The sequence below is a fragment of the Platalea leucorodia genome (genome assembly GCF_965183815.1).
Source record: "Platalea leucorodia genome assembly, chromosome: 2".
Taxonomy (NCBI): Eukaryota; Metazoa; Chordata; class Aves; order Pelecaniformes; family Threskiornithidae; genus Platalea; species Platalea leucorodia.
This window is the reverse complement of record NC_138824.1, coordinates 98,818,432-98,962,610: the sequence shown is the minus strand read 5'-3', so window position 1 is coordinate 98,962,610 and position 144,179 is coordinate 98,818,432. Positions and strand designations below refer to the sequence as shown.

Sequence of the window (144,179 nt, the reverse complement as noted above, 5' to 3'; positions counted from 1 at the left end):
TTTTCAGTTCAGGTGTTTGAATTCAGAGGGGACCTTCAAAGCATTGCATTTTGTCTTCTCTTTACTAGAAGGTCTTGGTGATAAATTCCTTGATCAGTGATTCATGCAAGAAAGTAATGTAGACTGTAATGGCAACATTTATGATCACAAGACCACACAGACAAAAATAATAAATAGGAGAGCATTATGGAGGAGGGCCTGGTATTTCTTCCCCTTTCTGTTGTTTTATTTAAGTCCATAGGCTGACTGCTTGTTTTATTGGATTTGTTCATATTAGCAACCTGACAAATGACCATCATCTGTGGATTGTGGCAAATGAAATGCTCCACAGATTTCCATCCCTTTTTGGCTGGCTGAATGAATAGCCTTAATCCAGATAACAGATGTCAAGAGGGGTATAGCTTTTTATGAACACATAAAACATATATGAAAAAAATATACATTACATATTGGCAAGGGGAGGCAGTTAATGTAATCAGGGCCCCAAGAGCACTTACAAGCTTTATGTTAATATCAGTCTGGGCAGGAGGAATTTTGTGGTAGTGCAGAAAAATGGCACTTACTGGAAAGCAAAGGAATATTGCACCATTTCATGCTTGTCTGTTCATTTGTCCTTATAAGCACCACCAGTGACCAAGGAGGAGGAAAAACCCTATTAAAAATGCTTATTGCACCTGCCTCTTCTTCAGGTTTGGAGATTTCTTCCCCTTCAGGCAGACAGCAGCCCTGTAAATAGTTAATCTGGCATTTGGCACATCTAAGAGATCTGTGGCAGAGGAAGGAACAAGTCAGTGATGGGTGGAAATCTCTGATAACGCCAATAAAAAGGTAGCCCAATTACTTTTCGTAAACATGATCATCAGTAAGCTGGTAACAATTTGAGAGCCATATAAGGAGCTATGCTAGAGTGATTAGGTTTAATTAATACAGAGTCGTTTATCAGAAAGAAATGATTCAGCCTGGCGATTTCTCAGTCATGTCTTCATGAAGGGGAAGGTGCACGCTCCAGCATGGCTTTGCATCGTTTCCTCTGCTTCCCGTTGTTTGCACAGGAGCAAGGCCTCGACTGTATCCTGAGTATTGTACTGCCTGGAACTGAGCTCGCTGGAATGTCAGTGATAAATGCTTATCTTTCAAAAATGAAAATGCTTTCAGCCTATTAAGAGTCTTCACAATTGCATTTGCAGTAATATCAGTCTATCCTGGAAAGGTTTTAGATCTGAGGGTTTCATAATTCAGGATAAAACCTGTCTCACTTTTCACCTATGTGGTGAACCGTGCTGTCAACATTTCTGTCACCCGTGAGGTAGGCACCTACGTGGACAACGTACCATGAGGTAGGTTTTGTGTGACGGTTGCTTCTTCAGGAGCGCAAAGCGGAGGAACAAGTGGGTGGGGATGGTTTGGACATTGTACTGAATGTCAAATGTAATTTAAAGCATGCTACTGGACACCTAATCTCCCTGAACATAGGTTGGGATAGGAGCAGTGAAGTAATCCTGCCTGCAGTCTTCTGCTGGCTGATGTCGCATGGGTGATGTAAGGCCTACAAGCACATTTTGGCCTGTGTGACCTGGTGGCTAGGTGCACATGTGGGCTCTTGCTACTAGCCCCTCCATTTCACAACCCAGTGGTAGCATTAAAGAGCCAGCTCGAGCCTTTGCCTCTTCAACCACAACCAGTTCTCCACTAGTCTTGTTATTTTGCTCCAAGGGCAAACATTACATCACACTGGCTTTGACAACAGCACTAATCAGTTTTCAGGCTGAATGTAGCTCTCACAAGCCTTTCTAACAGCAGTTTGATGAGACTAGTGAAGTCTCATCTGCTTAAGAAATGCCCCTCAAGCACAGAGCGGCATTGGGAAATATTTTTCGTGCCTGTGACAAGTCGGTTGGAATTTCTAATCTGCAGCTTCCCCACAGCTGCAGGCACCCCTCCAAAATGGGTCTGTCTTGAGGTATTTATAACGTGTCTGTCACCAGGGTAGCCAAGCACCACATGGAAACGCGGCACCCAGGTTTGCAGCTGATGCAGCTCGTCATCGTTTTGTCTCTCTCCCAGGTTCCCCACCCTGGCATGCTTCCCACGGAGTTTACTCCAAAAGAGCTTGTTACAAACATTCACTCCTCCGAAAGCTCCCTCATGTGAACGGTGGGCAAGCCTGGCACCTGCTACCCTGCAGTGCAGCATGCCCTCAACAGAGAAAAGGCTTTTAGAAAGGGCTTTATATTTTTCTATTCAAGAGTTTGGTCTAGCATGCAACAGACTTCAGATGCTACAGTGAACAGCCACATTTAGCTGAATAGTATTTATACCTGCTCTTCAGACTCTTTCTGAATTACCTTTCAGTGTCTAAATCTACTGAGCTTGCCAGATGAATACATTGCAAGGATCACAAGCCAATGTAGAGCGTTGCACTTGGTCTTACAAAGCCATGAACTATTTTCCCCTCTAATCTCCTTTCTGGCCAACTCTGAAGGTACTTCAACCTGAACTAACTATCTAATAGCCTCATCAGCCATTTCCTTTTCATTTTGTCTGCAGTTTTCATCCCTTCCTTGTGTTCTGCCCAATATTTACTCGTAGGAGAGTAATCTTATCTGAAAGATGAAGTTTCTGCTCTTCAAAGTAAATATGCAGCTTGGACTGCTAGTAAATTATCTGTAAAGTAGCTGATAAAGGAAAATCACTCCCAAGCAGTTCTGGTCTGATCCAGATCTGAAGCCAAGGTAAAGACCTGGGACTCCAGAAAGCAGCCAAGGAATTCGAATATTTGTGTTGTCTAACTGGAATATATGTCTGAAACAGTTGCTAGGCAAACTCACCCAGTGCTTCCCAAACCAACTCCACCACTGGGTTTCGTACACACTTGCATGTGTGAAGTTTGACAGTTTTGCAAAATATGTTTGGGAAAAAACACTCTAAGTGGCATTTAGGTTACAAACAGCTGAGAATTCATGGGGTAACAGGCATTCCTGGGCAGTGAGGCAGCCTTGTGCCCACCTAGTAGGTGGGCAGTCACACAGCCCACCTAGTAGGGCTCAAGTATGGGGACTTGCTGAGCTTCAGTGGCTGGGTAAGCCTTTTGTGTAAGCCCTCTGAACAGGACAGAGTTTTTATCCACTTTGAATAGTTTGCTTCACTTTGGCGGATATTTACAGGGCAAATTCTCCTAGAGGTGGACAATCCAAAGGATGGGAATCTCAGACAGAAATTGCTAACTCTTTCTTTCTTTTTTCCTCCCTAAGGTTTCAAACCTGAAGAAAACAGGTCTGCAGTGGGCTAGCAGCAGCCCCCCTAGTGCTCTCTGCCTCTCGCACATTTGCTGAACCCTGTAGTTACAGAAGGTTACAGACACAGAGCCAGATTCTGCCACTGATTTCCCATATTTTCCCTAGAGAGCAGCCTCATTGGCTTCCAAGGTATTACCCACAAAGCAAACAACTGCTTCCACTCATCTGGCCCTCAATAGCCATGTTACGTGCTTGCTTTGCCCACACACTACTCCACAGAGACTATCACAAACCATGGAAAATTCCAAAATTTGCCTTTGGAATTCCTGCATGTTTTGAACAGGGGAAGGGGCTGGGGCTGCATCCAGATTAAGTTTAGATTTGGTTTGTGGCTCAAAGCTGACCCAGGACTAGAGTTCATGTTCATAATTGAGGAGTGGAAAACTTGTAGATTCATCTGATGAGGATACTTACCAAAACAGCTGCTATTGTTGGATTTGAGGCACACATGAAGCAGAGCAGGACACAGAGTATCCCCTCAGCATCCACTGATTGCCATGGTATTACCAGAAGAGCTTGCAGTCAATTCCTAAAACCAGGCTATGTAAGCCTTATGATTTTCTAATTCTTATGCTAAACAGTATCCACTGAAGCAGGTTTGCCTGTGGGGATCAAAGCCCTGGATATTTAAAAGATATTGTGACTTCTAGCTTCCATGAGATACCTAGACTATGCTTAGGACTGGGCTTTGTCCTAATCTAGCTGGGGGGGACTGCACTTCCACTGCTATGGCTTATGGAGGTAAGCAGGCTTGCTGCGCTGGCCAGGGCACTGGGATTGGGCTAAGGGACTTGTACCAGCTGGAAGATTTGTATCGTAAATATGCATTGCTGCTTACTCTTTGAACTTGATTCTGTAGTAGCAGGACTTAATAAAGGATGCTTATTATCAGAGTTTTTAATTCACTTCTGGGAGACCTCCTTCCGCAACATCTTGTAACACTACATACAACAACACTCTCAAAAAGAATATGAGGTCTTCAAAACTACGGAGGGTGGCATCTCTCTTATAGAAGAAACACACCTTTTGGCAGGAACAAAACAACCTGTCCACAGACCAGCAGAGTCAGATGAAATATGCATCAGGTCCTCCTAGCTGATATGCTCCAGCATCAGTAGAAGCAAATCTGTTTGCTCTTTTATCAGTGCAGCGCACAGCACCAGTTTTACATTCATTCCATTGCTGATCCAAAAGGAAAAGAAGCCAAACCTTTCACTTTTCCACTGTTGTTAAAGCACAAGCATTTTATTTGGAGACTCTGAGAACATAATTGTTTAAAGTCTTAAATGAGATTCCTGTGCTGCCAAAGATATCCATTCAGAAACCATGAATCAGGCCACTAGAGATCTTAAGACTGGCATAAACATCATGAGACCTTAAAAACCAAGAAAATATGGGTTCTTTCTTTCCTTCTTTCCTTCATTCTTTCTTTCTTCTTTTTCTTTCTTTATTTCTTTTTTTCTTTCCTTCTTTCTTTTTCTCTCTTTTTCTTTTTTCTTTCTCTTTCTTTCTTTTTTTCTTTCTTTCTTTCTTACCATTTATCTCTTTCCCTCTTTCTTTCTCTCTTCCTCTCTGTCTCTCTCTCCTTCTCCCTGCCTCCTATTTCTCTCTCACTCTCCACCTCTCTCTGTTCCTCCAGGATTAATATTTGAAAGCTTTTCTCTGGACCATTAGAAGTAGAGAAACTTGTTTTTCAGTGAAAGCTGAGATTCAACTGTAACCACCTGGCTCTAGGACATGAAGTTTTCAGAAAAACTCAATATTGGGAGACTTCTAGTGCCATTACAAGAACCTGCCACATTGACTTGCCATAGGAGCTCCACATAACCGAGAGAACTAGCAAAGTTTCCACTGGCATGGAAGCTCAGCTGCATGCCATTTATTTAACTTCTTTTTGGTTCATATCTGGTGACAGCAATTTCATGGCTACTTTTATTAATATCTGTTGTCTATATTAGAGTAACACCTATGGGCCCTGGCCAAACTCGGGATACTCATACACGCTATGAAAAACAGCCATTAACCTCAGAAGCTACAGTCTTAAAGGACAAGGTGAACAAAGGGAGGAAGAAATGAGAGATTATCTCTCCCTTCCCCCTTCACAGACAGACACTGTGCGGCACGGTGAGATGGAGTGACTTTCCCACGCTATCTCAGGAAGTCCGTGGCAGAGCTCAAAACTGAACCTAGACGCTGATTTCCAGGCGACTGCCGTATTTGCAAAGCCTTCCTTTCAACCAAAAGCCAAAGAAATGAAAGCAGTAACACTCAAGACAGCAACCCGAGGCGACCTGCCACCAGATGAGCTGTCATCAGGCTCTGCTCTGCCTCCCCCCAGCCACTGCCTGTGCAGGGGAGACACCTGGGGCAGTTTGGGTCCCTGTTGGGGCAAGGGGGGGGAGGCCCTCATTCGGGTGTCCCTGGGCGCCAAAGGGCATGTTTCTGCAGCACAAACCCTGGCAGGTAAGCTGTGACCTGAGGGTGACTTCAGGACTTGTCCTGACACACAGCACAAGGAGGCACCACCGGGTGCCGATGCGCAGTGTGAACTGCAGTGCTTGGTCACCTCCATCCTCCCAAGGGCTCCCTGCACCCTCCAAGGCGATGGCTGGCTGCTGGCTCTCAGGCGGCTCGTTTCGATCCAAGAGGAAAGAAAAACATGAACAGCTTCGCTTACTGTAGCATGACGGGAACAAAGGAACAAAGTACACTATTCTTGAAAGTCAACACATTACGGAGAAATATCTCAGAGCTGGCAGGAATATTACTTTGATTAAAAAAAAGTGGTCTTCTGGTAAACTTCCTGTATGTTAAGGAATCCATCTGACCTTATCAGAACACAGGCTGGGGGTGCGGAATCACCTTCCACATACCTGGAAAACTATCTAATGTAAATAATATTTGTGACTCTCATCTAGACATTATTAGGTAATAAACTTAATGACTTTATGAAGGTTATTAAGAGAAGCCATATAAACTGTATCAGGGTCCAGGAATAGGTATTGTACGTTTTAATTTAAAGGAGTCTGTGGAAAACATAAACAGGGAAGTAACCAGTTTTCTGGAGAAGATAATTTAAGGTTATATCAAAAGATAGTAAGCAGTGCCGTTAGGTTCAGAGGTCTTGTCTCCAGTGGATTGAAAAGTGTGTATCAGTGGAGCTTGATATCAAGAGGTGATTATGGAACTAAAAACCCTTTCTGGTGGAAGGTAAGAGGATGGCTAAGCACAAGCAAACAACAGGTTTGCTTTTGCAAAGGAAGACGATGGGATGGGCCTCCCCAGGAGCAGGGAATGGTCAAGCCTTAGGAAGGGGCTAGAATCAGGTTTTCTGTTTTTTCTTTTCTGTGAAGTGGATTTGGTTTAACTAAAAGTCACTTGCTCTGCAGGCTGTGCCTGCTACTGAAGAGCAACATCACTGCCCTGATGGGAGTGAAGTCAGAGCAGTTGACATAAACAAGCCCAGCTGGTCAGAGTGATGTGGGCAACACAGAAAGTGCCTTGAACTGTGGCTGGCAGTGCTGGGGAACTGGGGGACCTGGGGGGACCTGGGGCATGCCTCCCCCAGCCCAGGGAGGGCTTGGGGTCAGGGCATGGGAGAGGGTTTCAGAGAGCGTGTGGATCTCTCTGGGTCAGAGAGGTTGTTTGTTTGCTAACTCTGGCAACAACGGAGCTGTACTGAAAAATATTCCTCTTTCAGGTGCATCTCATGGGCCAAAGCATGCTCCCTGTTGCCCTGTGCCCTGACACAGACCTGCCCATGCCATGGTACCTCTGGGGCAGCTCCCTGTCAACAAGGCGGCTACAGCTGGGCCTTGGCAGCCGCATGGCTTCACCTGCTGCCCTTCTCCTCACCATCATCCCAGGCATAAGCTGCTGCCATCACTGGTCACACAGCTCTGTGTCTTGAAAGAAGAGAGAAGGTTTGCTGTTTACTTTGGAAGGCATTTATACCCCCTTTTGTTATTGCAGATCACACACAAAGGACAATCTTTGTCATGTTTTCTCTGATCCCTACTCAGATATTTTTCCAAGGCTGATACCAATCTTGCTGGCTGCAAATGTAGGTACCCTTTCCTTCCTGCTTTGCTCTCTCCTTTTCCATGGTTACCCAAGTAAAATAAATTATTTACAACAGACTTTGTCTTTGCAGCATTGTTCAATTTAGTAAGAGGGCTCCTGGTTAAAGGCCAAATCATGCTGCTCTATGGACATACTCCCTGGACTTTGATAGGAGCTACAATAATGTAATCTGGTTTTACTGTGGAAATGGGCAGATACTTTAAAAGCCTGTTTTGATTCTCCTAGAAAGTCTCTGTAGGAGTGTGCATAGGCCAGCTGATGGAGAGCAACACGTCTTGCATGCACACATGAAGAAAAAGGTGTCTGATCCAGGGCACCCTGAGACTTGTCCGAAATGCACACAGCTCACAGGTGAGCTGCCCACTGACTGTGCCGGGCAGTGGTTCAGCCCCATGCAAGGGTGTAAACACAAAAGCAGTCTGCTTTTGTGGGCCTTTTTTCCTGTGCTGGAGGTGGCACTGCTCAGCTGGCAGGAATCGCCTGGAGGACCTGGTGCAGATCACTCACGATCCCAGACTGAGCTCTGTGGGCACCATTTCTATGTTGTTTCACGGGTTTCAAAGACTGGGATGGCCCAGGAAAAAAATTAAAAACAAGTGCATCTGCAGCAATTTGATGGTGTGTCCTAGGCTTCCAGTATCACAGAGGTTTTGTTATTCTAGTTCCCCATTCAACAGGAGGGCAATTACACCCCATATACTCACCCTCTCCCTTTCTGTCCTCACAGAGCACTGATATGTCCCAGAGGGGCATTAGGCCAATGAAAGATGCCAGATCACTGTCTGTTTTTTCTTTAACATTTACATTTTATTTAACAGATCTTTGAGTTGTCCCAGTGATGGATAAGCATTGTTGTTCTTCAGACCAGATGGGCAGGTATAACCAGGGAAAAACACAATTTCTGAGCCAATGCCAAAGTGGAGGGTGAAGGTGGTGCTGTTTGGCCAAGGGCAGCAGCTGGAAGAGTTTGCAGCTCTACTGCAGCTGCTTGGGGCTCAATCTGCAGAACAGCAGCACATTCATTTAGCTCGCATCTTTGGGGAGCTCCCAGGTCCTCCATGTGAACTAAGTAACGCACGATGGTGCCAATAAACAACATTTTTATTCAACTCCCATTGTCTAAGAAATGCCATTCTTTTCTGACATGGGCACTTGCACTCTCTTGGCTTCCTCACTTATCATGTAGGCCACAGCAAAAACACAAAGCCACCAGCCCATGAGAACACTAACTGCAAGAGAAAGCTGTGGCAGCTCTGCTTTGCAATACTGGCTGACACAGACATGCCACAGGCCTGAGCCCAGCATTTCTGAAAAACTTCCTCAAGCTTTGAGGTGGAGAGTGACTTCACTGCTGCCAATAACTTGTCCCCATAAATTAAATATTCTTCTGTTCAGGAGAAAAGGTTGTTTTGGAAGCTGGTCCTGGAGCATGAAATCATCTGCCCATAGAAACTGTGGGCTATCTCAGCCCTTGCCACCCCCTAAAACACACACACAGAGGAATGAAGATATTAAAAAAATAGTGCATCGTAAAAACCCTGAAAGCACTATATCAAAACACAACATTGCACAAGTAATTTTTCCTCTGGGAAAGGAAAACCAAACCACATGCACCATATACTAATCATGTGATTTAATGTACTCCTGGAATCACGTGCGGTTCCTGGGAAGATTAAAGCAGTATAATAAAAAAGCCCCCAAACTATGGATAGTAGAACAGCCTGAACAGCACTGTTCACTAAATTCACAGAGCCATTTCCATTAAGCTGAAGTAGAGGATGGGTGAGATGCACAGAGAGACATTTCTGGAGTTTTTTTTCTCCAGAGTGGAATCAAACCTTCGGTCAACAGGAAAAGATAAATAAGAGTGCTGCGGAGGGCATGGATGAGAAGCAAGTCTCACACATACACACAGAAAAACACATGATTTTTGAAGCAGAGGTTAAAATAAAAAATCCTATGGGGCCTGTGACCCCCACCTGAGGCTCAGTGTAGCATGGGCACCGGCAGGACAGAGGACTTGGGGATGATAGCTTCCTGCTCCGCCAAGGCAACAGGATGAGAGTCCCAGCATGGCCCCGTGCATGCCCCACGCTCGGATAATGTCACTGCTGCAGCCGCTGAGCCCTCCCATTTCCTTCGGCGAATAAACACCTCTGCTTCCTCTTGATTCTCCCAACAGACATTTGGCGACCAAGCTTCTCAATTTCCTCATGAGAGATGAAGAAAAGTCTAGGTTTTTCCCAGTTGCGCAAATCCCCCCAATTATAACCTTGGCATGCATCAAGAAATTATTTCCTCTTTCATCAGCGAAACCTTTGCACAAGCCTCCCCTGACTCCTGAGCTGGCAGGAAAGACACTGTTGGATTTACCTTGGCCCAAGAGAGGGCACAGCATGCTACGGGCCAGTGTAGCCTCATCAGCGACTAAATATAAGCAGCAGGACACTTCTTGCTATTTATCCCAGTCATACTCTTGATGGCTCAATGGCAAGTCATTGTGGCCCACCTTCACTCACCTTTGCTCCCTTCTCCAAAATGGTTGGACAGCAGAGACATTGCCAAGGCCTTTGCCATACCAAACGTAGAGCGCTGTAAAGCCAGCTGTAGAGCATCAGTAAAGCCACTTGCACAGTGAAGGCCAAGTGTGATATTTTTTTCCCTGAAGTTAGACAAGGTATCGGTGGCAATCTGCTTGTAGAAATCACTATAACTCATCAGCAACCTCTCTTCCCTTCAGCTTAGGAGATCTTGCAATCCTTGTGCAAGGAACTAGTTCAGCGTCTCATTTCCCTCTCTTTCCAGGTGGTGACGGGCAGGTCAGCTCTCTAACCATTGCTCTGTTTTCAGTGTGCTCACCTTTGGTATAGCATTCAGCCTTCAGGAATGTGACTCTGCTACGACAACGGCGTTACTGGGTTAGGCACCTGCGGTTTTCTTTTTGGCCTCTCACCATGTCTCAGAGTGAGAGAAGGACTCCACTTTATGAATAGCAAGGACAGGATGCTGTGCAGTTTTTAGCCTTTTGTGTATTGAATCCATGCTCTGCACAATGACATGTTTCAGAGCTAACAGTCCCTCAGGAGGAAAACACACCGGAGGAAGCATTTCCTGCTGTGGGCAGTTGACAGCTGGTGCTGAAAATGGGCTTCTCGACTGATGGAGAGGAAGCTATTTTGGGGAAGCTTTGGTAACATTATTTTACTCTTCTTGTCAACAGCATCAATGGTTACCATAACACAAGTACAGTGACAGATCAAAGGGAAAAGATGATGGTAGTTAAGGGCCTCAGGTCAGTATGTGTGTCCCACCATGCAAACACAGGTATCTCCACTCAACTCTTCTTGTCCTTGGATAGGGCCGGCTCTCCCTCACCTGACAATCATGCTTTCTAAGCAAGGATGGAGATGATGAGCACAGAGATGCCGCAAATCCTCATGTATATAATACCATGCATGGGCTATGCCTCTAGAGAGCTGTGATAGCTGTGTGGGAGGGTGTCCAGTGACAATGCAGAAGAAAGAGTACAGAGTGAAATCAGGCTATTTCAGTGGCTCAGTCTGGTCTTAACAGAGCAGGTATTTCATGGGCCATATTTTCTGCAGTGAGACAAGGACAAATAGGAATAAAAGGGTCAAGATTAGGACAATTTTGGTAAAGTTCTGAAAAGACAGGACCATTTCAGCAGGTAGTGGGGGTCTGAGAGGAAGAGACAAAGGAGGGGATTCAAAGAAACTTGTCTGCTGAGCTCTGAGGCCAGCAGAATTGGAACAGCCAGGGTTGCGGGAGCCAGTCAGTTGGGAAATCTGAGATATATAAAAATAAATACTAATTTCTGCTAACTGGTAGCAAAATGTTTTATTACACTGAGCAAACCAAAATGGAATGCATCTAGTGCAATTACATATTTCTAGCCAGTCACTACCTCCACAAAACCCATGGCACAGCTTAGCCTTGCTAACATCACTTGTTTTTGAGAGAAGAAATTTGAAATAGAGATGATATAAATATGCAAAAAAAATCAGTTTGGATAACCATGCAGTTTCCATAAATGGAACTGGACAAAACCATTTTTAACAAAAGGGTTTAAATCAGAAAAATATCTATTTTAATTGACCAAATATTTCAGTGAATTCCCATCAAATCACAAAGGGGCTGAGAAGACAACGGTTAGCCATCCAAATATTTAACTTCAAGATTCTCAAACAGAAATATTTAGTTTTCCGCTTTGAAACTGAGTGTAGCTTTCCAAAATATATCACTGTATAAATATCTCTTTAAGATTAAGGTGGGTGGGCAAGTGTTTATCTCTGAAGTAATTTATTTGCAGTTTGGGGCAGCTTTACTGGAGATGCAGAGCTCCTGCTCAAACTGCCTGGCATGTCACGCACTGCATATTACCAGACAGCTGCACAGTCTTCTCTTTTGTCTGTCCATCCCCTGGCATCGTGACTGTCATCACTTCTCATAGCTTCAGCTGACACAATGAACTTGACAACACAGATGAGCTTGTCCTTTGTGTTGTTGCTTGGTCCATGACTACTCCAGCATGTTAGACTACTGTTCCCATATATACCATTTCCCTGTAGCGCTATTGCTGAGGCAAGGTTGGTTGCCTTTTCTCCCTTTCTTTGTAACACTTCCTTTATTATAAAAGGGCTATGCAGCCTTGGGGAAAAAAAAAAAAAATCAGCAAGCTGAATGTTTACTTAATTGTTGGTCAAGAGTTGGCTCCTGTGGAAATGTTGGCTGAAGGCAATGCTGTAAAGCGTACTCCCTTCTATGAGAGTGCCAGAAAACCAAGGGGCAGGTGGCAGTTGTTGAACAATAGTCAATTACACTTTTTAGGCAAATATTTGCTCATGTGTCCAGACAATAATGTCTTGTGGAAATGTGTTTGCACAATGTCCTTGACAAAGGCTCGTCTATTAACCTGGACACAATTGGGTACAGCTCTGGAACAGTGTTTAACACATGAACTTCTCAGTTCAAGCAACAACAAAACATCATGCATCCAACTCTGAACAAAACAATCAATATCACCCCAAATTACCTTCATACGGGGAAAAAAAAAAAAGACCTCTTGAAGAGGATTTACTTTTAACCTATAAAAGCATCCACCGCGAATGCGTGTGCTGGGATCTGTGACTCAGTTCCTACAATTTCAGTGTGCTTCCAGTATAGCCTTGGCCAGGTCACTCAAGAATGAAGTTTCAAAAGCCCCTGTGGGGTGCCTATGTTGTGCTGTGCCGTGCTGCCACAAGCGAGCTTTGCCCGTGCTTTGTGCTGCTGGGGGCCCAGTGGTTGTCTCAACACGATGCTGCCTCCAAGCTCACGTGCTGAGACCCTGGTAAGTAGCCGGCTTTGCTTGGTACCATGCTGATCATGCACACGCAGCTTCCCACTGCCCCATGCCCGGGCATGGGATGAGTCTGCCTGAGAGCTATTGAGGATCATCCTTCTTCCTCCTCCTCCTCAACCTGGATGTGGGTGGAAACTCTGAAGCAGGATCCCCCATCACAACTCAGCAGCATCTTCCCATGGGGAGCCAGTGCCGTTGATGTCAGCCCTCTCTTGGAACAGCAGGGACAGCAGAGCTTCATTTTCAGGGCACAAAGGGAGTTTTGTGTGGTATATGGTGTATGACAGTGTACTGTTGTATTGCTAGCACTCATAGTACTAAACAAATAATAGTTTACCCCAATAGTGCCCAAACTTGGAGGGGGGCCTGCTGAGGAGGGGTTGTGGACTAGAGCTAGACAAAGGTCAGCTGAATTTTCTATACTTCTCTCTGGTTTTGGGGTCACACAAAACAAATGGTCTGTCATGGGGATTCCAGCCAGAGGAACTTGGGAATTGTTAGGTTAGTCCTTTAAGTTGTAAATAATCATTCATAAGCTGCTTCTCTTCCCTCCTGTGAGTTCCTTAATGCGCACCAGTATTTTCTGAATGTTTTGGCTGAAAACCTTCCAGCCTCCGCTTTGCACACCACATGTTCACCTCATCTTAATGGTGATTCAGTATCCATGAGGTGTGTGAGTCACCTCAGGGATGTGGGATTGTTTCTTATTCCCTGACTGATGGGTGGGCACTTATACAGAGGAGAACATAATATTTGCTATAGACAGTAAACAAACAAAGGAACTAAAGAGCAACAAACAAAGTAGTGCCTGAAAGTTTGGCAGAAATACACTTTTGTGCTAAAACTGATGAAAGCGACACAATTCTTGTAGTTCTGCCTGGATATTAATGAAAAAATAAGAACCTATTTCCCTGGTGTCAAGTTCATTACAGGGTTAGCTGGATGAAATCATGTAGCTTCTGCTAATGAAGGAGGTCAGGCAAGATAAGCAACTGGTCCCTGCTGACCTCAAAACTGAATCCACGAGTCACAGCAAATTAAACTTACCTTGTTTGTTCATAAAAAATATTCCTGAGATAATTGTTTAGGTTTTGCCCCTTTTGGTGAATGATAAAAAAATCTCGAATTCCTGCTGCAGCATTCCTGACAGTGAAATCATGCTCATAACAATTTTATTGTGATCATTATCTTGTACCTCTTTCCCTCCCCAAGCTTATTTTTTTCCTGCATCATTTTCATGTCTATTTTTCTATAGGCTTTAAAAGCTCAAACTTTTAGAATTTCTTTCACCTGCTAGAAGAAACTTTACTCTTCTGGGAAGTTAAACTCAGGTTTACATAGCGAGGACCACAGAAAGAGACATTTAAGGAACAACAGTTATGATGGATTGTGCTGAAAGCCTTATTCAGTTATTATAATGCTTCCTATTATTTCCTTTCTTTTCAGTTCTTCATGAGCTATAAAGCAATGCCTCAACTGGCAGCAGCTTTTGCTCTCTCGTGATGTCCCAGTTTTGACCACTAATGCATACAACAGAAGAAGGGTCTAATAAGTAGGTAAGTATTAAACACCAGGACAGGTTTAAACTGCACTCAGAATATTTCTTGGGGTAGTGGGAGAGTGACCAAAACTGCTGAAGTGGCTCAAGACCACAGAGTTCAGCACAGGTCAGTAGGACTTCATGTGCTTAATCCACAGCGTCACGAAGAAAATCCTTCCAGAAGTCATCGTTCTGACCTCCAGTATGCTGCCGGTACATGTCTTGATGAAAAAAAATCATCTATTCAGAAGAAGAAAAGATCACACCTTGAACAACCATACTCAATGGCTTCTGACGAAGTAACTAAAAAATATGCTCTCTTAATTACTACTCTCCAGAAGACATATTTAACAGCATGATTACAAAAATAAGGGCATATACAAAGGCAAAAAATATTCATTCCCCTGGGCCAAAAGCTACTTTCAGTTACACCCAAGAAACCACATTAAAGCCTCCTGCCTATGAGGTGCCAAGCCATCCTCAAAGCACCGAATCCTATTTGCTGCCATTGACATCAGCGAGCGCGGCAGGCGCCCATGGCTCCCCGTGGCAGCTCAGCACTTGCCAGATGAAGTGCCAGTGCCCTGGTACAGTAACACACGCACACGTGCCGACTTCTGCACCCATGGCCGGCCCCACCAGTGTCAGTAAGAGCTGGACTCATGCTTACAGGCTGAGGGGAAACAGTTCCTGCAACAGAGCTAGACTCAATCCAGTGCCTATTTTGGCACTAGAGGTTAGTCCCTGTCCTCTTGGGGATGATTAATTTGGTAATTAGTTTTGCTATTTCTGTAATTTCTGGGCAACAATGCTGTTAATGAAAGCAAGCGAAGGAGAAGCGGGGCTGGAGTCAGAGCAGACTGGCACAGCTGCAAACAGCTGAGCACCTCTCTGCGTCCTGACCTAAAACCACACGGCTCCTTCAGACCCTGGTGCCTCTTGAGCGGAGGCTGACAAACATGCATGGTCCTGCCAAACCCCAGGATGGGCCTGAAATGTGCTCCAAACAGGGTCTCCGGCAAAGAGGGGATTGCTCTAACCCACCGCTCCATCTAGTGTCAGGACATTTTAAAACACTCACTTCCCCTATGCCGATGCGTTTTGTTCCAAAGCATCCTAAATATATACTTTCCACGCAATACATTTCTACAACCAGGGTCTGCTTTGTAAAGTCTTTTTTGTTGTTGTTGTTGTTTGTTGCTGTTTGGGTTTTTTTTTTGTTTGTTTGTTTGGTTTTTGTCCCAGGGTTCTCCTGAGTTTACAAATGGCAGCAAACTGCTGACCTCCAGAAGGGCTATAGGTGAATCCAGCCCAGAGCAGTCCTCTCCTCTGAGACTGTGTTGCCACTTTACTATTTCATTAGTAGTTGTGCTGTAACGGTGCATGGGAATTTGTAGACCACTGAACAGACCAGCTTCCTACCCAAAGACATGAGTAGCAAAAGTGTATTGCTAAGCACAACAAATGGAGTGGGCGATGAAATAAGCGGGACATAGAGATCATACTTCGCGCAGTTAAAGAAGGGTAATGCTCAGGGACAGTCACGTGCTCAGCTGACACCTCCAAGCTCATCTACTTAGAAGAACATCTGCATTGCAAGGACCTCACCTTCTCCAGGTCTATCATGTGGGAAGTACATGGGTAAGTTCAGGAATAAATACAGTCCTCAGACTGCCTTTCACCCTTGTGTTTTCAATCGTGCTTTAGTGGCAGTAACATGCAGAGGAAAAAAGCATCTTTCTGGCTGCTAGCAGTAGGAATGACTGTATGCCAACCTCTCGTCCAAAAAGTTGGAAGCACATGTGAATCAGATGTTTATCTTTCAGGAGACACCAGCATTTGGGAAAAAAGATCTTCTCGCAAAAAAATGTTCCCGCTGAACTTGTTAATGAATAATATTTTCTTGGGCAATTGTGGGACCCAATAGTCCTTGGAGGCTGCTGAGCCGCCCAGGAAGGAGAGCCGCTTTGACAAAGTACTCCCTTCATTTTTAAATGTACTGAGATAGCACTTTCAGCCTTGGAGTTTTGCTGTCTTTAGAAACCCTTCATCTGCACGCTTGAACTTCTTTTCATTTATAGAGCTATGATCCTATCATTTTCTTTAATGAAAAGAAAAATCCCAGCTATTCAGGTGATAGCTCTATTAGAGATGTTAATGAATACAAAAAGTCCATTATCTTGGAATGAGGATTGTTTTTCAGGCTAAAAACTTGCTTCACTGACAGATAAAAAGCTTTCTTCAATATGTTATAAAAATTGCAAGGAAAAATAATCTCACTAAAAGTTACTTTCATTAGTTTTATTCTTTTAATCATGAAAATATTCCTATAATTGTCATTATGTAGAAACATTTGCATTCAAAAAAACCTTAAAACATGGCCTAAATTACCAGGCAGACTCTATTCATAGGTTTATGGGCTGTGTTGCTCAAATGAAAAAATAATTAACTTCTCAGTAAAAATCCTAATGATGTCAATTTTACTACAGCAGATAATGTCAGCGTACAAGAACATGATTAATTCCAATATAGTATATTTGTTTTTCTCATTGCCTTAGAAATAAAACACAGGATGTATGGGGGGGGGTATTTTCATCCTACCAAAAGACATCCCCTCCTGCTATGTACTCTCAGCAGGTGGCAAATCGTTTTTCACTCTGTTTTTGTTGCCTGTAACCTAGGGCCCCATTGGGGTCTGCCCTGGGAAGGTGATGGCTGCATGTTACAGAGGGGCCATCCCTCAGTTATGGGAGGGTGAGACGTGGGGACCACAGTGGAGGGCCCCGGTGGCATTTTTCACAGATGTAAAAATATTCAGGGCGCCGAGTGGTTCACTTTTGATGAATCCTAGTGCCATCTTTTGGGGGAAATAGGAATATGCCTTAACTGGCAAATATTCCCTGACACATTTGAGGAGAGCTGCTCCGCTTATTCTGCTGTCCACCCCTGGCTCCCGGGGGAGCGGGACGTCGGTGGGGCTGATGTGTGTGCAGGGCAAGGCTGGAGGTGCAGGGTCTCCTGGGTCCCTCGGTATTACACCAGCTTGAAGAGACAAACCAGGGCTGGCTTTCGTGAGCAGGACCGCATCCCAGGCCAAGTAGGACAGTGTGGCATTCAGCAATGGCTACGGGGGGCCCCGGCCAGCGCTGCAGCAGGGGGTGAGCACTGGGCTGGGGGCCACTTGTCCCTGGGCCACTGTCACCCACGCCACAGAGACCTGCTGAGGGGATGGGAAACGTGCAGGATCTTGCCAGAAGTAGCAGCAGCATTGCACCTGTGGTGCGGTACAGCCGCAGTGTAAAATCAGGCAGGGGGAGCAGAGCAGGGACAGCATGGTCTGCAGTACCTTCCCAGTCCATGCTGCCTTCATCTCCCACTCTCACACAACTCCATCTCTCCTTCAGCTGCCCTGGGGCTCAGCAGTGCAGCCTGCTGCAGACTGGGGCGAGGGGCATAGCCCAGACCTTCAAGCAGAAACTTCAGGGAGCATCTGAAATATAGAGAGCATCCAAAAATGTCCTGTGCCTTCAGCTCTCCTCGGCCACCCAGCCCAGGAGGAAAGCAATGAGGGGAGAGGGCAAAGAGACTGAACATGACCTGTGTCACAAAATATAGCCCTCAAAAAGCCAGTTATAAACCATTTGGCAAAACCCTGCAGATCACTCAGTACTACAGAGCACTGGTGTGGGAATGATGAGACCATGAGGAGACTTTACCAGGCAGCATTAGGGGCATGGAAACTACACACACGTGTGCGCACATGGACGCACGCGCACACTCCTCTGCTGGCATCTCTGACCTGTGCCTGAGGGTGCCCAGCCCTGACCTGTGCCTGAGGGTGCCCAGCCCTCCCTCTGCATCTGTGGAGAGAAGGGGCACAGGGGCAGGCGGGGGGCACACAGGGCTGTTTGTTTGGCAGATCGCTGCCTGCAAAACCCCACAGGTTCATGCCGCAAGACGAACCCTACCATAGAAGGAGCGCAATGACCATGCAGAATGAGAAAGCAGGAGGTTTTGACTTGGCAATCCTTTGCCCCAGAGCCCCTTGGTATAGGTTGCGCTGGCAGCCTATGAAGCTTTCCACAGCCCAGTGATGCTGAACACCAGGGCTACCAGCATGGCTGGTGGGTTTGGTCCCAGCCTGGCAGCCCGCCTTGTCCACTGCTCTGCAGGAGCACAGGCAGAGGAGCCCTGCCCCAGCAGTCCAGCCTGGGCACGCTGCCACCAGTAATGTGGGTTTCAAATTCCCTTACCAGTTCCTGTATTTTTTAAAACAGATTTTTTGTTTTTCTTGCTGAAGAGAAAAATGCCCAGTGCCTTGCACACCCACAGCTCTGTGAGCAGCCTTGCCTCTAGGGACTGATCAGTTGGGGTGTCCAGCTGCCACTGGAGCCATGGTTTCTGGATCTCAAAACCTGAGCTAAGTGACAGGAGGAGTTGCAGGAGCTGACTCAGTCAGTCACTGTGTAACACGAGGGAGGGTCAAAGTGGAGGCATGAAGTATTTGCAGACTAAGCCCAGCATGCACTCCTGTACTTACTTCAACAGTCAAGCAAACCATACCACTCCTAGAAAATGTTCAGGTCACCTTTTTCTATAGGAGGTGCAGGGGACTAAGCCTGAAAGTCTCCAGGAGCCTAATTGTAAGGCTAATTGCATAAACCATGCAAGGCCCAGCAGGTGTATGGGAGCATTGCTCCTTCCCTGGAGGCCTGTGAATTCTCCGGATGGTTCACCATGAACCACAACCCTGCCCAGATCACCCAGCGGTCAGACAATGCCACAAGCACCCAGACCTTCCTTAGTGTCTCACATTATTGTTCAGGAGACTCGTTAGCACCTTCACAGTCTGTGAGAGTGCTTCTCCCTACAGATGCTTGGTAGCCTTGAAATAGGGGACTGCCCAGACACTTGTTGGCTGTTACTACCCTGAAGGCCCGAAGAGGCTCCAGCAGCCCCACAGAATGGGTTAGAAAATGCATGGGCATTTTTTGTTGAGGTCCGAGTGCCATAAGGCCTGTATTTCCATCTGTGTGGGACAGCTTGCTTGGGAAGAGAAGGTCACATTTGCACATCAACATGCAGGTGTCAGACCAAGACTGTAGACTTCATAGTCAAGGGTACTCAAACACAATCCCAAATCTACATCGCTGTCCAGCTCTTTTTCTTTTCAAGACCACCCCAAGCTCCACCATGGGGACATAAAGCTATTGATCACAGTTTTGAAAAGTGCTTTGGTGAACTATTTTTTCTTTAACAGTGAACATTCTGTATGGTGGTGTTTTACTGCCTGATGGCTGCCTTTGCTGGAGGGTGGGTCACCCCCAGGTTCAAGTGCATTCAGCTTCAAGTTCTTCTGAACTAACATGACTTTGTTACATGACAAAGCACCAGGGAAGGACTTCTGGAACATGAGGGACAAAAATCCCATCGCAAGTCTATCAGATTTGAGAGCCTAAGCTACTTTGGGTCTTTTGGAAACCTTATTATCAGTCAACTAACTACATTTTGTCACATATTCTGACTAAATAAAGCTGGTCTACCTCTTCCAATTTCTCTACTTTTACATTGTATTGTGCCAAAGTTGAAGAAAAAAGGCATGTTAGACCCCAATGACTCTCTATAACATAATTATGACTACAGTAAAGCCCACCAGACATTTTTGAGAAATAGATGACTGAGCCACAAACCAAACGTCTCAGCTTTTAGCCAAAATAGGGAAAGGGAAATGCAACAGTAACTAAGAGCACCTACCATGTCTCAGCTCAAGAGCTATTCCAGTAGTTACAGTGGAACATCAAAAATGTTAAAGTAGTGACTGGTTTCCCACCTCATAGACTGCTATGCTAAAACCTGTGATCTGCATCAAGTAGGAAAAGGACAGCATATTGCGTCTGGCACATAGTGGGAGACACACACTGTATGCATAAAACTCTGCTGTTTTTTGGTATATAATTAAAATAACAAAAGTGAACAAAGCCACTTACAGAGTGCTAAGCCAGCATTTTATACAGCTTATGACAAAACAACAGAGATGTATCATCTGATGCTTTTATACAGTCTGGAATGATTTATTATATGCTATACATTTAGCATTGCAATACATTTAATTGTTGAGGTAAGTGGTTAAAGAAATGAAAAATGCTGGTTAGCTCATTTTGCATAACACTCGTCAGTGATTGGAACTGGATATTACATTCTTAGTGTAAATTACCAGCATTGGCAAGGCTATTTTACAGCTGTTCAGTGTGCAGTACATTGTAATGAAGTCGTGACATGAAATGTTTGTGGAAATTATAATGAAATGTTAGCTGAAAATATACTGAAGTGGTAAGTGTAGAAAGAGAAATGAAGTATAACATTTACAAACTCTGTTGTCTCCTCAGCTCAGGCAGCTTCAGCCTCTATATTAGCCCAGATGTGCTAACCTGCCTTTTACCAAATCACACATCACAGTTCCTCTCCAGCATCTCCTTTGGGCTCAGCACTTTGAATTAAACCTGACCTTATCTTCTCTTTAAGCCTTTTTTGGTTCTCTTGAACCTCAAAATTCACTAGGGTCTATCGTCTCCTTTTCTTCCACTTTCACCTCTCTTTCTGTTAACCTTTCGATATCCAGTTTCTGTTTCCTTCTCCACATACCTTAGATCCATCTTTCACTTTCCACGCCTAGATAGGAAAATAACCTCTTTGGGTTTTGCCAGGTATTGAGGCCTCCCTGGCATCCCCTGACCACATGCAATTCCTCTTTCCCTAAGGGGGAGGGGAGGTTGAGCTAAGTCAACCTCCTTTATTGCTGCCTTTACATTGTCAGCCCACGTTTTGATCCACTGGTTGACTCTGTTTACTGACGACTCAGATCTGATCATGTCAACATCATCAAATCAGGTCTAACACTTAGCACTGAGTAATCCTTGCAAGAATGTCTTAAAGGTCCACTTTTACCCCCTTCCATAAATTGCTAATATAGGGGGCAGTGTCATGACACTTTACTACACCCTCTGACAGAACTTCATATCTCTTTTTCTTCTTCTTTCCCTCTTGATTTTGGCCTCCTTGTCCTATTTTTTCCTTCCCCTTTCCAAGCCCAACTGATAATAGGTCCATCTGCCATTTCCGTGCATCCTTGGTTGTATGCTGCCTTTCCTGCCACTTCCTTCACTTTAATCTTCCAGGAATAGCCAAGGTAACAACCTTTATTTTCACACCTGTTTTGAGAATCTAGCCCTGCTGTGCCCCAAAGGCTGTGTGCCACTTGCTTTAGTCCTAATTTTCTGTCTTTTTCTTGGAAACTCATGGTGGGAAGTTTACAACTTGCGTACAACCATACAGAGCCACTTCCAACTTTTCCATAGTCATAACCAGCAGTCATTCAGGGAAACAGTCCCTTGGGGAGCCAGGCTGTGAGCTGTCTATCTGTGTTAGGATACGAGCCCATTGCAATGTCCAAGCACCTTCTACATGTTTCCTGGATTTATCCTCAGAGCATGTTAGGAGAAAAAAACAATCCCACCCTCCATCCTTGAAGAAAGACCTGAAATGGAAAATGTTCAGCTAGTCTTGGTAAAAAATACAGCCTCTTCCAGCATTTATTAGTCTTGTGTATTTAAAGATATGAGCACTTCAAAGCAACATCTGTTAGTCATGATCTGTATTTACCATATCCAGCACAATAGGATCCGACTCATGGCTGGGTCATCTGAATGCCATTCTCATCCCAGGAAACTGAAATATATTGATGTACCAGACCAGTGTTTCTGGGAACTAGACAGCATGGGGTGATTTTTCAACCATAAAACGAATTAGTATTTTAACTTTCCCCTTTTTTTTTCTTCCCCTTGTATTTGTCTACAGTAATGCAGGTGAACATACCCCTCCCCAACCCACAAGGGAAAAGGGACACTATTTTAAAAATTGACCGTTTCTGTGGTCAGTGCTGCTGCAGGTGTACTGGAGAGCTTCACAGGCCCTCCAGCTCTTCTCCAGGAGGGTGCAGGAAGGTGGTCTTTGAAGCCCTATATCATTCCTGGCAGTCCTGCGCTCACGTCTCAGGTGGCCAAGGGGTCTACAAGGCTGGTTGCTGATACAAACTGGTAATTAGTTTTGAAAAAATATATGAAAGAATTGAGTGAAAGACATGTCTAAAACTTAAAACTGGTCTTTCATATCCTCTTAGGACTGCTTTGAAGCCTAAAAGGACCACGTCAATCATTTAGCCCAAGTGCCTGTGCCTGTTTTAAGAACCCTGTATCCATTTTCCACAGAGCAGCTTTCAAGTTTCCAGTGGAGTAGAATGACATCTTCATCATGAAGAAAACTAGAAATGTATAGGCACTTTTTTTGGCAACGTTACTCATGATTATCTAGTACTAAGCAGCAACACACTGCTGGGTGCTCTGTGTATGTGCATTTTCTGCCTGAAGCAGCTTTTAGCCTGGTCGGGACACAGACGGAACAGGGCCAAAATAAACACTGCACAGCTGGGCGAAATGAGCTGGTGGAATTAGTGCAGCAAGTTCACAACAACCATTTGGAAAAACCTTCCTAGTGGTCTGCTGATGGAGAGATTTGAGAAAGGGAGTTTTTTCAGTTCATGAGAAAGAAAGAAACTGCGCCAAACAAAGAAGAACATGGAAGTCCATTCATAGCTGAAGGGGTGAAGGGTCTTTTAGCTGCTCAAGGAAGACTTTTCAGCCAGGTGACGCTACAAGCACATTAACTGCTTGACTGGGAAGAGAGGCATAGACTCCAGTAGGAAGGAGGAGGCAGTCAGAAGTCATAGATGGAAATGGTTTAGACAGCAGGAGACTTCAGGCCTGCTCATGTGCAGAGACGGCGTGGGGGGGGAAGGGCCCATTAACAATTATCAGAGAAGAAGAGGGATAGGTTTGCGAAGTGGAATACATCTAAGCTTGGCTGACATCCAGTCAAAGGGAGCATGATAAATTACAAGTATTTGGAAAGCTGTAAACATTGAGGCAGGCTAGGAACTCTGGAGTGTGATGCATGGGGAGAGTAATCAGAAGAAATTGCAAAATACAAAACCCAAAAAAACCCTCTTTGATAATGAGATGTATTAGCTCTGCGTTAAGTGAATGAGTGGAAATACCCTGGAGTTGGGACCTTTTCAAATGAGAAGAGGGTTAAGGAAACATCAGTAAGTATACAGCAGAAAATAGTTCTGTAATAGTAAGGAGGATGGATGGGGTTTCCCAAGTAGACTTTCTCACTACTTCTTCTAGGATTGTGCATAGAAAATTATTCTGCCCCTTATTCTTTTATGAACTATATATGGCCCAAGATTCTGGTACACAACCCAAGAAATTTTCTGAGCCTGGTTTTGAGAAGTCCTCGCTCCAGTGATTTCAAAGTACATCTCAGGGCTATTCCTAGCCTAAGCAGCCTGGCTGTTTTATTTAGTGTTCTTGAAAATATGTGCCTTTTTAAACAATGATGGCCATTACATTTTGAAATGGTTTTCCACATTCCAGTTGGCTTAATATTCTCAGCTCACCAAGCGGTTCCCCTTGTTCAAGCAAGGCTCTCACTGGGTCATGCATCTGATGTAGTCTCAGCTGCCAGTGCTCCGAAGGGGCAGTCACAGTGCCCAAGGGGCAGTGCTGGAGCCAAGCCACTTTGGTGGTTGCAGCTGAAGCCCGAAAACAAGCAGGGAGCCAGGACAGCCTTCTGAGCAACCTCATGTGCTTCCTGAAAATGGTGTGGCTTACCCAGACTTCATTTTCCTGTTTTCTCTTGCTGAAATCCTGGTGTGACCCACTCTTGTGGTCTGCACAGAGGTCAAGACATAACCAGATCATTAGAGGCATGAGGGATTGTATAGTTGAGAGCTTCCTGCATTGACCAGGTGTGCATGTATGCAGTGCTCATTATGGAGGGAGGGGTATAGTGCTAATCGACCAAGGGGGAGGCTTCATGGATTCCTTAGCCCTTGCCTCCCTCAGTGTAATGCCAAGTGCTGGACAGTGGCCTCCTCTGAACTCTAAGGGCTGTGAGCTCTTAGCCAAGCTCTAATGAGGAAGGGCTCTCTGAACAGCCCAATACAGAGAGCGATGTGACAACTCAAGTGAGGGGAAAAAAAGAAGAAATTTCTTTACCAAGAAAGCACAAGGGAGCTCTGTTTTTTTCCACCAGACTTTGCTGTCACATAACTGGGTTATTTGTCAGTCATGAAAGGGCTTGTCCTGCTGATGTGGTCAACAAGGTCCCAGCCAAGCCCAAGGCCTCCATGGTAGCACCTAATCTCCTCAACATAGGTCCCAAAGGCAGGCAGGATCTGCTGTGAAGATACCCGAGGGCTCCCTCCACTGACTAGATAAGGAACTAAGCACTTGTGTTGCATCAGGATCGCTTCAGGAGGCAGTTAAAATTCGGGCATGAGCTAACTGAATCCTTTGGATGGATGAGGTACCAGTGATTTAGGTAAGCAGAGAATATCCTCAGGGCCATTCCCCTGATGTGACCAAAACTTGAAAAGATGGCACAGAAAAAGATCATGGAATCATTAAGCATATAATATAAGGGTTTTTTACCTTTCTTCAACGCATCTGTAATTAAAAATTTATTTTAAAATTAGATCTTAGCTGGTGTAAGAAAGAGTCTGAGCAAGAAGAGTTTTCAGAACAAAGTCTAAATCACTGATGATCTCCGTGTTTCTGTGGGCAGTTTAAAAAGCATGTGGTGTTTGAGGTACCCAATGTGGACTCTTCTGAATGTGGAAAGTGTGGGGAATGAAGAAGTTCATTACAGCTGGTGTTGTGCTGTCCTAACCTCTGTCAATCTTTCCTTACAACTCACAATACAAGTGTTGTAAAGTACATCCTTCAAAGGCATTTTTTATATACTCCCTAAAACCAATTTAATATTAGGGGAAATATCTTGATCGAGAATGATGAAATTAGAGCTTCCTAGTTTTACTTTTAAAACTTTTCTCACCGTCACTTCCCATGTTACAGTGTAGCTTCTCAGGCAGATGTGTATTACTTGGTGAAAGATAAGCACACATGTATATCTCTAAATTTCAGGAAAAATAAAGCTTCTACTTCCAGAGAAGTCCTCAGAGTGCTGTAATAAGGTATGAATGAGACTTGACCGATAACTGACTTTAAAAGAAGTTCTAATTTAAACAAAGGGCCAAAGTTATCAAAATGACCAACTTGTACAAATGTGGACTCATCAGGGCCATGTTGTCCATGCATCCAGGTGCTTGAATGGCAAATAGATGGCACATTCAGCCCAGGTCTTGGGGGCTGGCTGAACCTTGCGTGAATGTCTTTCATGGTATGGACGCAGAGCTGTGCAGCCTCCCTGCATTTCACCTGTACGGGGCCCATCCCTTGTCATGGTCTGAACTGGGAACCAGCCCCTAAAACTCTGGCCTCACTCTGGTCTTCCTGGCTCCCAGCAGCAGGGCCAGATTGGGTAGCAGGCAGGGAGCAGCAGAGACACTAGCATAAGCTCACTGCCTGTTTTGCCTCTGGCAGTGCCCTGGGACACTGGGCTGGTCCTCGCCCTCCAGCAGGAAGACCCCGTGGGGTGGCTGCTGCCCCTGGGGTAGGGAGGCCCTGCAAGCAGCAGAGCCACCCGTCCCAATGCAGCAGCAGTAGGGTCTCTCCATCCTTCACTCTCCTCTTCATCCTCAGGGCTGCAAAATTCAGGTTTTCCAAGGCTCCTTGAAAGCTGTCAGCTGGTCCTGGGGAAAGGTGTAGCTCTAAGATGGGTGTCCTGGACTGGTTCACCAGTGAGCTTACCCATGGCCTACTGTAGGATTTTGTTCTTCATCATAGGGGTCTCCATCATGCCATCTGCTGTGACTCCATCCCTGTCCCAGGATTTGGACCCTTTCTTTTAATGTCAAGATATTGTTCCCATTGCACATGATAGCAGCCAGGCAACACAATCTGGAAATCCTGCAGGCAGCTCTGTGAGCACTAGGGATCCTTTGGAGGCCTCCAGGCATGTCCTTGCCAATCTAAACAAAGACGGTTGTTTTATCTGGATTTTTAAATGTTTAATTAAAAGGTGGTTCAACAATACACTTACCGTTTTTTGAGTTGGAAGTACACATGAAGTAGATAGCAAGCATCTGTAGATGTATTTTCACTGAAAGGCAAACTATTATTCTTATAGTCAGCATGTAGGTGTGCCTGCCATAGCTTTCTAAAACAGTGAATGACTAACCTTTTCCAGGAGTTCAGTTGTTCTAACCTTTCCGTGAGTTTTTATTTTTTGAGAGACAGAGACTTACAGTGCTTATTTCCCAAACGATCACAAGGCTTATGATACCACTGCTCAAGTCTCAAACATTACTAATATAATCCTGTGCTTATAAACTGCCACCAAGACACCCATAACATGGGAGTCTGGCAAGTAGGCTCCCATTGCACAGCACTGATTAATGCTCCACAAAATGGATATGCGGAACATTTGCTATAAAACCTAAACCCACACCCATTCTGTCTGAAAAAGAGACAAAAGAACAGCAAAAAAGAAGGATACAGTTGGAGGTCTGAGCTGTCTGGGGTCTCTGCAGTAAACACTGCCTGCTGCAGAGAGCCACTCATAAATGTCAGTGCTGATTTTCCAGACCAGTTCTTCAGCTGGTGTTGCAAAAAAATGGAGTCACGCCATTAGGCACCAGATGTAGTTTTGGGGCCCAGGGTACGGTGTGGGAAGCCTCTAAATCTAGAACAGAAAGAAAACATCCTGCCCTTTGTAAACAGCCAGGACAGACTGCAATGACAAATTAACAAGCTACCGTACACTCCGTTCTAAAGTGAGGAATAATGGAAGTTATTCATTATTCACTTTATTTACTAATAATGATACAGTATGTGTTAATAGCAAGGGGGCATGGTAATTCAACATATGATTCAGTATGAAAATACATCTCAGGCTGAGATTATGCCGCATAATCTGACGGCAACAAAAGATAATTTCTGGGTGTCAGTATTCTTCCTTAGAGGCCTCCTTTAGACTTCATTTTCAATCTTGGCCATGAAGCTGTCAAAGAATTGGGCATGGTTGCAATCTCTGGGCAAAAGAAGCTCAGGACTAGAATGGCAAGGCACTGTTAAAGAAGGGCTGCAAGTATTTTAGCAGAACTGTCTGGAAAAGAAGATACAAAGCACCTGTCCACTTTGAACTTAGGCTAAGCATTGCTATTTGGTTCTACATTTTCATGATTGCCAGATTTCACAAAACAAAATTTTAAAACAAAATGCCTAGCATATTTTAACATGGTGAGTAGGAGATCCAATAGGTGTGTCAGGCACTAAAAATGCAAATGCAAATGCAAACTACAGTGTCAATCTGAATTGCCATGCTAGGCCAAGCTTATTTTATTACATACATTCTGCATTCTAAGTACTAATATGTTCATAATGTAAACATTAAGCATACAGAGTTAAAATTCAAGGCCACAATATTTTTGATTGTCCCTTTTTTGTGTCTTTGGTTGGCCGAGATCAACTCGTAGTGTATAAATGCATAAGTTATATAATAATTATATAAAAAGGAAAAAATAACATTGACTTGTATACTTCATTCTGACAAACGCACAGCGTTCGCGACTCGATAAAGAAAAACTGGCGCCCGCCTAACAAAAATACTTAGATGATTTCTGATTTTGGCAGTCAGGAGTTGTCTCTTGCTTTAACCAATAGAAAACAAACTCCCTTAATAATGATGAGGTTCTAACGGGTAACTTTTAAATATCAAACACAATTCCAGTTTTACTTTTTTTTTTTTAAAGAGATGCATATTCTGATTTCTGAATTCTTCTGCTTTTCCCTTTTTCCACTTTTTTTTATTACTATAAAATCAAGTCTGTTCCTCCTGTAATACTGGGAATGGTATGATACTGAGCAATATGGTTCACAAGTCCAAACAAGTGTTTCTTCATAGTCCCAATGCTACTAAGTTTTCAGTCTTTTCAGTCTCTACTGGTAAAGAAGTTTCTTTTCTCCCATTCTCACCACCTTTGTCCTCCTCTTTCTCCTTTCTGCTTCCTCTGTCAGGTGCAGGCCTCTGATCTACAATCATACACTTGCCCTTCAGCACATTCTCATTTCCAATGTTTGGCTCAGGGTTCCTGTAATACTGTCAAGGAATCTTAAAGTTTGGGTTGTCTTCACAGTTTGAGTAGCTGATAACACTCTGATGAATGGAATGCATTTGATTTTAACCAAAACAATGCTGTTATATTCCAAATCAGCTTCCACACTAAACCAGTCTATTTTCTTGATATGTTTTGATTTTTTAAATACAGGTAGGTTTTTTTTCTTTTTTTTTTTTTTTCCCTTCTTCCCCCCTCATTTGTAATGATTCATATATTGTATGTTAGGTCACTATAGACTTATCCTTATATTGCTGTAGTATAGTCCCAGTTTTGCACTAGCAAGACATCAAACTTTACACATAAGCTTATCAACTTTTTAAGACCACTAGCTTTCGTAGGTTTTCCTTATCATTTCATGCTTTTACCTACAATAGTCTATTGTTGTTTGGTCCACAGAGTCGATGCCCATATACATTACACTTCAGTATCTTAATACTTCTTGAATATCTCCTTTAAATCCCTACTACAAAGAGTCTTTTTGACATCTATTTTTAATGTGTTTTTTCCCAGCCAAACCTTCACTTGTCTCTTTAGGCACTTTTAATTTGTGTACTCCAATAGAGTTCATTGCAATTCATCAGGGACTGTATCCCAGCGAGAAGTGTCTTTCTTTGCTTTTTCTGGTGTTTCTTTTTTTCCCCACTTAGTAGTAGGTGCCAAGATGAGAAGGCATATGAGCAGCTGGCAGCCTGGTATTGGGGTAGATACCTCCAGTTGGTGAATTCCAGTATGGATTAGGGGCAGCAAAAAAGCTGGACGATGTTACAGGCAAAGCAGGGGGGTGGGGAGCTACAAAGTTCATCTTCTGAGGGTGCGCATGATAGGAGCTCATGTAGGGGAGGTCTGACGGGTATTTGTACATGGATGACTCTGGGGGGTGAGGCTGGAGAGCCTGAGCAATTCCGTGGAAGTCAAATTTGTACGCATAGCGCTTGCCATGAACCTTAGTCATAATATTTTTATCATAGTAGTAGCGAAGCGCACGGCTGAGTTTGTCATAGTTCATGTTAGGTTTGCTTTTCCGCTCCCCCCAGCGTCGAGCCACTTCATCGGGGTCGGTCATCTTGAACTCCCCATTGGTGCCCTCCCAGGTGATGCAGTTGGAGTTGGAGCTGTCCGAGAGAAGCTCCAGCAGGAACTGCCATAGCTGTATCTGCCCACTCCCTGCGGGGGGAAACGAAATAGAAATGTCAGGACTAGTGACTAATAATGTTAAGACATCAATTCTTCCAGGCTCTCGCATAGGACGCTATTAGGAAATGTTGCAATGTCGGTTCCTACTTCTTACTCTTAACTAGTCCCCTTTCTCCCAGCCCCATCTCATGAAATCCTAAAGAGCAGAGATAATTGTAATGTGTCATGTTTTCCCTCATCGAAGTGGCAGAATGCCATTACATGGAGATTTCATAGTTACCTAATGTCATTCAGTGTAGACAATTGATGGGGAAATAATGCAGCGCTCATTTAGGAAACTAATCTCTAAAGTTCAGGACAAACAGCTTTCACTTGCGTAACAGTTTGCTTGTTCTCACAGCATTATGTTGCAACTAAATGTTCTCTGCTATGGAATAAGCCTACACAAAATGGAGAAGTTTAGAGAAAGCTGGGCTCATGCCAAACCATATCATCCATTTGCAGCATTTGGGGAAATGCAGAACGGAAACTTATTAGCTTGCTGTTGCACTGCATACAACCATAGGGCAAAACATTTGCAAGAACAGTGAAAAGGTCCATAAAATACAGTCTTGTCATTGTTCTGTGTCAAACGAGTTTAAATGATTATTGAAGTTAAGACTTAAAATGTTGTTGGTTTTTTCTCCCTCCTCTGCCAATTTCATCTTAAAAAGAAAATAATTAGTCTGCTGTCAACTTTGCAGAAGTGTGTTGCCCAGAGTCATAGGAACAAAATTTGACCATGTTAGGCAATTGAAAGTAGATTTCAAAGGGCCTTGCCACTGATATTCATGTTAAAAGTTTAGCATTTCTTAAGAAAGCAGCACTCAAATGATGCAAAATACAGCTGAAGCAGCTTGCGAGGCAATCTGTTTCACAAGCACAATGTCAGCAGAATTTGCCAACCAGCTTGTATGTGCTAACTTCTAAGTACATCTCTGACCAGGAATCGGTTGGGTTTCTTTTTTTTTTTCCAAACCAGATACGGGGGTATAATAAACAAGCTTTTCTTTAGAAAGCTTATAGTAGCGAATTAAAACATCAAGCTAGAGTAGCATCTGAAATCCATTAGTAGTTTATACTTCAGTGCAACTGAAACCCATATTCATTCAAATTATATTTATCCAAACTGTCCTTAATGAATTTCTTCTGTTCCATTAACATGCATTAAGCAAACAAACAAACAAAAGAATCCATGGTATGAGCAAGGCATGCAAGTTTTAATACACGAAACATAACAAGAGGATTAGCCTTTGAAAATCAATAAACAGTTCAGCACTGGACAAAACACAAATTTTTGAATAAGCAATCCAACATATGTTCTAACATAAACACTTGCCTTCCAAATGTAATATATAATCCTATGAAAATAAATGGTTGCTGTCAATTTCCTTTTAATGAGAGAGTAATTCCACCAATTTATAAACACACAAAACATGTTAAAGCACAGGAATGATGGTGTGTAGGAATTCCATATCCAAATGTTAAAAAAGTATCCCAATCCAGATCATGTTAGTGTCTTCCACAGTAATGAAGGCTACCAAATGGACACTTGACAAATTGTAAAAGCCGGGGTTTACGAACAAATTAAAGGGAGGTAGGCCTCCACTTCTAGACAAGATCAGTGTCATCTGGAAACCCACCATCTTAGGCCATTTGGAAAATCTTATTCTTAATACTTAATTGCTTTCCTATGCCATGCAAAACTCTTTAGAAAGTAAGATAATCTAGAACTGTGCTTGATGTCGCTTGGCATAAAGTGGAAGGAAATGGATCAGTATTTTGGCAATTTCATGTCTTGAAAAGCCATACAATGGTTGTAAGAAGAAACATTGTTACTGGGGGTTGAGGAGACCTCAATGTGGAACAAGGAACACTGTGCCCTGTGGCTGTTAAAGCAGGAGAAATAGTAAGTGGCACATACAATGTCAATCCATTGTGGCAGATTATGATGTTGATTATGGCAATGTATGGCCACAGTGTGTCCTGCGGACTCAGAGCAGCAACAGTGAAATCTGCACAGTTCACAATCACTGTTATTAACTCACTGAGAAGGTTCCTCATCTTTAGCTGAAATATGCTACAAGCCCCTGTCACAATGCGCCTCCAATGAGTATCATGGGAAATAAAACACCTAGCTCATATGTAGACACCTACATTAAGATACATGAGTTTATGTGTCTTAATCTGTGACCTCAGTCCCACCCTTGTGTAATTTAGAAACCTAATCCTGCAACACGTTGGGTATCATCAGCTCCCACTGAGTCATACTGAAGAGCGGTAAAACTGGTCACATCACCTTCCAGGTCTGGCCTTAAAGCTGAAGTGGGGACACTAGCAGTGAAGAGAAATCCTCCTAAATCAGCAAAATCCCTTCTCACCTGGATTTGCAAGTCGGCTGCTGGTTGGTCCAAGAATCTGATATGGATCTACAAAATTTTGAAAGAAAGATTTTAAATCATGTAACAATGATGTCAAATATTTCAGGTGTTATTTTTTAACCTTGTAAGGGGCAGTGTATACCACCTGACGGGACAGCAGGTCCAACACTGGGGAAAGCAGTTCCTTTCTCTGCATCACAATATTTGTGTGTTTTCCCTTAAAATTGGGTGTGCAAGTGAACAATTGCAAGGATACACATTTGCTTTTTGTACTGTATTAGTGTGCACAAGCATATGTTCAGGCACCCTGTAAATTTTGCTCAGAAATATTCTGATTCCTACTTAAATGAAGTACACATACACGCGGGCACCCTTTGGTACTATTGACCCTTGCAGCGTGCCAGGGCCCACAGGCACAGACAGGTAATGGGGTGAGAGTCGCCCCCGGCAAAGGACAGTGGCCTCTCTTCTTGTGAGGCCACATTTGTTTTCCCCGTGCCACTGCTAACTTCTTCTGTGCCAAAAGAGCCTCCAGAAGAGGGCTGAGAGTGCATGGCTGAACCCAGGCAATGTGGCTGGGTCTATTTTTCTTTGTCACTGGAGTCCAGTGAGGGATCCTCTGTATTAACCTTGCAACTAGGGTTTTCAGAAGAGCCTGCGTCAGCCACACAATGCCTGTAGCATTTCAATGTTTTCCTCAAGGGATTCCCTCTGGACATGAAAACTTATTTTGGCCTGATTGAAGTACAACAGGAAAAAGGGAAGGCTGTGACAGAAGTACAAATGCAAAAGCAATGGGCTGCAAGCACAGCCCCTCGCCCCTCGCTGAATGACCCTGTTGCTGGGCTGCCTCGTCTCCAGCCAGCTGCTCTCAAATGGATGCCAGCTTTACAGCCAAGAAGATAATCAGGTTATATTTCTTATACATTTAAATAATCTGTGCAGCTCACACACAGCCATTAAATGGTCCTAAGAACTTACACAAATCATTAGTATATTTCTTGAAAGATTCTCATGGTTGGAAGGCCAGATTAGATAAAATGCTATTTGGGAAAAAAACAGTATAATACTTCCCAGGCAGCATGCATATGAGTTAATGAGATGTAGTCACGCGCACAGTCTTATTTAGCTATAACAAAAACCAGAATAATGATTTGAAATCCATGCGATAAAAACAGGCTCAGAGTCTTCTGAGCTAACAATATCCTCCAAATCTCTTTTATTTCCTATTTCTACCCTTTTGCTGTTAACAAAAGCCATAACTGACTCAGAATCTCTGCAGTGCTTTCTAGCTACCTGTCCAAAGCACAGTCTAATTCACAATAAGGGATTAGGTCCTACCCCATGGATTAGCTGCTTTGAAAACAAAAAATGCACCCATTTTGCAAAATCAGTAGTCTACAGACTCATAAACTTCTGCTTTCTCCTCAGTTTCCCAATAGACTAAGAACCCTCCTAATTTTCCTGTTTAATTTCAGGAGCCCAATTCAAATAGGTTTCTGTATGCTGTAATCCGTTTTCTTTTCTTTGCTCATGCACATTTCAACTGCTGTGGAGTATATGGTCTTTTGACATCCTTACCTTCCACCTTTGTACCTAAACTGTACATAGGCACTTTGTTTAACAGCTTTTTCACTCTGCAAGGTCATCACTGCCATTAAACATTACAAAAAGTAATTTTCAATGGCCATGGGAGCCTTCATCTCAGATCCAGATATCGAGCCAACTCATACACATCTGGGGATTTTGTGGTCACCAGCTGGAGGTCTTATTAGTGGTCTGAATCAGATATTGCAATTTGCTTCTGGTTGGTAGGTGAGAGCTGTCCTTCTTATCATATTCAACAAACCCCATCACACCCAGGCATAATTCAAACAAAATGACACCCACCTAACTGAGGACGCTGGTCTTCTGTTTTGGGAACTGTTGAGGATGATGGCTGAGTAGCTGAAAATGAAAAAACCCATGTAGTTATTTTTCCAGTTTGGAAGATGGTCACCAAACCTATGATAGATCACAGGCCTGGGACTCCTGCTGCTCACCACTCAATGATGGTCACAACAGGACTTAGCTTTATAAGACTACATGGTCATGGACCTGATGAAGCTTGAGTTCAAGGAAGTATGCGGCTGCCCCAATGACTCCACCCAGTATTGCCTATACACAGCTAACAGGCTTTCCAGCCAAGGCACAGGTAAAAATCTTCCAAAGCTGAATGCTGAGGTAGCTCATATCAGTTCACTTCAGAATCTATCCAGGTTGCACCAGATGTGCATTAGGCCCACAGGCTAGACATATGCAGATGTTTTTTACCTTTTGACTGAGGACTGGGGTGGGTGTGACTCGTCCATGCTGATCTCCTGGCTTGCTCATAAGGCAAATCTGGAAAGGAAAAATATACTGATTCATGCAGATATGGCATAAAGTGTTTACATCCGTAAGGGGCACATTTCTAGGGGACCCATTGGATTGGAAAAATTACTGAAATAGGAAGGATACTCCTTGTTGAAACCTTTATCGTCTTTATTGTCTCTAAAAATAACAGTATCACATTGCCCTCTGCATTGCTCTTTAGAGGTGCGTGTTCTTGTTAGATGTCTGAACTGCACTGAAATAGGTGGTACAAACAGGCTACAGAGTCCATAATTTCCAAAGGCTCAGAGGAATGAAATGTGCTGCACATCATGGACAATCTATGCTAGAGTCTTGCAGGAAAAGTCCCCGAAGAGGTCAGAGCTCAGATTAAGCATAAACTGTGTACCATTCCTTCCCAATCTCAGCATGTAACAGTATTTTAAGAAGATAGACTTTAGTTGATTTAATGTGCTATTATTTGTTAGTCTGTTGCTGTCACCCCTTGAGATTGATCAAACCTTGTAGGCTGAGTTTGAGAGTTCCCTTTTCTGCCACCTGGTCACAGGCAGAGATATGCGAGACAACAAAGTCTTGGTATTGTCTGTTGGAGATTCCTCTAAATCACTGTTGTATGTTTGTGTTTGCACCGGCTCTCATTGCCATCATGCGCTTTATTGTGCTCTCCCTGTGATGTTACTCCTCATGCTTGCAAGTGCTCTCTTCCTCAGATGCACCATCTGGTCTCACTCTCATCATTCAAAATCCAGCCTTTTGGGATAACTGGTGGCTGCACTTTGCCAATCATCTCACTTGTTTCTCTTCTACTAGTCATTTCAAATTATTAATTCTTTTTCCTTCACTTTCCCTTCCACACTCCAGTATCCTCACAGATCTTTAGAAACATAACATGTGGAAACAGTGAACATGCTTAAATATTAAACATATATATGTACACATATTATATTTCTTCCAAAAAGTGGATAGCTTTTTTCCTGCTTCATCTATTTAAGTATTCCTTTCTGCTTCTTGGGAAAAGCTCTTTTAACTTTATGTATCCAAATTTTCTTTCATTTACTCAGTACTTCTATTTCATTTAAATGCTTTAGCATATAAAAATGAAGAAACTAAAATGTAAAAGCTTTCTTCATAAAGTACATGTGATAAATTAAAATGTTTGGTTTACCCTTTGAAATCTTTTGCAGTTGCCCGTGCTTTTCTACGGCTGGCTTTAAAACATTAGCTAAAATTGCTGCCAAAATCAGAGACTTATGTTGCCTGGCCAGGATCTCAGGAGGGTAGCAGTACCCACCTGGTAGAACTAAGCTGGTGTAGATTATTTGATTCTTAACAGTGCTTGTGCTTTATTTTAGAAATGATGTTTGGAAATGAAACCAGTTAGGAAGTAAAGAAACAGTCATAGACTGGCTCTGTGCAAAACAGATGTATCTCTGCCCATTTCCAAGCACTATGATCAGAAGTATTGAATGGAAATAAAGTGTAGTGTGAAATTCACAACCAAATTGCCTTTAATTTATTTAGTCTGTTTGGCTTAAGGAGCAGACTGGCACTACCAGCACAATTGTCTCTCAGAATCTTACACTTCAAAACCTTTGCTTTTGATGAGATATGCAATTTGTCTTTGTATTACATTTGAATAACTAGTGCCTTTTTATCTCTGGTTTCTTGAGAACTATTCCACAGCCTTGTCCTTCAGAAACTCGGAGAAAATAACCTGAATTGCACATGTGCTCATCTCTGAGCAGAATACTGGTGTGCAGGTGAATCATTGTAACATGCAGATGTCCTGACCAGGTTGAGATCAACAGTGCAATTAATTGTAGTTAGAGACACCTCATGGCCTGAGGACTTTATCATCTGGCAAAAAATTCAGAAGGACTCTGTTCATGATTCCAGGGGTTTCCAAGTTCTGTCTGTCCAGAGGGGGAAAGGGCTCAGCCTGGGCTGCTTGCCTGTATCTTGTCCAGTCCTGCCTTGCCTGGCCAGATCTCTACGTCCATGGCAGCCTTGCCAGGGAGATTCTGGTGACACAGGAACCTATTTTTTTCCCCCAGTTCTTCCATTCCCTGCCCAGAAAGACTACAGACAAATAGGGGAAAAGGTATGTGCTTGTCATTAGGCTGTGCAACTCCTCCCACAATCTCGCCTCGCCTCGCCTCGCCTCGCCCCTTATCTATTTATGGGTCTCCAAATTATTAGGCACCTGTACACTGAGAGGGCTGTGTGATGTTGTGTGCTTGTACTCGGTGGCACTTGCAGCCTTAAAATATATTTGCCACAAATTTAGTACTGTGAGAAAACCGTTTTGCCTTTTAACTCAACACATCATAAGATGGTTTTCTGACTACGCCCTCTCCATTAAAAGAAAAATCCAGTTATCTGTCTTTCTTGAAATAGTGCAAAATTCCAACTTCATTCTTAGTTCAGTATTGTGCCTTGATAAACATGTTGCTATCCTAGATAAGCAGATCTGTTCTTATTCGTGAGATATTAGTACAACATGTCCTTATCTTGGACAGATCTTTGATGGGAATGCTCCTGTTTGATGGGACATGTAGACAAACCCATATTAGGTCTTCCTGAGCTCCTGATAGCTTCATTGTATTACTTTCAGCTTCCTTAAACCTCTGTTTCTGTTTTAAAGGTGACTGAAGAAATACGCCTTTGTCATTGCAGTTCATTACAAGCTCTGCTCATTTCCTATTTTCTATTGTAGTGCCTTAACAATGGCAATGCTTAATTACTTTCTCCAGAATTGCATCCCAGGATTTGGCTAATTCCCATTTAACATTATTTACTCCCCCCTCCTCATTTTTGACCTTTTTCATGTCATCAAGTGATTGTCCCCAGGGTCTGCTATTGCTCTCACATCAAGGGCGCTTTGTTATGGAAAAGCTGCTTTGCAGTCTAGTTGAAGTGTGACATTTAACAAAAAGGAAAGCTATGGAATAAGCCAACAAAATAGTTTATTGAGAGAAAACTGAATTTCTGCAAAAAAAATCTTTTTTTCTTTCTGAATAAAAATTCTGACTTTAAAGATGTTTGTCAACTTTCAACTGTAAAAGATAAAATAAAATAATACTTTCAAAATCACATGATAGTTTGTTGTAGGAAATGTTTAGTTAGGATACACCAGTTTACACAGAAGAATAGAGACACCCCATATTCAAACTATAACTCCCACAAGGAATTGTGTCAACACTGGAAGATGCTTTTAATGTTGACATAAAGCATTTTGTCTTGTAAGTGTCATTGTAAATGTGATTTGGATAGAAATGCTGAAATGAAGGACTTCACCATGTCTGATGTGTATTTCAGAACTTTTTACTTCAGAGAAAACTAGTATTTTATTCTTCCATCACAAGTCAGGATGAAACAAATATTGAAATCATAGAATTTCTCATGAGATAAAAAAATATCCAGTTTTTGTTCAAGTCCAGTGGAAACATACCCATAAAACAGTAGTCTTTCACAGCAGAATCATTCTAGCCTTTGCCTGAAATCCTCTCAATTGGCATGGTTATTTCCTGCAGGACACCCAGGCCCCTGTGGTCTTATGTTACATGTTCATTTTCGTTGGAAATTACTGTGAGCTTCAGGCATCCAGTTTTACATTGCATAGTTCGTACCTGTTTCTATAGCTATGCTTTGTCTTCTCATCCATATTCATGTCCAGATTCCTCTGTGCCGTTCAAAGCTCCTGGGTGCTACTATAACCTGTGACCACGAGGGCCACAGTCTGCTTTAATGTTTCATGACAATGTCTAACTTTTTTTTGAATATCCTTTCTTCTAATACTGAGATTAAGCAGGTACTCTGTGACACTCTTTATTTTGATAATTATATCATGTTTCCTCATCCCCATTCCCTGTGTTCAACAATTTCAAACTTTTATATCTTTCAACATGCCCGAAAGATTTTCCATATTCCCATGGCTTACTCTAAGCGCTTTCTAATTCTGCAAATAGCCTTTTTGATAAGGGATGATTCACACAGCTTTCCGTACAAGGCCACACTGCTGATGTATTTAATGGCACAGTCAAATTTCCCATATGATCTTCCACTGTGTTTCTTCATTTGTTTACTTTTTCTTCACTTTGGCCAACAACTAGAGCAGTGGCTTTCATTGTGCCATAAATAAAGATGCCTATGTTAAATTCTTCTTTTATGAGTGAAGAGGGTTAATTTGAAATCGGTAAGATATGCAAATAACTTGTGTCTTATACTGCATTTATCAACTTGTATTTTCAGCTGTTAAGGTATTGCCAGTTCGTTGATCTCTAATAAAGCTCTGGGTGCCTGTACAGGAATCCTTTCGAGGAATCTCTGGGTTTAAGTAATAATAAAATCATATGTCATCGCTAAGTTTTATACCAAATTTTATTGTGTCCTTTTTCCAATTATTAATAACTATAGATCATGGCAGAGAATGTTAAAGCACCCATTACTTCAGCAGTCCATTATTTAGTCTTTGTAATAACAGATTAATTAGCCAGTTCTTGATCTGTTAAAATATTTTGTTTCTTATGATATGCTGATTTAACTTTCATCATTGTAAATAGTTGTGGGGCACTTTGGTAAATGTCTTATGAAAGCCAAATGCCAAATGTATGCATTGGATCAGTGTTTTCCTTTCTTTTCACTACAGTATTATTATAGACAAACAAATCTAGCTGAAGAGTTTGTTTTCCTAGAAGCTGAGCAGGGAGGATTTGATCATGTAATGGTATGGCAGCTGTTTCCCTATCTATCTTTTTTGATTATCAATTAACAAATCTGCAGACCTGCATATATACATGTATACAAGTGTATATAAAATAGATACTTGTGGATACTCTCCTGGATTATACCCTAGAGCACTGATAAAAGATTGATAAAATATTTGCTATCCAAAAACCCCTCTGTTTTTAATGAGAGAAGGTATCTTTTCACAAGAGCTCCGTCAATTCAAGCGTATGTCCCTTCAGAACACTTGGATGTATGCCTCTGGCTCAGTAATGGATTTCCTTTAAATTTAGTATTTTGCTGCAACTCCTCCTGATGTTTCACAGTACTTTGTGCTTATTACTGGAAAAGCAACTGTCCAGATTAGGAATTTTTCCAGCATCTTTAGCGGTGAAGGGTGATGTAAAGAAAATTTTTAGCTTCATAGTAATGTCCTCATCTTCTTTAATTGTTCCCTTTAGCCTTTTTCAAATCAGCACACCCACAATATTTTCATGGGTTTCAAACTACCGAGCAGTAAGAACTTATGTTTTGATTTTACTTATTTAGTTTCTTAAACTCACAATCAGATGTTGTGGGGTTTATTTGTCTCAAACATAAATAAAAAGTAGATATCAGGAGAAACATGTATCCTGCATTTTTAGAGTACTTTTTTCCCAATATACTTCAAATAGCATTATCAAAGAGGATATTCTTGCCTTATTTTACAGACAGAGAGCTGAAGCACATTGAAAAGTGAGTGCGCTGGGACAATGCAACAGAACCAGGGAACACAGCTCTGGTCTTCCGATTCTCTGGTGCTTTAAACACTAGATAGCATTGCTTCAAAGACAGAGATGTGGAAGAAACAGACATTAAACTGCTCTATTTAATCATCTCACTCTACACAATGATATATGCACACACATATATATAAAATATATGTCTATAATATGTGTGTGTATTCAAAATATAGCCTAATATTTATTAAAAGAGAGTTGAAGGAAAAAAAGAACAAGATATTTCAAGAGATGAAATGAGTAAGATCACAGCATACAAAAGGTGGTCATTGTTCATACCTGGCCTGGTTGTAATTCTTTGTGTTGCTTCTGGATAAACTGATGTATTTGGAAAAATAAAAGTGGCACCTCCTAAAGAGAAAGAAGAAGACATAACAACTCAAGATTCATTTTCACAGTCCCTAGGTCCACTGATATTTTTCCTCTTGTAGTGTGCCTGAGTGAAGACTTTGAATAACTATTTTCTATCTATCTTAGGACTGTTATATATAAAAGTTAAGTCCGATAGCCTTTGCATCTGTGTAAATCCATTCAAATTACTGGATAAAAGCCTGTGCAAAATCTGTGTTAAGAGAGGAGAGAGTCAAGTTCAGGAAATCCCTTCTACCTTCCCCACCATCACCTCCACCTGGGCAGGTGGTTTCATATCTTCTGAAATAAAACTTCTTTGCCTTCTCTTCATTAGTGCATGCATTTCCCAAACAGGTTCATATTTTCAAGAGAGACTATAGACCTGGGCTGAAACCTATTGGTGTCTGTGGGAATCTTCTCACAGACTTTCGTCAGCTTTGGGTCAGACCCTCAGAAATCTTATTCTCTTCACAGAGTAAAAAAATTAAAAATATTGAGCTTGATATAGAAAATGGTATCTCACTTATCTCAGGCATTGAAATTGCTCTAACTACATCAACAGACTTCTAATGACCATCTCTAGGAACATGAAAAGGGTCATAAGGATTTATGCAATTACTGCTGACTTCAAGAACTTGTTTCTAACTCTTTTGGGGCCCTTTGAAAATCCCACTCCAAAGTTCTTATGCCACCAGAACAACTAATTTTCCTTATGCTGATGATCAACATATTATTCACAGTCCCAATGACAGAAATGCAGACAATTTCATTTTGGTGAAATGAATTTCAAAATATCATTCTCAGTGCACACATACAGAAAAAGATAACACATAGAACTGCTGAACAACACTTGGATAACTGTATGTGGAAATTGCTTGGCAAATTAGAATCTGGAAAGCCAGAGATGGAAAAGACCATCAAGTCCGTCTATTTTTAAAAAGGGCTTAAGGCTTATTCCAAACCCCATCAAACTCAATGGAAAATTTTTTGTTGCTTTTGGTGGGGTTTGCAGCACGCCTACAGCCCACAGTAGGACTTTATGTCAACTGGCAAACATCTAATCTCAGGGAGAGATCTTCTAATCTAGTTAATTTTGCTAGGAAACTCACTGCTATTTACCACAGTGAAAAATTAAATGAAATATGAAAAAGGTATCACAATCCAAGGTTTTCTTTTTTTTTTTTCTTTTGCATTATCCTTTGTATTATCTTTTTCATTTCTCATAAAGAATTGTTATTTCTGGTCACCGTAGATAACTAACACCCTCAGGCATGATCATGCAATATTCCAAACATCTTTAATCAGTATGTATACCATACTATATGTACAATTCCATGCCATCCTCTGTTGCACAACTGCTAGAGCAAGACAAAATTTATTCTGAATTATTTTCATAAATATTTTAAGTCACATCCTGAAAGACAGATGCTTTTGAGGCATGTATTGTATCATTCTCCTACCTGCACTCAATACTTTTCCGGGCCAAATTAACAAAGGGGTGAATATTAACTAAAATCGTTTTATATTCAGATCAGACTTAGTGGAAATTACAACATCAAACTTAGTGGAGTTGCCAGCTCAAGTCCCATATAGCTAAAAATGAGATGAGCTAACTGCCTAAATAGTAATTTTATTGAATTATACGATATATATACTGCATGGGAGGGGAAACAGTTCCCATTCACCAGAGCTCACAGCACTTAGGCAAGCGCTGAAGCACTTTTGAGCTCCACCAACCTTCTAGGGGTCCATGGAATAGATCTGACAGTACAATGAGACAGAATGAGAAAAAAAGTCCTCAGAGACAAAGGCCCCAAGCCTGCAGTTTATCATGTGACAGGGAACCCATTCTCTTATAGGACACAAGAAATTACCAATAAGGAGACCATTTTTGCACCATCTGGCCCTACATTATCTCACCTTTTTTCTGTGTGTCTGTGCATAAAACTCACACACACAGCAAGGAGAAGATACACTTCTCTCCCTCCTGATTTACCATTTCCATTTTTAGCAAGCAACCCGTAAAAAGGAATCCTGTACTTTTAGAAGATGACCTATAGCAATGGGAGCAGTGCCAGCATTACCTGTGTTTCTAGCATGCATTAACCGTGGAGAGTTTTGTAAGGCCTTATCAACATCATCTGAAGTCAAATGTGGAAGAGGAGCTACAAAACAAAACAAAAAGCAACACCAAAATGAAAAAAAAATGTGAATTATCTTTTTAAACCATATTTTCCCCTGACAGGATTGTGTGAATGTGAGTCTACTGACAGTCAGTTTCAGTCTGCAGTTTGGAGAGAGGCATGTGTGCTACAGCTTAAACTAGGGCATTCATTTATTGAACATTATGAATGCATAACATTTCTGACTGATCATTGACAGTGTGCGTGTGGAGAAGACTGCACCGCACTGGTGTTGCAACGCTTGTTGGTTTTTCTTTAAAAACCATGTTCACTTTAACTTCTTTAAACTGAGGCAAACCTGCAAAATTTCCTCAAGCTTAGATGAAAGCCCTCAAGCCAGGAATACACTAGTCCCTTCTTTCCCTTTGAAATGCTAGCCATGCGCTACAAGTAATTTGCATTTGGACTTCAGGGACTGTTCATTTTTTCCATGAATTTACAGAACTTTTATTCAATTAAGTGAAATTTTCCTGATCATATTCAGAGTAGAGCAAACTGCTGTCAGTCCTTAGAATCATGCCTGGAATTCGCTTTATGAATCAATGTTTGCACTCTCGTTTAGCGTTCTCATCGTTAAAATGGAAAGAAATTAGTATGTGACCAGAAAAAACATTAGCACTGAATCCCATATGATTTTCTTCCTACAGTATGCTGATGAATATGCTGGGTTTCAATTTAATTTTTCTCTGAGATGGACATGTAGAAATATTCCCTAACCCTTTTCTTCAATGAACATGAGTGAAAGCCAACTGAAATTAATGGGAATCTTTCCATCAAACTCAAGAGGCTTTGGATCAGGCTCTTTACTATGTTCTTAGGAACAGCAACATTTGCAACAGACATTTGAAAACCCAGCTGAGTGTATCCACACCATTAAATCTAAGACTGGTATCAACGACAGATTGATTGTAACCACTACCACAATGACAGAAAACTAGCTTACTCTCTCTGAGGTAGTGTAGGTGTGACAGGAGGATATCTGCATTATAGCTTGGAGTGAGTCTCTGGAAGTCGTCTTTGGTCATTTTACACAGCTCCTTCCCATCGATGTTCTGGAACAACAAGATGTCCACATCCGGGAGACCGTACTCCTTCACTGCCCATTCCAGCCACTGGCGTACATGGTCTGTGCTCCATAATGTAGGATCTAGTGGTATCACAAAGCATAAAATTAGGCAGAGAGGGGAGAGTGATGATGCGCTGGACCAGTACAAAATAAATGTAGACCACAGTCAAACTGGAGAGACCTTAATCCCCTGTTTACTGGCTGCTAGAAGTACATGAGGAATTAATTTGGCCTGTTGAGTGCAAAGGAGAATAACTGTCTGTTGAAAACTATTAGGGAAGAGCTGTGAGCTCTGGTTATTAACAACAAACCCTCTGCTGTTGAGCTCCTTCTCCCATTTAGTTCCTTTGCCTTGTTATTTTTATGCATTATTATGCACAGATTAACTTAGCTACTGTCCTCATGCAGAGAATACTCTTCAGAAAAGTATTTAAGAGAGCCCACTAACAGCACTGCGACTTGTATCTGAACAATTTTCAAAGCTCTCTGTTGAATTTGTATCTTTATTCAAGTGAAACTTCCACTCAAGTCAGAAGTACTGTTTCTTGGGCATAGGCTCAGCAAGCACTCACAGATTTGGCTAGTTATTTCATAAACTAGAGTGGGTCATATTAAAATATTCTGCACTTTCTTTCCTACACTGCTGTGTTGTACTGGTGTACATTGCTACACCTGCATGGGTTTTTACTTACTACCTGAAGTACTGGCAAAACCATCTGGGGAAAAAAACAAGAACTAGTCCAGATTTGTAGCAAAACATAAGGCCAAATACCTTGTATTTTTGAATGAATCCTTGATTTTAACTTAAACTTCTTTTTTGCCTCTAAACTCCTCCTTGTCTATTTCTCTTCCATTCTCTTTTTTCCTATTCTTGAGTTACAGTAAGCATCAATCAACATGAAGGACCCTAACAACCTGCAGTGTACATCCCCATGACGGAAGACACCTCCTACCGTGAAGAATTTATACTTTTTGAAGAGAAAAGAATAAAGCTAAGGGGAAAAAAACTCAACAGTTTATGCCTTCCAACCTAAACAATTCTGTGACTCTATGATATCCTGAAGACTGAGAATGGAGCACGCAGAGGTCAAATGGCTGTACTCTGTCACATAAAATTCTGTGGAAGGACTGGGACTTGAGTGACAGCCTAAATAGCTTTTCTGTGGCTTAATTCAGTGCCATCCCCTCTCTTTTCACTTGTTCAGGGTGGTCTGAAAGAGGTGGAGATCTCTTGCCACAGGCTAGGAACTATTCAGAGTCTGTCATGCTGTTGCTCACTCCCAATCCTTCACCCACTAGTGCCTCCCCTTTTCTGGTGCTTCTTTTGGCATTTTAAGCCCTTGCAAGTCAGAATATTTAATCCTCTGGAGCTTCAGAGAGTCCCTCTGTTCTCTGAAGTGCACCAAAAAACACTTAGAAGAACCCCTCCATCTGGTACGAAATACGTAGCAATCTAGAGAGATGCAAGTCTGGCTGGTAAACCCAGGGTCTGGATGCGATTACCCACATCTACAGCAGAGAACTCAAACAACTACATTCAGTTTGGTTTGAAGTAAACAACCAAACACCAGGAAGTTTAGCAGAACAGTTTGATTATGCCTATTTTTAAATGCTTCTTATTTATGATAACTAGAAAGTTACCACAGCTGGAAATATGAATTTTCCTTTTTTTATTCCTAAACATTGCTACATGAGCTGCACACTGCCTATGCGGTAGGCAAACAAAAACAGCTGATTTCTACCCATACATTTCTTCTAGGGACCTCAAAATAGTAAGGCTGTGGCTGTGACCATCTTGTTCTTTGAATGTCACTCAAATTCACCTCAAAACACACCTCTAGGAATACACTGAGAAAAAAAGATCTTGCTGAACTAACCATGCTAAGGGTTACTAAAAGACTGAAAAGAGTGCCAACCACAAAGAAGACAAATGTTTTAGAAGAACATTCAAATGTCATGAATTTCAGTGTGGTCTGCTTCCAGTTAGGCAGGACACTTCATTATTCAGTGCATCACTCTTCTGTGCTTCAGAATAGAACTGTCAATACCATTGCAGAGGATACTGCAACATATTTGTCCACATGTATCTTGACAAATAACTGAAATAATCACAGCTTGCAAAATTGGCCACAGTTAGTACTCTTGCATATCTTAGCAACTGAAAAACTGTAAGAATATTAAGCAACATAGCAGTAGCAGAAATGTTTCAGATAGGCACATCTCTGCTGGAGGGGAACTGGCAGCAAAACATTCCCTTCACTTTGCAGGTTGCAGGTGTTGTGTCTATGCTGTGTATATCCAGTGGTTTATGAACACCCACATATGTCATGATGGTCTAATGCTTTGACTTTGGAAATAGGCATGCTAATTATTTTGGAAACTGAGGCAACAAACCTTCCAGAAGAGGTTTTTTTGGAGGACAAGGCACACAGGAGTGAATGCCTTCTTGTTCAATTAACTGTTGAATCCCACAACGAAGCTTGCCAAGACTAACCAAGAATTTCTCAATTGTGCTCTTATATTGCAGTAGAATTGTCAGTTTGCTTACTAAAATGTTTTACACCGCCCAAAGTCAGAGGATAACCTAGATAAATGCTTTTCATGAACTGTTCGATTTCACAGAAGCTATTGTGTTTTAGCATGCTGAGGGCTGGACTGCACTGGATATTTGCAAGGACATCATGTGGTACAATGATCCTTTCTCCCTCCCACACGCTCTGCACCCAGCTAGTCCATGGTGTTAGGAAATGGAAGTGGCTCTTCATTTTGCCCACTTTAGGGTGAAATACTCCAAAAGGAGCTAAGAACTCAGATAAGATCTGAGTGCCTGTATCAGCAAGTTCTGCTGCTGAAATGGGAAGGCCAGGTTGAGGATGTGGCTTCACTATGATATTTCTCAGCTCGTTCTCTTAATAACCCTGGGAAATTACTGCTCTTTTCTTCCTGATCACCTGTATCACATTGCCACTTTTCTCCAAATCTTAAATAATGTTAGTAGACTTATGGGTAATGCATTTTTATGGTTGAAACTTTCATGTAGAGGGTCTAACCTGCTGGCACAATGACTCTCCGTTCATTGGTAGTCATATTTGGGGGTGGAATGTGCTTCTCTTCCATGTAGTTTCCATAGTTCATCCCAACATTGTCTGAGCCGCTAACCATTTTCCCTCCTTTTGCCACGCTGCAGTCATCAGGAGAATTCCTAGACAGAGAAGAGAGGTGTGCTTCTATTATTATTCCAGTCCCTACTAATATCCTCAGCAAAGAATCACGCTGAATGAAATGAAAAAAATGGGACTCGAGCACCAGGGTTGGGCTGTCACTGGAAAACTTAATACCTACCACCCAATGACTCTGCTGATTCCTTCAGTTGCCTCAGAAAAAATGACCAGCCTCAATGGACCATATATTTATTTTTATTTTCAAAGGATCAGGCTCTTATATGTCTCCAAACATATAAGCACTAACGATTTATTTCCAGAGACTGGGCTAGAATGGAGGCTTGTTCATGAGCTTGCTGAGCCCGATGGCTGCAAATAGCTGCACTTCTCTCTCCAAACTTCTCACAGATGACTCAGCAAACATAGAGATGCACTTAATGTAAATTTTCTGAGGGAAAACTATTATTAGTTCTCATTGTCCAAGCCTTGGACAAGGCTTGTCCAAGGCCTGGACAGCTTCCCATCTCCACTGCTGCCATTGTTTCATGTGGGCCATGCTCAGTTGCACTTTATGTCATGCAATGTAGAGACACTTCTACGTATGGCTTACAGAAAAGGAACATTTGCCAAAGTCATGATTCAAAATACCACACGCATGACTGGAAAAACCTTTCAGTTCCTGACTAGCACAGTCTCCATGGTACTGTAGTCAAGAAATGGAAATCTGCAGAGGATCTGCAACCAGACACCTCTTTAATTTTGGCTTTGCTTTCTGAATAGAGTCTTTAGGTTTAACATCCCACAGGGGGTTCCCTAATGGCATTTTAATTGCATCACAGTTTTCTTTCTGGCAGACACAGACATATTTGTCCCTTAATTTAATGTCTACAATGTGTTTCATCAGAGAGAGAAAAATTGTTACAAAAATCAAAATAAAGAACAGAGCCACAGGGAATAACTTTAAATGTAAAGAGGCTGTTTGGCAAGGGAAGGAGGGTGTTAGTTGGGTTTTGGTTTCTTTAGTGATACTACATTACTAACAAGCTTTCTTTTAGTCCTGCCATTTAACTGCTGAAACTGTACTACAGTCTTACTAAACAAGCAGCAAGTCAGGTTGCGATGCTTCATTTTGGTTCCTTGCAAACCAACTAATTTGCAGTCCAGAGAACTGAGAGACCCTCCAAGACCCAGACTCCTGGAAGCATGTTTCAGTATCTGCCCCCTGCCCCCCAAAATGTGTTTCACCCAGAGCCTCTTGCTCTCCCCAGCTCGAAAATCCCAGCTCTTGCTGCAAGTGTCAGGCAGCAATGTCACTGTAAGCCCACCAGTGGTCAGAATACAGGTGCTTTCCCAGAAGAGTTTTGCCATTGTTTGAGGTCAAAAGAGGAAAAATAATATTCAGTTTGGACCACTGTCTGCTCAACATACATCAAAAGGATGAGGCAGATATTTTATCCGATGCCCAAGTGACTCAGTTGAGTTGACTGCTCAGCACTACCATGGGTCAGTAACTAATGCAGTTATAATTCTCACGTGTGTTTTAAAAAATAACTAGCACTTGGAAAGCTGAAAAGATTTAGTATACATCTTAAATACTAAAAGTATATTTTAAGTATAGCAGTTTTTTTCTACACAGTGTTACTTCTGATTTTACCATGTTGTGTTAATGTGTATATTAAAAAAAAATTAAGTGCTGATGGCTTTCAGTTTAAAAATAAAATATATCACAGAAACAATTCAATGGGTACTGTCATCTTCTTTAGGGGAAGGAACAGGGCCTTGAATGCTGCCTGGGAAATGTTGGCTTCACATACCTTTTTCAGGTGTAAAATATCTTGGGTGATGCATAGCATACTATATATGAAATCTGCCTTGTGTCAAGGTCCTACAACTGCTTTGTCAGCCACAGGACTGAATAATAACCACACGGGAAGATACAGTCAGCACATGGTCTTGCCTGTCATTGAGTGGTGATGAATTTAGCCTTTCCTCTCAGTACCAGAATACTTGGGCATTATTCTTTCAGGTTTAACTTTTATATCCCACTACATACCTCTAAATATAATTCTGGGATGCAGCTTATTTCTGTCTAAAGAGAACTAAGCAAAACAAAGTAACTTTTTCTTTCAGACGTAAACATGTTGAAAAAGAGCTTTTGTGATGATTGCTTGTGACTAAAATGTTGGCTTTTTCTGTTCAACAAATACAAATAGCATATATGCATAAGTGAGTCTGCATACCAAATCACATATATTTGGAAACACCACTCAACTCCTGCCCTTATACCTGCGCAGATGCCCACCCTGACTCCCAAGGTTAGTTATGTTCCAAAGACAAAAGAAAGAACCATTTGGCCCATTCACTAATTTTTTAGGGATGTTTTTGGGAAACAGAAAGCCAGCAGCACCCTTTGGCCTAACTGGCACAGTTACTTTATTTTGTTTTTCTGTGAAGAGGAACTTGGAATATAGGGACATCAAAGTCTTGCTGCTGACGTGAAATATCACATCAGTATTAGCCTACACCACTTCTATGGGCAATCATGCATTAAAAACACTCTTGTAAACACTGAACAGTAAATGATGTGAAAGATCCAGTAGTAGCACACAGCTTTTGGCAATCTGACAGGGCTTCTGAGCTCGTTTTCTGATCTGAATATAAACAGACAGGGGTGGGGAAGAAGAGCATAAATAAGTCATAACTTTTCATTAAAATCCAGAAGCAGATGGTCAAGGGTTTTGTCCCGTTAGCTTACTGGGTGGACAAGCAAATCACCAGTTCAGGAAATCTTCTAAGACCATGCCTAACTTCAAGCATGCAAGCAGCTCCATGGGAGCTAACAGGACTACTCAGGTACTTCAAATTGAGTGTGTGCTTATGCATACCACTGAACCAAGGTTTAATTCAAATAGCTGGAATGGACTTCTACAGTATAGAAAGCAAAACTGAAAATGCAAGCAGACACTAGAAAATAGTATTTTTAGTGCTCAGAACAACAAGAGAGTGATTGTCTGCAAAAGCTTTTTTTAGGACTTTCTGTGAGTCTGCTTTATTTCTGAACCACCAGGGGAGCAGGGGCAGTGGAAAAGCAGCTTTCAGAAAGTGTGCCCAGTGTAAAGGGTGCAGCTTTGCAGTGATTCATCCTAAGCTCCAGGTCTGAAATGAAACCCGAGATGTTTTTCTTCACAGCTGCATGTTATTTTTAGCCTTTGTAAATATACTGCGTTACACCTGGAATTTACCAAAAAAAAAAAAAAAAAAGTGAACAACTACAATCATGCTACCCAAGAGCACTTTGTCCAGTCCTGAGCTGATTCAGCTCCAACTGCTCATAACTGTCTATTGAAGAAAGCATTTCTCCATGGGTCGTTGGACCTGGAAGCCTCGTCTTTATTCAGGATTACTTAGAATCAAGCTGATTTGATGGTTAAATTTAGCACCCACTCCTACTGAAGCCGATTGGAGCTTTGCCAACCATTCACTCTGATGAAAGCAGATGTAAGTTCATAAATAAGTGTATGAAACACAATTTTTCCTCTTCAATATGCTACTGTTTTCCCCATGTGACATAAAACACCTGTGTTGTGTTAAAATGCAAGGTGTCAGAGAAACACAGATTAGGAAACAGCAAAATTTTACATGATCTTTGTGACATTCCCATAATACAAACCCCTCTATTTAAAATTTCTGAATTTCAGAGGGAAATAAATAAGAAAAATTGTATTCTCCAAATATCTATATATCTTTATAAGTTTATTTAATAACCACAACTTGAATAACTTCCTTGCAGAGCCTACTTATAGAAAAGGGGTCTCAGGAGAGTAGAGTGGTGCAAGTACATCTTTGAAGAGTTTTCCAGGCATGGTCACCGTCCAGCCTGTCTCTGGTCAGGTCAGAGGACACACTGAGCTACCAGGGATTTTTCTTCTGTGAGGCTCTGGTGAACAAACCATGCCACTGTCCTACAGGATACAGATTCCTCTCCTCACCTCTCCTATCCCATTTCATAATGCCAGTGATCTGAGAAAGAGGGGAATGGTCCCAGCAGGACTGCAATGACCCCACCCTGTCCTTACGTACAAGAAGGAGCTCCACAAAGCCAGCTCCCTCAGATAATTCGGGCCAACATATGTAAATTTATATTTAGCCAAAATTACATAATTTAAAGGTCAACTCATACTGAGTGTATTGCAAAGCATGCTCAAGCTTGTCTCCATTCACTGCAACTACTCAAGTTGTAGCGAATTAGATCAGTGTCCACTCTCCCCCAAAACGGTTTGTCACTGAAAAAGTGGCCCATGAAGAAAAAAACAAAACTTCCCTGAGATTTCTTACTTTGAGGTACACTGCTGTTTCTTAAAGCACACCTGACATACTTTAGTCCACAATATCAATTCAAAGGGTTACACAGCTGCAGCCCTAAACTCTCTTCCCTGCCCCTCTCTACACCCTCTTCCTCTTCATGAATCAGTGGGATTCACATCTGCTGAGACCTGCCACAGGCGTGACATGCAAAGAGGGGTCCTGTGGATCCCCCTTTGGGTTCCCCATTGGTAGCCATCACTGAGGACAGCCCGATCCTCCCTGGAGAGAAGAAGCCCGCGCTCCCCAGCCACCGCAGCAGGAGTGTGGCTGCACCAGCAGCTTTGCAGAGCCCCAGGGGCTGCTTCCCTGGCACCAACGGTGATTCCCACGGGTGCTAAGTGAGACTCTGAAAAGCGCCTTCAGTGCTGATATCAAAGGCCTCAGCACTTGCATTGATAGAGCTCAGTTTCCACCACGCACGCTCATCGCCCAGCACCGCAGCTGGATGCGGCTGCCCGGCTTCTTCTGTGCATACACCAGGCCAAGCCCTGCAAGTGCACCAAGCGCTCTGCTCCTGTGCAGGCACCTGCCCTTAAATCTGACGCATGAACACCACCATGCTTAACCTGCTGAAAGGAAAACAGAGGTTTTATTTTCCCTTCCAAGTCTTCTTGAGAAAGCAGTGCAAAATTCTCTGCAGAGGACTCCAGCATAACAGAGGCATTAGAATGCCAGAAAATGCATGTAGGTCGAAATATCCCTGGGGTGCTCACACAGGCTTTCGCACAACTGCTTAGTGAACTGGGCTGGGGAGCTGCTTCCCCAGCAAGTACGCAAATAAGTAAATAAATGGGTGGGTGGGTAAGTAACTCAGTGCTTAGCTATAACCTGAGTCACTCCCCCACCCACATGGGGCAGCTGTGTGAAGGCGATGCTTGCCCACAGGAAAGGGGACAGCCAGGGTGGGAGCGAGCTGCTGAGGTCTGTGGAAGGGAGGGAAGCCCCTTGGGACCCATGCCGCCAGCTCAAGCTGGCTTAAGCTGATGCTGAAGCCATGGTGACAGTCTGTTTATCTTTGCTATAAGGTGACTGTCAAAACCAGTCCGAAGAAGACAAAAGAAAAGGAAAAAAAGGAAAACTGAAGTCCTCACTGGGCCATGCAGTCATGGAGGTGCACTGCTCCATGCTGGGATACGCAGGGGCAACCAAACGGGTCTTCAACAGCCCCAACAGCCCAGGGCTGCAGTGTGGCTGAGCTTGGGGCAGCCCCACGCTAACACACTCCCTCAGCGTCCAAAATGGGGGCAGCCACCACTGTGTGGAGTGCCTCGAGCTCGGCAGGTGCTCAGGGTTGCATGGGGCCAGCCCAGGGGTCACTCAGAGATGTCGCAGCGTGGCACGTAGAGGTGCTTCTGGCTCCCTCCACCAGTGAAAGCAAAAAGCAAACATCACATGCCAACGCATGCAACGTTGTTGGCTTTCTGTAAGCAAAACAAAAGATGCTTGTTTATTGAGTTGTATATGCAGCAGCCATTCATTTTCAATCAAACAATAACTTTTGCTAATTGAAACAATCTTTTCTTTTCTTATTTTTTGCTTAACTTTCCCCAGCTATCTTGCGGTCCACAGCTGCTTCAAGCCTTAAGGCCATCATGGCAAATGAAGGCAGTCAGCGTCTGGCTCACTAGAGGCCAGTCAAGCTATAAATATTACCGGCCTGGCTCTTTGTGTTCACAGTGTGGGGAAACAGCTGGTTTAAGTTTGACTGCACGTTGTCATTTCTCCATTAGTGCAAACACTTCAATATTTCTTATGTGTGAGGTTGGAGTGAAGAAAGGGAAAGAAGGGAAAGGGGTCACTAAAAGCCAAAGCTAAGAAATGATGTTCTGTATATACATAATTTACAATTAGATTGCTGCCTGGGAGAAGGCTGAAGTCTGACATGGTGATAGCTAGGCCAAAGCCACAATGTCTTCCCAGTTGGCCTATAACTTTCAGGACCTATTTTCTCTTGTTTTCCTTTTATTATTTTTATAGAAATTCTATTATAATGGTAATGGATTACATTTCTCAAATTGTATTTCATTTCAAGAGCTTGTAAGCCTGTTGTATTTGTGGTTTCATAAAATATGAAATACCGGGAGACAGGGCCCTTCCCAAACCACATATGCCTTCTTTTGTGGGCAGGGATTGTATAGAAAGTTAGCAAAGTAGAGCATGCCAGGCATAAACAGAAATGACATCTTGTATGGAAACCATAATCCCCTGTGTCTGTGGAATGTCTCCTGATTTTCATGATTAGCACTATTGGGCTGTGAGGCTGACGGGTGTGAAACGGTGAAGTCAATAATTAGCCACTTTTCTTTTTCTTATTCACCTTCTGCTTTGTCTTAAAATGCTATTCCCAAACTTTAAATACTGAACACCCCTACTGACACTACCCTGATCAAAATAAAACACCTACTAATGAAGGGGGAGAGGAGAAGACTCATCTCCAAATGTGCTGGGTCAGAGAGACCCTGCCTACTGACAGTGCCTGTGCCATGCCAGCCCCGGGGAACACCACAACCACCAGCTCTAAACGCCCTAGACACAGTAAATACTCTACTGGAAATAAAGCAGTAATGATAGCAATAGTCATAAATAATGACAGTGATCATAACCCTTCTGGGGTCCTATGTCATTATTTGAAGACTAATTTTATATTTCACTGCCCATATGAGAGCTTTTGTTTGCTTAGCACTTTGGAAATTCTGGCTATCCTCATCTCCCTCTTAAACTCCTGAAGGTAAGCACACAATTTAAGCATCAGTGGTCAATCCAAAATGTAACCATGCCAATTATGAATGAACACATTATCCCAGAGTAGAAAGCTTCTTAGCTAGCACCTGCCAGCCCAGCACCCCCCAGAAAGTGGCAAAAAAAATAGCTATAGTAGTGGTGAGCTGGGTTTGTTTTTCTCCTTGGCAACATGTTTGCCTCAAGAACAGAGCCAAACCATGCACACACACACACATATGCACGCACTAATGTTAAGCTGGTGGATTTTCAGAGCAAAGAGGAACTTCTTCAAGTAGTCACACATAAAGCCCTACACGGAGAAGATCCTGAATTTGCAGTTTTTCCAGTTTGGTAGGAAGCCACTCCATCACAACCACCGCGTCAGTGGGGAAAAACGATTATCAGTCTGAGATAACTAACACCACATCTTTTTACCCAGGATTAATGTTACTTTATATAGGCAGCTCCATTAAGTGCATTACGAAAGTCATCCTCTTAAGACAGATCTCCCAGCTTTGCTGTGGACTGACATAGGGGCTGACTCAAGCCCTGTTGGAGACAGAGGAGAGAGTCCCATTGACTGCAATGGGGCTTGGACCATGCTTGCTGTTTACCCTGAGACGAGGTTTACCAAGAATACCAGGGCTGCATGCCGGTGGTAAGCCACCAGACGTAGAAGGGATGGAACTGAGCCTCAGCCACAGGGTTGTGCTCCAGGGATGGAAAAAGCCATGCCCTTGAAAAACAAGTGATGTCAGGGTGATTACTGCAGATCAGCCCTATTTCTCCACGTGTTGGACACACGCAAGGTGTGCAAATGCTCTAACTAGATCCACCAGTATCATACCACAGACTTGTGCATAATGCAGAGGTGCCTCATCTAGCTTAAAGCACGTCAGCCTGGATCCTGGGAGCAGGATGGTTCTGTCATGGTGGCAACACAGAGCTCCATATGGATGAATGCACCCTCCTTAGTGGCTGGGCACATCAGCTGGAACACAGCTAGCCTGCACAAGGTACCTCAAGTGCTACCCATTCAAATTTGCTGGTTTGTATAGCACAAAACTGCTACCACTTAGGAGACTTTACATCAAGGGGAAATGAAAAAAAAAAACCCAAACAAACACTTGAGGTCACTTTGGACTCTGAAAAGTCCTCCTGTGTGTCAGATGCACTCAACCCAGCTAGTACAGAGGCTCTTTGATGAAAATTTAGAACAGTAACATGCAAAGAAAAATGGTATTTCCCAAAAGAGCCAGCACAAAAGATATATTAACTGATAATTTCATTCTCAAATGGTTTTCGAGCAACAATTGGTAGCATTTAAAACAACATTATGCACATGATTAAATCTTAATGATAAATAATTATTTCTGGCATGTCTTTAAAACTTCTGTATCAGCCAAGCTGATGTTGGAAAACTGCTATGCTTTCACTGCTGCTAACTCTCAAAATGCTTTTTCAATGAAATCATCACACTGCTCACGGCAAGTGAAATTTATCTGTGGCCTGAATAAGACTCTGTGGCCTGAATAAGACTCTATGTTGCACTTCAGCCTCCCTTAAAGAGATTGATTACCTACCAGTAAATGTAGTTCTTCCAAGCTACCTTTCTGTAGTCCCACCCATGGGCATGGTGGAAACCCATGGGTGAGTGTATTCAGAGACCACTAAGCAATCCATGGATTTAAATGTTGTTTAAGCAGTACCCAGGGCCTCATGAGAGCATTTCCACAGGAGTGAATTTCACCCTAAATGCATAACATGAATTGCATTCATTCATTGTAATAGAATTGCTCATACTTAATTTGATAAAATATGTAAAGAACAATAAACAGAAAAGTAAGTAACAGTGTGACATAAGCAATCTCCAGATTTATATTATAGTGCTTCACTACAACAGGGTGAATCTTTTAGTCTGACTCAAGAGCAATAAATAGCAGGAAACAATATTATTACATTCAGGTGAAAGAGTGACTATATGGTGGCACAAAAGGTCTCATTAGATTTATGTACCCGGAAGAAATATAACGGCTGTACCAACATAATGGATTTGAAGAAACTCAATTTGATACCACCTGTGACAATCTGCATTATATATGCAAGAACTGCAAGGTAAATGCCAGCTTTAATTTAAACTTTCCTTGCTTTATTTAATTTAAGGTAGGCCCTTAGGCTATATTTTCTGGTGCTGTGCAGCAGGGTTTAGCTTTAAAAATACTGTTATTGTTAAAGAAAACTGTGTAGCTAATCCCTCTGCAGCACACTGAAAATAACCCTTTAATTTCATTCTAATGTTATTTCTTCGGTATTCACAGGAATGCCAGTTTTGAGACTATTATGTTTTGAGATTTAATGTAGGGCAATTACAGCCAAAGTATATCTGGGGAGAGTCCTAGCAGAGTGAGTACATTTCTGCTTTGAGTGGGTACTTAATTGTTGATGTGTAAGAGGTTTAGTACGCTCCTAAAATTTTATACCCCCTTCCAGACGACAGCATATATGGCCAGGAAGCAGCCTAACACAGTGAGAAGGGAGAGTTGGACAGCAAAAAATCAAAAAGCTAACGATTCTCTGGTTAACCACTTTGTGGGGTCTGGCACCCTGTTTTGCATCCCCTTTACACCGTATTATTCAGACCCAGGCTCCCCTGTAGGAAGATGATTACAGAGGATATTGTGGAGATACTAGAGGTAGCATTTCTGCAGCTCTGTAGTGCGGCTGTGGTATTTTAGACTCCTTTCGGATAACCTGGATTTTAAAATGGGTGTAAACAGAGAAGGTACACTTTTACTAAAATTGAAAAGAAGCTCCATGTGTTAATTTTTAACATATGAAGCATTTTTAAGAATGGAGCATTTCATTTAAGGAAAGAAATTTATGGACTGGAAATGAGGAGGGTGGGGAAGGCTTCTGCAGAAAAGAAAATGCAAAGAAGCCTACCGAATGGCAGTGTACCACTAATCTGCATATATAAATTGCGGCCAATATTATGTATGTGACGAACAGCAGATAATCTGTCAGGAAACCAGTGAAACACCACCATACAAATGGTATAGGCCTAGCAGGACTTCAGGAAGAAAAAATGTTTTTCAGATTTGTAGAAAATGCAGCCTTCCAGTACCTGAAGGGGGCCTACAAGAAAGGTGATGATGGACTTTTTACAAGGGCACATAGTGATAGGACAAGGGGTAATGGCTTTAAACTGAAAGAGGGTAGATTTAGATCAGATATAAGGAAGAAATTCTTTACTATGAGGGTGGTGAGGCACTGGAAAAGGTTGCCCAGAGAAGCTGTGGATGCCCCATCTCTGGAAGTGTTCACAGCCAGGCTGAATGGGGCTTTGAGCAGCCTGGTCTAGTGAAACGTGTCTCTGCCCATTGCAGGGAGGTTGGAACCAGATGATCTTTAAGGTCCCTTCCAACCCAAACCATTCTATGATTCTATGATATATCACACTGACCTGTAGTGAGTTCCATACGGACAGTACTAATCAATATATCAGAATATTTGTTATGACAATTTAGCAATAATATATTACTGATAAGTAATTTTATGCAAGGCTTGAGTGATACACACTTTTTCTACAACTGGCAGGAATATCACAAAATAGGAAGCGTTACAATTCCCAAAGTATTAACACTATATATATTACATGCACACTTGCATATGAGTTTTAGAAATGCCATGACATACTTACATTTGTTACTTGGCAATATTAGTTCTCCATTAAAACTATAATATTAAGATCTATTTTTTCAGGCATGTGTTAGGCCTTATAAAATAATAGCTTTCTGATGAAATAAAAAGTGTATGTTAATTACAATAATATTTTTTTATTTTTGTGTTAAGTACAAGCATACAATATATGCATGAAATTTTTTTTGTACTGTTAATCTATTCTTAGCTTTGGTAGTCTATAAGTGATTTTTCTTTGTTATTTTTCAGCATAATGTCATGTCTTAGGAATTGCAGTGAAGTATGAATTTTCCTCGTTTTCTCCAGTTAGCAACCCTGCATTGCTCTGTCAATAGGGGAGGCTGTCAAATCCAAGATTAATAAATGAAACCCTGCATCCAATGCTGCAGGTTATTTTTAATTCAATATAGAAAGAATTACATTTCTTCCCATTACATTTTCAGCCAGAATCTGCCCTTTAGAAAACCAGTGATCAAAAATGTTTTGCAGTTCAAAGCAGTAATTTGTACAGCCTCTTCTGGCAGTGTAGCCTGTGTGCCAGTTCACATGCTGGTTCATACTGGGAAAGAATGGCCACCGCTGAGCTGTTCACTTTCTAATGATGGCCACATTAAGCACCTCTGAGTGATGCTGTCCAGAGAAAAATGAAGAACTTTTAGTCTTCATGTGCTGCTCAGCTGATTTGCACTAAACTCCAAGTCCTAATGACGGAGTAGGTAGACCTAATGCTATTTTTTTAGATAGGAGGTACACAAAATTTCTTTCATCTTTTTACTTCTGTAATGGTGGTAAAGGTGGTCAGGATGGTGCCGAAGTGTGTCATGGGGTTCCAGATGCTTTGGCAACTCCTGGGTGCCACCTCTTTATAACAATTAACAGATCTGCTGGAAAAGTATGAATAAAAATTATGCCTCGTGACTAACCAAAAAAGATTGATTGAAAGACAATTCCCCCGATGCTCAAATTATATATCCTTGCAAAAGTAGATGCCTGTTCTGCTAGTAACAGTGCAGACCATATGCACAAACATTTTATGCAGCTAGTGCGGAGACCAGGATACCTCTGAAAGAAAGACAGATACCTCTTTTTGCAAAGAACAACTTGGGCAGCCTAAATTCTAAATTCCAGTGGCCAATTCCTGCCTATTGACTGTGCAGGTAGCCTAAGTATCACCCTATGTGATTCAATGCATGCACACACTGACAGAAAATAGCATAAAGGAAGGAGAAATGATAAGCGTTATGAAGATATGTCCAAACAGCGTGTTTAATTCAGGGCTTCTGAATGCTTGTCCATCCCTGGAAAGTATTCTGAGTTCACATATACAAGGTGAACAGACCTTAGATTTGGGAGATACGGACAGCGAGCCCCCCGCAACCACCCGGCTGTAAAATATGCTGAACACAAGCCCGCCCTGTCCTGCCTGCTGAAGTCGGGCTGCCAGGCAGGCGGCAACACACGGACTGCATGTTCAGGCAAGAGATGGGGAGCCTAACTCCAGCTCTGCAGCTGGGACGCTCTGCTCTGGTGGCTGCGCTGCGGTTCCCCGCTCCCTGAGTTACTTCTGTTTTTATCCAACAACGGCACAGCCCCCAGGAGAGAAGCAAAGGCACTGAGCACTGGATCTCTCCCAGCTGCATTCCCAAACACACATCCATCCACAACGACACTTTCCGGCCTCTCTGGATAGCAAGGCAGGGTTCGGCTGCCTCCCCAGGCACCCAGCAATAGCAGGGGGGCCTCAGGGTGCCCAGTTCCCTCTGGACCAAGGCAGCCCCTGCAGGAGCCAAGCGCTTTAGTGCCTGTAGCTGTCTGTGTTCCCAAATCAGGGATCTTACCAGTCTCTACTGGTTTGGGGCATGTTGGTGTGTGACAGCGCATTTTCTACACTGTGCTCTCACCCACAGGCTATATGGGTTTGCCTGGAGACCCAGTTTCGCTGATCTGACTATGAGCACACATTTTGGTCTTGGTTAGGGTCCTGACCTCCTAAATTGGAGTATAATCCTTATGAGGGTTGCTAACAAGGATTTGACAGGACAAGGTTTCAGCTAATAAAAGATGGTATTACTGCCTATGGTTTTGTCCTTAAACCATCACAGCAACAGCCAAATACCTGTGATTCACAAACTGAGCTCTAATATTCAGGCTAGTTATGTATTTCAGGAATCCAAGACAGCAACTTCAGGATTCTGGCTTGATTATTTTAAAAATGTGATTGACCATCAATTTCAAATGGATCTGTATCATCATCTAGATTCTTCCTTAAGATCTGGGAGTATGTCAAAGTAGGAGTCTGTGTATGACTGACTTTAGTTATCTATAACATTACAAATTATTACCACTAATCTCAGTAAAAATTAACACTAATTATCTACTCTAATGCTCTTCATGGAATTTACACTGAGAAAAACTGTGATCAGTTCTCTTACAGAAATGCCAGCACAAATACTCAGAGGTAATTGTAGGAAGCAGGTGAAACTGGTTTTGAATCAATACTCCATTTGTGATTGTATCTGTACATTTGCTAAGCACAAGAAAAGAAAAAAAAACCCTCACTGAAACTGATTGTGAATAACTTCTGAATAAGTAGGCTTACAAGAAGACTTACCCTAATTCTTTGTAACTTCAGTTCACCGTTTATTTCTCCATACCTCAAATCTTTGACTATTCACTGGAAATTCTAATTTGACTTCAGCACAATTTCCATCCTTACCAGTGAAAAGTGTAGGTGTGATAAGCTGTCAAACCACTTTGCCCTGCTTGTGGTGCTCCTCACATTAGCACAGCAAGTGTGAACAGTAACCACAGTGCCCATAGCTGAGGTTTTTCTAAACAACTGATGCTGGGAGATGAGATTAGTAGGCAGGTGTTTGCGACAGAAAGATGTGAAGCACGTCTTCACTGGTACATCACCAACAATTGTGAGCAACCGACTTTCTGGACCTCTGCCCTTCAGCAACACCAAAGGAAAACTGTTTTGACAGTCAGGTGTTTTAAACAGGAAAGCACTTGTTTGGATAGTTTCCTTGGAAAAAAAAAAAACAAACCGCAAACTTCATTGTGCTTTTTCACATGGAAGAAATCCCATAGAGTGCCCCTACGCTTGGGAGAGCTACCAGCCAGTATCTACAAATCCACTGCATTACTCTTTCAGCTTAATCAATACAATTCTACTTCATAGTGATATTCATAAAAAAAGTACCAAGACAACAATTAATGCACTGACAGGCTGTGGCTACTGCCCGTTGAGCTGAGTAATTTCTTTTCCTCTTCCTTTCTACTCCCCTGCTTGCCTCCATAAACGTGCTGTTTCTTCAGCATGAGCTCTTCTTAAATCCAACTCCATGGTTATGCTTTTTGGCACTATGTTTATGGTAAATATAAAAGTAAAGATCAATAGTTCATTCCCTTTGCCATTACAAGAATTTACTACCTATGCTTCTCTGTTTGGTTATACTTAGAGCAAAGGCAGCTGCCCAAATTACTGTATTTTGAGAACTTCCATTGAGTGTTAGATCACATACGCCACACCCTTAGACGGATCAGTGGTGCTGCCCCAGACTACAGCAAACTCAGATTTTGCTAACTAATATATGCTCTTTCACCTACCATGCAATGCAAGTTCACATCCAAAATTATCCACAGTCAGAGGAAACAGAAGAAGGTATTGCACAAGCTCATGAGAAGACTGTGCCTGTAGCACCATTTGAGACCCTCTGTAACACCTGAACAGTGCTGGCAGGTGTGACCCACAATGTACGGGAGACCTGTAGGCTTCTGGGACAGCAGCTGGTGACCAGGTGGGATATCTCGGGGCATCTAAAATGGTGCTAGATTCACAGATTTAGACAACTGAGCTATACCCATCACAAGAAAAAGTGTACTTGAGCCACGGTAACACTGGCCTTATTACCTTGACCCGTTAACCTGGTTTGGGTTACACTCCATCTTGATGGTGACTCTGGCTGGGGGCTGCGATAACCAGTCTTGCTGGGGAACACGTGGACTCATCTTTGACGTCTGCCCATATTCACTGGAGGAGGAGGCCGTCATCTCTGTCTTTGCAAGGTGGGGTGATCCGTAGGCACACTCGAACAAGGACTGGTCTTCACTCACCACTGATAACGCTTCCTGCAAACCGGAGAAGAGAAGTCAGCGTGACCATGTTTCAGAGCAGACATTACAATATACCCCATGGAAAAAAGGGCTTGTGCATCTCACGAGAAGACAAACAGCCAGTCACTTGCTTAAATGCTCATTTCTTTATAGGCATGCCACTGCTGTCAGTGGAGGTGAGGACTCATGGTGCCAGACAGCATCAGCATATGGCAGGAGGACAACCTCTCCCCTGGGGAGACCCCTCCCACCAGCAGCTGAGAAGATGCACAAACACACACTACCAAACACTTAGGAATAGTGGCCAAGAGCTGGGAGGGAGGAGAAGGCAGGACAGGCAGCAAAGCTCACGCCTCTTGTGTCCCAGGTAGGGATGCGGAGGGACAGATCTGCCGGGGGCGTAAGCAAGCTGCCATCGCTGCTTTAAGTGCAAGGAGCGACCGAAAGCCAGGCCTTGCTGACTCACGGGAACTCCTTTTCCTTCCTCTGGGACCGAGGCCAAGCTCCTTCTGGACAGGGAGGCGAGACAGCTGGGAGCAACCTCCAGTCCAGGGACCCTGCTCTTTCTGCCAGCATCTGCCGCCAGCTTTGGTGGAGGTGCCCACCACCAGCCCCGAGAGGACACCATGCCCACCAGTCGCCTCTCTCTCATGGCAACCCTTGCTGGCAGGCCACCCGGCCAGGCATCCTGCTCCAGCGCTGTGGGAAGGGCTTCCCCGGCCACCTTCCCTCGCCATGGCAGCGCTGCGGTTATGGCCCTCAAGGGCAGCAGGGTCCACCAGGCCCCTCGGTGGCGGGGTGGCTGGCACCGCAGCTGGCTGGAGACCGGACAGACACCAGAGGGAGTGAAGGCCACCCGCTCTCCCCACTCCCACGCTTTCCTATTGGCACCAGCTCCTTCCCCACGTTATCTGGAGCCCAGTCATGGGAGCGAGGCAGTGCCCGGGCCCGTCTCAGCAGGCAGCATGCCACTGGGCCCATTAGGAAGCTGCAGAAAGGGCTGATGCTCCCGGAGGGACCCGTCCTGCCTGAGTTGAGGCTCCCTGGCCACGGGAACTGGTCTGGGCTCCCCACACAGGCTTGTGGGGCCACCCCCCTCCAAAAGCAGCCTTTCAAGGAAAGCCCCCCTCTCCAGGGGCTACTTAGGGTGAACACAGGGCCTAAGAGTGTAAATGGACAGTAACTCAAAGCGTGACTTGCTCCCCCCGCCCTGGCACCACAGCTCTGCCCTGAGATGACGAAATCAGGGCAAGGGGGCAGCCCAGCACCTCCCTCCCTCCTGCACGGCCCCATCGGTGGCCAGGGAGCAAGCCCCAGCACCGGGCCGGCAGAGCAGGCTTGGCGTGCAGCGCACCAGATGACAGCAGCCGTGGAGGCGGCCAGCTGGCGATGGCGGGAGGCGCGGAGGCCAAGGATGGGGGCGCGGGGCGGGGAGCCCGAGCCAGATTCGGGGCAGGGTGCTCTGCGCGCAACCGCACCCTCGCGAGGCAGCGTGTGTGGGCCCCCGCTGCCCCGCTGCTGACGGCCGACGGGAGGACAATAAAACCGCATGGCCCTGTCAGCAGAGGAGGACGCGGTGGAGCAGGGAGAGAGAAAAGAGCCAGAGCGATGGGAGTCCTCCGGCTGCGGAGAGCCAGGCAGCTGCCTGCAGGCTCTTCCCCTCCCCAGCTGCTGCAAGAGGGCTTTGCACAAGCTCCAGCAGTCGCATGCTGCCCTAAAAATCAGCAGTTGTATTAGTTCGTTTTAAGGGGGTATATATTTATCATTTTTTTTATTTGCCTGGTTTGTGAGCCCTCGGGGTACACTCTGTTAATATTCATAGTTTTCTCTGCAACCGCAAGGGCTGGAATATCACTTTCTTCTTATTACTTGTCATGGAAATTGAGATTACTCCTTAATCTCTGGACTTGGGGAACAGGTTCTCAAACAGCCCTCCAAATGCCATGAGACTCATGATTGAATCTCTAACACTAACGCTTCCCGCCACAGGCCAGGACGCAAAATTCAGACAGCGATCTGCACCATTTCATTACTGCTATTCAGATGTCATTTGAGTGCAGGCTATCACCATTAATACTAACTCCCCAGTTAGCACCCCTGCTTTGCACGCTCTTCCCCCAACCAGCGCCCAGCTACCAAACTGCTGCCTCTTGTGTCTCTGGGGGTACGACGGCGGTTCTGTGAGACAGAAGGGATGCCAGAATAACACCTCGCCTTTTTGCCATGCCTCTCAGACTCCTGTGGGTCTCTGGCCTGCTAAAAACTGCTGGTGGTGGTCTGAAGCTTTTCTGATGAGCCATTTCTGGGAAAGGCTGCCGACAGCTCCTGCTTTTCAAGCAGGTGTGGGGGGAGATGGCTGCTGGTCCCTTGCTTCCCAAAGATTGCTCCCTGGGTACACTGCACTGACAGACAGCAGTGGGACTTGATATGCTTGGATAGTAAAGTAGCAGGGATCATATCACAAGAACTAAAGAAAGAAAATGTTACACTGGAAGGAAAATAAAAAGTTCTTTCTCAGCAGTCCATAACATTTTTTCTTGGGGAAAAAAAAAAATACATATATATATATACGCACACACACAGCCTGGCCAGACAATCACAATGCATCCCACGCCTGAGAGTATTTACTGCACAGTTCCCTCTTTTCTGCCCCACTGTAGAGCTAATACATGAGCCAAAAAACATGTAATGAAATGTTAATTTTGGAAGAGCTAGCTCCAGTAAATACACGAAAGTGTGAATTATACAGGAGAAAGCAGATACAAGATTGCAAACACAATAGGCAGAATATTATTTTACTCTGTAAACCATTTACTAATAGACCTTTTCAAAATATGCATCAAACACTATATAATGGATATATTTCTCATCCTCCCCCACATAAGTGAAACAAAACAAATTTATTCTGGTTGCTATTAAACTTGACTCCACCTAATGTAAGCTAATTTATGAATACTTAGGGTAAGTATAAATGTAAACAAAAAAACCCATGGGTTTTCTATTTCTGCATTACTAATGACAGTAAATATGGCTTGTGCTATGGATGCCTATTATGTTGCACAAAGAGGGAAAGTACATACATTTTAACTTCCTGAAGAGGACAGCAAATGCTGGAGATGTCAGGCCAATTAATAATGGTTGTGTGAATATCTAAAAGACTATGGCAAAACCAAGACAAACATAAGTGAACCCAAGAGACAGACTCAGACTTCACATTTCAGGAAAAAATGTCTAGTTATTCATGGACAAAAAAAGCTCAATTTGCTAGCTAGAGTTTTGTTCTGATTTAATAGCAAACACTCATCTGTACTCCATCCTGCTAGTTATCAGTTAGTGCATGCTGACAGGTCTGTAAAGGCTCTGTAGGAATAACTGAGTTTCTGCCAACTTTGCATGCTGTTGGGTCGGTCCTTATGTGGAAGGCTTATTAATGTGTACTCTATGATAGCAAGTATTTCTGACATTTTACTCCAAGTCCTCACTGGTCTTTGCTGGCTTGTCCTGAAGGACAGTAGGACATGTATCACGCCTCCCTTGAGCATACTACAAAAGCTGAGCTGGCTATCTAAGCTTTTGCATAATTTTGAGGAGTCAGCATAACTAGGGAACATGGTCTAAACTAGAATTAGCCTTACTTCCTCTTTAACCATCTTTCCTCTCTTCTCGCACATAAGTGATATTGAGGTTTCAGTGTGGGAAACATGGAAACTATGTTTAGCATCTGTTCTGCTACTCCTCCTGTCAGCCAGGACTCAGGCAGTCATACAGACTGTGCTCTCCTTCAAATCCAGTCAGGACCATTGATGTCAATTTACCAGCAACCGCTACAGGTGATGTATGTGGTCCTTGCATATCCTCCCGCACAGGGAAAAGTTTTCTCTAACACATAGGTGGGAGTTGTGTGTTGAGGGTTGGCAACTGCTGCCTTTCGTCCTCTCAGTGATCTTAAGAAGTGAAGAATTTCTGAAACCACTGATCTTGCAAGACACAGTGATGCTGAACAATCAATCAGAGCTAATACAACCTGTTATAATCTCATGTGAAACTCATATGGGAGGAAAGCATAGAAATAGATGAAGAAATACGAAGCATTTCTCAGCTATACAAGAATGTCTGATGACTGACATAATGTGGTATCTCCAAAAAGAGATAGAAAAAGTCCTTCAGCTGCTCCTTGCATGCACCATTTCATCTTGTCTTTCCTTGATTTCTCTTTACTAATTAAAGCCTTCAAGCCTTAACCCCACGTAAGCTGTGAAAGGAAGGCTCTAACAGCAAACTACTGTACTGAACGGCTGACAGAGAGCAGTATGGGTATTTCCTTCTTAAATACAGGGACTTAAAAATGTGCTTCCTGCTATAATTCTAAATGCAAGCTCCTGGACCAAATGTAATATAAAAATTGTCAGCATTCACCATCATGAAGAATAGCTGCATGGTCTGGCCACATATAAACGTTGACAAAATTATTAATACTGACAATGCTTGGCAAGGGTTTTTTACATATAGGTGCCAGTTCTATTTCTAGTAAATACTTTTCATTACTCATTTACATGTTAATCTTTTTTTCTCATCCATATTAATGCTGTTTCTGGAGCAGTTTGGCAACATCAAACAGTAAGTTGGATAAAGTAAAGCGATATTAATAAATAATATAAAATAGATTCATTATAAGGCTCCTTTCAATCTTGCCAAGTTTTGTACCTTTATGGTAATAATTTTAGTAGTGGATGGGTCGTCTTCCTGGATTTCACATGACAAGAACATACTCTCATGACACCTCACAAATAAGCCTTTCATTTCTAGTAACCAGTGTCTGGGGTAATGTAACATGAAGAAAGCAACACATACTGCTTACAGTGGCAGGTGGGAAAGGTCTTTCATGCAAGTCCGTGAAGTAGAGCTGTTGTTAATATTATCTGAGGTCAATACTGGACATGGATTTCCTTTATTTCATATTCCTTTCTCCACATACTTCCTCTCACGGCATCACCAGCAAAACATAAAAATATGTTCCTTCATTAAGATTTTTTTATTTTCTATTCGCTTGTACTATGCAAAACCTGGCTTCTCACTTGGACTTTCCGTACTAATGATAAAAGTACAAAATGTCTTCTCTATTTGGTTTTGACTTACACTTCACTGATAAGTTAAAAAAAAAAGAATAATAACAGACTGACAAATCTGTAGAACAATAGGTACAGCAACGCCTTTAAAGTAGGCATAAAGTCATTAGGACAAAGGTGTTTACTTAATCAAATGCATGATTACTTGGCCTAGAAACATGAAGTTACAGGAAATGTGATTGAAGTAGTTCCCATCATGAGAAGTATATGCAAGCTGACTTGTCCTTTATATGCAATGTCAGGAACTAAGGACAAAGAGTTTTTTTCCTAAAGTTTGATCAAACTTAAGAAATAATTAAAGAAGACAATGAGGTGTGCAGTTGTCTAGCATAATTTGCTTGTGCTGAGGGTTATTGGGGAAAAAATACTGCAGCAGGATTTGAAAAGACTTTGGAGGCCATTCTAACCTGGCAATGCTTTTTCTCAAGTTAATTCTGATGAGGGAACATGCCGGCTTATGCATGGAATACATTGGTGCACTGTCCCTCCATGTCATCCACCCAGCTTCCACTTTAGACATGACACCATGTCCATTCATTTGTACGGCAATCAAATTGAATCATGTCCCCAGGTACATACTCATTGTATGTGTGTGTATATGTGTATATCTCAAAATATTCAGCTCCGTTTTTTTCATTTCTTCAAGTATTTCCATGGTTTATTGCTTAATCCCTGTAACAGAAAAGGTTTAGTAGATCTTTTTTATCTCCATTGGCTATCCAAAAACTATCAAGTGATTTGCTGCCCAAAAAAATGCTTCAAGAACTTTGAAAGTCAAGAACTTACTGGCCAGCACTGTCAAAATCCTAGCAGGCAATAACACACTGGTATGATGAAAAACACTGGCCACAAACCAGTAGGACACTGGGCAAGACCTACATGTAAAGAGGAGGATGCATGAGGAGACACAAATACAGCAACAACCCTCTTTGTACATTGAGAGATGCTGCAGACAGTGAAATGCATTTATTGCTTGTGGAGTCATCTTGTGGAGTCAGCACTCCCACCCTCCAAGATGGACCTGTTACCCTTAACTATGAGGGACCTGCAGTAACACTGCAATCAAGAACTTGTAATTAGCTTTGTCATATGTCATTGCATTTATATAATCTATTTTTTGACACCGGTTTTATGACATTTCTCCTCATCAATGCAAGCAACTTTTACTTCTTCTCTAATCTGATTTCATGATAATACATATGCAAGCACAAGCTTAGAGCTCCACACAGCCACAATCCATTCAGACATAGGCTGTTTCCTATCACTTGTTGGATGTCTACAGTTGGTCAGAAATATTAATTCTCCGTTCTATGAAGAACTCTAACACACTGGGACGTATTTTCATTTTAAATTAGACAAAAAGCTGTTATATGAAAACTTTCACCAAAATGTTTATTAAAAGGATGAATTGTAACTCACTGGCGTGTGTTTTGCAGATGTTAAAACACTCTAATAAACAGTTACATTTGGAGACGACCTGCATTTTTTGAGGAAAGATTGTTCTGATTAAGACCATGCAATTAGGTCTTTTAAATGTTTCCATGCTTTTTTGCACTCAGTATCCCTTGTGTACACGATAACATTTGTTATTGAAATTGTGCGCAATCAAATTACATACAATTGTAACTGAAAGAAAGAACAGGTGAAAGTGTGCAAGAGAGCACAAAGTATGCACCTTGGTACAGCTGCTCCAGACTTCATCAAATCGCTCCTCTTGCTTGCTACTTTTTTATTCTTCCTCAGACTACATCTTCTGATGCTCTAGGAAGCTGTTTATCTGGAGTGAAAGCCTAATTTCAAACAGGCCAGGAATGTCATTTCCATGCTGGAACAGAGAGCACGCGCGAGGCTGGACACCAGAACCTTGCAGAGCAGCGGGCAGTCTTCCAGTCTGAAACTCCGCTCCGCTCACGTCTGCAGCAGGCATCACTGCATGATAAAGCAAGATGTGGTTGAACTGCTTAAAGAGCTTCTAGGCTAAATTTGCAGTCCTCCTTTAAAGCCAAGTCTTTGAGCCTTGGATTCACTGCATCCAGCAATAATCGGTGAAACAAAAGACAAATGATTGATGTTTTAGCCTTGCTATAGCTTATTAATCATGATGCTCTTACAACTCTCTTCTGACTATTTGCAAAAGAGGTGGTTTCGCAAGATATTCTATATAGTGTGTGGAACATACTGGAAAGGTTACTACTTAAAATGCAGTCACCTGAGTCAGGAATTACAGCACACATCTGGAACACGTTTTCCTTCTACATCTCTGAGTCTTGGATTCATTAGATCAGACAAAAATCCACATATTATATTCATGAGAGAGTTCAGGAACAACAAAAAGCCTTGGCAAGTACAAGATAGGAAAGACAGATGTTGTCCTCACCTCCACCCAGGAGGATCTTATTGCCAGCTCAGCTAACATCCTCCACCTATTTGCAAAGAGCACTTGGACAGTCTGTGTTAATCCAAACACAGGCCCGGTGCTGCCACTTATTTGATATCTTCACCTCTTGCTGAGAAAAATACAAAGGATGTTTGGAAGCAAAGGAGAGCCACTGCCGCAGTTCCACTTGAAAAAAGGAATTATCAAGCATCCATCAAAATGATGTTATGAAATTTCATTTCTGGGAAACAAGAGCAGATGTTTAAGGACTGATCCTGCAGCCCTCTTTGTGCAAGTCATTCTCTTGGCTTCACTAGGACTCGTAATGTGAACAGAGGCCTCATGGCTAAGCCATAAGGTTTAACATTTTGTGTCTTAATTGAACAAATTCTGAGATGTTATAAATTCAAATGTAGACTGTGGTGCTTTATCATCATTTCTAACATATAGACTGTCATTCCTGAAATGTCAGCAAACCCTATTTTTGCTGAAGCTATTTTTATCACCTCCTTTCATCATAGGGTAATATTTGCAGCAAGAGGCATTCAATTCCAGGTCTCCAAGTGCTTCTTAAAATAAAAAATCACAGTTCCACTATTGCAGATGGGGAAATTTTGGTAAGAATGACTAAAAATGGGTCATGGCTTAGAAAACATTTCTCTCTCATGCCAAGCCCCGTGCCATATTTGGGACTACCCTGCATCTCACACACTAAAGTTAGCACATCGAGTAGAGCTGATGAACCACTAACTTTCAGAGATCAGGAAGTGTCCATGAGCATCTGATTTAAAGAGCTGCCATTTCACAATCAATTATTTCACCTGCAGTCTTTATCTGACAGTAAAGTGCAAATGAATAATTTAACCTCAAACCAAGAATTAATAAATGGAAATAGGAAACTCTTTCATACATGTCATATGCCCTGGCCACCATCAAAGCAACGCAGCGGGCTTGTTCAAATGCAATGATGAAAGCCTCTGTCCTGCATCTGTTTCAATGCACATTCAATGGCCGAATGACTGCAAGAGGGGTATGCCTGGAAGCAGCTCTGCCCATGCACAACCACCAAAGAACTGCACCAGGCTAAAGCAGACAATCTGGTGCTATACAGTGATGAGTACAGTTCCGTTTTTCCTTCTGCATGAGTAGAGTGCTGGTAAACTACTTAAAGGCTGAGGCAACACCAGGTTTTATTTACTGTACCAGTAGCTGAACAAACGGAGTTAGGTGGCTGCAGGGCTGGAGCAGCACAATGATCGGTTGGGCTCAGAATACAGATTCCTGAATGATTATGTCAACCTGAATTCACCAATGCTAAAAACAATACAATTATATCCTGCAGATTGTATATTGTACATGCATTTTTAAAGAAACTGTAGCTTTGTATGCTTATTTTAGCACTTCCATCCATATAAAGAGGTGTAACACTCAAGTTTGAATAACTATTTTTTCAGTCAATACAATAGACTTTTCTTCCTTTTCATCTTGATAGTATTGTCCATTATGAACTTTGAAAGCTTGAAGTTTTTTCCTCCTTCATGCTTGGCTGTTAACTTTTAGGGCTTCAAAATGCCTAGAAAACTGGGAAAACTTGGATATAAAACTCCTTTCCATTTCTGCCTCAGCCCAGGGCTAGCCTGTTGTTTCTACCCTGCTTTTCTAGTATAGGACTTTATTAATCTGAAGGAGCAGCCAACCTTCTACTTTGTTAAAAAATTACAAACATCCGGGTTTTTTTTCAGCAATCTTTCAAGCAAAGATTTGTTTGGCAAAACAGGTGGCAGGTTTGTAAAGTGGCCCGCAGCCCAATCGGAAGTGAACTGAGGCTGCATGCCCCACCTGCTATGAACTTCAGCTAAAATATCAAAATGATATTGAGAAAAGAGTCTTGGGGCCAAACCAGTTGCCCAAAACCTGACACCAATCCCATTCCAGGCATGCAATCCCATCCTTTCCGTGTTTCCTCTTAACATCTTTGGCATCATGGGTAGCCCCAGCAGTTTGAATGGGATGTCTTCAAGAATTACTGCTTTGCTTGAACATGGTAACTGGCCTGGTACTTTGGGTTTGGTAACTTTATTGAGAAAATTCTTAACATAAAGATACCACATGATTTTTTTTTCTGCCTTATTCAAAAGACTTGTCCAGTGTTATCACAAGATGGTAACATTTGCAGCTCTTTTTCCTACTGTTTAGCCAAAACTACAAGATTATACATTACATTTATATGAAGTTTAATATTTGTTAACTGTGGTTAACTGTTGTTAACACCACATATATATTTGTATATATCGTCTCTACCTGTTCCCAAAGAATATAGCCTGTCCACGTGAACTGTGTGTCTTAGGAGAGAGAAACAGGAGAGGAGGCGGCAATAATATTCCAGATTGCTTTAATGAAATCTGGACAAACAAAAATATATGCCCATTATATATATATATACATACATACATACATACACACATTTTTAGATAATACCATCCTCAGTATCTGAACAAATTTTAAAGTAAAAATAATTCAGGCTTTAAAATACTTTTCTCTAAGGCATACTATGTACCAAAGACAAACTCATCCACAAAGTGATGAGAAATGTATAGGAAGGAATGAAGAGACCTTTACAGCCATTACATTGATGAAACAATTAAATATTAGGGGTAAAACTGAAAAAAGCATCCCAATTAATTTCCTTTCCAGTGAACCTTTGGTTTTTATGAATGCCTAACAGCATTAGGGAAATAACACTTGGATGATGGCCATGAACTGAACTTCTGGGTGACCCATCACTTCCCTGTAGTGCCTCTGTGTATGGTGTCTGTGCACGTGCACACATGCATGTGCCATGAACAGGTCACTCACTTTCTGGTTGGAAAGACTGCAGTTATGGGGGATCTTAGCTCCAAATGTAATATTAGCTACCCCAAAGAAATCGTGGGTAAAAAAAAGGGTGTCCACTGGGCGTGTTACCCATTAAATCCGGCTGGTCCCCTCAAACCAGCAGCCAGGTACAGCAATCAGCCAGGAGAGAAGGAGGGGAAACCGTTCTTGGGCATCTGCAGAGCTGCTTCCCTGCAGCTCAGCTTCCTCCTCAGGGACCCCCTGGAGCTGGAGATCCCCTTCCCTGCTGCATCAGGCTGGCAAGGTCTCAGATGCTCCCCTATGGTCACCTTCATGCACATTTAAAACTCTCACCTTCCTATTTAGAGAACACTGATCACATCCAACATTTATTAAAGTAATTTCCTTGCTTGATAGCTTTTGCAAACACTGCTTAAACCATCTTTATTTGTATGGATGCTTTTATTTACTTCCAAATGTATTTCTCTTGATATCTTTGACTGATTCCTCTGCATTAGATAACTGGAATTAAAATGCAAATTGCTATTGCTTTTTAAAAATTCACTGCATTAAGAGTGCTCTCCATTTTCACACAACATTGTAACAGAAAGTCCTTTGTTTACATTAGTTTCCCTTCCTTTTCCTCAGCCACCTTTTATTCTGGATCTTCCATGTATACATTGAATATATACGTATATAGTATGATATGCTTCTCATGGTATTCCTCATTTTACGAGCATATGGAATATTGCTCAGATGGGTAATCTTTCTAAATTCAGAATGAACTTTCCAAGTATGCCCACTGTGTATGTAAAATATGACTTCCTGTCACGATAACCTTTACAGTGTATAGCCTAACATACTTTCCTATAATTGTTTATAATGAATATCTCGATTCATACTTCAGCATACGTTATTTTAGTCATTTGCCACAAAACATGACTAATGAAATTAATACGGGGTTGAATGTCACAGTATTAAGTAATTTCTGTGTGTGCAAAGATTAACACAGGAGAGTGCTTAGCAAAATAGCAACAGTGCGTGCTCATGTTAAGCATATTTAACCTGCTCTGCTGAATCAGTATAAAGTAAGGATATTGTTTTAGCTCAAACATTAACTATGAGATCAGTCAGAGAGTGGTATGGTTTTAGATATATTGCAGTTGGAGAGGTAGCTAAACCAATGGATCAGAAGAAAAATGTTGTTTCATACCTATGACAGACAAAGGTTGGAGGGAATGTTCTTTGTTTGTCCCCAAACAAAACAAAACAGAACAACGACGACAAGAAACCCTCACGTACACAAAAAAATTTGCTTTGTGACACTCCAAAAAAACTTAATCCCAATTACACCTGTGGTTTTACTTTTAAATTGAGTTCTTATTACTTTATTTAAGCGATGTCTTTCTAAACAAAATCATCAATCCAAAATTACAGAATTTAAATGATTATTTTAGAAAATTTTCAACTTTTTTCATTCTTTTTCCCTGTTTTAGGAAAACTGCCTCACAAATTCAACCTTTACCTTTACTGTGCAACTTGTGGCTCTGCGACTATGTCTTCTGCTGAATCTAGTATGCAGCAGAAACAGGTTGTGGCCCATTTTTAATTGTAGGTATGAAGAAGAAAAGGAAAATGGACGTGGAGATCTTTGATGGGGCTACAAGAAAAATCCTGCAGTTTTTCCCTGTAGCAGTATCTCTTCTGAACTAGTGATTACCAACATTATCACTCTTACTAAATCCATGCCCTGCAGCTCTGATATTGACTGTATTTTTTAATGACCCCCGAAATGTCTTTATATACTGTACGTTATGCCTTCAAACATACAGGAGAGGTATGTGGGCTCTTTCGCTTTTATTGTTTCCCCAAACAAACCCATTTCCTACAAGCTGTTCCCATATCTTTTGTGCCATGTCCAGCTTCCCAGAAAAACAGCAGGAAAACAAAGTGTGAACTCAAAACAACCCATTTCCACAGAACAATGTGCCAAGGAGAGAGAGAGCTAGAGGGGGGAGGGCTGGGGAGAGGGGAAAGACTGAGAGGGAGAGAAGCTGTTTTGATGCTGCCAAGGGACTTAAAGAAAAAAGGAAGGAGGAACTTTTAAAAGTCACAGAGAGGAAGAGTTGTGTAACTGTAAATATGCAACAGGCAAGTTGCCAACTATTTCAAAGGATTTGAGGTTTCAAAATCGTCGAGAAGGCTAACTGATTTGCACTCTGGGTTTTGAGCTTCCAGGAACACCTTTATATGTCTGAGAGCCAGAAACTACCATATCTTTTTATAGACTACTCAAGCCATACTTGGTCATAATTTCAAGTTGAATCTGTAAGGAATGTAAACAGACACCATTTATGCTTCTCTGCAATCTAATAAAATGAAAGCATGGACTAAATAAAGCGAAATGATACATGTTGTTCTGTAAGAAGGGAAAACCAGAAGATCATGTTGATTTAGTTCCTGGCTGACCTGAGTGATCTCCAAAGTTCCCGGTATTCAGTACACCAAGAAAACCCATACGCTAAACTCCCATAGTTATAATGCGTATCACTCATTGAGACACATAGGATACAAGTCAATGATAAATGTCACCGTGCCATTTTTAAATCCTATTTCCACATTTGGCTTGTCAAAGATATAAGAACAGAAAGAAGGAATAAAAGTAAATAAGGAACAAATTATTTTAGCCTTGCTGTCAATGACAATTATTCAAGTAAGAAAGAAACATTAGTAAAATCAACACAACAACTGGAATGCTTTTCCCCAAATCAAGAATCTGACCAGCTTTGAAATCTTTAGGTAGGGAGACGCTACTTTTGCACTGTAAAAATGTGGTTCCTTTCTTTTTTCTGTTGATAAAAGATGCAAAAACACAGACTTTGCAATCACTTGCAATTAAAACCCACAGTCCAAAACACTTCCATGTGTCAGCAAGACCTGGCGTTACCATCTCTACCGAGAAGGAGATATGGGGCAACATTGATGGCACGATGTGCTGGCTTCCTACTGTGGACTTCAAAACTGCCATGGTACTGCAGCAAAAAGGACCTTTCAAATGCCTCAACCAACAGTATTTACTAACCATGAATCTTATGCAGTGCTAGATGCAAGAAAGAAATGGACTCTGCTATCTTGGGCACGGAACTAAGGCAAAGCAGTAGACAGACCTTGTCACGAAATTCTTGCAGCTAACACAGAAGGGACACAAGCAGAGGGAAATAGAACTAAAGCACAAGTTAAGCGCATAGTGCGACTAGTGTGACTGTCACAGTTGTGCCAGAGATTATTATTCAATTCAAATGAACTATGCAGAAGATAATAAAAAATGAAAGGCTACTATGCAAGGCAGGCAAGAATTGGAGTGGAGGTGAAGAAAAAAGACTGAGGAAGCAGGAAGGAAGAGCAAAGAGCTATTCAGCACAGTCTGGAGCAAGCCCAGCTAAAACCATACAAACAACTCATCCCTGTCCAGGCTCCTTCTGCAGCTGCTTTCTCTAGCTGTGCTCTAGCTGATCTCCCTCTCTGTGTCAACATCTTCGTGGCAAGGGGGAAACTGGAGGGATTTCTTCACTTTTGGATGCCCTTTGACTGCCCAGGACCATCCCTGGACCTCACAGTAGGGAGAACATGCAGGAGCAAATGCAATGTGTGATACAGACAGTGCCCCATTGCACTCCGCCGTCAGCCCCGAACCCTCCCCGCTATAGATACCTGTGCAGGGTGGGAGGGAATATGCCTGCAGGTTCCTGCTGGGGCAAATTCCCTAACACAGGATGTCCCACCAAAGGGAAGATGTCTCTCACCCCTCGTGTGCAGAATCCTCCTGCCCTATTGCAACGTTGGGGCTTGGCTTTTGATAATGTCAGGAGCTGCCAACAGCTGAGGTAAGCCAAAGGCAACAGTAAGTCGATAAGAGCACTTGACATGAGAGCAGGAAGGTGGGCTTTTTATGTTTTATTTTCCCTCTGAGAGCCTGACAGACTTAAGACTGGAATTCGACCAAGGAAAGTCATAGAGTTTTCTTAATATATCATCCAATTCACTTGGAACACATCCAGTTAATGAGGCTTTTGTAGTTGTGGGTGTTCAATACATTTGCAAGTCAAGCAAACAATTACAATGCACACATACATGTAGGTGCCCAGCCTCAGGTATCCATGTTTGAACCAGGCATCTGTTCAAAGCATGAATTTCTCAAGACTGTAATTCTGCAGCCAGCCAAATACAAACTGATTGCTGAGGATTTCAAACACTATTTTTACCAAAACAAAATTATTTTAAATTGTTCAATGCAAAGTAATTTTGCTTCATCAGAGTTAACAGAAACACATACTTGTTTTACTAAGAGAACACTGACTCTTCTGAACATCTTTTAAATATATAAAAGGTTTCTGAACTCTTTTCTTATAAGATACTTCCAGTAACACTGAAATCGAAAACAGATCTTTAGAAACCAACTCTTTTGTAAGAATATGGAAAACAGATCTAAGGCTTCAGGAAGATTTTTGCTTCCTCATGTTGAGCATTTCATCACTGACCAGGCATGTTTTAAAGCTGTTTATTACCCTCTGAAGCTTCAGACTTCAGTCACGACTGTGGAGAAAACGTTTGCTAGAAACATTTAAAATTCCTGCCCCATCTTTTTGTATTCTACTTTTTCCACAAATAGGCTTTGTATGTTGAGCACACTAAATATTACCTTTGTCACATGCACAAATATTTTTTTTAATCAGTTATTTGAATATTCGGTTCCTATTTATGCAGTTTTCAAAGTCCAGAGTTCCTGACTCTGTATTTCTAGTACAATCCCTGAGGATATTTTTCTAACTCTCACAATATTTTTCAGGTGTCAGTGAAATCATCAACTCTTGCAAAGAAAACCACACTACTCATTTTAAAACTTGGTGGCTAAAAATTTTGCATTCCACACTGATCTTTTATATGAGCACTTCTATTGACATAAATAGAACTATTTGTAAATAAGAGCTAAGAGCATTTAATTTATCGATGTTTCTCAAAGCACCAGAAAAACTTCAGCATTAACTGAGCTTTGTGGCAGCCTATGAAATTTTAGCAGCTGAGTGGTATAATGTCCCACTTAATTCCAGATTAAAAGTGCAGAGAGGTTAGTAAAGACACCAATTCTGTGGGAAATAGAAAAGCTCTGAAAATCACAATGAAAGTGTCTCAGGATGAGAACCTGAAAAAAGCAGCTGTTTTTGAAAATACATAGTGCTTTTTTCAAGTCACACTGTGGATTTGTGGATATAACTGAAAAGCCTCCCATCTAGTCCTCTGCCCGAGTCATTAGCCATCAGATCATGCATGTACAGAACCTGCTCTGACTCACTGGTGCTACATAACTCTCTGTTCCCACCGGGCTTACAACATGGGAATTAAAAAAGGCAAAATGTCCTGTACTTAGCCAGCAACAACAGGAGTAATCAGCAGGCTACTGATTATACAAATAGGAGGGTTTTGGACTTTTTTTTCCTCCTGTATTTTCATTACTCAGAGGGAAATATTTTCCCATACAAGCAAGGTACTGAAATTTGCAGTCAAGTGAACTGTGTTTCTGGTGGAAATGGGTGTAAGATGTTTGCGTGAAGATGCAGGACACAGTGTGAAACCAGCTCTGTCCTTCAGAAACATGTGTTTAGAAGTTGAGGGCAACTGAGGATTACATAAAGCAGAGAAAAGGCAATCATCTGAGTGAAAAAGAAAACAGAGGAAGAGATGAAGCAGTCCTAAAGGAGATCAAAGAAATCTAGAGAAGGAAAGAATATGGATGATTAAAAAACAGGCTGAAGTCTTTGAGACTGGAGGATCCTGCTGGTGGCTGGAGCATTGGGAAGGCATTGAGTACAACAAAGTCAACCAGAGAAACTGAGAAAATCAGTGTCAACTGAGGTAATGTTCACGAGGCCTTTGGTGTGCTGAAGATACCCACAGTCGTTACAATTTATACCAGAGACTATCCACGGCTTAGCATTGTAAGACTTCAATATAAGGAGACAAATGAGGTGGGTTTTTTGGATCAGTGTACAAAACTAACTTTAAAAAATATTCATTTTAATTTAGAGATATGTTTTGACATTTGATCAGCAAACCCATAGGCTCTATGAAGCTTAGAAAGGAAATCAGAAAGGAATACTAAAAGAGAAAGGGGAAAAAAAAGATATTGAAGGTCAGGGAATTGAACACTTCTATTGCAAGCTTCTGCATTAAACTTCCTGTCACCTAAAAGAAGACAGAAGCAGCATTTGGTATTTAGTGGACACGTTGGGTAACAGGCTGGAATAGAACAGATGGATATTAACATGTTCATACTACAGCAAATACAGAAGATGTAGCTTAGAGTGGCTGGTTGAATACATTTTTTTTGTGCCAGCTCTGTTGGGGCTTTTTAGCAGTAGGACAAACTAGGGAATCCCAGTGCAGTTTCTTTCTGAGTCAGCTGGGTTTACAAATAGTCTTACATGAATCTCTGACATGTTATGCTAAGCCTTTTGCTAAATGACCTGCCCCACAAATGATATGTGTGATAAGAAGAATGCATTCACAGGTATGAACTGAGGACTTCTCCTTGTGTATTATTTCCAGAGTTGTGCTGGGACCACCACAGGCATCACATCCCCTAGGACACAGAGATGACTCGCTCTGCCATTTGCCAAGTACAAGGCAGGTAGGGAAGTGCTTGTCTTTGCCCTGACACAACTTTCCTGGAAAGGAAGGCATTTCTTCATTGCAGAGAGCAGCATATCGACTCCTCTGGCAGTGGTGACATCCCAGAGGATGGCAGTGGCCTTTGCACAGCACCTCTGCCAGGCTGTGTCTGAAGGGCGCAATGGAGCTCACTGCTTGAGCCCAGTCATATTTAATACAAGAAGCTCAGGGTCTTTGCACAAAAAAGAGTCTTCTACAACTGTCCACTGTTCTATAAAAGCAAATACAAATTTTTAGCCTATACTTTGGGCTTTGGATTCTCTGTGCATTTGCCTAATTCATGGGAAAAATCCAGAAACTTTGGTGGTATTTTGCATAGGACTTCTTTGCTTGCAAAGCTAGACTGTTTTGGAAGTTTGGGCCTCTGTTCTTCTTTGCTTGTCCACATTCTCGTTTATTTGTAAAAGTCTGGTGATTGTAAATGGTCTCTGAAGTACTGGAGATTACAGTTTGTACTCACTGTCATGAAAGTTCGGAGTATCACGACTTTTTCTTTTCTCCTAGTGTCCTCTGTATACTAAGTTGATAGTTTCAAAAAGTCTATAACTTTGTCCTCCTTAGGATACTTCATGACTCAAAGTACTTCCTTGGCAGATTTTGTTTTCCCACCTTTCACTTTGTTTTTTTCAGCACTGACTGGCACTGATTATTATTGCTTCAGTTGCTTATGCAGTAGCTTGTAAATTACTTTGAAGCAAATTGCATTGTTCCTGCTTCTTCTCAGCATCTCGTTTTAGTATCATTATCAAACTTAGAAGTTTCATTTTCAGCATCATCCCAATCCTATTTGCTTTATCTTATTTAAGATTCTAAAAGAGTTAATTCTGAGGATTTATCAAGCTTCCTTTTTAACAACTGTAGTTGCCAACTTTCATGATCTTATTGAACCTTAGGTTCCTTTGAACCTAAATTCTAGAGTCAGCTGAAAACCTAAGAGTATTCATTTTCATTTCAGCTAAAAAATTGTGAATTTCAAGGTTTAAAAGGCAGATAAGAAGAAGAACAATATAACATATTATTTCCTGAAATGCCATGATTTTTAAGCCCATGTCATCATCTCGGGAATTCTGAATATTTTTTACTGACAAAAATTGTAACATTCCTTATTGTCACCTTAATTTCAATATTGCATCCCACTGCTCTCTACCTCCACCTTGAAACTTTAATATAGAACCTTTTGCAACATTTTCCCTTGTCTTCTTATTCAATCTTCTGAATTTCTCTGAGTCCTCCTCTTTTCGCTAAGAAAAGGAACAGTAGAGAAGCTAGGGGGAAAAAAAAAGGAAAACAGTGCCTTGGGGCTCCCAGATACCCCACTTAATGCTGACCTTTCTCAAGCAACCTACCAGCCCCCTTAATTGATCCTCTCCAGTGTCATAAAAGCCTTCAAGCTCCTTATATTGCAATATTTGGAGAGAAAATTGCTTCTAAGATATATAGAGGTGCATTATCTTTAATTGTGATGTTACAAACCTTGGATATTTTCAGATTTTAAAAAATGAGCTGAAGTTTTTGTCAGTTACTATACAGGAAAATGTATTTCTCCAATAGGTTACACTGACAGCTTTATTTCTTTACAGCTTCAGGATTAAGACTTAATATTGGACGTCTGATGGCAAGAATCCATCTGGATCCCAGCTTACAAACTAGAAACTTGACCAGAAATGTGTTTGACTCGTTATTTTTATTAATTAAAGAGTGCACCCTGAAATTCCAGATTACTGAGTGTTCATCTGCATCAGACCCTTAGACAAGGTATTTGTTTTGTGTGAGATCTATCTCTGTACATAGGACGAGGTCAAGACCTAAGCGGTACTAACATCACATGCAGCCCCTTAAGAAGCAGGTAAGCAATGTCCAGGCAGTGTGTGTAATTCTTCTGCAGGGTCTCTGCCCTGTGATGAGTTCAGCCCTGTTACATGAAGTGTTCAAGGTTTTTAAGTCAGGCCTCAGAAATAGAGAGTACTTAAAAGCAATGCACTTTGGGTCTGCCTCCTGGCTTTTAAGCCTTTAGGGTAGATTCTTTAGTCCTAGAGAGTCTTTCGACAATGAAAACTGAAAACTTTAAGTGTTGATATAATTTAAGAAACTGTCCTTTAAGAAAACTGCAAAATATCACAAGACTCCTGATAAAAACTGTGAGAGTTGGCAAGAATTGCATCCTCCAAGAAGCAGCTGAGACTGACAGAGATTGAGGCCAAACAAAACCTCTATGAAAGAGGAAAACAGCACTATGAAGGCCCAAACTCAGAAGAGAAACATGCTTGGAATTGAATTTGGTCTGGTCTGGGTTCTAAAAGGTTAGATTAAGTATGTGATGAAGATGTGGGGGAAAAAAAGGTGAATCTGAAGACCGCTAAGATTTAACATTCATGCTAATTGGAAAGGATCGGGGCACCATTATGGAGAAAGAATTCATGCAGAATGAGTTAGAAGTCAATAATTTACACATACATTTTATAGATTGTGCTTTACTTCAAAATATTTTTAACATCTATTTAAATGTATTTTTTAAAAAAGGTGTTGTAGTTGGCAAATCTGCAACACACTTGCCCGCCAAGCAGTTTTGCAATTAATAGTTCATTGTTATCCCAATTTGAATGTTTGGAGCTAAAGCCTCCCATCCTAAGTGAGAAAACAAAATGCAATAGCAGTGCATGAGTAGTAATAGTTGGCAGCAATTTTTTGTCTGAAAGCATGTCATTGATGATACCCATGCAAACAAACACCTAACAAACACACCACCACCAAACGAAAGGTCTGAAGAGTTTAAATGGGAATGGTTACTACTTTGCAAAACAAACCCAGCCTCTCTTTCTCTATATTAAAGGTGGGAGGGAAAATACAGGAGAAGTTTTGCAAAACTACACTTTCCTAGCATTTCAGCTGGTTAAAACTACAGGTTGGGAGGAGGGTACAAGAAAGAAGAGTACAGCAAAGCCACTTTGCCCAAATTCGTCTCCTGTGTGACTGTCTTTCTTCAATTTTCAATTACATTATTTTACTAAACAAAGACTTTTCCTAGGAAAAAAGATCTAACCACTTTCAGTTTTTCTTACTTTTTCTAGAAAGGTAGTATTGACTAAGGAGAGTTTTCTTCACATCAGTGAAAGCAGGTAAGTGTCATAACAACACTTTCCAATTGTGAGTAAGCAGTCCATCTTCAAAAATCCAAAAGTCTCACTGAGCAGAAACAGTAGAAACTCTCAGGTTGATCAGCACCTTGGAAAATCAAGATCCTTATTCAGTGCTCTAAGCAGAGATTTAACAACCTAACCCGAGGGACCCTTTTTTTTTGAAAATTTCAACCTGGTCCATTTAAAAACTTTCTACTAAACTTGCCTCTTTTGGCACAAAGCACCAATGATTTAGTTGGGATTGTAAAGATTTACTATGCACTTTTCCTATCTTATTAGAACCAGTAATGGAATCCACTTACTTGAATTTCTTTGGCTCTGAATGCTGAAGAGTATGACATCCAGAGGTTAAATTCCTGTCTACCTTTCATTTCAGCTTTATAACTGTAGTGAGTACATTTCCTTAAAACCTGTGGATTCTAAATCAAAGGAAATTTATTTTTAATCTCACCAGTATTTAAAAAAACCCTAAGAATTCAGCAGTAATGTTATTAGACTACTCTGATGATTAAGAAAACTATTTTTCAGATAACTTGTTAGTTTTGCTAAATGTTTATAAAACATATATTAAAAATAAACAGTTTCAGTAAAGACCTTCACTGAAACATTTTCAGGAGAGTAACTGTTTCTTGACCAATATTACTAACTATGCATACAAATTTATTCTTCTCACTATGTAGGACCCCATGCATGGCAACAAGGACACCTTTTTTGCTGTGTATCTATCAGACAATGACAATGATCTGTCTCTCTGTACCCTTTTCCTATATTTTCATTCCAAATCAGAAGAAATAATACTATTTTCTGATGTCTTCCTGGACATAAGTCTCCTCACTACTTAACCTGTAATGCTGTAATGAATACGCCATGTGCAGACACCTCTGTCCTTACAGGTGTATAAAATGTGCTGCGTTTGTCTTATTAGCTCAATAAAAAGAAAGTGGGGGCCATCACCTCACCATTGCAGAGCCCAGCATGATGAGGCAAGTTTGCACACTCTTAATCTAAAACGTCAGTGGAACAGCTCAGACGCTTTCACAGCACGCATCTGTACGGTTTGATGGATCGCATCTACACCGACCATTCAATGAATACCATGCTGCCTGCGACCCTCCACAGAGCTTGCTTTTTTGGCTGGGGCAACCCAGCCTGATTCCAAATTCACTGAAGTCAATGGAGAGACTCAGCACCATCGACAGGATTGCGCTGATCCAACGCCAGGACAGGAAACTCTGAGGAAACATAAGAGCTACCTTCTTTGTTGCCTTGAATATTTGTTTAGTGTTTTGGAATTTACTGACTAAAGCTGCATGGAAGAAACTTGGCAGTCAGAGACTTTTGCCAAGTTGTGTTATTTTGGTTCAGAACTCCTGAAATAAACCCAGAACTCCAGCGAGACACTTGTGTTCGTGCTGTAACCTCCCTGAACTCACTCCATCCAGCCGTTCAGGATCACCCTGGACTGGCAGATCTGCTGCAGTCTCCGCTAGCAAGGTAGTATTATGCTGAGAACATGATGTGCCCAGTTCTCCTCTCACTTTACATCCACCTTACATCTCTGTAGCCCATTGGATATAGCGGATCCAGTTCCAATTTACTCCAGCTTAGAGAAAGAGGAAAAATGAACAGGTTTACTGTAGAGCCCAAGACAAAGCTCCCAAAGTTTGAATTTCTTCAAGCAGGCACCATGCTATATTTCCTTTCGCTGAAACAAGCATTAACTGAAGTGGCCATGTCCATCAGTTAATTGACTGGACAGAAGCGTTGTCCTGGGTTCCACATCTCACGAGTGGCTATTTTGTTGAATAAAATTTTCAACAAAAATACACCTTTGGAACTAAAAAAATACCACATTTAGAAGAGAACAGACATGAAAAAGGAGCCTACGGATGATTCGGCCGGAGTTTGTGTTCATTAAGAGGGTTAATACAAATGTTCCTGATTGTTTCTGTTGTTTATGAATCTCGACCTTCAGAACAGCACTGAAATGTGCTGTCTCCTAAAGATGTTCCCTACCGATATGACACACACTTTGTATTGTTTCACTGCACACAAGCATTAATATCCCAGAGGTAACCCACCCTTCTTTTAACGGCTGGTGACAGGTCCAATGGCTGAGCAAAAATCAGTTGAAGGAAAGGGAAGTCTTGTCGGAAACGAGATTAATCTTGTAACGAGTGTTCAGCCCTGATAACCCATCTGTGCAGAGAACTGCTTTAACTGGAGAGCAATTAACCTTCACCTGACAAGCTCTGTCCAACCGTTATAAACAACATTAAAGGCACAGGATCCCTCTTTTTTTTACCCCTTTATGTAGACTAAACAATCAGATTCTGAATTCCATGAAAACGGTACATGTAACAGTGCCTTGATGACAAATAGCAGGAAAATTTTTTAAAAGGTAGTGGCTGTATGGAAATAATGTGAAAAATGTCTCTGGCCACCACTTCAGTGAGTTGATCTGATTAGTAAAAAGCAACAATTTTGAGCACTTCCAAGGGAATACCTTATGCATGAGGGAAGCTGATGTGAATACGCCAAAGACTAACAATAATAAAAATGTATGCACGTAGATAAGAGCTGGCTAACCACGTCCCAGGAACATTGCTTTCAGGATGGGGCATCTATTTCCCCAACACCACTGTGAACCCAAAGCCAAGGGGCAACTTCCTAGAGCTTCTTCACTGGTGGCCTTGTGGAAATTACTTGTCAAAACTAACTTCGACTTGCAGAACCCATCTGCAGTAACTGGGCTTTTGGGTCAGGCCCCCACAGGACCGGCTCTCCCATCGGATAGCTCCAAGCGATGCAGTTTCTGGAAGGGTCTGTAAATCCAACCTCAGATTCCCAGCCTGTTAGACCACAACATGAACTTAAACAACTGCCTTTCCCGCAGTAGTCTGAGGAGATAACTGAATGTGGGTCTATTCTTCAAAGATGAAAAGGCATGATATATATGAAGCCACAATAGCAAAGGACTACTCAACTCTATGGGGACAGGCCAAGATACCAATCTCAGTCACAGTGGCAGAAACCTGGAATGACTCCAGGGGAATCATTGGCAAAACAATGCACAAAATTTGGGCTGAGCTCCTGAATAACTTTGGTGAAAGCCTGGCCCTAGTCAAGCCATTGGCCAAATACTTTTGACTTCATTTTGGCAAATTTCACTTCAGGTTTCGTAAATCCTCATTCATTCTATTCATGTGCCTGAAAGCAATTATCCTGAAGTTACAATTAGCAATGGAGGTTTTCTATCTTTGTTTGCTTTTCTTTTGCTCTAGGTTTCTCTTTTTCTTAGCAGAAGTTCAAACATGCAGGTTAGTCATGGTTTTATTTCTCTGTACAGTGAGGCAAAATTTCCATTTCAGTCATTTCAGTTGAATATATATGTCACTGTGATTGCAAGAACATGCTATGAACTATTTGTTGGAGAAGTCCACCTCAAGGGCTAGTGAAATGTGTATTTTATTTGGTGACGCATACAAAAAGGATGCAGGCAACAAGGAGCTGGAGGGAGGTTGCTTGCTCTTCATCTGACAGAATGACAATGTATTTTGAAGCATCCTGATTTGCAGTATTGTAAGATGCAGGGCCACTTTTCCTACCACTGCAGAGAAAACTTCTGATATTTCATAGTCCAACATAACAGCATTGGTCTTAAATTTTTACACAAACAGATGTATTGTACTGTGGCTTAAATGTTGAAATAGTAACAGGCAGAACATTACCTTTATATCAAACAAGAAGGCCTTAGATCTTTTCAGTGAATTAGATATTAACAGATAGGAAGTTCCTATTGAAAGCATTTCCTGTATTGGTAGTCCCTGATTTTGGCGACTTATCTGGGTAGGAAATGAACGCAGGAAGTATCTGTCTACAGTCTCTTTATCATCAAGGTAATTGCTGTGGCAGCATTTTACTGTTTATCAGGGTAATAAACATATCGTCTAAAAAAAGATGTTTTTCAACTCTAAAGAATGAGGTTTAAAAAAAATCTTACAGGCTAGCATTGCAGTTATGCAAAATCTTCCATGTAGAATTAATATGCTGCTACTTGTTTCTCTCAGCACAACTGTAATTAGGGGTTTGTCAAACAAAACATTTCCAGTCTCCTGTGGCTTTTTTCCCAGTTATAGCACTGTTTCCCTGTATCTCACTCTCTCATCTCTCTTAAGTCAGGTAGGTCATTTTAAAGAGTTCTGCCACTTCCCATAAATAGTTACTCACCACCCCTTCCTGCAGGTATTTGCATATACCCAGTCCCTGTAATTTGTTGTTGTATTTCCTTCCCAACTATCAGGCACTGCTTAACCTGGCAACCCATACATTTAACTAAGCAAGTCAGATCTTTTCCTAGTGTGAAAAGATTACGCCAGCCTAGTGACATCAGTTGAGATATACACTCAGTACAAATAAATATACATTGCAAATGAAGGGAGACATCATGCTATATGCATTACTTCCACTCATTATTTTCCAAAGTCCACCATTCCAAAAGACCATTTGCCTGGTCTACTGCATATGGATGATCAGTTGCTGTGTCCTTCAGTCTAGCCTTCAAAAATTGCTATTACTCACGATTCTTTTTTACCTTTTAATGTTCAATGACATTTTTATGGAAATAATTGTAATTTTATTCATTTTACTTTGAAGTAAATTAGATTTATGACATGATAATTACCAGAAGTGGTAATCACTGGTTTCTACACAGTAGTTATTAAAAAACATTACTAATATTACTTGTTTATTACCAACTAATATCCCTTTCCTGAAAGCAATGTTTAATGTTTTTAGTAGGATGACTATGTGCATAGTAAAAATCAGCAACCCGGTACCTAAGGATGCATGCCAAAGACAGAGTTAACTTCCTTGTGATACAGGTTTGCAACCTGATTCTCACCAGATTTCCTGAAACTTCTCCCTCCCTTCACTGTGATGAGTTGTTTACAGGATTATACAGCCCTTCTTTTATGGGAAGTTGGAGGTGGGGAATAAATTGAGGGACACAGCACTATCCAACCTCAGGCAGGCTTGGTTACAACATTTAAAATAACCCCTTCAACCATAAAGACACATTCATCCTTTAAGGAAAGGATTGATACTTTTTTCATATAAGCGCTTCAAAGCTTCTGTATTGTTGTCAGTGTTTTGAACACAGTCAACATTTCTTCTATAATACACAAATATATATTAAGGACAGCAGGATGACTAGCAGAACACATGCCATTTTGTGAGACCATTGGCTTTTCATTACTGACAATGTAAAAAACTGCTAGTATTTCTCTACTGTATAATTATCTATCAAAAGAAATTAATTTTTAAACAGTTAATGATGAATCTGATTGATAGAAACCACATTGCAGTCAATGAAAAGATTTTTTTTAACTTGACAAGGTTTGGCACTGCATGTGGCATTTTCTACTGTATCACTTTTACTTTGTTAAATTCGATAATACAAGTGATGATACAAACCCAATTTTTCTTTCTCTTTTCTCCACTTTGCTGATTTTCAAAATAATTCTGTTGGCTTGATTTAGAGACTTGTATTATGAAGCCTAATTCTTTTTGAGTGAACAGCATTATATATTTTTACTGGATTATAAACTGTCACTTGGAAAACAAATGTCTTCTTTTGGCATTCACATTTCTCAAAACTACTTCTGTATTTATCTTTCAGCAAGTCATTCTCCAAGGGCACTTGATTCTTTTAACATTATTTCTGAAAGGCCTTTTGTAACTCATGGAACTTGCTGAAAAACATTTTGTTAAGAGATAATATAGTTCTTGTTAAGAAAAAACAAACAAACAAACTAACTCAGACAGTCAAACATACACATTTTCCAGCTGTTGTTCCTTGCCTGGGGACTTAATTCTGAAAAGCAAAATCCTTATATTTGACTTCGTTTTGGCATACGTAGCCACAAACCAGATGATTGAGTTAAATGACTGCTGATTAAAAGAAACAGAAAACAACACAAAAATCCCCAAAATATTTTCTTCTGTTCTTATATGACTATTTCTTCCTTGAAATTGTCATTTGTATTTGAGTCAGAAATACAATTTTACCTGGAAATAATTATAGGTCTGATTCTACTGCCTTTAATGGAACAAAATCTTCATGACATTGGTGAAAACTTTGAATTAAGGAGTGCAAGATCAGGCTATAAGTGGTTTAAGGCACTCTTTATGTTCTTGCTTCTGATTCACCAGAGCACTCAGGTGTGTGCTTAGGTTTAAGAGGGTTGTGTCATATCACCAAAGCCAATGGAAGTATGTAGAGGCTTTAAGTTAATATACCATTGGATCATTTGCTGAGATGAGAACAAAAAGAGAATAAACTTTATAATTTTTTTAATGCAAGGAACAGAAGTACAAATTACTGTATTAGTTCTGTTGGATTCAGTGCAGATGCAGTCCTCTAAACAAAGACTTAAACATTTCCATATGCCAAGAACAGATTTTTTTTTTAACTGTCTCCAGATTTCCTAGGATTTAGAAATATTTGAGTGAGTACTTATATTTTCTAAAAGTGAGAGAAAAGTAATACTATAGAGAGAAGCACAGACTAAGATTCCTCATTAAAAAAAAAAAAATCTTGCCACTATATACTGTTTTGATCAGTATATCCGTACTCTTTCAAGCCTTAGTAACCACAAAGATTCTCCTGTCCTTTATCAAATACACAGACTTTTTTCTCCCAGAAATCATAGCTTCCATGTGACCAGCACATTAGAAATGAATAATAAAAAGTAGACATGTGCATATTTAGAAGTAAATTAGAGTAAAAGAAATACCCACAAGTGCAATCAATGAGTCATTGTAAAGTCAAGATAACTTACTGAATACCTTTTCTAAGAATAAGTATAATTGCATTGGCAGGCAGGGAGAGAGAGAAATACAACAAGGCTTGCTACATGGCAAGGAAGTAGAATTCTAGTTGTATTTTTCTATTTAATATTCTTTCCTCCATTATGGAATAATGGGAAAAAAAAAAACAAAATGACCTTCAGGATAAGTATTTTTACTTCATCCCAAGGTAACACTTTTAGATAATTTTTGCTCCATTCTATTAAAAAAAACAGCAAAAAGGACAGATGCCTAATTCAGAAGCCTTTGATATTTTCTAAAATTGTATTTACAGTAACTAGTGGGATGCTTATAATTAGCAGCGATGTGTTGATTTGATAGCCTTCAGCTTCAGCGCCCTGCACCATTGTGCTACTGCACATATCTGTCAGGTACTACTTGTGCCAGAAAGAAACCTGTTACCTTATTGCTGAAATCCTGACTGTTGAAAAAAACTTGAAAAACTTGAAAAAAACATTTTATCCTTCAAATGCCAAAAAACATAACAGCGAGATTAGCCATGTGCACACCAGGTATAGGGAAGTGAAGGCATTAGAAATATCAACCCCCTGACTGTGTAGTGAAACCAAAATCCTGGCTGTGGAGGCGCACACCTTCCCTCACCACTCTCCTCTCTGCAGTTTCTTACGCCGCCCTCCACGGGACCCGGCACCACTCCCGGTCAGAGGGAGAGGTCCCTGGCCTGAGCAAGGGCAGCCACTCTTACAGCGTAAAGGTCAGAATTAAAGTAAGCCATCCATGTCATAGCCTAGGAAAAAGGCACTGCTGTGTCCTCCTTCTCAAGAGAAATCTTCCATCGTGACTTTCTCTGGCACAGGGAGAAGGGGAAGGGGGCAGCAGAAGGAGGGCAGGGGACGAGATGAGACATATCCCCCGGTAAAGCCACTCTCGTGATGTCAACCCCAGTGCCAGAAAACGTACACAAATGCTTGCCTTCATCGATACCGACTAGCCCCAGTTAAGCAAGCCTGCTTTCTCATGAGCCCCAAGTGTCCCATGGGTCTGTCTGCAAGTTTGTGACAGGAAAAGGATGAATCAAAGTTTTACTGGAAGGCCACCTTTGCATGTGTGTACATTTAGAGCAATTTCTACCCGGTTATGAACAAATACATAGCCATTCGCAACCCAATTTTGACACGTAATGACTCCACGGCTTCCCTAAAGAAGAGAGTGAATTCCTGGCACAGAGGTACCAAGCTTTCCACCTTCCTTGGCCACAGCCTCTTATTGCCTACACTGGGATAGCTGGGCTACCCATTTCCAGCAGACAACACAGGCCATTATATTGAAATTGCAAAAACCATTTGCTAAACATAATTGTTTAGCAAAAGCACAAACACCATTTGGTGGTGTTCAAATGGAATTTCTTTATTTCAGAAACCTCTCAGTTAAATGACTTCTTTATGGACTCAGTATAGAAGAGGAATTGAATCTCTTTGGACTGGCTTAGCTTCATGTCAAAGTACATTTCCTGCATCTAGAGTACAAAGCACCTGTCATTTCTTTCCAGTCATTTTACATTTTGCACTTATATAAATAAAATCCTTGCTTCAGAATATAAGGCCTTCCCAGACCCTAGGCACCAAAATCCTCAATGTTTTGGGGTGCCTATTTCCCCCTGCAAATTTCACACTCCCAGGTGAGGAGACAAAAATGTATGTTTTTCTACTCAGGAGGCTTTGCTGTCTGCATTGCATTAACAGGCTGCATAATACACAGCTCCATACAGTCTCTTTTCACCTCTGTAAGTGTAAGATGGAGGTAAAATAATAACAATGAGATATTGTTTACAATCATTTACCCCATTATAATTCAGCCAACACAAAACATCAAAAAATAAATAATAAGACCTCCTTAAAATGCATACAACATCTAATCCCATTGTACCATCATTTTTGAAAAAAAATTTCCCATCAACATTGATAGTGCATTCTGATTAATAGACACAAAAAACAGCGCTACTATCTCAGCACATAGCCCTTCTTTTAGCGATGCAAAACTTGACTCCCTGAACCTCAATATTTTCATAGAGTGCCTGTCATGTCCTGTGTGCTCTGCAATGCGCAGCAAAACCAAAGGGAATTCAGCTGTTTCACGAGCTACTTAGCATATAATAGACACTGGCCAGCAATGAAGAGGAGATTCAGATCTTTGTCTCCATAGATAATCTCTCAAAAGCATCAGTGATAGCAAAAAGAGAAGGTTCATTAGTTTTTTTAATCACATTGTCTTCAGGCAAGACTTTCAGATTTCAAAAGCTATAACAAAAAGCATCAAATGATCTTTAAAATGTAAACATCTAAGCAGAAGTTACTGAGAAATCAAACTGCAGCTCTACTTAGCTAATGGCCAGGCACTGCCGCTATTCCGTATCTCTTACTAAATCTCTGGCATAATTAGAAAAGTACAGAAATACACAATACCATGAAGAAAACAAATACCTTGATCCCAAATCTGATAATACAACGCCGCAGAGTCCTCACTGTACATGCTGGTTTGCGCTTTACGTAAAATTAGTTTCACTATCACAAAGCGTTTAGTTAGTTATACTTCTGCAATTAATCACAGCTATTGCTATATCTGTAACTGCTATCTATTGCAACATACAGAGAAGCAAAAACTAGATAGATATACACATATAGATTTATTCAACTTTCTCAGTGACACAACCTGAAAAACTCAAGCAAAGACATTCTTAAAAAAACAAACCATGCACCGAGATCAATTTATAAGCCAATAAGAGAATTTTATTGTCCAAAAAATTAAAACAAAAAGAACACGCCCGTGAGATCTTGCCACCACCATTAAAATAACATTCAGAAAGGTCCCGAGTATCAGGATAAGAGTTTCTAGAAAAGCACATAATTAACACCTGCATGAGAGAGAAACAAGAGCTGGTGCCTGTCACTCCCGCTTGCTAATATTTGTGTCCCCATCAACACGAGAAACATTTAAAAGTATCCAAAAGGTTAGTGCTCTTAGGAACCCCTTCTTTCCTTCCAGTGCACACCCTCTCCCCTTATGGCAGTCCGCAAACACATCCAAGTTGTCAGAATGATACCTACAAGAAATTTCAGAAGCTCTCATAAAAGGGCTTCGCATATGCAATCCACAGCACTGAACAGTGAATTTAAAAAAACCAATTTTTTTTCCGAGTTTGAAGTTTTTAAGCCTTGCGGATGGTTGGAGTAGGAAAAAGGAAATTTACTAGGCAGTACAAAGGAAATCTTGTTGTCCTCTATTGTGGCAGTGGGGGTGTTGCCCAATTCTAACTTATCTAGGTTGATAAAGGAAACCAAAGAACATGCCACTGAAAATAATTCCAACAAAAAAGGTACCCCTTTCTTACCTTAATAGTGCTTGCCATAATGTGATCAAGATTATTGATCGCTAATAATTGCTAATAATAATTATTGCTTCGCTCTGACCAGAAAGAAGTTTTGATGAGGTTGTTTAGAGCGGATGAGATTGTGCTAACTCTGGGAAATGAAGTCAGCCAATGGCAGGAAGAGGTTTCTATTGGTCCTGGCCACTGCAGCTCGAAGAAACAGGATATTTGGGAGTGAAGAGATAAGAGTCCTAAAACAATGTTGTTTTTCTTGATGATATGTGACTAAATTTTTTTAATTTTTTTTTTTTTTTTTTAACAAAAAAGTCAATTGCCTGTGACTGCCTGGGCAGGTGTGATCTGATGTGCAGTAAGTGTGACGTGCCACTTTGAGGCAGGATACAGATGTCAGATGAAATGGGCCAAATTCGGCACCAGTTTCATGCAGTCTGTTCACTGGGGAATTGCTGATTCAGGGCCAAAGCCAGACTTGGTATAAGTGGGTGTAACTCCAAATATGTTAATGAAGTCTAGCCCCATTTACACCACATCTATATTTGTCCATTAACTTCATTCCTGGATTCTTGAGCTGTTGACACTTTCTAGCCTATCTGATCTAGCACTCTTTTTTTTTTCTCAGAGAAGAAGCAAGTAGATTGAAGACAATCATTTCTTTTTGATGCCTTTTTCTTACCGAGGAAAGGAAGTCACAAAAAGACATACATTTCAAAAGCAAATGCCTGAATACCATAAACAGTCTTAAATTTTCCACACTCTTCCTTTACTTCACGGCTCTATCCATGCATGAAAATGAGATAGTTTCACTGGCAATTCCCTTCCCGGTCAGAGTGTGATAGTAATTTTTTATTCAGTGTTATATTTTTATTTGTCCTTTTGTAGCACTTGGCAGTCACAGGGCACCCCAAAACTACCAGCTGTGCAAACAAAATACCATCCCTGACCCAGACCCTTGCTTAGGAGTGCTGAACTGAAAGAAAAAAAAAAAAAAAAAAGGATGGGAATAAGAAAGGCAAGGTGTTTCCATGGTACCAGCCAGCATAAATGTCCATATGTAAAGAATGACTCAGGATCCAGTGCTGGCACAACCCTCTTGCTCTTATGAGTCTTGCATGAGACATGGTTCCTGGTGTCAAGAGATTCTGAGCTTTCATCTCAAAGAGAAAAGCTTGAAAATAGGACCCTCAAAAATTAAAGGAAAAATTAAAAGAAGTCAGAATGTATTAATTTTTTAATAACCTTGTAATTTTTTAGATTTTAAAAATTTTAGAAGCTGGCCCTACTGGTTTATGATTTCTCAGTGCTCCTATAACAACTTCAAACCATGGACATGCTGCTTGAAAACACTGCAGCACTGGGTAGATAATTCCCACTGTAATAAGGTCCTGCCCTCTGACCAGGGACTCTGGTATGATAAAAAAGAACAAGAAATAGTGATGGCTTGTCATAGCATTATTTAGTGGAGGCAGATGACCTCACCCTCTCCCAATGCCTTCCCCTCCTGCTCCTTCGGAAAAGAAAAGGAAATCGGAGTGTTGTTCCGTAACTGGTGATGACTGCTGGCATTTGGTATGCATTTTTTCCAAATGGTACACAATGACAGCGGTAAGTCCCAGTTCACTCTTCCCCTCCTATCCTGACCCGAAGAAGGTGAAACACAGCCATGCACTTTTCCAGAGATGCACCCGGAGGACATGACACGCTGCCTGCTTGGCCCTTGGGCATTCATCCTACAGGCACTGCTCCATCTCATGCAAGGCAGGGCAGAGAAAAGGCTTGTCCACCCACCCCTGCTAATGAGAATGGCTCTGCCACCCACTAAGTCCTGGGAAATCCTCGTTTCCAGGTGCCCCGTTGGGACTGCAGAGCTGGAAATCTCTGAACACAACAGACTGACACAGGACCAGTGCAATTGGGATCTGGCAGAGCTGCCCCTGGGGAGTCCCTGTTTCAAGCTTAGCGGTGTGTCTCCCAGTTGGGCCTGTATCCCAATTCATCTCCAGTGGCCTCACAAGCCTCAGGGCCTCCTCAGCCAGTCCAAGGAGCTCAGCAAGCCTCCAGCAGACTCCCTATCCCGACAGAGAGACTGGGAAGGGGAGAGCAGACACCCTGCTTTTCTTCCCCCCCTTTGGATCCTCAGGTGCCACAGGATCAACTCCCTGTACAAGTTTAGCTTGAGCTTATAGTTTACTTTAAGGAGCTCTGGTTTCTTCCACTGAAAAGATGACTTCTGGTCACTTCAGAGCAATCCAGAGCCAGCACTGCTGTGCAATCGTTTATATTCTCAATTAGTTGATTCAAATAGAAACCCGGTGCTGAATGCACTGCTGAATGTCTTCTTGCAGTCTACATCCACTGAATTACTGTGCTTCTGCAGAGTAGGTAACTTCTGGTAACTTTCCTATTTTCCTTACGAACAGTATGAAAAGAAAGCAATTTACAGTAATTGTATTTCATGGGGATGTTGATTTCCTCCCTTTTCATCTCCAAACAATGAGCAAGACAGCCAAAAGATTAGAACCTTTTTCTTGAAATTTCAAAGCATTGTATAATGTTTCAGTTGGGTGACTTCCACTCCAGTTAAGTCCATGATACTTTGTTTTTTCTCAAATATATTGAGAGGCTTGAAGTATCAGTTCCAGCTCTTCAGTGGATGGGATCTAACAAATTCATTCACAAGGAGGTTTTAGCAATGATTCTTCTCCAGCCTACCTCCATATAGACAAACCTCCTCTTGATTTATATAGGGCTTTTGGAAGCATAAGGCAGGCAATATCAGACTCTGCTGAGCTCTGTTATTATTATGTAAGTTTTAGAGAGCCCACAGCCCTGTAAGGATTTTGCCATTTTAAACTGGCACACATTCTGTGCCAAAGAACTCAGTGAAGTTTATTTGACTTTCAAGCTAATATCCACAGGCAGATTTCTGAGTGCTTATGCTTATGTCGATCCAATTGCAAGACAGAGCCTTGGTATTGTAAGGAAAGGAAAATACTGGGTTATCAAATCATCATCATCCAGCTGCAAAAGAAAAATAGTACAAACGCTTCTACTATTTGTGTCTTTTTCTGCATTTTGTTAAGGTTAAATAGAAGGAAAATAGGTTTTTGTTATGTTAGGCAACTATGTGCTATTGTCTGAAATAACGCTGTGTGAGTTTGAAAAAATGCGGCTTGGTCAACAAACAGAATGAAAACACAAAAAAGTATTAAAAATCCACATAAGTCACCTAACACTCTCTCCCCTCCTTAATTTCTCACTCAAGCTTGTCACCCTAATTTGTCTGGGCTCCTTTCTGTTGGAATTTTCTTCTACATTCAAGCCTGCATCTAGAAACCACAGAGCAACAAAATGCTACCGCATGTGCTTAACATTACACGTGCTTAAGTTTCTTGATCAAAACAGGGGTTTTGCACATGCTTTAGAATTACAGCTGTGCTTAAGTTCTTTCCTGAATACAGACAGGCATAAAGTGCCTTCTACCTTTAGGACTAAACAGCTCCCTCTTTAGAGAAAAGCTTTCTAAACTGGAGACAAAGGATCTGACCTGTGCTGACCTAAGCCTACTTAAACTAACAGGGCCCTGTACAGACCTAAAGATTTGGTCTGACAATGCAAAAGAAGTGATTAGACTACATCCTGAACAAAGAAGATTAATTTCCAAAGAAAAAAGTTGTTTTGCTTGTTGCATCCTTTCTAGGATGTACTAGAAATATGTTCAATATGTGTGTACTCACCTAAACACATGTAAAATATTTCCAAAGAGACCCATTTCTCATGCTATTTGAAATACCACTACTAACTCTAAAACCCAATTCTGTCCTCAGATTTTTTCATATCATATCCACTAGAGTGCTAGGATGTAGGAAATATATTGCAATATTCCCTATCTAAACAGATCTGCAATCCATCTTGCTGCCTGGGAGGTAAATGAGGAATGCTGCCGTCAGCCTGGGCTGACCAAGAGACGAGAGGAGTGCTCCGCTATCCTCATTGGTGCTGCTATGTCTTTTACTTTCACAGTGCCTCTTCAGCAGTCTGCCCAGATAGCTTCTGTCCTTTTTACTTTTTACTTTAGCACTGCTAATAATGTGGCCTTCTTCTCTTTAACTACAGATTTCTTTACATTATAAATAACTCTGGGTAAATAATTGGGCAAGCTGGAGACACATTCCCCCTCGGTGTTATGCTTAGCATGCATACATACAGTGTCTGCAGATGTGGCTATTAAAGAAGAGAACAGAGAAAATAAAAGAAAAACTAAGCTCTGTTCCTCTTACCAACATTACAGGTAAAAAGGAGGTTCTCCTCTAGGCAGAACCAGGCTATAAATCAAAAAACTTGAGTACAATAAAAGACTTTGCATTGCAGTTTTTGGCAGCAGCTTTTAAGAAATTCAGGCAAATCAATGCTACTTCATGGCACATGAAGATACACCTGTAAAGGTCATAATCCTCTCAAAAAGATGTAGCATTTTGCTTAAATGTAGCTCCAAACATCAGTTTGGCCATACTGAGCTCGGTGTGTGAGGGCTAAATACACTCTTTTCAAGTTTTCAGCACACCCTTCAGCGGGACTTCCTCCCTTTAATTCACAGCTTTCAGCTGGCTCTGAAGAAAAAGTCAGTAAATCTGCTCACAGAAGGGGAAATTCTCCCCTCACCAGAAAGAAAGCTCTCACAAACAGGCTTTTAGCAGGGGAACAAACAGGGGTGCTCAGGAGAGGAACGGAGTTCACAGCTGCGGCGCCAGTAGCTCAGGCGCTGATCTCCGGGATGATGGACTCTTGTCACCGTTCCCCAGGACTGTTGGGCCTCCGGGGCTGCTGAAGGGATCTGTTCTTTCCACAGCTGAATGGGTCTGATGCAGCACCAGGTCTGAGGGCACAAGACAAACTCTGTCCTGGGAAAAATGGGGTCCAGTACTGGGGTGGGCTTGTGCCCATTGACCCACGGCTGGAAACGGGGAGGTCAGCTCTGGGAGGAAGCGAAGCGGGGCACTTGCTTTCGCCAAACTCCAATTACTACGTCAAAGCAAGCAGCCCATGTAAAGTGGTGTAATTAATAGTAATTATCGCAACCCAGCCACTGGCACAACACAGCAGGCATCCCGCGAAAAGCACCCTTTCCTCCAGCATTGTTCCCAAGCTTTCCTGCTTCTTATTTCCCTTACTCTCAGGTCCCGCACCGCAGCGGAGCGAGGAGGAGCGCATCCTCGTCCCTTCGGCCTTTCCCCGGCTGGCGCCGGGCGCCCGGGGGCCCCGGGGAGCCGCGGGCAGCTCGGCAGCGGCGGTCACTAGAGGGTGCTCCGTGCCCCTCTAAAGCAGAGCCGCTGGCTCCCCCGGCTGCCTTGTTTCCTCCAACACGACGCGATGAACAGCTCTTTCCGAAGACAGAAATTACTTCTTTTAATAAAAAGAGCACTTTAACAGAAGCCGATAAAAGAGAATTCTCCCTGCTGCGGTGGCACCCACCGTCGGTTTGGCCCTCAGGGCTGGCTGCCATTTGACATCTTCTCACTCTCCCGTCTTTGCTTCTTTTCAATCACCCCACGCGCTATCTTCAGCTGCTCCAACCCGTTCGGCCAATTAGTCCCTTCACATCTTTTCCCCATCCCCACCCTTCTTCCTCTCATAGCGATGAATTCACTTCACTCAGTGGCAGAGCTGAAACGCTGGGGGAGAGCCTGATTTGGGGGCAACAAGTTTGGTTTTTTTTTTAACTTTACTTCAATAGCAATCAAGAATGGATTGTTTTCCAATGGACAAAGTTTTACAGAAATGAAATGCTGGAAGTCTTTAAAGTGAAAGTCAAACGCACTTCATTTACCAACTCCGAGTCCCTAACTATGACTCAAGCTATTTAAGCTTCTATCAGCAAAAATATTTTTGGTGACTACACCACTGTTAGCCCACCTTTTCTGTTCTGATCATCTCTGGAGACCAGCTATACTCTCTACATAAAAAAAAAAATACCACAGAAATGGGAAATGAAAAGGGAGCTCTGTTTACGTGAATTACATTGGCACAGTCACTATTATATTGACACTGGAGTTATTTGCAATAGTCAACACATGTACTTTGTAACAGCGAAGTGCTGACACACTCATTTGCAGACAAGGAATTGAATCGCTGTTGCTGAAGTGGGATTCACTTCATCAGGCTTCAATGATTTTAAATGAAGGTGTCCAGACTAAGCTAGTTTTCCAAGACTTCTTCTGTAGTCCCCAATACAACTATCTTCATCATGTTATTCAGTCTCACCTACAACGGCTACCTAAAAGAGATGAATCGCACCTTTAAAGTACTTCTCTCTCACTCTCTCCATTACCTACAAAGGGAACCTGGATGATTACCTGAGCCACTCAGCTTTTGGATAACTCCGCTTACATGAGATGAATCTCACCTAACTTTCCTTTCATTCTTCCTTAATTTTCCTATCTCCAGAATGTTAGCAGTTGTACTGCCAAATGCCAAAGAAGTGCTGTATGGATTAGTAAGTAGTGCGCCGAAACCTTTGGCTGAAAGTTACCACCGATACAAAAGCTATTTGTTTTATGTTTGATGCTAATTTAAAGCTGGTTAAGTGACAATGATACCACAGGACATTAAAAAAAACCCAAACAACAAAAACCAAAAAACCAAAGTAAAACACTTCAAAAAAACAAATTCTCTGCAAGGAAAAGAGAAATAACTGTGAGGGCAAAGGCCAACATTTTTCATCACTTTCTTCCAAATGTTTTAGATCATTTTAACTGAAATACACAATAGTTTCAACGGGTTATTACAGACCACTGTCCTTCAAGGTCTTACCATCCCTAGATCGACGGGCATTGCATACAGCAAATATGTCTGACATATAGGATTTCTACACTGTATTAGTGAGGCTGTTTCAAGATTTTCATCAAGAATGGAACCTATTAAAGTGTCTCTCACACTCTTCTGGCTTTTATAGCATGCTTTGGAGGACTGCATGCTCTTTTTTCCTCTCCACGACCAGGAAGTCTATAGAAAATGCTTTCAACTGTTTTATTTGACCTTTCACCTCTAGGCTTTTGCCTAATCTGCAAATTTGAATAGGAGGTATAACTGTGCTTTTTTTTCCCTCTCTCTAAGTAACTAGCCAAATTCCTTGAAGGACCAGACATGCATCTAAAATTGGGACTCTTTTGATATTTTACTTCTTTGTTAGTGGCTGTGAACAAGAAACAGATGTGAAATATCTGTGTTTGAAACTTAGTGACCCAGAAAGACCAGGGTGTCCTGGTTTCAGCTGGGATAGAGTTAATTTTCTTCTTAGTAGCTGGTATAGTGCCGTGGTTTGGATTTAGGATGAGAATAATGTTGATAACACATTGATGTTTTAGTTGTTGCTAAGTGGCACTCGCACTAAATCAAGGACTTTTCAGCTTCCCATGCTCTGCCAGGTGCACAAGAAGCTGGGAGGAAGCATAGCCAGGACAGCTGACCCAGGCTCGCCAAAGGGCTTTTCCATACCATATGACGTCACGCTCAGTATATAAACTGGGGAAATAAGAAGGAAGGGGAGACATTTGGAGTGATGGCGTTTGTCTTCCCAAGTAACCGTTACGCGTGATGGAGCCCTGCTTTCCTGGGGATGGCTGAACACCTGCCTGCCGATGGGAAGTAGTGAATGAATTCCTTGCTTTGCTTTGCTTGCGCGTGTGGCTTTTGCTTTACCTATTAAACTGTCTTTATCTCAACCCACGAGTTTTCTCACTTTTACCCTTCTGATTCTCTCCCCCATCCCATAGTGCGGGGAGTGAGTGAGTGGCTGTGTAGTCCTTAGTTGCTGGCTGGGATTAAACCATGACACAGGGCTAATCCAGATCATTCTTAATAACTGAAATCTGCCACCCTTTGACCACCTTGAGATACATGCACACACCCAGGAATATCACCACCCCAGCAGACAGATAGACACAAATGGAAACTCTCAGGACTTTTATACATCTTCACGCTAATTATGAACTCAGATGTAGCTCAAGATTTGAACAATAGCAAAAAAATGGATTCCCCATTTATCTTTTTCCCAGTATTGATCAGCCTCCTTCCATTTAGACAGCTGTCTTCCACCAAAGGTGAATTCTTCACCAGTGGGGAAGAGAAGAAATGTAAAAGAAAAAATAGATGTATAAACAAAACTTTGGTCTACTTCGTTTGTCTCAATCCGTGCCATGTATCTCATGGTATCTTATGTTAAAACTGAAATAATTGCCCTGTCTGCAGTAGGGACCCCTTGCCTCGTGCCACCCTTGGCTGGGGGTGACAGGGCACAGTTAGAAGAGCAATGAGGTGGGGGCTGATGGAGCAATGCACTAATTAGACTCCCGCGTGAACACTCTTCTTTTGTCAAAAATATGAAGGAGAAATTCAGGTTGCAGGAGAGGCCATTCCCATCATTGTTTCCAAACACTAAATGCATGCTGCATACATATACAGTAAAAGCAAACTACTTCCACTACACTGGTAACTTGCTTTTCTTTTATTTTCTTTTCTTGTTTCTGTCTAGGATGGAAGAATACATTTAGCTGGCCCTTTTAAATACTGAAATCATGAAAACAACAACCATTGAACAATTATTTTGCAATAAGATTCAAAAAATAAATAGAAATTAAGCACTTGGAAAATGTGATAGTACATCTTCTAGGAATACTCCTGAGGCTAGGCTGTGTGGTCCAAAAAGGGTAAGAGTCGCACATTTCCGTAACTGTCTGATATTTCTGGCTCTCTCTAAGACCCAGTAATACCGTATGTGTTGTGAGAAGAAAAAAAATTTAAAAATCACTGTTAACTAACAGTGGTCTATCTTGAATCTCAGCTATACAATTAAACTAAAAATATTTATCACCTTTTTGAAGAGCAGAGCAAATATGTTGAGAGGAAATAATAACCAAAAATGCCTGTAGAGACTGCAGTTTTCTTGTGGCTTTCCGAAGAGCAGAGAGGATAGGTCTCAAATCATGGCACGATGATGTGCTACAAATCACTTATTCATTTCTCTAGCAATGAAATCCCTCATTCCTCTCTCTTCTGCTATATCCCATCTGTGGGAGCTTTACCCCATATCTGCAGTGGTGGTCATGCAGGATCGTCTGGGTAGGAGAAAGGACTTTTGTTTGGAAACTGGGTGATCCCAGGAACTGCCTGTCGGCAACTCTCTACCTTTGGCATTATTCAAGCAGTTCATAAAATAAATTTTTACTACCAGAACAAAATGTGACTGTGAACTCTTCTAAAGAGTAACAGCATACCGTGGATCTGTAAAGCCTGATGACAAACACCAAGTATTTCCAACACCCAAGAAATGCCATGTTGATAAAGTCCTACCTGATCTGATTTCCATATGACCACATTTCTAAAGCTCAATACATTTAGAGAAAGACATTTCCAACAACATACAAGAAAATTAGATTATTGTCTTAAAAGCACTACAGTGAAATCAAAGGACTTGGCAACGATAAACCAAAATATTTTCTCTTGGGGACTAAATACACCCGCAAGAAAGAGAGCAAACGAGTTCTCAGTTACGTAAATGGATAAAAACTGTGGGCAAAAAATGCTTATCACTTTGAAAAAAAGCACTGAATATAATTAATTGCCAAGATAATTCTAACTCAGAGTTTTTAAAGACCTGGGATTTGTCATCATCACCATAATCATTTTACCCATATCTAAAGCACTTTGTAGGTTACACAGTGTTTTAAGAAAAATAAAGACAATGTGCTGCTTCCATCGACATGGATGGCAAAACTCTTTTCACCTCAATGGGACTAAGGTTTCAACCCACTGAGAATTAAACAAAATTACACATTATCACAGTTTCCTGCAAACTGGAAATTCTGAGTTTCAAAGGGCTCTAGGTAAGTCATGTTACAAGACACAAAAAGTACTGTCCAATAACAAAAAATGAGCAGAGGTGGAAACAGGGAGGGAACCAATAATTGATAGGATTTAATGCATGATTTAAGGCACGGGAAAGAATCCTTAAAGCCTTCTCCTACTATGAAAGGCTTGCCAGACATGTGTGAAAAACTTGCTAAAACATGTGTGTTGAATTACCTTGGTGGCCTGTGACTTTCTCAACAACCATTCGCAATTAGCTGGGATCCAGTAAAACAGAAATGAAGTTTTGTATGCAGCATTAGTCCTGTAGAACGGGGCACCTATTCTAAAAGGATCTGTGTTTTGGGCCTGGCCCTAGAAGATGCCAAACTTTTCCAGTTCATGGCACTCAACTCCATGGGGTGTCTACTTTTTCATGTCTATCTTCTCAAAAAACTGTATCAACTAAAAGATAAATGTTTAAACTATCCCTTCTTCTGTTGGGTTGGAACTGACTTTGAATCACTTGATCTTACTCACTCTAGAATTAGCCCAGTATTTCCCACAATGTACTGTGGCTGGTCTACAGAATAAGTTCCTTGTTAAAACATTTCTATCTAACGCTTTTCCTGTCTTTCCCTTGGTGGGCACAGAGCTTCCCATGGTAGGCACACAACCTGTCTCCCTCACCTCCCTGCTGAGCTACACAACCTTATAGAAAGCTGATTATCCTTGAGCTCTCAACCCCTCCATTGAAAGGGCGGAGGGTTGTTTCCTTGTGAAAGCTGGACAGGATCTACTTGAGATGGACAAGTCCTTGAGACTTGAGGACAAACCTGTCCCAGACTGTCCCTCCAGTCAAATCTGTCTCGACACTGAATGGCTGCCTTGATGGAGGGGTAATCCTCTTTTCACCCATAAAGTTGTACCCAGTATCCCATACACAATCCTATTTTAACAACCAAGAGAATCAAAGTGAAAATTTTGTTTGGCTTGTAAATGGCAAATTTGTTACAAGGAGAGGGGAGAAGAAATGTTATTCATGTCAGCATCTTTTTTTTTTTAAATGATCTGGCATTAAAAAAAAAAGGAAAAGGAAAAAGGAAAAGAAAAGGGAACGGGAAAGGGAAAGCAGGAAATTCTCCTTAGACTTCAATGTAACCAACATTTATGTTTTCTTTAACTGTTAATATTTCATAGCTTTTCAGTTCTTAGGTTCAATGAAGGACACTACTGGTACCTGCATTGCTGTCACTTAGCAACTGTAACTGTTTGATTTCTTTTTAATGATCTTATTTTGGTTTTGAAAATAACACCACAGATGTGAACTTCAGTCCTGCAAAGACTTATATATGGGCTTATCTTTACACAATTGAACACTATATTCTCATTGACTTCAGTGAAGACTACATAAAATGTAAGAAACGAATTTATGGATGTGGTTTTGCAGGCTTGGGACTTTATTTTTTTTAATTTTTGTTTTTCCTGGGAATTTTCATTCTAGCTGTAACTGAGCCTCTATTCATACCTTTGCATGCTGTAGGCACAAATGCTTGAAGCCACTGGTTTGCATGTCCAATGTAGGTCAGTCAGCTATGAGATTTACCAGTGTAATCAGATATTCAGAGTTTCAGGAGACCTAAACTGCAGGTGAAAAAAAATGCAGGCAATTTTCAGAAAACCTGGACTTCATGTCTAATGTGGAAAATAGTCTTCAACAGCCTTTTTTTTTAGACATTATGTGGACAATAGGCTTACCAAAAATATAGAAAAATGCCATTTGAAAAACAATCCTGTATAGATAGATTGACCTTCCCACCCTGAGCTGCTGATACTACTGTTAGGGCCAGTACTTCATAAGGAGTTACTCACCAAATCAACATACTTTGCCAGCTAGCCACAGGTATTTGAGATGACCAGGTGGTTTAACACCCTAGCACTCAGGCACAGTGCTTGTTCCCCTCCGAGGCAGTTCCAGTCTTGCAAAGATCTCTCACCATATGCAATGTTTCCATCACAGTTCGGTGAAACTGTATTTATTTATGGGTAATGCAGTTATTTGCCAAAGAGTGTGGTTTGGGGACAGCTGAAACCATTTGCTAGTTCAGGACAAACTTGCTGAGTAGTTTTGGCCTGAACAAAAATAACAGCAGGCTTTGAAAACATTGGACATTCCCTTGAAGCATGAAAGCAAAAGAAGGAAAGAGCACTACTCTCAACATTTCCAAGGACGGAAAGCCCCCCCTCCTTTCTCCACGGTAGCCCAGTGTGTGCCCAGGCACAGCACTCAGATCACCTCCATCCCCCACCAGCAGGACTTGCCCCCTGCCAAGACAGCAGCTTCATCATTCAGTCACTCACCCACCAGCTCAGCCTCTCGCTTGCTCTTTAATTGTCCTGTGCAAAGTGGGACAAAAGGAATTACAGGCAACTGAACTAGGATGTAACGCTTGGTCAAATGCTTTCCTAGATCAGGACCTTCAATCATAAACTCCTCCTGGGTCCTGCACAATGGCAGCCCCAGATCTGGGGGTTGGGGAAGCTTTGTTTGCCATTGGAGTACAAATAACACACAAGAATAATGTTATAAAAGAATGCATTTCTCTTGAAGTTACATTTGTGTAGGCTTTTTTCAAGCCAAGCATATGCAGAACCAAAGCTGTGTATCTGCCAATATCACAAGTATGATCCAAGCAAGTCCATCGAGATATTGCCAGCCACACAGCTCTCTCCATGAGGAAAGAATTTGGAATGTATTATTTGACACAGAACCATAAAACTGCAGCATCAAAAATTATAGTAAATGGTTCTAATCAACTGCCAAGAAGTGGGATATTTTTCTGGCTTGAGTTTCTAATAGAAAAATAAAAAATGCAAAAATTACAGCAAGTCTGATGTTACTAAGCTGTCATTCTAGAAATCGTCCTTTGAAACAAAAATGAAGTGGATAACAAATAAAATGATACATGTTAGTTGAAGTAAGGTTGGAAAATAAGTAGATTGCTTTTGCAAGCTTCTTATACCAAACAACAGAACTTTGTGCATTATGAATAGCCAGATTCATACATGGTAATTTATGTTATTAATTTTAAAGACTGTGCAAAAGAAGTCAAAACAGTTGACTCTTCAATTATGATGAAGACTTCAGTGTGTTTAGCTCTTAGCAAAATATTCAGCTGCTATGGGTGAAATTTCATTTGAAGGATTTTCTCCCTCGGGCTAATTTTCTTGTTGTGGGTTTTTTTTCCTATTTTTTTTTTAAGTTACCCTGACATTTTGAAGCTGGAACACCAAAGATTAAAATAAATCTCATGCATTAAAGTACCTTATGGAAATTATGTACATAAATTCATGCTATAACCACCATGCTATTTTGGGCTTCAGTCTCATTCATTACATGGTGATTCCCTGGACAAGACATGGAAAGAACCCCCTTCCCCAAATATTTAGCATGTACTAAGGAAATGCAAAGGATACCGTTGGGTAACAAACACCCTTGGATACAGTAGGGTGACAAACATCCTTCTGCGCTGGATAAATTTGGCTAAGTAAAGCAGATCATTATGGAGTAGGACTTTACTGGGAGAATGTTTTTTGAGAACTGCAAACATATCATAATAGGGGATATTGTTTCCACATTTTGGGGAGAAGTGAATAATATATCCCTTATAAAATACAATTCTAAGCCAGCTGAAATATTTGCAAATTTGAGTTTAATTCCATGAGTTGCTTTGGATTATTAAAAAAAGTGAGAAAATTAGGAAATGTCAAAACATTGTGCAACATTTCTAAAACAAAATGTTTCTAGGTACTCAGAAAGCCATGTCCCATTTACAACACACCACAAGCAGGAATAATGGTGTGTATCTCGCATATTACATTTATATGGTAGTGTGCTGTGTATTGACACTGTATTTCTTCCCTTTTCAAAGTTTTCAGTGTGTTGCCTGTCCAAGGAAGAAGAGTCATGGGAACGTACGTGTCCCTTGCACTTCTTGCCCTCTCTTTGTTTTGCAGTATTTGTGTTTTATCATCTTGTGCCTATTTCTCGAGTCCTGGAGGTTTTGGTCTTCATCTGACAACTTCCACTTTCGAAATGCTAGTACACAAGCCCAGTCTGTATTCACAAAGAGGGTTTTCTGCATGGAGTTAAGAAATAAAAGTCACACCAGCTTCTTATGTGTGAGCAGCTGAGTAGATCTCTCACCTATACAACTGTAAGAGTATGAAACTTTCCACACAAAAGCTCTTGCAGCACAAGCAGCTGACCAACGATATCAAAGCAGCAGACTGAGGAGGCTGAAAGTGAAGGAAACTTGTGGTTTCTTTATGACTCCGAGATGAATTCTTTCATCAGATTAACCACTTCTGAAAGCATCCGGCATGTCTAACATACTCGAGGGACAGCCAGGATCTATTCTAAGGCAATGCATGCAGGGTCTGACTCAGGAGAACATCCTATTCAGGAAGGCCATTTAATTTTATGTTTCACTTTAAGCACATGCTTAAATCCCATTAAAATTGGTGAAATTTAATCTTATCCTCAAAGTTAAGCATGTACTTAGGCATTTTCCTGAATCCAAGGTCAGTAGGCAAATGCAGGTAGAAATATAGGTTGCTGCTGGTAAATGCAGAAACTAGTGGAAGAAAAAACAACTCAAACTGGGAGCTAATAGAATGTCAAATATTACTATGAAAGCTTCTAGAAAACTACGAAGTAAACCTAAGTGAACGGGCCCAGAAGGAAAGTGGTTTCCTACCCAAAGTCACAAACATCATCCCTGTATATAGCATTAAAACAACAGCAGAACAGAGACATACCGTGCTGCCATAAGGTGATTCATTGGAGGTATCTGATCGCACCCATCAATCAGCTGTTGCTTGTTGCCCCTTTCACCTCTGAGGAGAGATAAAAGGGCCGTCATGCTGCAGGCTGAGTCCCAAGCTGTGCTGAGACTGACATCTCTGAAATCAGGATGTCTCCTGAGGCACCTGCACCTTCTCAGGTCTGGCTATGGGAGAGTTACAGCTGGGGGCCTTAACAGAAGAAAAATACATCTCTGCTTTGTAAAAGTCAGGCTTTTAAATGAGAACATTTTGCTGGAAAATGCTCAAATCTGACACAGGCTTGGACATCCCCCAGCACTTAAAGAACAGCAAATCAGGTAATCAAATGCATGTAAGTTGGAAGAAAAACAGCTTTGCTAAACTCCAACCGTACCAGATCTGGTGACCAATGGCAGAGTCAGAAACTCAGAGAAGCATTCAGGTGAGTGGACAAATTCACCAAAAACTACCTGGATACAAAAACAGTCTTTAGACATGCAGTAGGTTATTTTGGCATCATAAAGAAATAAACTTATTTTAGGAGATCACTGTTTGTCTGGTTGTGCTAAAGAAACAATGCTGATCATGCTAAAGCACAGCACTACTTCTTGAGAAGTTCCTGTTTGAAACATTTTTAGCTAAGTGTGACTCTGTGTAACTGCTGGGGCCCTGTGCTGCCCATGTGTGAGAGCAGCTAACAGGACTAGTCATGAATGTTGCAGTTTAGTTCTAGATTTGGACTTTTCAGTCTACTAAGTTGAAGTGGGTATTTATGTCTTTATGGGGACTGACCATAATTCTACATTCAATCCCATGGGTTCCAAAACTTGGCTGTAACTAATAGAGTTTGGATTTTTGTCTGGGTATAGGACAAATAAATATGGACAGCAACCTGCCTCCAAGGAGCAATCTCAAGGCAAAGGAAGTAACTGAAACCAAAACAAAACAGTGTGAATCTGCACTGTTATTAAGCAGTGTGAAAGCATATGCTTGAGGTGGCAGCACATGCTCAGCCTGGCAGTGCTATCCCTACACTCCCCTCATGCCTTGGGGTCATGTGCTACTGTCAGGTGTGGTGCTCCACATGAAAGATTTCCATCCAGGTCTTTCCAAGGAGACAACTGATGCAACCTGGAAACCAAGACAGCTACTGAACTCTCTGGCCAAAACTATTTCCCTGCAGCTCACTGAAGGAGGATGCTGCTCCTTGGTTCTGCCTCACTGATGTGCTCCTATTAACTGCAGTGGATGATTGTGTGGTGTTTCAGAAAAGGTACCACAGGCGAAGGATGGGAGAAGGGCATGCTTGGCAGAAGGACTGACTAGTACTTTGTGTTTCAGAGCAGCAGAGCTATTGTAATAGAAATAATATTAGTTACTATTTCTGTTAGCAATTTTCATACCTTCTGTGGATAGAGGAAGGGATGTTGTCTTGTAAGAGAGAGTGAATTGCTGACACCTTGCACCTTAAAGAATTTTATTGTCTCCTGTAAGGGGCTCAGAATTGCCCACCAAGTTTTTAGAAGTGCAGACCAATGTAACGTGTTGCAAAAGGAGTGGGCGAAATGTTGTTACAAGGTTGTTTCCTTACCTGACTTTCAGAATTGCTTTAAATCACTTTTATGGCTCCAAAATTATGGAAAGCATGTTGGGGGAAAAAACAGCGGTGTTGTGGGAATGAAAGACAGTAGACTGTATTTCTAAAAAGTATATAGCAAAGACTTGCTTTCTGTTGTAAAATAAAGTTTGCATTATTAGCATAGAGCTAGGCTGTCAAATCCTGATCGGGTCATTTATGGTGCATGAGACATAAAGAGGCAAAAAAAAAAAAAAGGCTTCCCTAAAGGGGTCACTGAAGACTTCTTCTGCTGTAGAAGACAATTTGGGTTACAGAGAATCAGTATCCACCCCAGACAGCACCAGAATAAATCCTAAGGGACCGCTTCAGTCTCTGTAACGGCTGTCTGTACGTTGCCCCACACCAACCTGAAAATGAGGCCACCCAGGTGAGCAGGAAATTCATCTTTTTCCTCCACCAGCTCTACACAGTAGTTCTTATTGAGCCTGTGCCTTTTGGTGAAATTTCTGATGGCTTTGTAGTAAGCCTAGTAATAGGCAGCCTAATATCACACAAGCTGTTGGTCTCCTTGAGGGACTCAACTTTCATTAGCATCAACTGCTGGGGAGGATGTTACATGTCATTCTCAGCTTCAGTGGGTTCCCAGAGCTCTGCTTCATGGAATAATAACAAAGTGCAAAGATATTTGCCAGGATAAGATGACACCATTTTTTATCAAGTGAAATCAATACAAAAAATAATTTTTAAGAAATGATCGCACTCATTCCTCTCCATATCACCAGGAAAATGTCTCCAGTTTGCCAAGTGGGAAGAGATGCAATTAGCTGAGGAAAACAAATATTACTAGGTTTTGAAGAAGCACCATAGAGACCAAGTTTCAAAAAGTAAACAGCACCCAGCAGTATTCTCTGGCAAAGAATGGAAATTGGTGGTAGTAAGTCATTTGGGGAAGTGCTCATGGAAATGGCTAAAATTTATTTAAAAGGATTTGCTAATGGGAAAGTATATTTCTCTGCTGGCATAAGGATATGAACATTTGTGAAAAAGTTAGGGCAAACTTAATGGAGGAGAGGTTAGAGTAAATATTTTGAATAAAACACTGTTTTGAGGAGGTAGCTTTTTGTATTACAATCTCCATTTCATTCAACCTCTGGGAAAGGTCATTGATTTAATCAAAAGCTTTTTTCCTTTGGTTAGACTCCCAAATGTACATACCATCAAGATCTGGTGCACAGAAATAATTTGAAGCAAATCTTCTAAAAAAGGTTTTGAAGATGCTTGCCAGTAGAACATTGTGCCTCACAGCTATAATATCAGAAAAAGCCATTCAATTTAAATTAATATATTTGGCCAGACAGCTATATTAAAATTCTTGTTGTTTTTTCTGTTATAATGGTAGCCTGTGGTATGACTAGCCCTCTTCAGAAATCTGTATAGTTATTGCCTTTCTCTTGCCTAGGGTGCATCATATGTTTTTGATTTTGATGAGCTGCATTGCACTACCTCATTAAAACAAACACTTATGCAAAACAAAAGACTGTGTATCACAGTGCAGGGTATGTAAGCCAGCTTTGAAGACTGCAGTGTTTCAAAAGCATGTTTCAAAGGAGAACTTCCGTCGACCCAGCTCCACTTGTGTTTAACATTTGTGGATGATGTCAGACACATTCGGTACTTTCTTAGCCCCTGCAAAGAAGGAAGCTTCAAAAGTGATACTAGCTGCAGCTGTAAAGCATGCAAGTGCAGTGCTTGCTTGCTGGTGGAAAGGACAGGTAGGACTTTCTCCCCATGTGCATCTCTTCTCTCAGCCAGAGAGAGCAGCGGCCGTACCCCGAAGAGGGCTGGGTGCGCTGTGCCGGCGCTGCTGGACAGCTCCACTTCTCCTCCGCGGACACCCGCCGGAGGATAACCCGTCCCTCCTCCCAAAGGCCTCCCCACCTTTTGCAGGCGTCTCCTTTTTTTTTCACTGAGACGCTATTCCCAAAGCATCTTGGAGGAATCGGGAAGATTGTATTCTATATGATTTTTTTTCTGGTTAATTTTCAGCTACTGCTTTCAGCTGAGATTATTTTTGCATTTAAAAATGGCTGGTTCCCTCCCACTGGAAGGGAGTGCTCATGGAAAGGGATATTTGGATAAATAGCTTAAATGCAGACATTACTGATGTCTGAAGTTAGGTGAGATGAAGCCTACCAAAAAAGCAGAGATGTGACTTTTCTGTGTATACAATTTTTTGGTGACTTGTTTAAAAAAAACTCAAGTGCAAAGGTTGATGTTTTTCATCCAAATCTCTCAAGCTGTTTACAAGGCAAATTACATCATCGCTGCTACTAGCTTAACAAAGTTTACATCGGCTAGATTTTGGAAGGTCATCAAGATGTTATAGAATCTCAGTGATTATTGTGGTTTTGTATAATGTATTCCTCATGCTAATGCTGTTTCATTATCTGTCAAAATACTTAGATTAATGCAGGCATTGATGCAAATATTTGCATACTTTAAAAAATGTTCACTGTTTGGCATTTTTGACACTCCACAAGCTCATTCTTAATCACTTATTCTTGAGTTTCAGTAACCACTGTTAGTAAAAATTCAGTCGGATTTTCTACAAATTCCCTTAAAATGTAGCACCATTAGTTACTGTAACTCAATACAGAAAAGGAATTACCAGGCTGCGCGCTACATCATCCTTCTGAAATAACTATTGCTAATCCATATATTCTACAGTTGTAAAAATTTACATATTCTTAGTTTTCCATGTGGCACACTTTGAATTCACAGACATAAAATTATGACAAGACTGTGGTGTTTTGGGAGCTAAAGATACAGGTGTCTTTCCACCATGTCTTTATTCATGGAAGTTCTGTACTGAAGATTGACTTTGGTGAAAGAAAAAGATGGTATTTGGAACTTGACTGGTTTGTTAAAAAAAAAATTCAAACACTTTGCTTTATGAAGAACCCTACTCACCAGTTTATCTTGTGATCTGCCTCTGGATGGCTCTACTGTTTCCTGGTTTTAACACCTTAATACAGCCCATTTTTTTTTTTTTTTTTTTCAACAGACTACATGTGCTTAAAAGTGAGTATTTAATTTCCTTTTACCAAGCTAGTAGCTTGACTTAAAAATACATACTATTATCTGGCATTAAACTGTGCCAAAATAAAATGGCAAAAAGTGATACAGTTCATAACCAATAAATGTATATACATATAGCAGAAAAAAAAAAGATGGTGAGGGTTAAATCCTGTCTGCATTGAAGCCAGGGGAGATTTGTCACTGTATTCCTTAGAGCCTGCACTTCATCCTAGCTACTCCTAACACTTTTCATACTTGATAGGGAACAATTTAAAGTGATAAATAGAAGCCAAAATGCATGTGTGTGTGAGGAGGGAAGATTTAAAAACAGCCTCAGTGTTGAAAGTAAACTTCTAGCAGTTCTGAAATTTTTGGCCTACCAGACTAAATCTGAGTTTAAGCAGGGGACACATTTCTGCTTATGCTAGCTATTGGAAAGCTCTAGGCTAGTCAGACCGGCTCCCTATGAAGACAGTGGAGTCCCTCTGGAGTCATCTTCTAAGATGTTAAGTTAAGGCTGCCTAAATTTAAAAAAAGATGAGGGCCACCAACCCACATAACCAACCTTCACTCAGAAAATGAAGTTATTTCTATTTATGTGCCTATATATTGTTTTAAGATCTAGTTTCAGGTAGAAAAAAAAAAAAAGCCTCATGCTACTCTGAAAAAAATTTACACCATGAAATATGAAATTTTTTCCTCATTTCCTATTGGTAGAAGCTTTATGGTGAAGTCCTGATCTTGGAGTCGCATCCACAATGGCTGTATCTCTGTCTATGTAGAACTGTCTGCAAAATGTAATCTTTGAGACTCAGTAGTCATTGATGCTGATCATTGCTGCGAGATGCACTGAGAATGGTTAAATCCAACCTTCTGGCTCCAGAAACCCTGCACGAGCGGGTGGATCAATCTCACTGGGAGGGAAAGCATTCCCCTTGCCACCCTGCCTTGCTCTGCACCACATCCTAAACCTTCCTGTGACCCTGTGGTTTGAACAGTGTCCTGGGGAGGGTAAGATAGGTGTTTAAATGCCCTCATGTTAAAGAAGGACAAGCAAGTATTTTCCCCACCCTTAAATGATATGAGAGGAAGAGCTGTTTAAAGTTAGGCAACTTCTCCCAGAAGACACACTTTTGCTTAGACCAGCCTGGGTGCAGGGTCCTCTGCCTGGAGCAGGGCAGCCGCCTGCCACCACCACTTGTTCTCCTGCAACGGGACCATTACATGCCCAGCTCCACTACTTCACATCAGCTCTTTGCGCCCAAGAAGGCACCCTTTGGAGGTAAAAGTGTTCAGCTGGAGGCAGCCTTGGGACGATTCCCCTGGGCTGTGGCCACACAACAGGTCCCGTGCCACGCTGGTGCTGAGCTCCCCTCAGAGTGCGTGGAGGTGATGCTTATGTGGGTCACAACCTGGCCAGCTCCCCTGCTCCTTACCTAGGGCAGGTGCAGGCTTGACAGCCCCTCCAGGGACCTCTGGGTTTAGTCATTTTGTGGTTGCATCTTGAAAGTACGAAGATTAGCCAGTGTACATGAAAGCAGACTAGAAATATTACAGTAAATGGTATATGACTGTCTTTTCTTGTGAAATGTCACTATACTTAAATTAAGAATTGTGAAGTTTTTACATCTTTTTTTATTTCCTTGATAGGTTTCCAAAGTAATTCTTCTACATTACTTCAATTTTTATTCCATTTAGACAGCAGAACACCTCAAAGCAGGGAAGTATAACATTTTGTATTGCTTTCCTGACAATGTGTTCAGTGATATATAGCTAAAAAATGGCAATATTCATATGCTCAGTCCCTTCTAAATGATTTACCATTTTTTGCTTCTTTAAAAAAAATCTAAAAATATTTCTTGAAGAGTTTTGTTTTCAAATGTTAATATACAGGTTGGATACAGAAACATTTTAATGCTTCAGAGTAATGCAGCCAACAGTCATTTGAAAATGGAATGCTGATTTGCTACCTGAAAATGAAAATCATTAAAAATGGATGTTGGCATAAATCAAAGTTATCTAATTACCGACTCCTTTCTTTTAAGCACCTCTCCTTACAAAAGAAAAGTTTCTCATGCTCATGTGAGTGAAATATTTCAGGACACTCCCTTGCAACTTTTCTCTGGAGGAGGGAGGAAGATGATGTGCAGTAGATTATATCTACACATGTGAAGCTGATCTTTGTCTCCCACATCCAAGTCAATTTTTAGCCAAAATTATTTGCCTGTCACAGAGGAGATAATAGTCTTAAGTTATAGCCACATGCAGAGCAAGACAGATAGAAGAGATGCTACCCCCTGTCAAGCCTGTCAGATTTCTGGCTCTAGAAAGACTTTTCCTGTGCCTGCCGTGCCAAAACCAGTAATATTAACAGTCTGCTATTACAACCAGCACTTCCAAACCTGCTTTCTCATTAAAGTCTATCTCATTCAAAACAATATAAATATTCTATATCTAAACCACATGAAAGTATGTAGAGTGGGGCTAGGCGTTATCTGAACCTCACCCAGCAGAAAGGCAGCCCGGTTTGCTCATCAAGATCACCAGCAGTACCTAGTAAAGCATCTGAAATCACAAGCCCACTGCCCAGTTTCCTGGAAAAAATGCTGTCAGCCACAGGCTCTCTTTCACACAACTCCACCCATAACATTATGGCCCTCATTTTTATTGTTTTTTTTTTAGGACATGGTCTCAGAAAAACCCAGGTGATGCTGTGGGAAGTCCTGCATTACCAGATCCCAGGGTTCACATTAACCTGTCTTGGAGAGCCTCTAGTTGAGGCATGTACCTACAAGAACGTGAGAATTTGCACATCTTAAAGACAAAAAGCATTATTTTGGAGCTGCTGTTTCATTTCTTCAGTGTGAGATTTCTCTGTGACGAAAAGCACTACGTTTGCAAGGGCAATGCATGCCAGGCCAGATCCTATGGCTTCAACTCAAGCAAACACCCCACAGACTTTAAGAGGGGCTTCTGATTGCATGAGAAGAGAGTTTCATTTCAAAAAATTTCACAGGGATAATCTCCAGTTTTGCCTTAAGTGATGGCAGAAAGCTATGATTTCTAGCTTTAAGCATCTGAGATGGCCTTGTATTGTTTACCTCAGGAATTTCACCTGGTGTTTGTTTTTAACTTATGCATCCACCTTGCAGCTCTTTGCCTGTGTTACTTGATTAATTTACACTCATAACAGATGCATGAAGTGGGAAAATACTGCTGCCTCCTTTGTTGCTGGCAAGATGCTAGCTCCCCACTGCACAGCCAGAGACTGAAGCAGAGGGAGACCTCATGCCATGCTCCGGATCGAGCAGGCAACCAGTAGAGCTGCCAAATCTGTCTGGAGATCAACAGAGGCCACCTGGGTCGTTACCTCCACCTGGTGTTGGCTGTAAGGATAAGCCAAGGGTAAGGCTGTTTTTTCTTCCCACTGTCCTGAAGTGAGAAGGGTGCAGGGCTCATGGCTCTGGGAAACGCTTGGGGAGATCAGCGAGCAGCAGGGGCGAGGACCGGGGAGGCGCAGTGCTGGTGTCCACTTCGGACGACACCGGATGCTTCCTCTGACAGCTCCTTCAAGATTTACAAAGTGGGAAATCAGACAAAAGTGGCTTTTGTATAACCAAGGCTTCAGAGAGTGAAAAGTACTCAGACAGGGCCAGTTTTGCCATGGGTAGAAATCACGGCAACTCTGCAGACACCAGCGAAGCCAAAACATTAATTTATTCATACTGAGGACCTGGCCTCCCATGAGCAATGTCATCAAAAATATTGACGTTTTGCATAATGGTCCCAGTTTTTCAGAAGTGCTGCAGATTCCAGTTACCACTGAATGGTTGCCATGTTTTACCCCAGCACTGGCTCCATTTCAGTGATGAGTGAAGTGACTCCTATAAAAATAGTTTGAAAAGCACTCGGGGATTCCTTCATGATAAAAGCTGCAATTATTCACCATATGGTGCAAATAGCCGGAATGCTGTGCCTCCTTGTCAGCAAAAGCTAAAATCTGCAAGAAGCACAGCACTCCTAGCTAGGAACGATACCATCAACTCGGGTTATAGGGTTGTACATTTGAACTCATTTTAAAAGAACCTAATTCTGGAACAGGGAAAGAATGAAGATCAGCGTGTATTTAATTTTTAGGCAGAGCCAAGCAGACACAAAGCATTAAAGCAAAATATCTCCCCAAACTCCTAAAGAGACAGGATTAAATACACTTTTAAAATTATGTGTAATCCTACAAGTGTCGGTGAAAGGAAAATTAACATACAGAACTTTAAAAAGTCACAGTCCCATGAGGCCATGAATGACTTTTGCCCCCCTACCCCACAGAGAAATGATAAAAAATTAATTTAGTAATTTGTAAATCCAAATTTCTAATCCCTGTACTTCTGATACCTTTAACTGAGTACTAAAACTACCCAAGATATCAGTTTGAAACATATTTAGTAGAACTTTTTTTCCCTCTATCCATTGTTAGGAAGTTGGCATGTGATTTTTCTTTTCAAAGTTTAAGGAGACTTTTCAAGCCTGTGAATGCACCTTTCCACTACAGAATCAAGAAGCAGCAATGTATGCAAATCCTTTAGCAAGATTATCTTTACCTTACCTTAGCTGCCCAAAGTTCAACATCTAGGCTGAGAGAGTTGCCTAGGCTTCTTTGAAATCTATCTTAAAACAGGATTAAATATCCTCTGGATATGCCTCTGCTTCCATTAGCTCTGAAGACAGGTTTAGCTTTCAGACAAGTAAAATTAGGTGAGATGAATCTTGACCCTAGTGACATAAAGTAATGAAGAAATGGCATGTAAGTCAGACGAGGATTTCATAGGCCTTACCTACAGGACATCAGGAAGACGGAAATAATGGGAGATGGTAAGGCAGAAAACACTTCCTACAAAATGGGTGGCACTGGGCAGCTCCCTGATCTGAGGGAACTCAAAGAGCACTGAGATCTCACTGACATAAGTGAGAACTGGACTTGGCACCATCTGCATGAACTGATACTAATGGAAACTCTGAAAGAAATATGTGGCAGCTGCTTTATGTAGTTTCCCAAGTGAAGACATATCTGGGAGCATGGGAGAGCTGAGGAAACTGTAAATAGGAATTGGGTCATCCACATTACCATTGTAAGTCCAGCTCAGCTCAGGAACAACCAGAAGTCGTCACCAGCAGATAGGTGGTTATTTAGTGGTGGCTTTAATCCAGGTCCCAAAAAACAAGACGTTGACCACACCTCAGGTTACACCCACACATGGCTATTAACTTTGGCGGTCTCCTCTGGAAAGGAGAAGGCTTCCTAGAGGGATGGAGACCAAACTATTCTCTCATCTTGCAAGTGGATGTTCGAGGCCATGCCTGAAGGCACTGACATGACAGGAAGGATGCTCACCCGGCTTCCTCCTGCTCTGTATCATTCTCCTGGGCAAAAGGAGTTGCCAGTCATCAGGGCCCACAGTCCCTTCCCAGTGCTCAATCCTCATGCAAATGCGGACGTGATGCCCAAGTAGAAACTTCACAGAATAATACAGCATCTTGCAGGGGCCACAGATAACTTTGAGGTTCACTAAAAGCATTTTTCCAAGGACACCACTTGACAATACGGCCAGGGACCTTTTGCATTACAGTCTCAGAACAAGTGAGATTTCCTTGGCCAGGGGAGAGTTATAGAGTGGGTTTCTAATATGCCACTGAGCACCAACTCGTCTGTATTTCTTTTTCATATTCCCTTTCTCTGTTCCTGAAATCGCTGAACTTCTCTCACTTCTCTTAATACAAGTTGAAAAATGAACATTTTTGCACTGCAAGAGCCAGTAAATGTAAGCCAGCTAAAAATATTTTATACAGGTATCTCAAAAAAAATACAGATACCAAACTCTGTACCAAAACAAAGAGCAGCAGCACTAAGAATGATTCTGTGGAGAAGCAGTACCAGGACACACATTAATGCTGTATCCACTCCAGCCACCACGCTCAGTCACAAGCACAGAGACCCATCACAGCAGCTACGACAGCTGATTATGGTATTAATTACCATCACTGCCATTTGTCAGCCACTGCACCACGTGGATCACTGGTTGGTCCGGACAGAATACAAGTGTACCAGAAGCTCAGGACTTTCTGCAGAATAACTTTAAGAAAGTTATCAAAGAGGAACAGTTGTCACAGGATGCAAGTTCATATTTCGCCATAAATTAGAAACTGATAAGCAAAGAGTAGGAGACCAGTTTTCAGCAAGGAAGATTAATGCAGTGCATCTCAAAAGCGGTATTCAGTATATTTAATCGCAGTGATAGTTATTCAATGGCACTTTTTTTTCCTACCGACATTACTTTTTCATATGCATTTTCATATTGATTTGTCATAGCACAGTGCTTTCTACTCGGCTTGGTAAAGCATTCCATATTTCCTTCAGTTTGTCTTGAATAACCTAAAAGCTACATGAACATGCATATCATCTCCAATCTGATTGGGGCCTCACTTCCTGTTTTCCAGCTCATTACTGAATGTATTAAACAATGCCAGATTTAGGATGCAATTTGAGACACCCTACTGCTGATCTTGGGTGTCAGGCTGAAAACTGAATGTTTACTATTATTTTCTTATTTTCTCTTGCCTATCCATTTTTAATGGGTGACTGGATGCCACTTTTTCCCTTGACGAGAAAGCTCCTTGAGCTTTTTAAAAAAAAATTAGCCTGTTCTCCCAATTCTGCTTTTTTGTGTGTTCTAAAAATTGTGGTACAACAAAGACTTCCAATGTTGCTTTGGAAAATACATCCCACTTCATCTCTTTCGTATCATTGATGCAGGAGGTGTATTTAAAACTTTGCCATTGTTTATTATTGCAACTAGTTAGGTGTTATTTTTGCCCTGCAGTAAGGCTTGGAGGTGCTTCCCAGCACCGCTCTCATGTTTGTTTTTAAAAGTAAGTACAAAGACTGTCACTCCCAAGTTCTCCGCTTTCCTTGAGTCCCTACATTTCTGCTGTGAGCAGCTCAGGCACTTCATTCTTCAGGCCCTTCACGACTCCTGGATTAATACTGTCGGGTCTGGGTTACTTGTTGCTATTTAATTTATCAGTTTGTTCCAGCACCTCGTCTGTTGATCCTGGCAATGGAAGCAAAATGCTTTAAGGGCGCCTCTAGAGCAGATATCTAAAGCAAGTCACACACACATCCCTAAAAAAAATCCCCACTCCAGCAGCCAGAATTACAGATTACAGCCTGGTTCATGGACACAAGCCACACCAAACCAAACGGGGGATTCAAATAATTCAGGTCTTTCTGCTGCTGAACGTATGGTCCCACGTCAAACCTCTTTATAATTAGCACAATCTATAACAGATTTTTTTTTTTTTTTCCCCGAATAGTAAGCATCCATGTGCTTTATTCGGCTAAGGTGGCTGCTGCTCTGCTCCCAGCTTTGTGTGTGTGTGTGTGTGTGCACACGTATTGCAGCGGCTGCCCTGAGGACAATGTGCTACAGCTGAAAGATGAATGCTTGGTGACATGATTACCATCACTATGTGGGTATCATCCTGAAAGTGCCTACCTCAGATAACATGCACATTAATTCAACCACAAAGCGTTGGGCTCGGTGCAGCAATTACTCGACAAGCTCCTGCCACCCGAGCAGACCAGCTGGCCACGCATGCCAGCTCCTTGCCCAAAAAATGTGGCAGCAAGAGCAAACCGAGGAACCGGCCGTGCTTGGGAACTTCTCTGTTCACATGAAGACCAAGAGCATCCCGGAGACAGACGAACTGGGGGCGGAGAGGGGCTGACCTGCCCGCAGCCCCCTTGCCCTTCTCCCCCCCGCCCCAGCGTTATTAGGGCTACAATGGGATCCATGTGTGATCGCCGGCCAGCCCACATGTGCGCTGCGCTTCCCGTGCTCCCAGCCCTGCTGGGGCTGAGGTTTTAAAGGAATGACAGCATTATATTTATATATCTGCCGCCAGAGGCCTGCAAATGCTTTGCTAATTCTGGACACCTGCAAGGTCCGTGAAGCAGGCAGCCAGCCGGCACCGGGGCAAGAGGCGGCTCTGGGGAGGAAAAGGGTCAGGAGGAGGGAAGAGCAGTGCCAGCCCCTGGGATGCGAGTGCTGGGAGCAAGGGGAGCTGTTCTCTTCATTTGCTTTGGAGCCAACCCTGATGTTTTTCAAGACCAGACCCAAACCTCATTAAATTTAGGGTTTGTCTGAGCTAGCCATGGCCGCACAAACAGATCCTTGCTGTGGGGGGCTGCGGGTCACCCCAGTGGAGGGGCAGAGCCCAGGCACAACCCAGTGACCAACCCGCAGGCTACAGAAAAACTCTTTTTTTTGGCTCCTTTCCACCTTGAGCACATTAAACCAAACACAGCCAAACAAAGGTGGGGGAGGATCAAATCTGTACTAAAGCAAACAAACAAAAACGCTTTCTCCAAAGCCCGCCTGATAGATTTAATATGACTGGTTTTTGGAGGCTATCTATCATTTTTGTTTGGCATTAATATAAATCAAATAATCCCTTGATCCCAAGAAGGCACTGAGGAGACTCGGTCAAGCCTCCAGAAGGGATGTGCTCCTTAACTTGGAAAGTTGGCAGATGATTTAATTTTGTTAGCAAATTTGACAGTGCCATAGGAATTTTCCAAAATCAAAGAGCCCTTTCATAGGCTTCTCTACCCAATACTCAATCCAGTGTCTAAGAATAACATTCAACCCTCATTAATTAATGATATCAGTCCAAATAATGTCAGATTGCCTCAGAGACCTTGCCGGGATGGATGAATCACACCCTGCCGGCTCCAAGGCTCTCACTCTGACAAACTGCAGTGTGCGATGACGGGCTGCTTCGCCTGGAAAGCTCTCGCCCACGGAGCCCCAGCAGCTCTCAGCCCAGCCCCATGAGGCATGCGCTCAATGCCGCGGCAGACTGCAAGGTTAATGGGTGTCTGAGATAACACTCGGCTCCTCAAGGCCCTGCAGGGAAGGGGTAGGCGGCCACGGACCCCCTCCTCCCCTCTCCCAGGGGAAGAGGGGATGCTGAATCCAAACAGTGCGGCTGCCAAGCAGGGTGAGCTAGCGAGCCGTCAGCATTACGCCAGTGTGCCTCTGCTGTGGGCAGCACCAAAGCTGGCCCATCCTCAGCTAGCTTGGTTATCTCTGCTGGGCACTCAGAGCTACACCCTGGCTGTATCAGAAAGGAAAATATTATTTTTTTTCACCCCAGTTAGGTGGTGCTGCACCTCCCCATGTACTTTGTGTGACAGATGCAAGAATGAACTGCAGAGGTCCACTAACTTTTGAGATTCACACCAGAGTCAAGGTGATATCCAGCAGTGAAATGCCATAAAGAAATCTACATCTGTGAGTCTGGCTGTTACCAAAACTACAAACTGAGATTTCTCACAAGACCTACTCAGCTGATACTATTCCAACATGTGAAAAAATATACCAGTTGTCTCTATAAATTCACAATTTTACTGAAGCCATAAGTATGTATGAAAACATCCAGATTGCTTCCAAAGTGCACTGTACTAATATTGATATAAAATTGCCTTGTTTCTATTTGCAACATAATCACAAATCCACTCTTCAAGTTTCACATATCCACCTTCTGCTTTCTGCGATAGCTGAAAGCGCAATGACTCCTTATCAGTCATGAATATGAGGTTTAGTAACATTTCATAGAATCATAGAATCATAGAATCATAGAATGGTTTGGGCTGGAAGGGACCTTAAAGATCATCTGATTCCAACTCCCCTGCCATGGTTAGGGACACCTTCCACTAGACCAGGTAGCTCAAAGCCCCATCCAACCTGGCCTTGAACACTTCCAGGGATGGGGCATCCACAGCTTCTCTGGGCAACCTGTTCCAGTGCCTCACCACCCTCATAGTGAAGAATTTCTTCCTTATATCTAATCTAAATCTGCCCTCTTTCAGTTTAAAGCCATTACCCCTTGTCCTATCACTATGTGGCCTTGTAAAAAGTCCCTCTCCAGATTTCTTGTGGGCCCCCATCAGGTACTGGAAGGCTGCTATAAGGTGTCCCCAGAGCCTTCTCGTCTCCAGCATGAACAACCCCAACTCTCTCAGCCTCTCCTTGTCAGAGAGGTGCTCCAGCCCTCTGATCATCTTCGTGGCCATCCTCTGGACTCGCTCCAACACGTCCATGTCCTTCTTATGTTGGGGGCCCCAGAGCTGAACGCAGTGCTCCACATGGGGTCTCACAAGAGCGGAGCAGAGGGGGAAAATCACCTCCTTTGACCCGCTGGTTACACTTCTTTTGATGCAGCCCGGGACACGGTTGGCTTTCGGGGCTGCAAGTGCACATTGCCGGGTCATGCTGAGCTTCTCATCAACCAACACTCCCAAGTCCTTCTCCACAGGGCTGCTCTCAGTCCATTTTCTGCCCAGCCTGTATTTGTGCTTGGGATTGCCCCAATCCATTTACATATCACCATCTTTTTACGTAAATGTTGCATTCCTGAGGCCTCATGAAAAATTTACAGGCAAGATCAACAACCGCATTGTTTAACACATTCAAATAAATGTTTATTCACAGACGCTCTCCCCTTGTGATGACCATAGCTGGTCAGGCATGCACATCATCTCCTATCACCACGCCCTGGCCTACCCTCACATGTCCTGATCCTGCCATGAGTGGGCAAGATCAGCACAGGGCTGAGCCGAGCTCAACGTAAACATGAGCTCAGCAGAAATACACATGTGGCATTCGTTGTGGGATCCCGGTCACAAAGGCAAAGCGTCAGAGAGACAAAGCTGGGACTTGTCTTTTTGTGCAGTGTTTGTTTATACGGCACACACGTTATGCCCAGTAACATGAAGCCATCAGTTTCAAGTTACAAATATACCATAAATGCCATAAGTAATTTATTTTTCTGCTGTGCCTGGGAAAGTAAATTTGGGATTTTTTAAAAATCTTATTTGATGCTGATGTATTCTGATTGCCACTGCAAATATATATGTTTTTATTATGCATAAGCATCATTTTGATGTGATGGCCAAAGCTCTCAAAGGGTTTGATGCTGAGAAGTGGGGCCTTGAGAAAGGCCCATCACACTTTGGGACCCGCTCCACAAACAATTTTCAGTTCAGTAGGACTGGTTTGAGAACAATTTTAACGTGCTCTTTACTCTAAGGCATCTTGGTTCTAAGAGCAATTTGGCAAGTTTCACACACGTACGCTTGTGTTTGGAAGAGGCGCTGCCAAATAAGCCTGTAAAAAGCATTAAATCTAGAATTTGTTATTTTACTAAAGCATTCTGAAAAATTACACTAGTGATTGCATTTGAAAAATCTGGTAACATTAATTTCACCACTGAAATATGATTTTTTTTAAAAGCCTTTTCCTTCGTGGTCCCTGCCATAGGATCCACCCCAACATCTGGATAACAGAATCCAGGCTGAGAGACTAATGCACATGTGGAGGAGTGTGTCTGCTACTTTGCTGCTTCTCAGGACAGACACATTGTCTCCCTCTCCTTCTCCCTGTCCCCTCCTTTTCTTTTCCTTTTTTTTTTTTTTCCTTCCTTTAATAAGACTGCACATGTCTTCCAGCTCTCTGCTGTGAATGTGACCAGTATGCGATATTGCCTTGCATCAACACAGAACGTCTGGCTTAGGTGATACCAAGTGGTTACTGCCCTGGCTTTGAATGCTTGCTAGGTTATTAACCGGCACATCTGGCTCTCTCCCTAGGAGGGTGAGTTCTGCAGTGCCCCAGGAATTTCTTTCATACACCACTTTTATTAGCTTTTCAAAAGAATACGGATTACCACTGGAAAGGAAGACTTAGGTCATTTGCAAGCATATTGGTCCCCAACCTGTTTACCATGTTTAAAAAGCAACAATAACCGAAACTCATTATTTGATTTTCAGAATTAATCTTTCCTCATTTTAGCACAGTCCTATTGTTCTTGTCTTAAAGGTCTGCTTTACTGAAAAAACAGCTGATGATTTGTGATAGATAGAATTACAAAAACATTTCAGAAAGCCACAAAGATAACTTAGTTTAGAAATAAAGCTCCCAAAACATTAATTTCTAATCTTACTTTTCCTGTGGACCTCACTCCATCATCACAGGAGGGAAGACAAAAGTGTTTCAGGTTTAATCAAAAGAAAGAAGCGCGTGTGTAGCTCCAGAGAGCAAATTTATCTCCTTTGCCCACACATGGAAGTTACACAGGACATGCAGTTCAAATGCAAGAGTTATATTACTATAATTTCCCATCTGGACATCCCTATTTCAGTAATGTCAGAGTGGCCTTTTCTGGTTTTGTTTATGTCACTTCCGAAGCAGTTTAAGACAACTGGGAAAACTACTTTTGTTTTCTTACTGAAAAAAGATCCACGTGGGGGAGTTACAGAGGTAGCTCTCCAGGACTTTCCTTCTACCTGACTAGTAAAGTTCAACACTCCTGGCCAAAGCTCTCCTGAAGCAAACCTGGGAAAAAGTTGCCTGCCCACACTAGCTACCTGCCTGCCTACCTACCTACCAACTCACCTGGAACTCCACCTTCCCAGGCGGAACCTTCCTCTTGGTGCATCACTTGTAACTGCTGAGCACACTTCGAGTGCAGATAATATTCTCCATGTAGAGCTAAGCAAGTACAGAAAAAAAACCCAGTTTGCTGGACTCGCTAATCAACCTCTTTCAAAGCCGTGTGAGGCCAGATTTTCGGAAGCTGTCGGCACTCACCAGCTTCCATTGTTCCAAGTGGGAGTAGTTTGGCACTCACAGCTTTTGAAGGGACGGTATTTTATGTAGGTGTCTAAATGGGATCTCTGCTCTCCACTAACCTTTTGCAATTGCTGTTGGCGAGACTGAACATCCAGAAATATCACATCGCAAAGAGAAACATGTAAGCACTCACAGAAAGCGTATTTCAAAACTATGCATAAATAGCCCATACTCCTCCAGCCAGGAAAAAGAAACAACATTCTGTGATTTCCCCAACCAAGGGGGACAGCCAGGCAAAAAGTTCACAAACTTCAGTAAATTCATACAATGAAAACAAAAACAAAACAAAAATTTCTAATTATGTAAATGAAAACAGTGAATGTTTTCAAGAATGTCACAATCTTACTTGGAGATTTCTGCCAAACAGAACAAGAAGTTAAGTCCACCAGATAAAAATCCTGATTTCTTTAGATCAATATCAAAACAAAAGGGATGTCTAGTCAAAACTCTAAGCCATAAATTCTAGTCTCAAATAAATTACAGCCAACAGAACATAAAGATCTCCTCACCTCCTCAGGTCTGAATCTTCTGAAAAGCCCACCTTGGCAGCATTAAACTTGGCATTATTCAGTCAGCTCCAGTCTTAAAAATAACCACGACTCATTTGGTCCAATAAAGTTCATGGAAATCCTTATAGGGGTTTTTGTTGCGCTTTCCTATTAATTGCATTGTCTTCTTAAGGCTTCCTGTCCTGCAAACAGAGGCACTAGCACAGAGATTCAACTGAGATTGTTTCCCCCCTCTTCTGCTGCTTTTATTTAACACACACACACACACAAAAAAAAAAAAAAAAGGAGAGAGAGAACTGGTAGAAGTTCCTTACAGGAGTTGGAAGAGGACATCTGCAGGCAATTTAACATGAGGGTTTGTTTCTGTGTCAGCTGGCAACCCCTGGATAACTCTGTCATGTAACTTATATGCTAAAACATGATGTAGGACAACCAGTGAGATGGGTAAATATGGCAGCACATCAGTTTTATTTGATTAAGATTTATACTTTTTCAAAGGGAGCAGCCCTGCCATAAACTATGAAAACAAATACAACCCTGTAGCCGAGAGAACGTCCCACCCTGCTGCACTTCAACAGCACTGATCTTCATCAAACCCACCTTCTGCTGCAGCCCCGGACAGTCTCTCCCTTCCTTCCAATGCAATTTTAAGAGCAACAGAAAACAGGTTTTTTTCAGATGAGGATGGGAATTTCTCCATTCCTTTCGTGGGGAGCCATCCCTCACAGTAGCACTCTCTAGATTAGGTAAAGATCCAGCTTATCCTCCTTTGCAGGCGACGGCAGCAGAATGTGGAAGGGCTCGTGCAAGCACGAGGCCGAGCCTGCAATTTGTGCCTCAGTGCACTGCTTCCTGCCGATTTTGAAAGGCTGTTCAGGAACATAGATTGGTATCTAAAGAGAGCTCTTGGAGATAACCCAGCTCACAAAGTTCCCCCACTCCATGTGTTTAACTTCCTCCCAATTAGAGGAATCTGGTCAAGTGAGGAATGCTCATCCATTCTGGTTCCACTTCTGTTCTTGCATCAGATCTTATGTATTTTGACATTTATAGCCACGCATTTGAACTGAGGCACTGATTAGATTCAATTGTTAAAATTACCTTCCTCCCCCTTCCTCTTTGTGGGCATGCTTTGGTTTGAATTATTAGCAATTTAAAAATCAATCTTGCAGTTAAATGTTTAATGATATAATTGCTTCTGTTGCCTAAATTTGTTTAGTTTGTGCTTTATTAGCATGTAATAACTGAAAGTATATTTTCCTCTGTCTGAGTTAATAACGTCTCTGAGATGGCTCATGTGCCGTTAGCCGACTGGCTACAGTTCTGGGACAACTAGGAGAGAACTGGAAAGATTTTCTGAAGCTGTAACTAAGGAGTAGATGGCTCCCTTTAGTTTCTCTAACTAACTGAATGAATTTGAATTCTCAGTTGGCCTCCACTTCAAGTTTTAAACATTTTTTTGTTCATTCTGAGTTCATTTTGAGGGCTTCTTAGTGTAAATGTTGGGCAGGGAAGCTCTCCTGTCCCAGACTTGGACATGTGTGCCAGCTGGGCCCATGCCACGCAGCACACTGTGCTCTGCAGCCCTTGTCCCCATATCTCTGTGGACAGGTCCTACAGGAGGGCCCCACAGGTCCCTGCCTGCTCAGCTACACAGGTTCCTTTGCATGGAAGCTCGGAAGCTGGGAGGAAGGCGGCTTAGCCTGTCTCCTGCTGACAAGGCAGCAAGAACTGTGCTCCAAGCGTCTTCAGACATCACCTGTGGTTCTGCTGTGCAAATCTCCACCCGGCCCTAACATCCAGACTCAGGTTTGGGACATGGCTGCTCCTGCGCAGCCTGACATCTACTCCCTGCTTTCCAAAGGATTACTACACTTGTGTAAAATGTCATCTTGCTTTTGGATTTGGAGCTAGCTTGTTTGGAAGAGGCTTGGGTGTATCCCTAGTTCTGTGTTACATATTGAGGATACGCCATCTAAGGTGGGATTCAGTCCATCTAATGAAGAGCCACCTGCAAGTCCCCCTGTGCTTAATGTAACTACTCTAGAGTCTCCGTGTAAACAGTGGAAAGACAGAGGCGCTTCCCAAGGACAATTCAACCCTTCCTAATATAGATCTCTCCCCATTCTCTAAAGAGGGGACCCAGAAATTGCTTAAACTAAATACCAACCAAAAGCAGTTACAGTTAGGTGAACATCTTGTCCAGCACATCCTCAGGCTCTCCCTGATCATTTGCCATTTTAAAGTTATCCCATCTTATTCAATTTTTCCTCCCCAGAGGGCACAAAGCAAGTGTTACCATTTGCAATGCCAGGCCCCATGACAGAGCAGAAAACATAAAACACAGAGGTAAAAAGGGTTACACATTTGGGAACAAAGCTCCTTCTCCTATTCCCAGCTGTTCCCCTAGGGCTGGTGGCAACAACATTTGGTGCGTGTTCAGATTTCTGCTGCAGTGAGATTACCACTGATGTAAGCCAACATACCGCATTATGCTCCTGCCGACACCTACCCGAGAAGTGCAGGCAGTGCTCAGCCCGCGGGCTGGCCGTGCTGGACACAGGATTTCTTATATTTGCAGGATTCCTCCCACGTTATTCACAGCCCTGACATCTGCCAGGTTTCTGGGTCCCTGGAAAATCTCTATATATGACCAAGGCAGTATGGACAAATAATCATGTCAGCTCATCCTGGAAGGCTCACAGCACATGGCAGATTTATCTACCTCTTTTCAAGTGCTACTTTGCTGACTTTGAAATAGCAGGTTACAGTGTCCTACCAAACTTTTACTGCTCTGCAAGGAGGTGATAATGACTGCCAGCCAGTTTATCTTTGATCCAAGGTAATCACAGACAATATGAAATATATAATGCACATGCCAAACACTCTTTTCAGGCCTCAGCAGCAGAAGAAATCGATCCCTTTCGTGTCACAAAAACAACACTGGAAGCAACAGAAGTACTGGCTTAGGGATGTTGAGGATGTAATACAGTAAAACTCACCCACATTAATTGAGTTTAACTGTGTTGTAAATCTGGAGGGTAACATTTGGGTGTTGCAGATTACTAGGAAGAAAAAAGCTGTATTTCTGAGCAGGACCTGGTAGTGAAGGGAGCATGCTGTAGAGCCTGTTGGATACAGGGCTCACTAGCAAGACAGACACAGGAATTTGGGGGGACAGCAGTGGTCCTGTCATCCTTTCTGTTCTTCTAGGGCAAAAAGGACAGGATGCACATTTTCAATAAAAAAAACAAAACTGCACCAAGAATACACCTATGGTACAGAATCAGTTTCTCTTTCTAATGAAACATGCCTGCAAAACCCCAAATACTGGCTACTGGCTTGAGCGAAAGAAGAAATATTTTTTACAGCAAGAATTTAAACTGGCTTGAGAAAGAACACTGAGAGTCTCAAAATGTCCTACAGAATAATGGGCAAAGACTTATGGCAAACGATAAAATAGCAAGTTGGTGGATGGTATCTAATCAAATGGCCGTAACTGTTTATGAGGTAACGTCTGTATTAATAATCTAAAGAAGGAGATTAAACAGCACATCAGCAAAAGATATTACACCCTAAAGCCAACTTTGGGACACCAATGGGACTGCTGAAGTAGTCCAAGAGAGTCTTGAGGAGATTAGAAAATGGGTAGGAAATAATGAAGTAAGATTTCAGATTTAGGGAGAATGGTCGTCAGTATGAGTATGCAATATGAGATCAAAATGAAGGGGGGAGGGAAAGAGAGAGAGGGGAGAGAGAGATTAACTTTTGAGCATCACGTGCAGAAGAGACACATCACCAAGCCCAAGGGAAGCATCTTGCCCTGTCTGTGGGGCTGCAGGAGCAACAACCCTTGGAGTATGTCTCCCAGCTCTAGGAGGTGTTACCAGAAGGATAACAATGTGGTGATTCATGACCAAGCAACAAGTATAGCTGAAAGCAGGGCTGGATGCAGCTGCAGTGGTAAGAAGGGGAAGGCTGCCTGGTCCCCATCACCTGAAATGGACTGTGACCAGAACTAACGCGGACAGGCTGTGGGATGCTTGGCAACCTCCCCTGAGCTCTCCCTATAAATCTCCCTCTTTAAGAAGGTGAGGAGGAGCAAAAGCAGTGTGAAATTAAGGAGTTTGGATCTGTACAGAGCAGATATACAAAGGCTAGTCAAAGAGGGGATCAGGGTGGCTGAATATGAGGAAATGCTTCACAATAATGAGTCATGGGGAATAACCTCTCAAGAAAGGTTAAAGATGGCCCATTGTTTGGGATATTTGTGGCTAGATCAAGGCAAAATGCAAATCCAGTATACATTAAACAGTACTCTCTGACTCAATGGGAGATAAACTCTGCACATCTTTAGCATATGCACCCTGTATTTGTGCAAGGATAGTCCTGGGCAGGTGGTTTCTGTAACCACCTGTCAAGGAAGGAGGAAACTGTCGTTACAGCCTTTCGGAGTCCCAAGGCTGCCCAAGCACCATGCTGGTTGAGCCCCCCAAGGCAGACTTTATTGCACCCCTTCCCTTCAGTGCTCTCACTGCAGCCACATGCAAAAGGCACGGCCTCAGAGGCATGAAACACAGCATGGACACTTTGGCCAGTGGAGTTACTGGCCCCATCTGCCAGGATGGCCAGGACCTAAGAAGAAGGAGACACCTACTTTGGCAGTGGGCTTGAGAGAGATTTACAAGCAGCAAAACAAGCCTGCGATCTGGGAGCCCTCCATCCCACTCCAGGCTCTAGAAGGGAGGAAGAGGAAGGGGAGGAACCTTTTTTCCCAGTTTCCCCAAAACCTTTTTGTCCCCTTTTTGTCCTTGTCCCAGTCCCCTTCCCAGCTTCTTCTTGTAACTTCTCCCCACCCTCATTTTGCCACCCTAGCTCTAGTTTCCATGACTATCCATTTTATGATTTCTACACATCAGCAGTAGAAATGTCCAGACTTTTAACTGTCTGGCAGACTGCAGAAAGGAGATTTGAACACATCTGACTCCACAAAACAAAGGGTTAATGTAAAGCATATATATCAGCCAGAGCATTGAAAATGCATTTGGTACTCTTTAGTTTGCTCTTTCCTGCTTATGAAAGAGATAATTTTTGTTTAAAAATGGCCTCATTTAAGGAATTATCCATGCCATTAGTCCCCAGAACAATAGAGATTAAAGTCTCTAGACCATCCCCTATCAAAATAACATACTTTTCTTTGAACATGTCATTAACACTGTTTTCCATCTGGCTGTTGGAAGCAATCTTGAATTTGCTCTGAATTGCTGAAAGTTCATCAATTATAGTACACAGAAGCCATTATCTCTCTTTTCTTTTAGCAAGGAGGCATTTGTTCAGGCAGAGAGAAGAGGTAGAGTTCAAGAGAAAAGAAAAAAAAAGAAAAAAAAAAAGAATAATTTACTCATGTAAACTCTATGGCTATCATTTGGTTACAATCCAGAATTCTAAACTTCATCTGAGAAGTAAATCACAATTTCTGCATATAAGGAGATTCTAGCGTTCAAATACAGTAGTGATTCTGGCATTATTACAAGTAACTGATGTATGCTGACAGAGGATGGAAATAACGCACCAGATTTTAAGCCTGGCAGTTTGGGGGCTCAGTGAATGAGCGCTGGTGGAGAGGAGTGTCACCCGCATTCACGATAAACTCAGTTCCTTTATTTTATGAGAACCCAGAGTAAACCATGGCTGTTGTTCATACAAGGTTTAGCAACTGTGATCCAGCTAGCACAATTAGCAAGAAGCATAGTGAAATTGAAACAGTGGTGTTATCCTGTCAGTACAAAAGCAGGGGAAGAGCTTTTAAAGTTTTGCCAGAATAATGAATGAAGTACACAGTGAGGGGTAAGCAAAGGGGATGGGACTTACAGCTACTCAGCTTTGGGGACTGCTGATACCGACGCTTTTTCACATCTGTCACTGAGGGACATTTGTAATCCACGAGATGAGTGCCTGCATGCAGCAGTTATCCCAGAGCAGCTGTCAGACAGCAAGTTTGCAGTCCAGATAACCCACAGTAGCTCATTCACCTCTGTGCGCTGGGACTAAGGGCACTGTCTCACAGCTAGAGGCCATTGCAGGCAATACATCCATGGGGTCATCACTGATTCATACCTGTGGGAGGTTTGGCTCATTAGCCAACAACTATCAGGAGCAGTTATTCCATGTTTTCTGGAGGGGATGGCAGTATGTTATCAAATTGACTCCAGTGGTGACATACTGTGACACACTAGTATTACATACTCCATATGGATCGCTGCTACTCAACCAGGCTGCAATGTGTCTGCCATTAGCTTACTTCACATGTGACTTTGGGCAAAGCTCTTTGTATCTTTGGCTCAGATTTCCATGCTCTCACTCTTAGCTGAGCTGCCCAAATATAATTTTATAAGCAATGAAAGAAGTGCTTTAGCAATGCAAAGAATCCACAAAGACTAGGCTCCTAGCTTAGTCAAGACCCTAAAAAGAGGTAGGAGGAAAAGCCTGGCTTTATCCTCCTCATCCTGAAGGATAATAGTAATTCTATCCTTCTTCCCTTCTTGTCCCCCTTGCCTATTCAGGCAGAAGACTGCATTGTGCATACAAAACTCCCAGCATAACAAAGTCTCAGATCCTATTTAGAGACTCTACAATTCCAGGAAAAATAACAGATTATATCAGACCCAGAATATGCTCCTTAATGAATAATACAAGTTAAAAAAAATCCAATTTAACCATAACACAACGGATTAGGTACATCCAGCAGCATCTCTACACTGCCACAATTTGAAATCCAACATATTCTTTGGCCAACAAAGGAGCTCTGGGATCAGGTTTTGTAATACTTCCAATGACAATAGGGGATGCTGTGGCTGGAAATGTATATGCGCCACCTAATTCATAGCCCAGGCACATAAGTGCTAAATTCAGGAGTAATTTTCAGAAACAGCTATGGAGTAATTTTTTCATTTCTTCTGAGAAACCAGGTTTTCCTTCATTGTAACATTAGGTACAGTTTTCAGATTTGGTAACCTCAATTTGATAGATTCAGAGGCAACAACCTCTAGTTACATCCACAGAACAAATGAGGTTGTATTGATACAGACCAGCTGAATTTGGCTCAAAGTTTTTGATGCCCTTTGAGAATTTTTTATAAAAAATGTCCTCTTTTATTAAGCTATCTGGGACATGAAGTGTCCCTGTTTTTCAACTTCTACAAGACAAAAGGCAGCAATCCACAAGCACCTCTGTTCAGCTGCTGCTATTCACCTGTCTCTTCAGTCATCCCAGATCTCAAAATATTCACCAAGGAACAGAAAAATTGGACCATCTAAATATGCACAGACCAAATCTTCCACCAGCATAAATCAGCCTTGATTCAATGAAAACTATACCCATCTACCCCAGGTTAGACTCCATTCCTGATAAATGCAGTAATTTCTTTACCTACAAGCCATACTCTGGACTATTCCTCTCCCAGCGAGAGCCAAAGAAACAGCTGTAACTTATTTTTTCCTGAGAATTGGTTCCACAAACTCCCTTCACAGTGATGGCACAAGCTAACTAAAGCCAAACAAGCATTTGATCTTTGCAAATGAGGCGCTGAAAGCAGAATTTAACCCTTAAAAAAAAAAAGTTTTATTGAATGGCCAGTATACACAAAGCATACATTATTAAAAACAAAACATGCAAAACTCAGGTAGCATTTGCACAGTGTTTCTGTGACTAGTGTTGTAAGAACAAGAGTTTAATGAATAGCAGGGGGAAAAATAATCATATTAAAAAATGTGTGTAAATGACAACTGCTCTTGTCTGTACAAAGACACAACCTAGCCACTGACTTCTTGAAAACACCTCTAACCTTTCTTTTGAGTTTGTTGAGATATAACTCTTGTGAAGATGTTTTATTTAATACCAACTAAGCAGCTAGATCCTTATGTAGCTTCCAAATGACGAACTACCCAAAGCAAACTAGTTCAGACTGACAAGCAAAGGCTCAGCTTCCTGGTGAAAACTGTATTCAGCATTTTCATGCAACACCCCATTTGGAAAGACAGCAAAAATGGTTCATTTTTCTAGAAGTGACCCTTAGTGTACATAGAATAAGAGATCCACCTTTGCTGTGTTTGAAAACTTCTATTGGTGATAAAAGGACCTTGTTCCCCTGAGACCAAAGACAAAAATCTTCCTTAGTATAATAATATGTAATAATATATATTAATAGTATGCGTAACATTAAAAAAATTATAGCTCCCAATTAAAATGACAGCCCTTTTCAGTGGCATGGGCAGGGTGAGAGGTGAGGACAGAGCTGGTTGCAGAATCCTGTCTACAAACTCCTCTCCAATGTGCAGACTTATTAGAGAAAACCTATTCTGGAAGAGTGAGGGAATACACAAACCTTGGTATAAACATCAGCACCTTATACCTAAGCCCTTTCAACTATCAAAAACTGCCCAAATGACTGTCCAAAAACAATGTCTTCATTTTAATTAGGGATACAGGATAGCAAGAAATCATTTGTCTTGCTTTAAATCAAATAAACACTTATTTTCTTAACAGTTTGCCACTAATCAAAACTAATAGTACTATTTTAAGCCTTTAGCAGTAGCAAAGCTTATCAAACTAGGGTGCTGATCCCACAAACCATTGGGGGCATACTCAACTTTATTGATGTGAGTACCCTTACTTATTTCAGCCCTCTCACAGGCACTAAATGTGTGTGGAACTGCTTGAAGATCAGTGTCAAAATTCCCCATATTTTGCTGAACTGGAACTAAAAGTCCGAACATACACATCCTTTGTCTTGTCCACATCAAATGTTTCTTTCCTTTATGCTCGGGCAAAACACAAGGCTGTGACTCAGGTGAAACCACACATTTGGGAGCAACCGGAACACAGGTTCACCATATCAATTATGGATGCTTCATTCAAGCTGAAAAATGTAAACCTTAATCTTTAGTAGCTATGGAATGAAGCTGCCCAAACAAAATGAGGACATACACATTAAGACTTTCAAAACATTCCCAAAATTGGACAGGATATGCCTGAGTGCTGGAATCAAGCTCTTACCATTTCTCATTCTGAAATGGAGCACAAGAGCTGCGAGGTTGGTTACATTTTCTCCTGGTAGCGGCAAAGGCAGATTTTAAAATAGCACACATAAAAACTCACGTAATGCAAATGAAATCACCCTTTCTGCAAAAAAGATGTCTCTGAGTATTCATATTGCCATATTCATTTATCTTTCCCATTAATTTTCTGCACATATTCAGGCAGAAAACTTAAATCTTAAAATCTGTCAAATCTTAAGAATTCAGACACTCCCTAGAAAGTGATCTTCAAAGCTACAGCTCTAAATGTGCATGAATGAGGCTGTGTCTGCCTATTCAAGAAAATAAAAGAAACAATACCATGTGACCAACTGATGGAGTACAGTTAATTAAACAAAACCATATCAAGGATGACTGTAATGAACCCAATTTGTCCCTTTTACCTCACCACAGCAATGAGAGATATAAAAGACCATCACACCAAATAGTCTTTCCCACATCCCATGCACTATACTTTCTCATGGCTTATTTTTAAGAATGTAGTTACATCCACTTTTAAAGTCTAAATGACTAGAGCATCCCTGGCAGCTTTCTGAAGAATGTGTTTAGACCAAAGCAGACCCTAATGACATAAACAGAAATGTGAAGGATTTGATGTCTAGTTGGCTAGCTTTTCTATCCCAAACACAGTATTAAAGTAATTGCCTTCCTCACACCCTTTTCCAATGTAACAGCAACTTCTGCGTGCTGTTCTGCTGAAAATAGGATCCTACAAGTTCCCCTGAACACATTACAGAGATTTTTATGCAGCTCTCTTTTACTTGCTGTAATAAGATGCATGCATACCCAGCCTTGCCCTCTCAAACTCTTCTAACTCCCATGGTTAAAAAAACCCTATTTCAGATACCAGTTTTGGCAGAAAGCGTGAAACTGAGTTCTTCTTAATGTTATTTCTGGCGCTGCGGACAGTAAGACAGCATGAAGAGGTACTAAATCCTCTTCAATTTTTTGAAGTCTTACTGGTTGAAATCCAGGTGATGAGACACGTTGAGGCGAAACTGCTTATGGGGGAGGTGTTTTTCTGCTCTTTCCATAAAAACAACTGAGGACCAGAAGACTGCGAAAGTGCTGGGTTTTGGAAAACTTGGAGGGAGGGAAGGGACAAGCTCTCACACTACTTCCAGTCATCCTAGTATCTAAACACAATCCAAAAATACTGTAGGGAGGTATATAGAGAGCTTCTTTCATTCACTGCCTTTTTACAGGAAAAGTGAGTTGTTTAAAATAATATTCATTTTTATTCAGCTAAAAATAAGTTGTAGAATGAAGCTTTTCTATAGAGAGCCACTGACTCGTAGATAGCAGTTGACTGAGAAGAAACTTCATGGAAGTTGTAGAAAATGTAACTTCAAGGAAAGACAGAAAGACAGACAGACAGAAAGGCAGTCAGAAAGAATAAAAGAAAATTTTCACTTACAGCCTGCTTAGCATGGCTGATCTATTTATTCGATTACAGCAATCTTATTACACCAGCAGTATTTTCAGATGGCAAAATCCATGTGAATGAGAAGCAAGCAGTTTCATCATATTGTTTGTATATAAGGATCAGATGGCTTTTCCAACCTAAGACACTGCTATACGAGTGTCTTTTTTTTTTGAAAAGATAATTACTGTTCTTCTCTAGAAGCAGTCAGGAAACCATTTCCAAACAAAACCTCTAGATGATGAAATAGTGAGGCAGAAATAGAGTATCCCCCAAACCAGTCAGTTTGTGAAGCTTAGATGCTGTTGTTTATGTGCAATACCCTAAAATGTCTTGTTCTTAGCAACACATCAGTAGCTGCTAGGTCTAGCAGGTTCCTAGTCTTCAGTGAAGGATAAGAAAACCACGGTAACAATAGTAATAGTAATAGTAATAATAACAATACAGTAAAAACAGTACAACACCTTCCGAAATGTAGCAAAAATATGCTGTTTTTAAGGCAGTAGCACAGTTCAGTGTCTACAGTCCTATGCCTTACATAAAACTATGCACTGAATCTTTTCAAAGGGACGCTTCTTTGGCTTTGAATTTTTGCACTATGGTCATTTTCCTTCTCCAGTTGAACTTATTGTTTGCCACTGGCTTTCATGGAGCAGAACTGGGGACATATGAATTCAGTATTTTTCAAGTAGGTGCATTTTATTAAGCATACCAAATATTAAAGGACAATCAAGGGGTTTTAATCTTAGAAAAAGTTATCCTCAAAATATCCACATACTTCAGAGCACATCAGTACAGGTGTCAGCAACAAAGACTGCAGGACTGACTCAGACAATAGCACATAAATATCGAGGAATAAAAGAGCCAGTGTTGTGCAGTAGCACAATTTATAAACATGCAAGAAAACCTGCAGTATGTACACATATTCTTTAATTTTATGACTCTCAAAACATCTGAGGACTCACAATAAACAGGAAACTAACCTTGATGTGAGCTGCTGGATCTGGGACAGTCTGAATCATGTCCTTTAACAAGCCAACGTGTTTACCAGGAGCTCAGATCCCAAGGCAGCTGTATAACCAAAGAAACAAAAGTCATATAATTATATTTTAAAAGTTTATTTTCAGTAGAAATCTCTCATCTTTTTATAGACTGATAAGAATCTTTCCTTCCCCAGACTTCCTCGAGAATGAGTACAGTTGAAGCTCTAAGACATTTCTGTTTCCATACAGTCTGTTTAAGATATATGTCATACAGAAGAAAACAGTGAGCCCTGAAATTCTCATGGAAAATTGGTCTTCATCTGTAATGGATGATTTTCCCGAAGTAAGATCTCTGGGATGTGCTCTGCCCTGCACAGCCCAATTATTCACCTGAGATATCAGGGATTTCCACAATCCCTTCTTCCCAGTTTACAAACATATAGCAGGATTGGGACAGATCTGGAGCTGATATAAATAAGTTTCATTTCACCGAAGTTGTGCCCATTTACAATAGCTGCAAATCTGGTCCAGCCACTCAATTAACAGCTCTTCAGAGCATGGATCTTCTGGGATCCCTTATCCATGTCTGGTTATAAAGTACAGAGGGGTTGGAGGAGGCCAGGTGTGTTTGTCTGCATGTGCAGAGGGTGGGGGACCATTAAAACAACTTAAAATATTAACAATATATAATGTAAATAATGTAGAGTACTGCTCAGTAACTAGAACATCAAATAACCAATAATAAATTGGGAACGATAAGTCAGGAAACTAGAAAAAATGTGGAAAAATGTAGGAATGTGAACGTCATTTAAAGTAATCTGTTTTTTTCTCCATTCTGCCTAAAAGCCTGGAAATTCCCATTTCTCACCCAAGAGGTTTCGTTTTGCCCATGACCTTGAACTTCTTACATCTTTTAAAGCAGCAAGGCACTATCAGAAAAAAAAAAAAATCTTGTTCCTCAGCATTGGCTTTTTTTGTTTCATTATCTGCTCTCACACCTACACTAACTTGCAAATCAAATTGCAGATAGCTTTTACATATTTAGTCAGGAGAAATGTTGATAGACTGACTAATGCTGAGTTGCAGCTTGCCCCAGAAGCAGTCCTGATGATGTAAAAGGGAGCCATTTATAAACTGTGGTACTACACAGTGCAATTAAAGGTATAACCATTTAGATCTTGGTACATTTCCCCCTTACTACTTAAAGAAGTCAGCTTTATCTCTCTTCAAATCCATGAAACTGATGTACTTAATTTGATGGGCTATTAGAGAAACCTCAAAACAAGCCAAATTCCCATTTTGTACACTTTCCTCAGCTATCTGTGGATGATCAAATGGGATACCGATGTCATGGGTTTAAACTTAAATATCTTCAAAAGCAACAGACACTTGTTTTGGTAAAAGCAAACTTTCAACAGTGATGTTGTTCAGATTTAAGTCATATAGAAACACTAACAGCACTGACATGGCTTTCAGTTCCCTTCCTCCCTTCCCTAGTAAATCCACACCCGCCACGTTATTAACTGGATTTATGGGATTCGTATTTTAAGCTTTTGAAACATCATACACAGGATCTGGAAACTACTAAATTTCATTTAAACAGAACAGAAAAGTATTTTGAACCCAGTGTTAGATCATGCTTTCACAGTTTGCACACTTTCATCACTGTGTTGCTATAACGGTACTTCACCCCCAGCAAAGAAGCCTACCCAGGAAAGAGGAGACTTGTGCTGCACCAGTGTTTATTTCTGTCTCTCTAACGTCTTTGCTCAGTGTGCAAGTATGCACTGCGTCTCTCCTCCCTACCCATGTATTTTACTTGGTTAACCCAGGTTTCAGAAGAGAGGTGAGTTTAGATACAGTTTGGGAAAAAAATTCCAACAACATCTAGACAAAGAGAAGGGGCTCCAACACTCCTTACAGAGCTGGGTACCTGCCCCCCCCCCCCCCTTTGTCCCCCAGAAATGCTGCTTGTTCCCTGCCCTGGAGCCTGTCCCCTGCCCAGGACTGACTGCGTGCCACCTTGCATTGCGGTGGAGACGGAGCATGCAGGATCCCAGCTCGCCCAGCCTGCTACAGCTCAGAGAGCCACTGAGCTGGAAAGGCCTGACAGCGGTGCAGAGATTTCTGCCTCTCCTGAGCTCTCACCACCTGGGTGGTTCGCCCAACAAAAGCAGGATTTTGCGCTTAGGAAGCACGTGTTGAGCTCAGGGGTGTCGAATCCATTCCAAAAATGCCCCGTGTCACTCTGGAGTGGAAAACAGACTTTTCTTTCAGAGCTCAGAGTTGCTTGAAGCTATTGGGGTTTAGGAGAAGTTGTTTGAACTATGCCAGGCCCATTCATATCACATCTTTCCCCCAAGAAGATGGATTCTTTATAGAAGAGAAGATGACGGAGAACATTTGCACACCAGTTGCCAACTCTACACCACATGGTATTGGAATCAAAGACAAGCAAATGTTAGCCAATATGAGTTGGAAAGATGCATATGCAACTGCTCTGGCCATTTGACTTTTCCCCTGTACTGCTGTGTAGTGATGATCCTAAAAGGGGGAATTCTGCTTTAAACTCAACCTTTGGCAGTGTATTCTTCTTTCTCACCTGGATATTCATTTAGAGCTACTCTAAAGTGGGACTCGTCCTAGTTTGCAAAAGGCATGACTTTTGTCTTTTTACTTCTGGAAATCATTCTTTAAAAAGCTGTGACAGTTTTCCTTGCTTTTTCCAAATAGAAATATAATTTTAATTATTTTAGCTCCACCTTTACTGGCTGGAATTGGAAGCTTCCAGACATCTGGTACTAAGTTGCTGAACCAGATGGTATTTATTGCCAGAACCTCCTCCACCCCCACCCCAAATTTCATGCTGGTCATGTTTGTGCTTGACAGTCTGTCACAGGGTCTGCATGTGGCTGTAGATTTTGCCCTGCATCCCCTGGCTAGCATGACTCTAATGGAAGAGCCACAATTAACTAACACAAACTGAAAGTTAAGTGCCTGCTTAAGTGCCTTCCTGATTTAGGGTTTAACTCTGGAAGGATATGTTCATACCCACGGAACAGGTTTTCTTATAGTTCCAAGCATCCTGCATCAAGACTAGCTTTCAGTAATCCTGCTTTACAGGTACAGGTCCCCGTGGCACCCCACCTCGCAGGGCATCAGAGAGCGGAGAGACGGCAGCAGTCCTGGCAGCACCCAAGGGACAGACCCTGCAGCTTCTGCTGGCACATGGCCAGACGCAAGTCAATCATACGATTGAAATGGAAAAAGGTCCTGTCGCATAACAGGAAGCCTTCCCGCCACATGAAACAAATAATCATTCATCATCAGTGTAACCAGTGGGACTATGCACGTCTGGTTGTCCAACCAGAGCTACAGAGCTGCCGTAGGGCTGCAGCGCAGCATGGATGGGAAAGCAATGGCTTCTCAGTGGAGTGCCACCCCACAACCAACGCGGACCCACCAAATGAAAAGGAGCTGTATTTTAGTTATATATGGGGGACAGAGCATGTTCTGAGCATGCCCCAAGGGCCCTGGGAGAGAAGGCACCAGAGGACAGGCTCACATGCCCTGCCCACGTCCCCAGGAAAAGATAGCTGGCATCAGGCTGTGGGCAGCATTAAATACTCACAACAGGGTCTGGCTTTTGGTACTGGTTTCCATCCCCTTGACACATCCAAAGCATTGTAAAAGAAAAAAAGCAATAGTGAAAAGTAGCAATATTGCTCATGAGATGGGAGACGCAAACTCCCCTCTGATGTTCAGGACAGATTAAAATATCAAGATAAAACCACGTTATTGTATGAAACCAGCCAGACTTGGGTATGACTGTGCTACCCCATGCAGGAGGAGAGAGAGAAGCTACGGAGCCTGTTGCCTTTCTGTGCACGCGTGCATGCAACCCGCATTTTTGGAGTTATGTAAATACATCAAAGGGTCGCAGAATTATGTACAGCTCTAGAGTTCACCAGATGTGATTACATTGTTTTTCCTTTTTATAGTCATATCAAAAGGATTAGACTTTTTAATGTACATATATACTGCCAAAATTACTGAGACTGCATGTCCCCTCTCTATGGGGGGCAGTACACACCCTTCTCTCGTACATTTTCGCACTCATGTTACCTTGCAGACAGGAACATAAGTCCGTTTTACATAATTTGGCATGTTATGCTCACCTAAAAAACCAGCACATTCCTCCCGATGTGTCTGACACCCTGCACTAAAGCACTGTGAGAGAGCATGACCGGGCAGTCAGCAAAACTGACAGAAAAAGACTCTGGGCCAAGCTCCCAGCAAAGCGACGTGCACACGGAGCAGAGCTTGGCTGCAGCAAATAAAGAAACATGGTCTGCACTGCTGTTCTGCTGGGGATGAATGTGGCCCAAAGTACTTATCTGCAAAGGGAATAATATTCAAAATCCAGCCACAGTGCATATCCAATACCGGGTAATGAAGGGCTGCTTAATCAACAACAAACACGATGCCAGGATTGCTGGGCCAGATTCCTGGTGCAGTGAAAGCAAGGATGATATTAAAGGGTTACCCAAGTACAGACTGCATGGGAGAGAGCAGTGCCAAAGCTCTGCCTGGAGGACAGTGGCGCTCTCCAAAGAGCCCTGTATCACTGCTCCTGAGACGATAAGAGCCTGCATTTTACAACTATGTGAATGTCAGACAACATGAAAAGCTATGAATGGCACACAGCACTGGAGGTTTGCACACACAGACAGACGCACACTCCGGTATGATGAATAATACAGAGTGGCATTGCACCGAATTTCTGCCATCATAACTTCGGGATGTTTACCATTACTCACAGGAGGTGAATCCCTGAGAAGTTATGCAGACTATCTCAAGTGAGTGCCAGCAGGACTTTCAGACCCCCTCACACTGTCATGCAACTGGACTTGTCACATATTTTATAACAACTGATGGTTTTCAGCTGTTGGAGAATTTTTGAGTTGTGCAGCTCTACCCATTTCTGGTTTGTTTTTTTCAGGAAATCTTCTTCTGTGCATCTCGGTCCTACCAGCACTGGTGAGATAGTGTGTAATAGAGAGAAAGGTTGGGATATTCAAAAGGCAGAAGGACTATAAACCTGCTCTCAATGGTGTGTAGAAACAGTGTAAGCTCCCGCTGCTGTAACTTAGAGCTGCCCTTCTTTGGTAGATGAATGCCCTACATACGGTTTTCAGCCTTTCTGTGATTTGTGGACACCTACAATCGTTCCAGTTATGGTGGGAGCCCTTGTATAGCAAATTTAAGCCAAATTTAGGCTTGCTGCAGTTTAGAAGTAGTCTACAGATCTGAGGAGCTGCAAAGACCACTAACTGAAAACCACTGTGCAATCATTCCGCTAGTGCTGCTGCTGCTATATTCATATCATAGGGCTTTGTTGAAATTAAATTATTAAATCAAGTTATTAAGTTCTTTAAATTAAGTCCTTTAACAGGACTAAGGAGAGAAGAAGGGAAATCCTCATCCACTGAAATAAACTGGACTTTTGCCACTGTCTGAGGCAGGCCAGAAATTCACCCACTCCATCTTAGTTGACGTGTGCAAAACTCAGGAGCAGAAGATTGCTACAAGCATGCAATCTAGAAACTGCTAAACTTTTAGGAACAAAACAGTAAGCTTCTCACACAGCATGGTACTGCAAGCTTATGCCCCCCCCCTCCCCCTTCTTTAATACTTCCAGGTTCAGAAGAAGGTAGTCCAGAGCCAGGTGAGTAGTCGGATTCAGCTCCTGCTTGCTCCTGAGGTTTGCTGAGAACCTGAGGGGAGCCCTCCCGGGGGCTGAGGCAGACCATGGCCCACTCTGCATCACAGACCTCTATTTCTGGGGGAAAATGGCTCAAAGAGCAAAACCCAGCAGTATCTAGTGAAGAAAGGCCCAGAACTGAAGTCATAGGAATGTTTATAACTCAGCATTTGTAAACCAGGGCTCCGATGAGCAGACTGTGAAATACAACTCTTCCAATCCAGGACCAATATTGACACTAAGCTATTACATAGCAGAAATGCATGACACGGGCTTAAAGCTTTTATGTTTAGCTTGTGGTTGGGTATAACCACTTCAGGGTTTTTTTTTTTTTTTCCCACTTCTTTATTGTAACCTCTCTGCATTTTAACAGCCTCAACAATAAAACCTTGAGGAAAGATCCTGCTACGCTCAAGAAATGCTACTGCCAAGGCAATTCATCTGCAGTCAGGGCGTATTTGCTATTAGGGTAAGACTTCATGATTGCAGGTGGATACCATGAATAAAACAACAGTAAAGGACAGGAAAACCAAAATAGGAAAAGATGTGTCAATCAAATTTCTACAACCTTCCATTCTCAATAAAAACTTTTGGTACTCATCCTGCCTTTGCAGGACAGAACACAGTGGATGTGTTGTGCACTGTCTGATGAGCTCAGCTGCAGGAGTGAAGCAATGCTAAGTGGCACTGATTGTCACAGTAGTGAATTAGGATTAATAGATCTGGGCTAGGAAAGGTTCCTAACCTGTGAATCTACTACACTTCTCTTCTGTACTTATGAGAACATAAAATAAATAGTAAGTTCTTTGGGAGCAATTAAAATAGAAGAATAACTCACTGATAATTTTCCAATTACATCTCTTTGATAGTTTTTTTTTTTAATAATATGGCATTATTTGTTTAAAAAAATAAGTGGGAAAAACAAAAGCTGAGAGGGGCTGGTTGCTTGGTGGGTTTCAATTCTGGCAGCTAAAAACTAAAAGATTTTTCACTTTCAAGAAACACCTAAAGATGTTAATAAAAAAATGAGGGCTAAATTTCTTTCTTTTTTTTTTTTTTTTCCCTTTTTTTTCCTGGAAAGACAGAAAACTTACCCACCCAGCCCTTTCCCTGAAAAGCCTCCTGATGGTTTGGTTTTATGACCGGCTCACAAGTTCTCTCCCTCACACAATGTTAACACTATTTCTGTCAATCAGATCAGAGCGCTGGTTCTGACAGTCCCTTTCTGATGGGACTCCCCTTCAGCAGCACCGGTTCCCTGATGCAGCAGGTCGTGGTGCCCCCGGAGCGCCCGGGGTAATGCGTGGCAGGAGGGGGCACGTACCGGCTCGGGATGGTGAGTAGGTAAGACTTGCCTCTGTCGGCAGCAGACGTGGGCTTGGTGTGGTTTAAGTTGACCGTGAAACCACAACTTGACCGTAAGCAAGTCAGTAACTGAAGAATAAGCCATGTGTCACCACCTGTTTGCGAAGGCACAGATGGCCAGGGATTACAGTTAGCTCTGTACTAATAGCAATACTCCAGGTCCTTAACGTCTGCGGGGGCAAATGGATGCATCAATCTGAAGACACGTCTATGCTGTCTATGTCTCTGTCTGTGTCTCCTGGAGTTCATTGAAACTGAAGATGGAAGACGCATTTTCTTATGGGATACGAAGCTGATCTGCATACATTTCCAAGGAGGTAGAACATGAATTGTTAGTACAAGGAGTTAAACTCCTAACGGACGAAGAGTGCTCCCCTTCTTGGAGGGGTCAATCCACCTACAGGGAAAAGACAGCAAATGTTCCCCCTCTCCTCCCCTCTGAATGTGGAGCCGGTGGAGAAGGCACATTTCTATGCTACCACCCAAATGTATCTGTGCAGCTACTGCTTATCTCACGTTCCAGCCCATGATCTCAGAGGAGGATACAGCCTTAAATTAGCTCATTTACAGTAGGAACTTTAGACTACAGCCAAAAATATTTGTTTTTATTAGTACTCCCTATATAGTACGCCTCTGACCAATAACTCATTTTATTTATTTTTTTGATGAATTACCATGTTCTTATTCAAAGCCATAATGAGGATTATATATCAATGTGGAATGCAGAGCAGCTATTCCTGAAAACTCCCAACTGCATATAAAAGAGTTTGGAATTCCCCAAACACTCTCTCTTCAGTCCAGGCCACTTACAAATGCGGTTAACATGAATGAAGTAATATCTTCGGAAAGGAAGGAGACTTTTGAGTCACGTCTGACACATTTAACTACATCAACCACTTTCCATAGCTCAAGGTTTTGACTGTCTATCTTAATACCACGCACGGGTGTTTGATAATGATTACTCCCTGATGCTTATCCTGTTACAGGATACTTATACACATGCATGGGATACCAAGGGGAGAGTAACGAATGA

At 41.9% G+C, this 144,179-nt stretch overlaps 1 protein-coding gene across 2 annotated transcripts; it reads right to left on the bottom strand.

The window, feature by feature from the left end:
- Nucleotides 1–26,769: 26,769 nt before the first annotated feature.
- Nucleotides 26,770–92,007, bottom strand: ERG (ETS transcription factor ERG). Of its 2 annotated transcripts, XM_082337883.1 has the most exons (10): nucleotides 91,935–92,007; nucleotides 61,312–61,529; nucleotides 46,500–46,651; nucleotides 43,327–43,530; nucleotides 42,285–42,365; nucleotides 40,129–40,200; nucleotides 34,286–34,354; nucleotides 33,863–33,919; nucleotides 31,973–32,020; nucleotides 26,770–29,582 (listed from the first exon to the last, which is right to left on the bottom strand). In XM_082337883.1, the coding sequence occupies exons 1-10, from the start codon at nucleotides 91,950–91,952 to the stop codon at nucleotides 29,062–29,064; spliced, it is 1,440 nt and encodes a 479-aa protein (XP_082194009.1). In that variant the 5' UTR covers nucleotides 91,953–92,007; the 3' UTR covers nucleotides 26,770–29,061. The 2 variants fall into 2 exon arrangements, with proteins under 2 accessions (XP_082194009.1, XP_082194010.1); XM_082337884.1 differs by lacking the exon at nucleotides 42,285–42,365.
- Between the last annotated feature and the right edge of the window lie 52,172 nt (nucleotides 92,008–144,179).

Bases quoted from the DNA above. Each gene is read 5' to 3' on its own strand.
- ERG (XM_082337883.1), bottom strand. The intron at 42,366-43,326 runs GTAAGCTAGTTT...TTTGTTTTGTAG, and splicing joins CCTACACTACCTCAGAGAGA to CTCCTCTTCCACATTTGACT. The intron at 33,920-34,285 runs GTAAAAAACATC...TTTCATTTTCAG, and splicing joins CCCCAGTCCTCAGTCAAAAG to CTACTCAGCCATCATCCTCA.